This window comes from Crocodylus siamensis, chromosome 5 (assembly GCF_052110815.1).
Source record: "Crocodylus siamensis isolate JL-2025a chromosome 5, ASM5211081v1, whole genome shotgun sequence".
NCBI classification, from domain to species: Eukaryota; Metazoa; Chordata; order Crocodylia; family Crocodylidae; genus Crocodylus; species Crocodylus siamensis.
The window spans coordinates 204,640,485-204,765,987 of NC_143399.1; the positions used below are offsets into that span (position 1 = coordinate 204,640,485).

General features: G+C 61.4%; 8 protein-coding genes and 5 non-coding genes across 13 annotated transcripts; 11 read left to right on the forward strand and 2 right to left on the reverse strand.

The window, feature by feature from the left end:
- Positions 1-659: 659 nt before the first annotated feature.
- Positions 660-17,149, reverse strand: LOC149865177 (uncharacterized). The gene is made up of 10 exons (XM_090049826.1): positions 16,872-17,149; positions 16,205-16,312; positions 15,834-15,920; positions 15,357-15,488; positions 3,352-3,495; positions 2,519-2,648; positions 2,114-2,469; positions 1,713-1,820; positions 1,219-1,302; positions 660-903 (listed from the first exon to the last, which is right to left on the reverse strand). Exons 1-10 carry the CDS (start codon positions 17,052-17,054, stop codon positions 829-831), a joined length of 1,407 nt encoding a protein of 468 aa, XP_089905952.1. The 5' UTR covers positions 17,055-17,149; the 3' UTR covers positions 660-828.
- On the reverse strand, positions 7,091-9,618 carry LOC149865178 (cathelicidin-6-like). The gene is made up of 4 exons (XM_090047982.1): positions 9,360-9,618; positions 8,705-8,812; positions 8,313-8,399; positions 7,091-7,923 (listed from the first exon to the last, which is right to left on the reverse strand). The coding sequence occupies exons 1-4, from the start codon at positions 9,540-9,542 to the stop codon at positions 7,801-7,803; spliced, it is 501 nt and encodes a 166-aa protein (XP_089904108.1). The 5' UTR covers positions 9,543-9,618; the 3' UTR covers positions 7,091-7,800.
- Positions 17,150-21,866: 4,717 nt separating the features above from the next.
- Positions 21,867-23,833, forward strand: LOC149865179 (cathelicidin-related peptide Oh-Cath-like). The gene is made up of 4 exons (XM_090047983.1): positions 21,867-22,127; positions 22,422-22,529; positions 22,820-22,903; positions 23,274-23,833. The coding sequence occupies exons 1-4, from the start codon at positions 21,924-21,926 to the stop codon at positions 23,352-23,354; spliced, it is 477 nt and encodes a 158-aa protein (XP_089904109.1). The 5' UTR covers positions 21,867-21,923; the 3' UTR covers positions 23,355-23,833.
- Positions 23,834-28,500: 4,667 nt separating this feature from the next.
- Positions 28,501-30,460, forward strand: LOC149865180 (cathelicidin-related peptide Oh-Cath-like). The gene is made up of 4 exons (XM_090047984.1): positions 28,501-28,755; positions 29,049-29,156; positions 29,447-29,530; positions 29,901-30,460. The coding sequence occupies exons 1-4, from the start codon at positions 28,558-28,560 to the stop codon at positions 29,979-29,981; spliced, it is 471 nt and encodes a 156-aa protein (XP_089904110.1). The 5' UTR covers positions 28,501-28,557; the 3' UTR covers positions 29,982-30,460.
- A 4,194-nt stretch (positions 30,461-34,654) lies between these two features.
- On the forward strand, positions 34,655-36,903 carry LOC149865181 (cathelicidin-related peptide Oh-Cath-like). Its single transcript, XM_090047981.1, has 4 exons — positions 34,655-34,904; positions 35,198-35,305; positions 35,596-35,679; positions 36,045-36,903. Exons 1-4 carry the CDS (start codon positions 34,707-34,709, stop codon positions 36,165-36,167), a joined length of 513 nt encoding a protein of 170 aa, XP_089904107.1. The 5' UTR covers positions 34,655-34,706; the 3' UTR covers positions 36,168-36,903.
- Positions 36,904-40,577: 3,674 nt separating this feature from the next.
- LOC149865182 (cathelicidin-6-like) lies at positions 40,578-42,890 on the forward strand. The gene is made up of 4 exons (XM_090047980.1): positions 40,578-40,830; positions 41,390-41,497; positions 41,782-41,868; positions 42,214-42,890. Exons 1-4 carry the CDS (start codon positions 40,648-40,650, stop codon positions 42,559-42,561), a joined length of 726 nt encoding a protein of 241 aa, XP_089904106.1. The 5' UTR covers positions 40,578-40,647; the 3' UTR covers positions 42,562-42,890.
- Positions 42,891-75,830: 32,940 nt separating this feature from the next.
- FASTKD4 (FASTK mitochondrial RNA regulator 4) lies at positions 75,831-94,828 on the forward strand. The gene is made up of 11 exons (XM_090047979.1): positions 75,831-75,954; positions 76,372-76,851; positions 80,711-81,028; positions 83,479-83,650; positions 84,224-84,381; positions 85,114-85,224; positions 87,255-87,405; positions 88,981-89,229; positions 90,095-90,206; positions 91,484-91,598; positions 94,630-94,828. The coding sequence occupies exons 2-11, from the start codon at positions 76,435-76,437 to the stop codon at positions 94,729-94,731; spliced, it is 1,905 nt and encodes a 634-aa protein (XP_089904105.1). The 5' UTR covers positions 75,831-75,954; positions 76,372-76,434; the 3' UTR covers positions 94,732-94,828.
- LOC149865184 (small nucleolar RNA SNORA5) lies at positions 78,317-78,454 on the forward strand. Its single transcript, XR_016442816.1, has one exon. It is a non-coding gene; the product is annotated as a small nucleolar RNA SNORA5 (small nucleolar RNA).
- On the forward strand, positions 82,059-82,198 carry LOC149865185 (small nucleolar RNA SNORA5). Its single transcript, XR_016442815.1, has one exon. It is a non-coding gene; the product is annotated as a small nucleolar RNA SNORA5 (small nucleolar RNA).
- LOC149865186 (small nucleolar RNA SNORA5) lies at positions 88,193-88,327 on the forward strand. Its single transcript, XR_016442818.1, has one exon. It is a non-coding gene; the product is annotated as a small nucleolar RNA SNORA5 (small nucleolar RNA).
- LOC149865187 (small nucleolar RNA SNORA5) lies at positions 89,733-89,869 on the forward strand. The gene has a single exon (XR_016442817.1). It is a non-coding gene; the product is annotated as a small nucleolar RNA SNORA5 (small nucleolar RNA).
- Positions 93,874-94,009, forward strand: LOC149865188 (small nucleolar RNA SNORA5). The gene has a single exon (XR_016442819.1). It is a non-coding gene; the product is annotated as a small nucleolar RNA SNORA5 (small nucleolar RNA).
- Positions 94,829-99,893: 5,065 nt separating the features above from the next.
- LOC149865189 (uncharacterized) lies at positions 99,894-120,774 on the forward strand. Its single transcript, XM_090047986.1, has 9 exons — positions 99,894-100,368; positions 111,292-117,273; positions 117,854-118,150; positions 118,581-118,669; positions 119,049-119,132; positions 119,411-119,557; positions 119,888-120,019; positions 120,336-120,458; positions 120,614-120,774. Exons 1-9 carry the CDS (start codon positions 100,293-100,295, stop codon positions 120,626-120,628), a joined length of 6,945 nt encoding a protein of 2,314 aa, XP_089904112.1. The 5' UTR covers positions 99,894-100,292; the 3' UTR covers positions 120,629-120,774.
- The last annotated feature ends 4,729 nt before the right edge of the window (positions 120,775-125,503 follow it).

The window sequence follows — 125,503 nt, forward strand, 5'->3', positions numbered from 1 at the left end:
GCAGGCTCTGCAATCCCCTCGCACCCAGGCGGGGAGGGAGCCCCGCGTCGCTGGGCCCCGGGGGCTCCCGGGAGGAGGGAGTTGGGCTCTCCGAGGGCCTTGCATGGAGGGGAGCTGTGTGCGACTCCAGGGGGCCACGGCCACGCGCCCACGGACGTGCCTCAGCCCCCTCGACCGCCGGGTGCACTGGGCACACTCGTCCCTCCCCCGTCCACCGGTGCACGGGGGCAGTTCTCCCCTCCCTCCCCGCGGAGAAGAGGCAGGTGTCATCTCCAGGGACGAGGGATTTGGGTGGCGCGGGGTGGATTCAGGGCCCCCAAAAGTGCCGCAGAGGCCAGCGAAGCGGGGCTGGAGGTCACATCCAGCCCAACCCCTGCCCGAGGCCGCGTCACCCCTGTGCAGACCCTCCCGGACGCATCCAGCACCCGAGTAAAACCCCCGCAGCCCAACAGGACGTCGCGCCCGACCCTGCCGCGGGGAGCGCGGGGGGCCACGGCCGCCACCCTGCTAGAGGGGTCTCATGAGCCGGGGCCCGGAGCGGGACCCCGGGCAGGGTCTTCCGCCAGCAGACAGCCAAGCCGAGCGGTCCGTGCCCCGAACGTGCCCCCGCCCCACGGAAGAAGAGGACAGCACTCGTGGGTTTGCAGAGCCACCGTTTATTGCGAGGAGGTCCCTGCGCAGGCCTGCGTGGGCGCAGCAGCGACGGTGCGAGGGGAGGCGGGAGCTCAGCAGCTCTCGGGGTGGGCAGGGGCCACGTGTCCGAGGCGGCTTCCAAGCGCGGGGCGGCGGGTGGCGTGGCTGGGTCTCGCGGGGCAGCCGCGGGCCTGCCTAGCCCAGCCAGCTCATGACGTAGGAGGCCCCCAGTCCTATTTTCCTCCAGTTCACCCTTTTGACGAGCTCAGGCTGCAGAGGGGGAGAAGCCGAAGGGTGAGCAAGCCCACGCAGCCCCCTCGCTGCAGGATGTCCCACCCAGGGAAGCGCCTTCTCCCTCCCCGTCTTGTCCTCGCCCCCCTGGATGCCCCCGAGATCCACGGCCCCGTGCGAGGGGCTTGCTGGAGGCCGTCCTGCCCCGAGCCCCCGCAGGCTCAACAGAGAGCGCTGCCCGGGGTTTGCAGGCAGCGCGGCACCCTGGTCCTGGGGTCCATCCAGCACCGAGAAGGGCAGGCCAGGATCTCCCCGGGGCAACTGCACAACCCTGCCCCGCCGAGCCCTGCTCACCTCCTGACCCGCATCCTTGCACACGGCCGTGACGATGGGGGGCTTCTTCTCCGCGGAGTAGATCCCGGTGCAGTCTTTCACCAGCTGCAGAGGGGAGACGAGACCCCTCCGCTGTCACCTGGCCTCCCCCGCAGACCTGCCCCCACGGGCCCCGCTCTCCCCCCGCAGGGCCAGCGTCTGCGCCCCGCACCGGGCGCTGGCACCCGACGGGAGACACGGAGTGTGCAAATTCCCTCTTGCTCACGCACACATGCACACCCGCCCCGTTCCCAGGCTCTGGGGGAGCTCGCTCGTGTCGATCTGGGTCTGGAGCATTTCCCACCGTCTCTCCCCCAGCGCCTACGGGGTCGGCGCTCCAGCGCAGGGCCCTTCCCTCCAGAGCCCTGCACAAGGCCTGGGCCCCGGAGACCCGCCCGGACACCCCCTGCGTGGCCGTGGGCTGCACGCGGGGCACGAGCCAGCGCACACGTCCCCGCGCCGCCGCGGACTCTCACCCCCTCGTCCTTGAACGGGCACTGCCCGACGTCGCGCTTCTCCGAGACCAGGCACGTCGTCTCCTTGATGGAAAACCTCAGCGGCTGCACGGGCTGGGAGGCCGGGTCCTGGGGGGTTCGAGGAAAAGCCACGTAAACGGTGCCGGCTGCGCGGGGGGAGCCGAGCGCTCAGGCAGGCTGGCAGGGGGACCGGGCGCGCGTGGCGCAAAGGGGCAGGCAGCGCGGGCACGGCCCCGAAGCGTGGGGTCGGCAGGGCAGAGGGGGCCGGGGGCAAGGCCCGGGTCGCCCCCCGTCCGCGCCGCGCCGGGGGCTGTCAGAGGCTCCCGCAGGCGGGGCCCTGGGCGAAGGGGTGCTGCGGCCGCCCCAGCCCCCTCCCCAGCCGTCGGGGCGCGGGCACTCACCCACGGGGGCTGGGGCTCGGCCTCCAGCAGGCGGTAGGCCTGGGGCTGGCCCGACTCCCGGTTGTAGGTGTCGACGGCCGCGGCCAGGGCCTCCTGGTAGCCGCTCGGGGCCGGGGGCGCGGGCAGGGCCACGGCCACGGCCACGGCCGCCCCCAGCACCAGCAGCGCTCTCGGGCAGGGCTGCATGCTGCGGGCGCTCGTCGGGGCCGGCGCTGCAGCCCCTTTTATCCGCGGCACAGCCGGGCCGTTGGGGACGGTCGTTTCGCCGAGGAGCTGCTGACACTCTTGGCCCCGGTTGCAAAACAGCCCCCGCGGGGGCGCGGGGCCGTGGCTGGGAGCGACGCTGGCCCCGTGCCCTGCCACAAGCGCGGGGCACAGAGATGGAGACACGCCGGGCACACACACCGGGCACAGAGATGGAGACACGCCTGGCACACATGCCGGGCAAACGCACCAGGCACACAGACGGAGACACGCCGGGCACACAGACGGAGACATGCTGGGCACCCACACCGGGCACAGAGATGGAGACACACTGGGCACACACACTGGGCACACAGATGGAGACACGCCTGGCACACATGCTGGGCACACACACCAGGCACACAGACAGAGACATGCTGGGCACACGCAACAGGCACACAGATGGAGACACGCCAGGCACACACAACCAGGCACACACGCCGGGCACACGCGCCAGGCACACAGATGGAGACACGCAGGGCACACACAACCGGGCACACGCGCCGGGCACACAGACAGAGACACGCTCCCACTGGACACTGGGCTGGGCGGCAGGGCTGGGCACCGCAGGTCTTGACCCTGGGCCTGTCCCGCACCGGTGGCGTGCCCAGCACCCGCTGCAGCGGGCTGTGCCCCCTCCCTGGTGCTGCCGTGCCCTGGGCCCAGGACACCTCTCCTTGAAAGTCTCCTTCGCATGTTTTTTTCTGCTCAGAGTTTCAGTTTGGTGAGTCTGCATTTTCCAGAGGAAAAGCCTTCTCGCCCCAGCTCCTTCGGCTTGTCGGACCTGTTTCCCAACGCGGGGCAAACGGGCGCAACGTGCTCCTGCCCCGGGCCCCGGGCCAGACCGGTACGGCGCCCCGGCGGGGGCTGGGGACGAGGCGACCGAGGGGATTCCCTCACCGCCCCCAGACACGTGCAGGGAGGCCCCAGCCATGCCGGCGCGCCCCTTGCCCGTGGCCCCAGGGCACGGGAGGAGGACCAGCAGACCGCGGCACAGGACACGTCGGGCGGTTGCGGATGCCCTCGCGGACGCGCAGGCGGCCCCGCGGCGGGGCACGTTCCCCGGGCGGCCGGCGGGGCTGGTGTCCCGGGCGCGAGACGGAGACGTGGCTGGGCGGTGGGCACGGGGCTGACGCTGCCTGGAGCAGGGCCGGACGAGGCGTGAGCTGGGGAGACCCCTGCCAGCCCGGCCTTCGTCGGCGCCGCGGCGGGGAGGCAGGAGGGGAGCCTGGCCACGCGCTGCCCTGGCTCCGGCTCTCTCCTGACGGTGACCGCTGCCTCGACGCCGCCTTGCTCCCTGAGCCCTGCGCTGCCCGCCCGGGCGGGCAGCTCTGCGACGGCCTTGTCGTGCAGATGGGACGCCCGGGCTGCGTCCCCCGCGCGGCCACGGCCCCGTGCGGGGCCTGGACAGCTACTTCTGCGCCATGCCGGGGGGGGCAAGGGGCTCCCGTCCCACCCTGCCCTTGGGGAAGAGCTCAAGTGCCAGAAACTCTCGTGATCCCTGGGGTTGGCCGCGGCATTCAGGGCACGCTCCAGTCTGGCTGCTTGCAGTGCGCGCATCGGGCGCTTGTGCACGCTGCGTGCGGCTACGTGCACACGAGGCAGGCTGCCGCGTAATCCTCTGACGATGCGCCGATGAGCCTGCCTGGAAATTACACCAAATTCTCTGCTCCGTCCGGGGAGTCGGGTCATTGCTTCGTCTCCCTTTGGGGTGGTGGGCTCCCTGGAAATGGGTCTGGCCAAGACGGCAGGCCCGGGACCGGCTGGGGGACCGTCCGTCCGTGTTTGCGGGAGAGAAGGGATACACCCGGGCCGGGAGGTTCGGGGTATGCCGCGGTAGGTCGCCTGCTACGCGACGGCAACAGTGCCCCGAAGAGAAAAGCGGCTGAGCTTCCCTAAAAATGGACTTCTCAGCTTCCCCGGGGTGCCGCGGTTGCAGAAGTGCTGGCCGTTTGGAGCGTCGGGGCGGGGAAGTGGAGGGGGATTGCATGTCTCCGGGTTTGTTCTCCTGCGATGTATAATAAAGTAAAAAACCGGAGGGTTTGCAGGGATGGGGGGCGGCGGGGGGGGGGGTGGCCACCAGCATTGGGGGCGGGGGCAGCCCAGCAGCCCAGGATGGACCTTGACTGTTCTCATTACCACGAATGTTATCGTGGGGCGCTAGGAGCACGCTGCCATTCAGGGATAGCGCTTGAGCGTCACGAGGCTAACGAGGCAGGTGATCACCACCCCTGTGAAGACCAGCACCCACCTGGGCAGAGAGAAGTGCCAGCAAAGAGGATCACGACCCACCTCGGACAAACAAGTTGAAGCCCCCGCCCCGAAAAGTGACTGTTGTCAAATTGCTGCTGAGCCCCCAGCTGGACCAAGCCACGCTGTTTCTCGGGGGGACCCCTGAAAATGCTTCACCGCTCGGCACAACGGGTGTGCCAGGGAGAGCACACCCATGGACTACAGGGTCCGAGCCCCCCGACATCCCAGTGCCTGGACGTGGGGTTTATGCTGCTGTGCAGCGGTGAGGAGTTTTGGTACTGCAACCGAAAGCTAACCAGTCTCACCCCAGGTCCCCAAAGTTGATTAAGCTCGGACATTTCTAGAGGAGAGGAACTTAAAATGCATTGGTGAGCGGGAGAAAACTGGGGCAGTGGATGGAGTCTAACCCAAAGGCCTCCCAAAAAGAGGAAACCAACACAAATTACTTCCCAGAACTGCCCCTGCTGTAATTTAGTAGACGGTCGGGAGGGTACAATCATTACGAGGTGCCCTCTAGCGTCTTTTACTAGGAAGAGCACATTAACCAACGATGAGTGTTACACGTGTGGTGTGCAAAATAGTAACAGGAATCCTCGTGGTACACGGCAAGGGGGAAAAAAACCCAGAGATTACCTTGAGGTAGAAAAAGCCAACGTTGTGTACAAGCGCCCCGTGAGGGTGTGCGAACGCCCTGCGTAGGCAGTGTGGCAGAAGTGCCACCGTCTGTGTCTCTGCCCAGGAATCTGTCCCTGCCAGCTGGGGACACTGGGGTCGAATTCCTAGAGGAGGGGGGACTATAAGGGCTGGTCCAAGAAGGAGGAGAGAAGCCATTTTACCAACATGGCCCAAGGATCAGGACACAGGGAGAGAGTCTGAGCCATCTGAAATGCTCTCTCTGGAAATCTCCGAGCCAGACCTCTACCATCGTCTGCGTGATACTTGTAAGTGTTTCTAGAGAGCTAGTCAGCTCACAGCGGTGCGTTTGCGTATCAAACAGCTACCTCAGGCAGAGGTTTTGCTCAATGGTCATCCCTTGATAGTGCTCTACCTCTTACCCTATTCTACCTCACCCTGTCAGGAGCAATAAAGTCCTCCTTCGTGACTGGTGTAGGAGACTTATTGAGGGGTGGGTTGAATTATGCCTGGGAGGCCCCTTGGGTCTGCGGACTAAGGGAGACTATTTTTGGCCCGCGACTTGGGGAGGTACCACAAGTTCTTATGTTGGCTCGACTATTAGGCCTGTGTTTCCTTGAGGATGCAGGATCTAGACAGTCCCTTTTCGGGGTGGTGGCATCACTTGTTACCCCCGGACTCTGCGGTTGGGCTCTAGAGCGGGTCTGCCCAGACTCAGGCGCCCCTGGAGAGACACGTGGAGTCCGGAAGGTGGATGGGCGCAGTGAGGTGGGAGGCTCAATGCTGGAGCTCCCCCTGCTGGCCCACCACAGGCTGCGCCAGGTGCCACTGGCTCAATGACCCAGCTGCTGAGACTCATGCAGAGGGTTGGTTTCATCCCATAGTCACTGCGTCAGTGCCCGAGCCCTGATGAGCCACGTTCAGGGCCAGCGTGATCCAGGCTGGCAGGTAACACGCCTGACACCAGGGACACCTCAGTCACTCAACGGTCCTTGGAGCCTGCTTTCTCCGTGACATGCAAACATGCTTGCAGCACAGGGTGGAGACATTGCTTCTCCCTGAATCATCTCCCGGCTGCCTCCCCCACTCTCTTACCAGGTCTGTTCTTCAGCGCAGGGCCCTTCCTTGCATAGTCCCTGGGACGAAGCTGAGACCCAGTAGACCCTCTTGGTCACCTCCCTGAGTGCCCATGTGTTGTCCGGGATGGAGGAGACCATGGACCTGCACTGTTCCCACCCTGGGGGGAGCAATGGGTATTCGCAGGTGACCACGGACGCAACCAGGGATGCTGTACCCACAGACCCAGTGCGAGTGTGCAAAGGACATCATCAGTGACAGACTGGGTCACACCAATGGTCCAACTTGCCCAGCACCACATCCCCGACACTGGAAGAAGTGGATACAGCGCAGGGAAAGCATCGCACCAATATCGCTAGCGATACATCCCTTATTCACTGCCTTCCTGGCACCTGCCATCACTGAGCTGGAGACACCAGAGGACACGTCTCGTGGGCAATAGCCATGAAGAGATGCATCGTCCATGGATGTAGCAGTGAATGTACACAGGTGTCCTGCCTGGGCTGGTTTCTGGAGGCCTCAGACACTATGGGAAAGGATCACCTGGGTCCCTGAGTCCTGTCCCCAGTGCCACGGTGCGGATATGAAATGCAAAGAAGTCCCCACTCCCCACTCCTCACCCAAAGCCCCTGTCCTTCCCCATGGGGACCAATTGGAGACATCCAGCACTGCAGGGTCCAAAGGGACAGACCAAGAACCCAACCCAAGGTCTCACTTAGGGATGACAATAAGCAAAAGCCTCAGCGCTCATGCAGGACAAGCAGCCCCACGTGGTGCTTCTCATGCTTTATTTAGGCAGGGGCGACTGTGCACGGGGGGGGGTACAGAGACAAAGACACAACACGTGTGCTTGGGGGAGCCCACGGCTGGCCACACGCAGGTGAGGGCAGGGTTCACACACACATGCCCGTGCAGCGGCACCGCAGCAGGTTGCAATCGCGGGCGTGGGGGAAGTGGAGGCAGCCACAAGCGCAGGGAGAACGGGCCCTCGCCAGCCCCCACCAGGTCCCGTCCAGGCTGGGGTAGGGACTAAACACTCAGGGAGACGTGACAGCCATGACACAGGCACCTCCACCGCAGCGGGCACTGCGGCTTCCTCCGCACAGTGCCACGCACCACCTCTTCCCCGTCCGTGCCCAGGCACAGCACCCTGTGCTCGCTCACTGTTGGGGCCCAGTTTCCCTCTAAGCTACTGCGTCCATCAGCCTTGGCCGAGCTCCCCCCAAACCACCCGGCGCTGCGCCAGCCCCGGGGTGGGAACGGGTGCAGCCAGGGGCCGGGAAGCAGAGGAGGTGGGCAACGAGGCCACGTTTGCTGCCTGTCTCCCTTCTGCTTTCTGGTCACTGGTGGAGACAGGACGTGAGGTCCACAGGGCCCCTCCAGTGTCCTTGCAGCAGCAGGGTCATCTACAAGCCACAAAGCAGCAAGGAGGAGCAGGTAGCAGCCAAGTGCGAGTGGCAGAAGCTGGTGAGGGATCCCCTCTACCCCACGGGTTTTTTTGTTATGGGGAATGAAAACGGGGTTCCCTTTCCAATCCAGGAGCCAGATCCAGGCCATCCCCTTTCATCTTTCCCAGGTTTCGGTTTTGGCTTGGCATGGACGTCCTAGAGGGAAAAGGGCACATGAGTGTCGCTGCCACGGGGGCTGCTGCAAACTCCCAGGTCCTGCAGCCGTGATCTGTGCTGGTGACTCCTGTGGGCGGGCGTCTCCTCCCGTAGGAGCACGGGCCCGTCCCAGGGGCCACGGCCCAGCACAGCCTGCTCCCAGCCCCCCAGGCCAGCACCGTGGAGCTCAGCACAGGGGATGCGACGCCTCTGCAGCAGGGCTCGGCTGCAGCCCTTAGTGACCACTTGCGGCTTGTCCCGGGGCAGCTGCATGACCCATCCTCAGCGCCGGCTGTGCCCAGGCTCAGACAGCCCAGCGCGGAGCCGTGGATGGACAGCGCAGCCCAGCCCAGCCCCTCCTGTCCCCAGGCTCCCGAGCAGGGACTTACCTTCCCCGGGGTCATTGTGTCGCAGGTGATGATGGAGGCGGGCAACTTGAGCTTCGTGGAGAACAGCCACGTGCAGTTCCTGACCAGCTGCGGGGTAGAGAGCAGATCACAGGGGCATCAGCGCAGGGGGACAGGAGGTGTCAAGGGAGGGGAGAACAAATCTGGCCCGTGGGCCATTTCTAGGGCATGGTGACAAAGGTTATGTGGGAAGAAGATGGGAGAACAGGCAAAGTTTGAGGGAGAAGTGGGGCTGGGAGGGACCTCCAGCGTTCATCTAGTCCCAGCCCAGCCTGAGGCAGGATCAGCCCCGTCCCAGGGGCTGGGGGTGTGGGGTAGGGTCGGTCCCAGGGGCCTCACCGCAGCTGCATGCTCAGGAGTGGAGGGACACTTACCCCGTTGTCCTTGAAGTCGCACTCGCTGGCTGGGAGCTTGTGGGTCCGCGGGCACACGGTCTCACGGACCACGAACCGCACCTCCTGACATGACTTGGCCATCGTGTCCTGAGGGGCAGTGGAGCAAAGACCAGACTGAGCTCCCACGGGAGAGCAAACGGGTCTGGTCTGCCCCGGCCTGCACCCAGCCCTGCCCTGCCCCTTCCCAAAAGTTATCGTCACAATCCACCCCCCACTTTTGCTGCTTATATCTGAGAATCACAGGTCCTGGGGGCTCGACAGGACCTCACGGGTCACCTAGTGCAACCCCCTGCTCCAAGCAGGACCAGCCCCAGCTACACCATCCCAGCCCTTCCTGGACCATCACACCTGGGACCCTCCAACCCTCCTACACGGATAGACAGGCATTTTTAGGTGGTATTGTCTATTTTTCCTCCTTCTTAACACATCCAAAGGACAAGCTGGGTTGACAACCTTCCCTTGGAGCCTGGACAGACAGACAGCTCTGTGTGCTGACCCTCAGCGCTCTCGGAGGGAAGAGGTGCTGTTGATGTACTTGGAGCCAGATGTCCCGGATCGGACGTCCCCAGGCTAATCCTGATGCCTGCCCTGCACTGAGGACCATCTCCAGGAGAGGAGCAAGCTGGTGACTTACCCACGCGGGCTGTGGTTCAACATCGAGGAGCCGGAAGGTGTGGTCTACACCCGGCTGTTGGTTGTAGAAGTCGACAGCGAACGACGCGGCCTCTCCGTAGCTCAGCAACTTGCGCTGAGAAGCCAAGGCGGCCGCCACAAGCGTGGCCAAGCCCAGCAGCACCACCCAGCCCCGGCGCCCCATCCCTGAGCGTCTGCTGCGCGGCGCCTTGTGGTTTCTCACTGTGCCCCAAGCCGATGGGCGACTCGCTGTGTCTGCGCTGGAGCTCCCCGGGGGCTGAGGCTTTCCTCCTCTTTACAGGAACTGGCCCTTGCTCAATCTGCCCCGGGCAGGCGGGGCTGAGCAGGGCGGGGGGGTTTAGTGCTTCGTGCCTTGTTCACTTGCCGTGTGCAAAGGAGGTAGGACGTGCCCCTGGCACCTCTGCGCCCTGCAGTTCATTTTTTGCTGGGCCTCGAGACCGTTGCATTGCACATGCCATGCACGGCATCACAGCTGAGTGCGTGGAGTGGGGGGCTGCTGAGGAAATCAGCTGATGACTCTTGTGTGTTTGTGCAGCGCCCGACACAACGGGACGCCGGAGCTAGCATTGCAAAGAGCAGCTGGCCAGGCTGGAGCCCTCTGCGCGAGGCACGGGCCCACCTCTCTCTTCGGGTCGTGCTGAGAGTCAACTGGCATCGTGGTTTGGATAGGCCTGACCCTGCCTCGGGCAGCGGCTGCTCTAGATGTGACCTCGGGAGGCCCCTCCCAGCCCCACTTCTCCATGACTCCCTGACTTCATGGATCATGATCATCTGCCTGATTCCTGCTAACCTCTCTCCACTACACAGTTGTTAACGCCCCTCTCTCTGTCTTAATGGTCTTGACTGTCTACTTGTCAAAGTATCCTTCCTTCCCCAGTATTGCGGCCTGTCAGCCGGTCCTGGGAACATCCCTCTTCCATTGCACAGTCCTGCAGACTGTGTTGAGCTCTCGCTATAAACCTTCACTTATATGCGGTTGCATTAACTCAGGGGTAGACGTGACTGAGAGAGGAGCACTGGAGAAGTTAAGCAAGAGCAGCGATGCAGGTTATTAGCCAAGCCAAAGGCAGGGCAGAGCCCTGTCTGAGCAGTGCCCCCAGTGTCGGGGCTCCCTGGATCAGCCTTGGGTATCCCAAGCCCCCCTTTTCCACTCCTGGTGTTAGAGAGCAGAGAAGGCAAAACAGGCAGGGTTTTCTTCCCATGCCAGTCACCTACGGTCTGGCACATGTACATGACCCCCTGACCTGTGCCCTGTGACCCCAGAGAGGCAGGGGTGGTTGAGCAGGCAGAGGGCACAAGCTTGGTGCTCACACTCCTGGCATGGCAGAGGCCTGTCACATGCACTCTGAGGGGCCGCATCCTGCTCCCGCTGCAGCAGAAGCAGGCTCTTCCCAGGGGTAGGTGACTGCAGTCCATGCAGGACAGGGGCTCCCCAGCAAGTGGCCCCACCGTGTCCCCAGAGCCTGCACAAGGCAGGAACAGGGGAAGACCTGTGCTGCAGCGCAGCCACCTGTGGCACCGTGGCACTGGCCCAGTGCAGGCTCAAAGCCAGCAGCCAACGGGAGCAGGCAGCAGGCTGGAGCTGGGGAGAGGAAACAAGTCCTGGTCGACCCTCCCGTCTCTGCCGGGTTTCTCTTCCCACTGCTCTCTGCCCACTCTCTGCACTGCAGGTGGAGGAGGCCTGGGGGGGCTCAGCCCGTGATGCCGTCGTCCAGGGTCAGCGTGATCCAGGCTGGCAGGTAGCAGGCTCGACCTCGGGGGCCCCTCGGTTACTCAACACTCCTTGACTTCTGCTGTCTCCATGACACAAAAACACGCTTGCAGCACAGGGTGGAGACATCGCTTCCCTCTGGGTCATTTCCCAGCCGTCTCCCCCTCCACCGTCTTACCAGGTCCATTCTTCAATGCAGGGCCCTTCTCTGCACAGTCCCTGGCACAAAGCTGAAACCCAACAGACCCTCTCAGTCACCTCCCTGAGTGCCCGTGTGTTGTCCGTGATGGATGAGTCCATGGAGGTGCACCGTGCCCTCCCGGGGGGCAGCAATGGGCATTTGCAGGTGACCACGGAGGCAACCAAGGATGTTGCACGCAGAGACCCAGTGTGAGTGTGCGAAGGACATGAGCAGTGCCAGACTGGGTCACACCAATGGTCCGACTTACCCAGCACCATGTCCCCAACACTGGCAGGAGTGCATGCTGCCCAGGGAGAGCATCACACCAGATCTCTCTAGCAATCTTTCATAGACATTAAATTTCATAGACATTAGGGCTGGAAGGGACCTCGGGAGATCATCGAGTCCAGCCCCCTGCCCAAAGGGCAGGAAGTCAGCTGGGGTCATAGGATCCCAGCAAGAGAAGCATCCAATTTGAACTTGAAGGTGTTCAATGTAGGTGCTTGAACCACCTCCGCTGGCAGACTGCTCCAGACCTTGGGGGCTCGGACAGTAAAGAAATTCTTCCTTATGTCCAGCCTGAAACGGTCTTGCAGGAGTTTGTGACTGTTCGACCTCGTCATCCCTTGGGGCGCTCTGGTGAACAGACGTTCCCCCAGATCCTGGTGGTCACCCCTGATAAACTTACAGGTGGCCATCAGATCACCCCTGAGCCTGCGCTTTTCCAGGCTAAAGAGTCCCGTGGCTCTCAGCCTGTCGTCGTAAGATCTGTTTTCCTGACCTCTGATCATGCGCATGGCTCTCCTCTGGACTCTCTCAAGCTTCTCCACATCCTTTTTGAATTGTGGAGCCCAAAACTGGACGCAGTACTCCAGCTGCGGCCTCACCAAGGCCGAGTACAAGGGGAGAATGACGTCCCGGGATTTGCTCGAGAAGCATCTATGGATGCACGCCAGCGTTTTGGTCGCTTCACTAGCTGCAGCATCGCATTGCAGGCTCATGTTCATCTTGTGGTCAATGACGACCCCCAAGTCTCTTTCTTCTGTAGTGCTAACCAACGTAGCACTGCCAAGCCTATAAGGGTGCTGCAGGTTTTTCCTCCCAAGGTGGAGAACCTTGCATTTTTCGGTGTTAAACACCATGAGGTTCTCGTCTGCCCATTTGCTGAGCTTGTCCAGGTCAGCCTGGATCACCCGCCTATCTTCTGGCGTGGATGCTTTGCCCCAAAGTTTGGTGTCATCGGCGAACTTGGCCAGTCCACTCCTGACTCCAATGTCCACATCATTAATGAAGATGTTGAACAGGATGGGTCCCAGGACAGAGCCTTGAGGGACCCCACTGGTCACAGGGCACCACGATGAGTGACTGCCATCAATCACAACCCTCTGGGTCCGACCACGGAGCCAATTTCCCAGCCAGCGGATAGTGGTGGAGCCAAGGCCACAACTGGGCAGTTTGGCCAAGAGGTGATCATGGGATACCAGATCGAAAGCTTTTTTGAAGTCAAGATATATGACATCAATCTCTTCTCCCTCGTCCAGGTGATAGGTCACCTGGTCATAGAAGGAAATGAGATTGGTCAAACAAGACCTACCTGCAACAAACCCGTGCTGGCTGTCCCTCAGGATGTTAGCCTGGGCCAGTCCCTCAAGGATGGCCTCCTTAATAAACTTTTCTAAGATCTTCCCCAGGATAGAGGTCAGGCTAATGGGCCTGTAGTTAGCCGGATCCACTCTCCTCCCTTTCTTGAAGATCGGCACCACATTGGCCTTCTTCCAGTCTTCGGGCACTACACCAGAGCACCAGGAGCTCTCGAAGACCCATGCCAGGGGCTGGGCTATGACGCTCGCCAGCTCCTTGAGTACCCTGGGGTGCAGGTTTTCAGGGCCGGCTGACTTGAAGGTATCCAGCTTCTCAAGGTGTTCCTTCACGAGGTCAGCATTGATGGAGGGTAGGGGATCCCCATCACCCGGATCTCCCTGTCCCACAGCAGGCAAGGGCATCCCATGGGACTGATGAAAGACTGATGCAAAGTACCTATTTAATAGGTTGGCTTTTTCCTGGGCGTCAGTTGCCCCATCTGGTTTAGCAGGGGTCCAACATTGCCCTTGCTTTTCCTCCGGCTCCCCACATATCTGAAAAAGGACTTTTTGTTGTCCTTGATGCCTGAAGCTAGTTGGAGTCCAGTTGCAGCCTTGGCTTTCCTGGTTTGGTCCCTGCAGGACCGGACCAGCACGGAGTAATCCTCCTTGGAGGTGAATCCTGTCCTCCATCCTTTGTAGGCTTTCCTTTTTAGCCACAGGAGGTCCACTAGGTCCCTAGAGAGCCAGGGGGGCTGCTGTGCCTTCTTGCTGCCTTTCCTCCGTGTTGGAATAGATTTAGCTTGTGCATTGAGGATCGCTTCCTTGAGAAGCAACCACTCTTCTTGAACTCCCCTCTCCCTGGGGTCACGGTCCCCGAGGGCCTGACCGACAAGCCTCTTGAGCTTGTCAAAGTCGGCTTTTCTGAAGTCAAGGACTTCTGTGTTGCTGACTGACTTGCCAGCTTTACGGCGGATGGTGAAGGTGATCAGCTCGTGGTCGCTGTCACCCAACTTCCCATCGATCACTAGGTCGCCGATTAGGTCGTCTCCCGTAGCCAGTACCAGGTCAATGTACGGGATCAATCGATCCCGTACTCACTGCCCTCCTGGCATCTGCCACTGCTGGGCTGAAGATGCCAGAGGAAACATCTCCAGCTGATCTGGGTGTGGCAGACCAGTAGGGGGTCCTCATGCACTGAGCCACCCACCTCACTGCGCCTGACCACCTTTCAGGCTACGAGTGGCTCCCTTGCAGCGCTTCACGTCTGGCCGACCCCCAAGTCAGGGGGTAACGCCTCCACCACCCGGCGTCTGGACCGATCAGGGACCTACGTCCCCTGGGAAACACATCCCTAGTAGTCCTGGAGATTACTTGACCTACTTCAAGAACTTGGGGTGCTTCCCTTAGTGTGAAACACAAATAGTGGTCTCCCTTAGTCAGCCGAACCAAGGCATAATCTAGACCCTCTCCCAAGAAGTCTCCCACGCTAGGTACAAAGGAGAATTTTATTGGTTACAAGGAGTAGGTTTGCAACAGGGTACAGGGTAGAGCAATATCAGAGAAATCCCTTAGCGCAAACAGTGGCATGGTAGCCTTTGATCATGCATCTGAGTAATTGCAAACTATGCATCTAGTTAGGTTTCAGGTAGCTTCCTCACAAGTATCACCACAGTAGGCACCGTGACTTCCTCTGCACAGTGCCACGCACCACCTCTTCCCCGTCAGTGCCTGGGTCCTTGTGGCAGCGGGGTCGCCTACAAGCCACGAAGCAGCCGGGAGGTGCAGGCGGCAGGGAAGTGCAAGCAGCAGAAGCTGAGTACTGCCAATTCTCATGAAAAAAATCACAAGACTCCTAATTTCCAAGTCAAATTAACTCTGACTCGTGATCTGCTGATGGAGAGATCAAATCTGCAATTTTTAATTTGGGCACATGCAGAGAGGGCCAAGTGGATAAGTCTGTGGAGGGAAGGGGCAGGGGGAGAAGGAAGGGCGGTGGTGGGGGTGCCAATCGAGGCCCCCACAGTGAAGGAGGAAGTGGGGCAGTGGCTGGGGTGAATGGGGACCCAGGGCCGGGTCAAGTCATGCCACAGAGCCATGGGCAGCTTTGTGTGTGTGTGTGTGTGTGTGTGCGCGTGCGCACACGCGCACCCCTCACTCCCAAGCCACAGCTCCCCCATCCCTGCTGTTGCCCCTCACCCCTGCCCCACACTACCCCACACCCTGCCAGAGTGTGCGAGGTCCCCCACCTCTCAGGCTCCAAGCCCCGCCCCACACCCCTACCCCCACAACCCCCCACACCTTCACAAATTACCCCCCTACACACACACACTTCCAAGATAGCATCTCATGATTTACACTCCAAATCTCGTGATTTCTGACATGGTGGGGTTGGCAATACTGCAAGCTGTGGGGAGGTGCAGGGCCTCCCCCCTCTACTCCAGGTGTCCTTTGCCTGTGGGGAATGAGAGGGGGGTCCCATGGCTGATCCAGGAGTCAGACTCAAGCTATATTCCCATAATTCCCATGGCCTTTTTTTCCACCATGTGCGATGAGGGTGTACCGGCCACGCCTGGATCCAAACCCACGACGTCTCTTGATCCTGTCCCGCCATCCGGACCTCCTGACGCGGGCGTGCTACAGGGGAAGGGACACGTGAGCGCCGCGGCCGCGGGGTGCTGCGAACTCCCAGGCCCCGCGGCCACGATGCGTGGCGGGTGACTCCCCCGGGCCAGCGTCTCCTCCCGCGGTAGCCCGCTCCCCACCGCCGGGCCAGCCCAGGGGGTGCGATACCCCGAGCAGGCCTGAGCTGTGGCCCTCGGTGACCCCTGTGCAGACACGTGCTCTGAGCCCCGGGGCGCCTGGGCGCCCCGACACCAGCGCCGGGTTTTGCCAGTCTCAGGCAGCCCAGCGCGGAGCCCAGGAGGCCAGCGCAGCCCAGCCCGCCCCTTCTTGTCCCCGGGAGCCCGCGCGGGGACCGACCTGGCCCGGGGTCACCGTGTCGCAGGTGATGATGACGGTGGGCGACTCCCGCTCCGTGGAGAACAGCCCCGTGCAGTTCCTGACCAGCTGCGGGGGAGAGAGCAGATCCCGGGGCATCGGCGCCGGGGGACGGGAGGATGGGGGGGGGCACACATCTGTCTGGACCGCGGTGGCAGGGCCCGCGGCGGGAGAGGATGGGCGGACAGGCAACGCTTGTTGGGGAAGTGGGGCTGGCGGGCACCTCCAGGCATCGTCTCGCCCGCGCCCGGCCCGAGGCAGGATCAGCCCCGTCCCAGGGGCTGGGGGTGTGGGGTAGGGTCGGTCCCGGGGGCTCGCAGCAGCCGCATGCTCGGGAGCGGGGGGACACTTACCCCGTTGTCCTGGAAGTCGCACTCGCTGGCGGGGGGGCCCTGGGCCCGCGGGCACACGGTCTCACGGACCACGAACCGCAGCTCCTGCCGGGGCTGGGACGTCATGTCCTGAGGGGCATCGGAGCAAAGAAGAGACTGAGCCCCAGGCTGCACCCAGCCCTGCCCTGCCCCTTCCCCAGAGATCAAACGCCCCCGCGCCAGACTTCGGACTGACATGGGTAACGACCTCTCCCCAATTGTACGGTTGGTTTAAAAAAAGTTATCACCAAAATCCACCCCCCCACTTTTGCTTCTTGTGTCACTAAATCATAGATCACGGGGGCTCGACAGGACCTCAGGGGTCACCTAGTGCACCCCCGGCCCCAAGCAGGACCAGCCCCAACCACATCATCCCAGCCCTTCCCTGGACCATCGCACCTGGGACCCTCCAACCCTCCTACATGGGCAGCCAGACACTTTTTGGCTGTATAGCCTATTTTGGCTCCTTCTCCACACATCTGAAGGACGAGCTGGGGTGGCAACCTTCCCTTGGAGCCTGGACAGAGCCGGCTCCGTGCGCTGACCCGCAGCGCTTTCGGAGGGAAGAGGTGCTTTGCAGGTGCTTGGAGCTGGACGCCTGCCTTGCACTGCGGTCGGTCGCCAGGGCAGGAGCGAGCTGGTGACTTACCCACGCGGGCTGGGGGTCAGCGCGGAGGAGCCGGAAGACATGGTCTATGCCCGGCCCCTGGTTGTAGAAGTCGACAGCCAAGGACACGGCCTCTTCGTAGCTCAGCGTCCTGTGCTGGGAGCCCAGGGCACCAGCCGCGAGTGTGGCCAAGCCCAGCAGCACCACCCAGCCCCGGCGCCCCATCCCTGGGTGTCTGCTGCGCGGCGCCTTGTGGTTTCCTGCTGTGCCCCAAGCCGATGGGCAACTCGCTGCGTCTGCGCTGGAGCTGCCCGGGGGCTGAGGCTTTCCTCCTCTTTACAGGAACTGGCCCTTGCTCAATCTTCCCGGCAGGCGGGGCTGAGCAGGGCGGGGAGGTTTAGTGCTTCGTGCCTTGTTCACTTGTCGTGCGCAAAGGAGGGAGGATGTGCCCCTGGCACCTCTGCGCCCTGTGATTCATTTATTGCCGGGCCTCGAGACCGTTGCATTTTGCACATTCATGGAAGATGCCACGCGTGGCGGGCCAGTAGGGGGCGCTCCTGCGTTGAGCCGCCCACCTCCCTGCACCCGACCACCTTCCAGGCTCCGAATGCCTCCCTAGGGGCGCCTTACGTCCGGCCGACCCCCTTCCCGGAGCAGACTCACTAGTCTGGGGGTAACGTGCCACCACCACCCCGAGAAGGGACTGTCTCGGACCTGTGTCCTTGGGGAAACACAGGCCTAATAGTCCGACGGGTACTCGACCTGGTACAGGCACTTGGGGCGCTTCCCCAAGTCCAGGGGCAAAAAGGAAAGTCTCCCTTAGTCCGCAGATGTAAGGGGTCTCTTAGGCATAATTTAGACCCACCCCTCAATAAGTCTCCCACACCAGTCAAAAAGGAGGACTTTATTGATTACAGGGGGTAGGGGAAACTAGGGTACAGGATTGAGCAATATCTTAGAAATCCTAGAGAGCAAACAGTGGGGCTGAGGTAGCCTTTTGATCACGCATCTGTGTTACTGCCAGCTAGATATCTAATCCGATTGAGTAGCTTCCTCACAAGCATCTTCCCGAGTTCTCCCGTTTCCCCTCTGGAGTCTGGGGGTGAGAGAGAGCTAGGTCCCGATGGCAAGGCTCCTCTGTCTCCCCGGCTTTGCTGCTGCTTCACCTCATGGCCGAAGAGAGAAGAGCGAGCCTCCTCCCCCTCCCAACCTACATAGCCCCTGGGACCTCATTCACCTGGGCCGGTGGAGGTCAGCTCCGGTTGGCTGTCAGCCAACCAATTTGAAATGCATCACCTGTTACCGGGCAGATTCCAGCTCCCCAGGTAGATGCCCCTCACCCGGGTGGCTGATGCCAGTCACGTGGGCAGAGGGAGCAGGTTCCCCCTCCCTCAGGACTGCAGCCAGCTCAAGTCACCTAAAGAGACCGGCCAGGGTGCGGTCCCCTCCGTGCTGGGCCCACCCTAATCAAATGGTTGCTGCTCAGAGATTTTAGTCACAGTGTCACAGGGCAGAGATTTTGGGGAGAAACAAGGTGGCTTTCTGCCACACCATGCGTGGCATCACAGCTGAGTGCGTGGTGAGGAAATCAGCTGGTGACTCTTGCTTGTTTGTGCAGCGCCCGACACAACAGGACGCCGGAGCTAGCATTGCAAAGAGCAGCTGGCCGGGCCAGAGCCACGAGCCCACCTTTCTCTTTGGGTCATGCTGAGAGTCGACTGGCGTCGTGGTTTGGACAGGCCTGACCCTGCCTCGGGCAGGGGTTGCACGAGGTGTGACTTCAGTGCCGCGGGTGTAACCCCCCGGGGGCAGTCCAAATCATGCACAGACTTCATCCTCCTCCCTAAAGGGTGGCAGGTAGCCAAGGCTGAATCCATGCCGGTCGGCTTCCCAGACCACTGCCTCCTAACAGTGAAAGCAGAAACGGGAGGGCCGGCCCGCAGCGGTGTGCACGCGTGTCCCGCTGCACGCAGGACCTGCGTGCACATGTACTGCCTGAGGCTGGAGCTGCAAGCCCACCCCCCCGCCGGCAGCTCCCACCACGCTCCATGCCCCAGGCCGGGCTGCACCCACTCACCTGCATCCTGCTACTGCCGCCACCTCCAAATTCAAACACTGGGCTGCACCCGCGTGCATGCATATCTGGACAGGGGTGGCTTCCCCGCCCCTGGGCCCCCTGCCCATCCCCACCCAGAGGCGCCCCCCGGACGCTCCCCTCTTGTCCTCCCCCTGCCCATCCACCATGGACCCCTTCTGCGGGTTGGACTTGTGGGAACAGCGCTTCTCCCCTGAAGAGCAGCCCCCGAGGGAAGGGAGCAGTCACCGCTGCCCGCCGGGGGGAAACGGGCAGGCAGCGGGGACGCTGCAAGGATGGCAAAAGAGCAGCTTGGCTGAGCAGGGAACTCTTCAGGAAACTAAATCACATAAAGGAAGCTTACAAGAAGCAGAAACTTGGACAAACAACTCGGGGAGAATACAAGCGTGTCGCTCTGGCACGCAGGGGTCAGGTCAGGGAGGCCAAAGTGCAACGGGGGTTGCAGCTAGCTAGGGACGTGGAAGGGAACAAGAAGGGTTTCCACAGGCGTGTCGGTAGCAGGAGGAGGGTCAGGGAAGGTGCGGGTCCCTTCCTGCGTGGGGGAGGCGACCCGGTGACAGAGGGTGCGGAAAAGGCTGGAGTGCTTCGTGCCTGGCAGGGGCAGCTCCCAGACTCCTGCACCGGGCCGCACGGTTTGGGGGGCGGGGAGCAGCCCTCAGTGGTGAACGAACAGGGTAGGGACTGTTTAGAAAAGCTGGACATATACAAGTTCATGGGGCCAGATGGGAGGCACCCAAGGGTGCTGAGGGAGTTGGCTGACGTGGTCGCGGAGCCGCTGGCCATCACCTTTGAAAACTCACGGCTGCATTGGCACGTCCTGGGGAAGAGCCCAGGTGATCAGAGACGCTTTGCTGGCCTGGCACGAAGCATGGCGTCGAGGGGCAACGACTGCCTGGCCAGATGGGAGGATGAAGGAGGAGGCCGAGGAACCCCCTCGGTCCGCAGGTACGACCAGCCTGGCGCGGGGCCCGCCACGGCCCAGGTAGCGGTGCTGGCAGGAACGGGCTCTTTGCCCACGCTGCGCCCACCCAGCACAGGCAGCGATGGGCACTTGCAGGCGGCCACGGAGGCAACCGGGCACGTTGCACCTGGGAGCCCCTACCCTGAGCAGCACCCTGACCACGAAGGCATCAACGCAGAGGTCACCGTAAGGAGAGATCCGTCCGGTCTCCTGTGGCCACTGTCAATAGTCCGTCCCCAGTCTCTCCGTAGCCTCCCTGCAGGTGCCTGAAGACTGTGATCAAACCCCTCTCAGCATCCTCCTCCCCAGCCCCACTGAGCCCAGTCCTGCCCCGCTCGGGGCCCTGGGCAAGCAGGGATCGGCAGCGGCTGAGACGGGGCCCGGGGCAGGAGCACGTTGCGCCCGTTTGCCCCGCGTTGGGAAACAGGTCCGACAAGCCGAGGGAGCTGGGGCGAGAAGGCTTTTCCTCTGGAAAATGCAGACTCACCAAACTGAAACTCTGAGCAGAAAAAACATGCGAAGGAGACTTTCAAGGAGAGGTGTCCTGGGCGCAGGGCACGACAGCACCAGGGAGGGGGCACAGCCCGCTGCAGCGGGTGCTGGGCACGCCACCGGTGCGGGACAGGCCCAGCGGCAAGACCTGCGGTGCCCAGCCCTGCCGCCCAGACCACTGTCCAGTGGGAGTGTGTCTCCGTCTGTGTGCCTGGTGCGTGTGCCCAGCGTGTCTCCGTCTGTGTGCCCGGCGTGTGTGCCCGGCGCGTCTCCGTCTGTGTGCCCGGGGTGTCTCCGTCTGTGTGCCCGGCGTGTGTGCCCGGGGTGTCTCCGTCTGTGTGCCCGGCGTGTGTGCCCGGGGTGTCTCCGTCTGTGTGCCCGGCATGTGTGCCCGACGTATCTCCGTCTGTGTGCCCAGCGTGTGTGCCCGGCGTGTGTGCCCAGGATGTCTCCGTCTGTGTGTCCGGTCTGTGTGCCCAGTGTGTGTGCCCTGCGCGTCTCCATCTGTATGCCTGTTGCGTGTGCCCAGCGTGTCTCCGTGTGTGTGCCCCACGCATCTCCATCTGTGTGCCTGGTGCGTGTGCCCAGCAGGTCTCCGTCTGTGTGCCCGGTGTGTGTGCCCAGCGTGTGTGCCCGGCATGTTTCTGTCTGTGTGCTCGGTGTGTGTGCCCGGTTGTGTGTGCCTGGCGTGTCTCCATCTGTGTGCCTGTTTGCGTGTGCCCAGCGTGTCTCCATCTGTGTGCCCGGTGTTTGTGCCCTGCGCGTCTCCATCTGTGTGCCTGGTGCGTGTGCCCAGTGTGTCTCCGTCTGTGTGCCCGGTGCGTGTGCCCGGCGCGTCTCCATCTGCGTCCGGAGCTCTCCCACGTGCACTGCCCCTGCGTGCCAGGAAACCGCCCCGACGGCCCGTGTCAGGGGCCTGATGGACACGTGCTCTAGCGCCTGTTTGCTCCTCGCCCCCGGCCTTGTGACCGTCCCCAGAAGGATCGAGCGTGAGTGTGCAACCCGGTGTGTGCAGAGACGCCCTCATCATGGGTCGCCCGGAGCCGGCGGGACCTTTGGACCAGGACCCTTCCCCGCCGGCGGGACGGTCACGACACCCCTCCCCCCCGCAGCCCAGGCTTCGCCCTGCCCCAGCCCGGGGCCCCGGGGCCAGGACCCGCTGGGCACTAGCAGCGACCCCCAGGCGTGCGGGCGCCGGCTCCCGCACGACCCGGAGCGCGGGTCTCTGGGCCCGGCGACGGAGCCTGTCGAACGGGGTCGCGCCACGTGCCCGGGGCCAGGACGGGTGTCACCCCCGCCCCGGGGCACAAGTCGCACTTCTGCCGCGCCAGATCCCTGGGCGCGTCCCCCGGCGCAGCGACGGCTGCTTGTGGCAGGGCACGGGGCCAGCGTCGCTCCCAGCCACGGCCCCGCGCCCCCGCGGGGGCTGTTTTGCAACCGGGGCCAAGAGTGTCAGCAGCTCCTCGGCGAAACGACCGTCCCCAACGGCCCGGCTGTGCCGCGGATAAAAGGGGCTGCAGCGCCGGCCCCGACGAGCGCCCGCAGCATGCAGCCCTGCCCGAGAGCGCTGCTGGTGCTGGCGCTGGTGCTGGGGGCGGCCGTGGCCGTGGCCGTGGCCCTGCCCGCGCCCCCGGCCCCGGCCCCGAGCGGCTACCAGGAGGCCCTGGCCGCGGCCGTCGACACCTACAACCGGGAGTCGGGCCAGCCCCAGGCCTACCGCCTGCTGGAGGCCGAGCCCCAGCCCCCGTGGGTGAGTGCCCGCGCCCCGACGGCTGGGGAGGGGGCTGGGGCGGCCGCAGCACCCCTTCGCCCAGGGCCCCCGCCTGCGGGAGCCTCTGACAGCCCCCGGCGCGGCGCGGACGGGGGGCGACCCGGGCCTTGCCCCCGGCCCCCTCTGCCCTGCCGACCCCACGCTTCGGGGCCGTGCCCGCGCTGCCTGCCCCTTTGCGCCACGCGCGCCCGGTCCCCCTGCCAGCCTGCCTGAGCGCTCGGCTCCCCCCGCGCAGCCGGCACCGTTTACGTGGCTTTTCCTCGAACCCCCCAGGACCCGGCCTCCCAGCCCGTGCAGCCGCTGAGGTTTTCCATCAAGGAGACGACGTGCCTGGTCTCGGAGAAGCGCGACGTCGGGCAGTGCCCGTTCAAGGACGAGGGGGTGAGAGTCCGCGGCGGCGCGGGGACGTTTCCCCAGGAGCCCCCAGTCCGTCCCAGTCTGACCCTGGGGTCACTTCCCTTCTTGCCCCCCAGCGGGGCAGCCGGTCTGACCCTGAGCAAAGGGCCCAGACCCTCTAGCCAGGACCCGTGTCCTGGGATGGGGGGGGAGCCCCGGGGGGCGGGCAGCCTGCCCGCGAGAGGCGCAGAGGACTTGGGGAGGCTCTCGGGGTCACCGTGTCCCGGCCCCTGGTGACACAGGGTACCACAGCACAGGATTTCTCCCCTCTGCAGCTGGTGAAAGACTGCATCGGGACCTACTCCGCGGAGAAGAAGCCCCCCATCGTCACGGCCACGTGCAAGGACGTGGGTCAGGAGGTGAGTGGACCAGGTCAGGCTGGGGGGGCCTTCTTCGTGGCCCTTCCCAGTGCTGGACTGTGCCCAGGACGAGGCTGCAGCCTCCAGCCGCCGCAGACACGGAGCAAGCGTCTGCCCAGGGGTCACCCAGGGCCGCGGGCGAGCCGTGCTGCAGAGGCGTCGCATCCCCTGCGCTGAGCTGCATGGGGCTGGCCCGGGGGGCTGGGGAGCAGGCTGGGCCGGGCCGTGGCCCCCGGGGTGGGTCCGTGCTACCGCGGGAGGAGACGCTCTCCCGGAGGAGTCACCGCCACAGATCGTGGCTGCAGGGCCTGGGAGTTTGCAGCAGCCCCCGCGGCCGCAGCACTCACGTGCCCCTTCCCCTCTCACCCAGGTCAAACTAAGAGCGATACGATGGCCACTGCCCAGGCCATGGCCCCTGCCGTGGCCCCTGCCGTGGCCCAGGCCGGGGTAGGGGGGCGAGGCCGAGCACCCCCCACCAGCTTCTGCCGCTTGCATGTCCCTGCGCCTGCGCCTCCCTGCTGCGCCGTGGCTCGTAGGCGGCCCCGCTGCCACAAGGACACAGAAACGGCCCCGTGGACCACGCCGGGCTGGGGTCGCAACCTGTCTCCACCAGCGGCCGGCGCCCCCTCTTCTCCCGGGAAGCAGTGAACGCGGCCTCGTTGCCCACCTGCTCTGCGTCCCGGCCCCTGGCTGCGCCCGTTCCCACCCCGGGGCTGGCGCAGCGCCCGGGGGTTTGGGGGCAGCTCGGCCAGGGGCTGATGGATGCAGCTGCTTAGAGGGAAACTGGCCGCCGTGGCCCCTGGCCAGCAGCACAGGGTGCGGGACCCCGGCACGGGCGGGGAAGAGGTGGTGCGCGGCACTGTGCACGTGTTGTGTCCTTGTCTCTGCAGTCCCCGGGGCACAGACGCCCCTGCCTGAATAAAGCATGAGAAGCACCACGCGAGTGGCTCGTCCTGCATGAGTGCCGGGGCTTTTGCTCACTGTCACCCCTATGGCAGACCTTGGGTTGGGTCCTGGGGTCGTTTCTGGACCTGTCGTGTCTCATCCTGCCCCAGGGAGGGAGAACAGGGCACGAGTACGGGGGGCTCGCCATCTGTCCCCATGGGCCCCTGCAATGCTGGTTGTCCCTGGGCTTGATTGTACTGAAGGTCCCAGGCCCCACGGGAGGGCAGGGGCTTCGGATGCGGGGAGGGACGGAGCGGGGGCTCCTCTGCGCTTCTCGGCCGCCCGGTGAGACCGGTAGCAGGACCCAGGGGATCCTTGCCCCGGGTGACTGGCGTCCTCCAGCAGCCGGCCCAGGCAGGCCCCCGGTGTAAGGGGAGCCCACTGCTAATTCATGGATGACGCCTGTTGCCCAGAGCAGCCGGAGACGTTTCCTCTGGCGTCTCCTGCCCAGCAGTGGGATCGGTCGCTGGAGGTATCCGGGGCGATGCTCTCCCTGCGCAGCATGCACTCCTGCCAGCGTCGGGGATGCATTGCTGGGCAAGTCGGACCACTGGCGTGACAAAGTCTGTCGCTGCTGACGTCCTTCGCACGCTCGCACCAGGTCCCTGGATGCAACAGCCCTGGTTGCGTCTGTGGTCACCTGCGAATGCCCATTGTTGCCCCCCTGGATGGGCACGGCGCAGATCCACAGTCTCCTCCATCACGTACAACGCGCGGGCACTCAGGGAGCGTTGAGTAACTGGGGGGTCCCCGGGGTCGGGCCTGTCACCTGCCAGCCTGGATCACGCTGGCCCTGGACCCTGGCATCACGGGCTGGGCACCCCCAGGCCTTCTCCACCCGCAGTGCAAGAAGGGGGCAGAGCGCAACGGGACGAGAAACGTGGCAGAGGCCAGAGGGTCGCCCGGGACCTGTTCCCTCTCCCCGGGGCCAGCCCGCCTGGCGCCTGCTCCCACAAGCTGCTGGCTGTCAGCCCGCGAGGTGCCAGGATCGGTCCCGCACCTCTGCCCGGGGCCGGACGTGAGCAAGCCAGGCGCTAGCAGAGACATCCGGCGCTGCCGCAGGCCCCACGAGATAAAGCCGACCCCCTGCACGAGCCCGGAGGCCGGGCCGTTGAGCACAAACCCCACGTCCAGGCCCTGGGATGTGGGGGGCTCGGACCCCGTGGCTCTCCCTGGCACACCCGTTGTGCCGAGCGGTGAAGCATTTTCAGGGGTCCCCCCGAGACACATCGTGGCTTGGTCCAGCTGGGGGCTCAGCAGCAATTTGACAACAGTCACTTTTCGGGGCGGGGGTTTAACTTGTTTGTCCGAGGTGGGTCGTGGTCCTCTTTGCTGGCACTTTTCTCTGCCCACGTGGGTGCTGGTCTTCACAGGGGTGGTGATCACCTGCCTCGTTAGCCTCGCAATGCTCAAGCGCTATCCCTGAATGGCAGCGTGCTGCTAGCGCCCCACGATAACATTCGTGGTAATGAGAACAGTCAAGGTCCATCCTGGGCTGCTGGGCTGCCCCCGCCCCAAATGCTGGTGGCCACCCCCCACCCCTGCAAACCCTCTGGTTTTTTACTTTATTATACAACGCAGGAGAACAAGCCCGGAGACATGCAATCCCCCTCCACTTCCCCGCCCCGACGCTCCAAACGGCCAGCACTTCTGCAACCGCGGCACCCCGGGGAAGCTGAGAAGTCCATTTTTAGGGAAGCTCAGCCGCTTTTCTCTTCGGGGCACTGTTGCCGTCGCGTAGCAGGCGACCTACCGCGGCATACCCCGAACCTCCCGGCCCGGGTGTATCCCTTCTCTCCCGCCAACACGGACGGACGGTCCCCCAGCCGGTCCCGGGCCTGCCGTCTTGGCCAGACCCATTTCCAGGGAGCCCACCACCCCAAAGGGAGACGAAGCAATGACCCGACTCCCCGGACGGAGCAGAGAATTTGGTGTAATTTCCAGGCAGGCTCATCGGCGCATCGTCAGAGGATTACGCGGCAGCCTGCCTCGTGTGCACGTAGCCGCACGCAGCGTGCACAAGCGCCCGATGCGCGCACTGCAAGCAGCCAGACTGGAGCGTGCCCTGAATGCCGCGGCCAACCCCAGGGATCACGAGAGTTTCTGGCACTTGAGCTCTTCCCCAAGGGCAGGGTGGGACGGGAGCCCCTTGCCCCCCCCGGCATGGCGCAGAAGCAGCTGTCCAGGCCCCGCACGGGGCCGTGGCCGCGCGGGGGACGCAGCCCGGGCGTCCCATCTGCACGACAAGGCCGTCGCAGAGCTGCCCGCCCGGGCGGGCAGCGCAGGGCTCAGGGAGCAAGGCGGCGTCGAGGCAGCGGTCACCGTCCGGAGAGAGCCGGAGCCAGGGCAGCGCGTGGCCAGGCTCCCCGCCTGCCTCCCCGCCGCGGCGCCGACGAAGGCCGGGCTGGCAGGGGTCTCCCCAGCTCACGCCTCGTCCGGCCCTGCTCCAGGCAGCGTCAGCCCCGTGCCCACCGCCCAGCCACGTCTCCGTCTCGCGCCCGGGACACCAGCCCCGCCGGCCGCCCGGGGAACGTGCCCCGCCGCGGGGCCGCCCGCGCGTCCGCGAGGGCATCCGCAACCGCCCGACGTGTCCTGTGCCGCGGTCTGCTGGTCCTCCTCCCGTGCCCTGGGGCCACTGGCAAGGGGCGCGCCGGCATGGCTGGGGCCTCCCTGCACGTGTCTGGGGGCGGTGAGGGAATCCCCTCGGTCGCCTCGTCCCCAGCCCCCGCCGGGGCGCCGTACCGGTCTGGCCCGGGGCCCGGGGCAGGAGCACGTTGCGCCCGTTTGCCCCGCGTTGGGAAACAGGTCCGACAAGCCGAGGGAGCTGGGGCGAGAAGGCTTTTCCTCTGGAAAATGCAGACTCACCAAACTGAAACTCTGAGCAGAAAACACATGCGAAGGAGACTTTCAAGGAGAGGTGTCCTGGGCCCAGGGCACGGCAGCACCAGGGAGGGGGCACAGCCCGCTGCAGCGGGTGCTGGGCACGCCACCGGTGCGGGACAGGCCCGGGGCAAGACCTGCGGTGCCCAGCCCTGCCGCCCAGCCCAGTGTCCAGTGGGAGCGTGTCTCCGTCTGTGTGCCTGGTGCGTGTGCCCAGCGTGTCTCCGTCTGTGTGCCCGGCGCGTGTGCCCGGCATGTCTCCGTCTGTGTGCCCGGCGTGTGTGCCCGGCGCATCTCCATCTGTGTGCCCAGCGTGTCTCCGTCTGTGTGCCCGGTGTGTGTGCCCGACGTGTCTCCGTCTGTGTGCCCGGCGTGTGTGCCTGGCGCGTCTCCGTCTGTGTGCCCAGCGTGTCTCCGTCTGTGTGCCCGGTGTGTGTGCCCGGCGCGTCTCCGTCTGTGTGCCCAGCGTGTCTCCGTCTGTGTGCCCGGTGTCTGTGCCCGACGTGTCTCCGTCTGTGTGCCCGGCGCGTGTGCCTGGCGCGTCTCCGTCTGTGTGCCCAGCGTGTCTCCGTCTGTGTGCCCGGCGTGTGTGCCCGGGGTGTCTCCGTCTGTGTGCCCAGCGTGTCTCCGTCTGTGTGCCCGGTGTGTGTGCCCGGGGTGTCTCCGTCTGTGTGCCCGGTGTGTGTCCCCGGGGTGTCTCCGTCTGCGTGCCCGGCGCGTGTGCCCGGCATGTGTCCATCTGTGTGCCCGGCGTGTGTGCCCGGTGTGTGTGCCCGGGGTGTCTCCATCTGTGTGCCCAGCGCGTGTGCCCGGTGTGTGTGCCCGGGGTGTCTCCATCTGTGTGCCCGGCGCGTGTGCCCGGCATGTCTCCATCTGTGTGCCCAGCGCGTGTGCCTGGCGCGTCTCCGTCTGTGTGCCCAGCGTGTCTCCGTCTGTGTGCCCGGCGTGTGTGCCTGGCGCGTCTCCGTCTGTGTGCCCGGTGTGTGTGCCCGGGGTGTCTCCATCTGTGTGCCCGGCGTGTGTGCCCGGCGCGTCTCCGTCTGTGTGCCCGGCGTGTGTGCCCGGCGTGTCTCCGTCTGTGTGCCCAGCGCGTGTGCCCGGCGTGTGTGCCCGGCGCGCCTCCGTCTGCGTCCAGAGCTCTCCCACGTGCCCTGCCCCTGCGTGCCAGGAAACCGCCCCGACGGCCCGTGTCAGGGGCCTGATGGACACGTGCTCTAGCGCCTGTTTGCTCCTCGCCCCCGGCCTTGTGACCGTCCCCAAGAGGATCGAGCGTGAGTGTGCAAGCCGGTGTGTGCAGAGACGCCCTCACCGTGGGTCGCTATCGCTCCCCCCACCCGCCCGGAGCCGGCGGGACCTTTGGGCCAGGACCCTTCCCCGCCGGCGGGACGGTCACGACACCCCTCCGCCCCGCAGCCCAGGCTTCGCCCTGCCCCAGCCCGGGGCCCCGGGGCCAGGACCCGCTGGGCACCAGCGGCGACCCCCAGGCGTGCGGGCGCCGGCTCCCGCGCGACCCGGAGCGTGGGTCTCTGGGCCCAGCGCCGGAGGCTGCGTGCCCGGGGCCAGGACGGGTGTCACCCCCGCCCCGGGGCACAAGTCGCACTTCTGCCGCGCCAGATCCCTGGGCGCGTCCCCCGGCGCAGCGACGGCTGCTTGTGGCAGGGCACGGGGCCAGCGTCGCTCCCAGCCACGGCCCCGCGCCCCCGCGGGGGCTGTTTTGCAACCGGGGCCAAGAGTGTCAGCAGCTCCTCGGCGAAACGACCGTCCCCAACGGCCCGGCTGTGCCGCGGATAAAAGGGGCTGCAGCGCCGGCCCCGACGAGCGCCCGCAGCATGCAGCCCTGCCCGAGAGCGCTGCTGGTGCTGGCGCTGGTGCTGGGGGCGGCCGTGGCCGTGGCCGTGGCCCTGCCCGCGCCCCCGGCCCCGAGCGGCTACCAGGAGGCCCTGGCCGCGGCCGTCGACACCTACAACCGGGAGTCGGGCCAGCCCCAGGCCTACCGCCTGCTGGAGGCCGAGCCCCAGCCCCCGTGGGTGAGTGCCCGCGCCCCGACGGCTGGGGAGGGGGCTGGGGCGGCCGCAGCACCCCTTCGCCCAGGGCCCCGCCTGCGGGAGCCTCTGACAGCCCCCGGCGCGGCGCGGACGGGGGGCGACCCGGGCCTTGCCCCCGGCCCCCTCTGCCCTGCCGACCCCACGCTTCGGGGCCGTGCCCGCGCTGCCTGCCCCTTTGCGCCACGCGCGCCCGGTCCCCCTGCCAGCCTGCCTGAGCGCTCGGCTCCCCCCGCGCAGCCGGCACCGTTTACGTGGCTTTTCCTCGAACCCCCCAGGACCCGGCCTCCCAGCCCGTGCAGCCGCTGAGGTTTTCCATCAAGGAGACGACGTGCCTGGTCTCGGAGAAGCGCGACGTCGGGCAGTGCCCGTTCAAGGACGAGGGGGTGAGAGTCCGCGGCGGCGCGGGGACGTTTCCCCAGGAGCCCCCAGTCCGTCCCAGTCTGACCCTGGGGTCACTTCCCTTCTTGCCCCCCAGCGGGGCAGCCGGTCTGACCCTGAGCAAAGGGCCCAGACCCTCTAGCCAGGACCCGTGTCCTGGGATGGGGGGGGAGCCCCGGGGGGCGGGCAGCCTGCCCGCGAGAGGCGCAGAGGACTTGGGGAGGCTCTCGGGGTCACCGTGTCCCGGCCCCTGGTGACACAGGGTACCACAGCACAGGATTTCTCCCCTCTGCAGCTGGTGAAAGACTGCATCGGGACCTACTCCGCGGAGAAGAAGCCCCCCATCGTCACGGCCACGTGCAAGGACGTGGGTCAGGAGGTGAGTGGACCAGGTCAGGCTGGGGGGGCCTTCTTCGTGGCCCTTCCCAGTGCTGGACTGTGCCCAGGACGAGGCTGCAGCCTCCAGCCGCCGCAGACACGGAGCAAGCGTCTGCCCAGGGGTCACCCAGGGCCGCGGGCGAGCCGTGCTGCAGAGGCGTCGCATCCCCTGCGCTGAGCTGCATGGGGCTGGCCCGGGGGGCTGGGGAGCAGGCTGGGCCGGGCCGTGGCCCCCGGGGTGGGTCCGTGCTACCGCGGGAGGAGACGCTCTCCCGGAGGAGTCACCGCCACAGATCGTGGCTGCAGGGCCTGGGAGTTTGCAGCAGCCCCCGCGGCCGCAGCACTCACGTGCCCCTTCCCCTCTCACCCAGGTCAAACTAAGAGCGATACGATGGCCACTGCCCAGGCCATGGCCCCTGCCGTGGCCCCTGCCGTGGCCCAGGCCGGGGTAGGGGGGCGAGGCCGAGCACCCCCCACCAGCTTCTGCCGCTTGCATGTCCCTGCGCCTGCGCCTCCCTGCTGCGCCGTGGCTCGTAGGCGGCCCCGCTGCCACAAGGACACAGAAACGGCCCCGTGGACCACGCCGGGCTGGGGTCGCAACCTGTCTCCACCAGCGGCCGGCGCCCCCTCTTCTCCCGGGAAGCAGTGAACGCGGCCTCGTTGCCCACCTGCTCTGCGTCCCGGCCCCTGGCTGCGCCCGTTCCCACCCCGGGGCTGGCGCAGCGCCCGGGGGTTTGGGGGCAGCTCGGCCAGGGGCTGATGGATGCAGCTGCTTAGAGGGAAACTGGCCGCCGTGGCCCCTGGCCAGCAGCACAGGGTGCGGGACCCCGGCACGGGCGGGGAAGAGGTGGTGCGCGGCACTGTGCACGTGTTGTGTCCTTGTCTCTGCAGTCCCCGGGGCACAGACGCCCCTGCCTGAATAAAGCATGAGAAGCACCACGCGAGTGGCTCGTCCTGCATGAGTGCCGGGGCTTTTGCTCACTGTCACCCCTATGGCAGACCTTGGGTTGGGTCCTGGGGTCGTTTCTGGACCTGTCGTGTCTCATCCTGCCCCAGGGAGGGAGAACAGGGCACGAGTACGGGGGGCTCGCCATCTGTCCCCATGGGCCCCTGCAATGCTGGTTGTCCCTGGGCTTGATTGTACTGAAGGTCCCAGGCCCCACGGGAGGGCAGGGGCTTCGGATGCGGGGAGGGACGGAGCGGGGGCTCCTCTGCGCTTCTCGGCCGCCCGGTGAGACCGGTAGCAGGACCCAGGGGATCCTTGCCCCGGGTGACTGGCGTCCTCCAGCAGCCGGCCCAGGCAGGCCCCCGGTGTAAGGGGAGCCCACTGCTAATTCATGGATGACGCCTGTTGCCCAGAGCAGCCGGAGACGTTTCCTCTGGCGTCTCCTGCCCAGCAGTGGGATCGGTCGCTGGAGGTATCCGGAGCGATGCTCTCCCTGCGCAGCATGCACTCCTGCCAGCGTCGGGGATGCATTGCTGGGCAAGTCGGACCACTGGCGTGACAAAGTCTGTCGCTGCTGACGTCCTTCGCACGCTCGCACCAGGTCCCTGGATGCAACAGCCCTGGTTGCGTCTGTGGTCGCCTGCGAATGCCCATTGTTGCCCCCCTGGATGGGCACGGCGCAGATCCACAGTCTCCTCCATCACGTACAACGCGCGGGCACTCAGGGAGCGTTGAGTAACTGGGGGGTCCCCGGGGTCGGGCCTGTCACCTGCCAGCCTGGATCACGCTGGCCCTGGACCCTGGCATCACGGGCTGGGCACCCCCAGGCCTTCTCCACCCGCAGTGCAAGAAGGGGGCAGAGCGCAACGGGACGAGAAACGTGGCAGAGGCCAGAGGGTCGCCCGGGACTTGTTCCCTCTCCCCGGGGCCAGCCCGCCTGGCGCCTGCTCCCACAAGCTGCTGGCTGTCAGCCCGCGAGGTGCCAGGATCGGTCCCGCACCTCTGCCCGGGGCCGGACGTGAGCAAGCCAGGCGCTAGCAGAGACATCCGGCGCTGCCGCAGGCCCCACGAGATAAAGCCGACCCCCTGCACGAGCCCGGAGGCCGGGCCGTTGAGCACAAACCCCACGTCCAGGCCCTGGGATGTGGGGGGCTCGGACCCCGTGGTCCATGGGGCGTGCTCTCCCTGGCACACCCGTTGTGCTGAGCGGTGAAGCATTTTCAGGGGTCCCCCCGAGACACATCGTGGCTTGGTCCAGCTGGGGGCTCAGCAGCAATTTGACAACAGTCACTTTTCGGGGCGGGGGTTTAACTTGTTTGTCCGAGGTGGGTCGTGGTCCTCTTTGCTGGCACTTCTCTCTGCCCACGTGGGTGCTGGTCTTCACAGGGGTGGTGATCACCTGCCTCGTTAGCCTCGCAATGCTCAAGCGCTATCCCTGAATGGCAGCGTGCTGCTAGCGCCCCACGATAACATTCGTGGTAATGAGAACAGTCAAGGTCCATCCTGGGCTGCTGGGCTGCCCCCGCCCCAAATGCTGGTGGCCACCCCCCACCCCTGCAAACCCTCTGGTTTTTTACTTTATTATACAACGCAGGAGAACAAGCCCGGAGACATGCAATCCCCCTCCACTTCCCCGCCCCGACGCTCCAAACGGCCAGCACTTCTGCAACCGCGGCACCCCGGGGAAGCTGAGAAGTCCATTTTTAGGGAAGCTCAGCCGCTTTTCTCTTCGGGGCACTGTTGCCGTCGCGTAGCAGGCGACCTACCGCGGCATACCCCGAACCTCCCGGCCCGGGTGTATCCCTTCTCTCCCGCAAACACGTAGGGACGGTCCCCCAGCCGGTCCCGGGCCTGCCGTCTTGGCCAGACCCATTTCCAGGGAGCCCACCACCCCAAAGGGAGACGAAGCAATGACCCGACTCCCCGGACGGAGCAGAGAATTTGGTGTAATTTCCAGGCAGGCTCATCGGCGCATCGTCAGAGGATTACGCGGCAGCCTGCCTCGTGTGCACGTAGCCGCACGCAGCGTGCACAAGCGCCCGATGCGCGCACTGCAAGCAGCCAGACTGGAGCGTGCCCTGAATGCCGCGGCCAACCCCAGGGATCACGAGAGTTTCTGGCACTTGAGCTCTTCCCCAAGGGCAGGGTGGGACGGGAGCCCCTTGCCCCCCCCGGCATGGCGCAGAAGCAGCTGTCCAGGCCCCGCACGGGGCCGTGGCCGCGCGGGGGACGCAGCCCGGGCGTCCCATCTGCACGACAAGGCCGTCGCAGAGCTGCCCGCCCGGGCGGGCAGCGCAGGGCTCAGGGAGCAAGGCGGCGTCGAGGCAGCGGTCACCGTCCGGAGAGAGCCGGAGCCAGGGCAGCGCGTGGCCAGGCTCCCCGCCTGCCTCCCCGCCGCGGCGCCGACGAAGGCCGGGCTGGCAGGGGTCTCCCCAGCTCACGCCTCGTCCGGCCCTGCTCCAGGCAGCGTCAGCCCCGTGCCCACCGCCCAGCCACGTCTCCGTCTCGCGCCCGGGACACCAGCCCCGCCGGCCGCCCGGGGAACGTGCCCCGCCGCGGGGCCGCCCGCGCGTCCGCGAGGGCATCCGCAACCGCCCGACGTGTCCTGTGCCGCGGTCTGCTGGTCCTCCTCCCGTGCCCTGGGGCCACTGGCAAGGGGCGCGCCGGCATGGCTGGGGCCTCCCTGCACGTGTCTGGGGGCGGTGAGGGAATCCCCTCGGTCGCCTCGTCCCCACCCCAGCACCCCCAGCCCCCGCCAAGGCGCCGTACCGGTCTGGCCCGGGGCCCAGGGCAGGAGCACGTTGCGCCCGTTTGCCCCGCGTTGGGAAACAGGTCCGACAAGCCGAGGGAGCTGGGGCGAGAAGGCTTTTCCTCTGGAAAATGCAGACTCACCAAACTGAAACTCTGAGCAGAAAACACATGCGAAGGAGACTTTCAAGGAGAGGTGTCCTGGGCCCAGGGCACGGCAGCACCAGGGAGGGGGCACAGCCCGCTGCAGCAGGTGCTGGGCACACCACCGGTGCGGGACAGGCCCAGCGGCAAGACCTGCAGTGCCCAGCCCTGCCGCCCAGCCCAGTGTCCAGTGGGAGCGTGTCTCTGTCTGTGTGCCCGGCGCGTGTGCCCGGCGTGTGTGCCTGGTGTGTGTGCCTGGTTGTGTGTGCCTGGCGTGTCTCCATCTGTGTGCCTGTTGCGTGTGCCCGGGGTGTCTCCGTCTGTGTGCCCAGCATGTCTCCGTCTGTGTGCCCGGTGTGTGTGCCCGGGGTGTCTCCGTCTGTGTGCCCGGTGTGTGTCCCCGGGGTGTCTCCGTCTGCGTGCCCGGCGCGTGTGCCCGGCATGTGTCCATCTGTGTGCCCGGCGTGTGTGCCCGGTGTGTGTGCCCGGGGTGTCTCCATCTGTGTGCCCGGCGCGTGTGCCCAGTGTGTGTGCCCGGGGTGTCTCCATCTGTGTGCCCGGCGCGTGTGCCCGGCATGTCTCCATCTGTGTGCCCGGCGTGTGTGCCCGGGGTGTCTCCGTCTGTGTGCCCGGCGCGTGTGCCCGGCGCGTCTCCATCTGCGTCCGGAGCTCTCCCACGTGCCCTGCCCCCGCATGCCATGAAACCGCCCCGACGGCCCGTGTCAGGGGCCTGATGGACACGTGCTCTAGTGCCTGTCTGCTCCTCGCCCCCGGCCTTGTGACCGTCCCCAGGATCGAGCGTGAGTGTGCAAGCCGGTGTGTGCAGAGACGCCCTCATCATGGGTCGCCCGGAGCCGGCGGGACCTTTGGGCCAGGACCCTTCCCCGCCGGCGGGACGGTCACGACACCCCTCCCCCCCGCAGCCCAGGCTTCGCCCTGCCCCAGCCCGGGGCCCCGGGGCCAGGACCCGCTGGGCACCAGCGGCGACCCCCAGGCGTGCGGGCGCCGGCTCCCGCGCGACCCGGAGCGTGGGTCTCTGGGCCCAGCGCCGGAGGCTGCGTGCCCGGGGCCAGGACGGGTGTCACCCCCGCCCCGGGGCACAAGTCGCACTTCTGCCGCGCCAGATCCCTGGGCGCGTCCCCCGGCGCAGCGACGGCTGCTTGTGGCAGGGCACGGGGCCAGCGTCGCTCCCAGCCACGGCCCCGCGCCCCCGCGGGGGCTGTTTTGCAACCGGGGCCAAGAGTTTCAGCAGCTCCTCGGCGAAACGACCGTCCCCAACGGCCCGGCTGTGCCGCGGATAAAAGGGGCTGCAGCGCCGGCCCCGACGAGCGCCCGCAGCATGCAGCCCTGCCCGAGAGCGCTGCTGGTGCTGGCGCTGGTGCTGGGGGCGGCCGTGGCCGTGGCCGTGGCCCTGCCCGCGCCCCCGGCCCCGAGCGGCTACCAGGAGGCCCTGGCCGCGGCCGTCGACACCTACAACCGGGAGTCGGGCCAGCCCCAGGCCTACCGCCTGCTGGAGGCCGAGCCCCAGCCCCCGTGGGTGAGTGCCCGCGCCCCGACGGCTGGGGAGGGGGCTGGGGCGGCCGCAGCACCCCTTCGCCCAGGGCCCCGCCTGCGGGAGCCTCTGACAGCCCCCGGCGCGGCGCGGACGGGGGGCGACCCGGGCCTTGCCCCCGGCCCCCTCTGCCCTGCCGACCCCACGCTTCGGGGCCGTGCCCGCGCTGCCTGCCCCTTTGCGCCACGCGCGCCCGGTCCCCCTGCCAGCCTGCCTGAGCGCTCGGCTCCCCCCGCGCAGCCGGCACCGTTTACGTGGCTTTTCCTCGAACCCCCCAGGACCCGGCCTCCCAGCCCGTGCAGCCGCTGAGGTTTTCCATCAAGGAGACGACGTGCCTGGTCTCGGAGAAGCGCGACGTCGGGCAGTGCCCGTTCAAGGACGAGGGGGTGAGAGTCCGCGGCGGCGCGGGGACGTTTCCCCAGGAGCCCCCAGTCCGTCCCAGTCTGACCCTGGGGTCACTTCCCTTCTTGCCCCCCAGCGGGGCAGCCGGTCTGACCCTGAGCAAAGGGCCCAGACCCTCTAGGCAGGACCCGTGTCCTGGGATGGGGGGGGAGCCCCGGGGGGCGGGCAGCCTGCCCGCGAGAGGCGCAGAGGACTTGGGGAGGCTCTCGGGGTCACCGTGTCCCGGCCCCTGGTGACACAGGGTACCACAGCACAGGATTTCTCCCCTCTGCAGCTGGTGAAAGACTGCATCGGGACCTACTCCGCGGAGAAGAAGCCCCCCGTCGTCACGGCCACGTGCAAGGACGTGGGTCAGGAGGTGAGTGGACCAGGTCAGGCTGGGGGGGCCTTCTTCGTGGCCCTTCCCAGTGCTGGACTGTGCCCAGGACGAGGCTGCAGCCTCCAGCCGCCGCAGACACGGAGCAAGCGTCTGCCCAGGGGTCACCCAGGGCCGCGGGCGAGCCGTGCTGCAGAGGCGTCGCATCCCCTGCGCTGAGCTGCATGGGGCTGGCCCGGGGGGCTGGGGAGCAGGCTGGGCCGGGCCGTGGCCCCCGGGGTGGGTCCGTGCTACCGCGGGAGGAGACGCTCTCCCGGAGGAGTCACCGCCACAGATCGTGGCTGCAGGGCCTGGGAGTTTGCAGCAGCCCCCGCGGCCGCAGCACTCACGTGCCCCTTTCCACCTAGACCGTCCGCGTCAGGTCCAGGCGGCCACCGAGGAGAGACTGCAAGGGACGGCCAAAGCGTTGTTCCTGGCTCGGCCACACTACCTCCCTCTCACTCCCCACACACGGACGACCCGTGGGGTAGGGGGGCGAGGCCGGGCACCCCCACCAGCTTCTGCCGCTTGCATGTCCCTGCCGCCTGCGCCTCCCTGCTGCGCCGTGGCTCGTAGGCGGCCCCGCTGCCACACGGACGCAGAAACGGCCCCGTGGACCACGCCGGGCTGGGGTCGCATCCTGTCTCCACCAGTGGCCGGCGCCCCCTCTTCTCCCGGGAAGCAGAAGGGGGACAGGCAGCAACCGCGGGCTCGTTGCCCACCTCCTCTGCTTCCCGGCCCCTGGCTGCGCCCGTTCCCACCCCGGGGCTGGCGCAGCGCCCGGGGCTTGGGGGGCAGCTCGGCCAGGGGCTGATGGATGCAGCTGCTTAGAGGGAAACTGGCCGCCGTGGGCCCTGGCCAGCAGCACAGGGTGCGGGACCCCGGCACGGGCGGGAAAGAGGCAGTCGGTGGCACTGTGCGGAGGAAGCCGCAGCGCCCGCTGGGGTGCGGGTGCCTGTGCCACGGGTGTCACGTCTCCCTGAGTGTTTAGTCCCTTCCCCGGCCTGGACGGGACCTGCTGGGGGCTGGCGAGGGCCCGTTCTCCCTGCGCTTGTGGCTGCCTCCACTTCCCCCACGCCCGCGATTGCAACCTGCTGCGGTGCCGCTGCACGGGCACGTGCGTGTGAACCCTGCCCTCACCTGCGTGAGCTCCCCCGAGCACACGTGTCGTGCCCTTGTCTCTGCAGCCCCCCGGGCACCGTCGCCCCTGCCTGAATAAAGCATGAGAAGCACCGCGTGGGGCTGCTTGTCCTGCATGAGCGCCGAGGCTTTTGCTTGCCACCGTATGAGAGACCTTGGGTTGGGTTCGCGGTCTGTCCCTTTGCGACCCTGCAGTGCTGCATGTCTCTGGGCTTGATTGCGCTGAAGGTCCCAGTGCGCACGGGGCAGGACAGGGGCTTTGGCCGCGGGGAGGGATGGAGTGGGGACTTCTTTGCACTGCACGTCTGCCTGTGACACCGGTGACGGGACTCGGGGACCCAGGTGATCCTGTCCTGGGGGCTCTAGGGCGCTCCAGCAACCAGCCCAGGCAGGTACATTCACTGCTACATCCATGCACCACGCGTCTCTTCATGGCCATTGCCGGTCGCCGATGTCCTGTCTTCTCACCAGCCGACCGGCGCTGGGCATCATCAGACGGCGAGGTATCTGTGGCCCTTGGCGTCCAGCGCTCGGGAGAAGGTGACAGTTAAAAGGCTAAAAGCTGTAAGGTGGTACAGGCTTAAAAATGTAAAAAGCTTAAAGGCATAAAAGCTCGACAGCATCAAGGCTTAAAAGCATAAAAGCTTAAAAACCTAAGAGCCATAAAAGCCTAAAAGCCATAAAAGCTAAAAGCCTAAAACCGCCGCTGGAGGTTAAAAACGTCAACTGGTTCCGGGGGACAACCGAAGAGAAAACAGGCTGTGCCCGTCCAGGTCAGAGGTTCAAAACGAGTGCCCGCGGGGGACACCGAGCAGAGACCCCGGCCAGCGCCCACCGGCTCGCCGGCGGCTACTGCCCAGTCGTACTCCGCCCGGAGCCGCGCGCGAAGGACACCGAGGAAAAACGCCCCGAGGGCCCCGGGAGAGCCTCCTGCCTGGACCGCCAGATGACGAGTCTGGCCAGTGCCAGGAGGAGGTTGACCAGGAGGTCCCGGGCCTTGGTGGGGCGCCGGATGGGGTGTGCATGAACTAAAAGGTGCGGGGCATAGTGCAGGAGGAGGAGGTGCAGGGGCTGCGTCTCCCTCTCGGGGCAGAAGGGCACTGGTCGGAGGCCTCCAAGACGCGGTTCTTCCACGCGCCCGTCGCGACGGCTCCGCGGAGGTCCCCGGCGGCGCTCGGGACCAGGTCCGAGCACAGGCTCCGCCACCGGGGCCCCAGAGCAGCTGCAGATGTTTCCTCTGGCGTCTCCAGCCCGGTGGTGTCAGATGCCAGGAGGGCAGTGAGTAGGGGACCGGTCACTAGAGATATCTGGTGCGATGCTCTCCCTGCGCAGCGTCCGCTCCTGCCAGCGTCGGGGACGTGGTGCTGGGCAAGACGGACCGCTGGTGTGACCCAGTTGGCACTGCTGACGTCCTTCGCACACTCATACCGGGTGTCTGGGTGCGACGTCCCCGGTTGCCTCCGTGGTCGCCTGCGAATGCTCACTGCTGCCCCCCTGGGTGGGCACGGCGCACGGGAGGAGCTGCAGCGCTGCGGGCACCCCCGGCAAACAGCCTGTTCCTGTGAGCTGGGCCGTGGCAGGGCTGTGGCCAAGCCCGGTGCTGGACTAGTCCATACCTATGGGGGGGACTGGCCAACAGGCCCCTGGGCATCCTCCTTCACCCCTACGCATGTGGGTCAAGAGTCTTTGCCCGTGGTCCTGCTGTGCTGGCGGTGCCGTGCTTAGTGCCAGGCGGCATCACAAAACGTCTCTGATCACCTGGCTCTTCCCCGCGACACGCCAGTGTCCCGTGCTCGGGCTGCCAGTGTCCAGCTAAGGCGCCCTTGGGTGGAGCCTCCTTATGACTTCAGCTGTGCTGAGACCCCTTCGTGCTGCTGACCCATGTCTCGCTTCCACCATCCCACGAGACGCGAGCCCATTTGCCCCACAGAGATGAACACCGGCCCAGCACGTTGGGTGGGCATGTCCTCACGGCGGCTTGCGTGCACGTGTGGAGGAATCCCTCTTCCTCTGCCTCCCACTTGGGACCAACCAAGTGGCCCCTGTATTCATAGCCCCGGGTGGTCACTCAGGTGACCCGGGCTGGAGACGCCCCTGGGGAACCTGCTCCCTTTGTCTCAAGCTTCCCGCCTCATGCAGAGACGTGAGTAGTCCCCTCACCTGTCTGTCCACCTGGTTGCCCCACTTTACAGCGCCAGAAGCTGAATGAGCCTAACCCCTACTGCCTGAGCATTGGCCTCACGCCGGGGGGAAGCGGCTTGAGCCCTCTCACTCTTGGAGGTGAGCAGCGATGCCTATTAAATTGGCTGGTTAGCTTTAAACAGCACCTGCCCTGATTGGCCCCGAAGGTGTGGTGGGAAAGGGTGTTTAAGAGCCTCTTCTTCCTGGGAGAAGGAGAGCTGTTTGGGGAACCCTGGAGTAAGCACACGGGCTCTTCTGGGCTCCGGATGAGCATGTGCGTAACTCCCCTGAAACTTGTCTAGAAACATAGCCTAGTGCAATGTGGACACCACTAAGCTGACACTGTGTGCTCCAAGATTATGCTTTGATGCCTCTCTAACCTGTACCCTTCCTCAAGCCTACCCTCTGTAACCAGTAAAGCCGCTATACAAGCGTGCTGGACTTGCTCGAGAGGGATCGGGCACACCTTTTTTATTCCCCTGCCCCGGCTGGGTAAGGGAGGCTACTTTCTGTGCTTCGGGTTAAAGGAAGCACCCCAAGTTCTTGCGGGGGGTCAAGCACCTCAAGGTCTACAAGGCGTGTGTACCCAGGGGCACAGGGCCCAGACAATGATCAGACCCCTGGGTGGTGGCAGCCGTTGCCCCAGGCTTGTGGGTGTGCTCGGGGTAGGGGTCGGCCAGACACGATGCGCCCCAGGGGAGGTCTTCAGAGCTTGGTAGGTGGTCGGGTGCAGCGGGGTGGGTGGCTCAGTGCACCTGCATGCCGTGGTGGCCCGTGGTGGGCCACCACGGCATGTGCACAGCGTAATACTCCCTCTCCTTGCTGTTGTGCTGACAGCGTTAATGATGCTGATTTTCAAAGGATGCATCTGAATCACACCCTGCCCTTGAGATGACACGGTGTGATTCAGAGCAAGGGGGGCAGGCTCTCTGCAGACTCAGGCCGGTGGCACTGTCAAGGTAAGAGGTCCCGGTCTCAGGCATTTGGTTCACCCATAAGGGCTAAAGGCAGAGCCTTATTTTAAAGAACAGTTGAGATGGTGCAGGCCAGGCTGCCTGCCTGGGGCATGCGGTGAGGACAAGTGCATATGCAAATACAGTGCTTGTACGCTCTGGACGTGTAGCTGTGCGTTTGCAAACTGGAATCACAACAGAGGACATGTGCTGGATGGTGCCAGGGACCTGGTGTTTGGTGGTGCCGTCAGCCGGCCGTGGCTGCAGAGTGCAGCCAGCTCTGGCGTCCTGTTGTGTCAGGCGCTGCACAAATGTACAAAAACCGGCTGATTTCCTCAGCAGCACCGGCTCCTCGCGCTCTGCTGTGATGCCATGAATGACATCTATGCGTGTGCCGAATGCAACAATCACAAGGCCTGGAAGTCCAGAGGGCAGCAATAAATGAAGCATGAGGCAAGGGGCAGGCAGGGGCATATCCCTCCCTCCTTTGCACACGGCAAGTGAACAAGGTGTGAAGCACTAAACCCCCCCGCCCTGCTCAGCCCCGCCTGCCCGGGGCAGATGGAGCAAGGGCCAGTTCCTGTAAAGAGGAGGAAAGCCTCAGCCCCCGGGCAGCTCCAGCGCAGACGCAGCGAGTCGCCCATCGGCTTGGGGCACAGTGAGAAACCACAGGGCGCCGCGCAGCAGACACCCAGGGATGGGGCGCCGGGGCTGGGTGGTGCTGCTGGCCTTGGCCACGCTCGCGGCTGGCGCCCTGGGCTCCCAGCACAGGACGCTGAGCTACGAAGAGGCCGTGTCCTTGGCTGTCGACTTCTACAACCAGGGGCCGGGCATAGACCATGCCTTCCGGCTCCTCCGCGCTGACCCCCAGCCCGCGTGGGTAAGTCACCAGCTCGCTCCTGCCCTGGCGACCGACCGCAGTGCAAGGCAGGCGTCCAGCTCCAAGCACCTGCAAAGCACCTCTTCCCTCCGAAAGCGCTGCGGGTCAGCGCACGGAGCCGGCTCTGTCCAGGCTCCAAGGGAAGGTTGCCACCCCAGCTCGTCCTTCAGATGTGTGGAGAAGGAGCCAAAATAGGCTATACAGCCAAAAAGTGTCTGGCTGCCCATGTTGGAGGGTTGGAGGGTCCCAGGTGCGATGGTCCAGGGAAGGGCTGGGATGATGTGGTTGGGGCTGGTCCTGCTTGGGGCCGGGGGTGCACTAGGTGACCCCTGAGGTCCTGTCGAGCCCCCGTGATCTATGATTTAGTGACACAAGAAGCAAAAGTGGGGGGGTGGATTTTGGTGATAACTTTTTTTAAACCAACCGTACAATTGGGGAGAGGTCGTTACCCATGTCAGTCCGAAGTCTGGCGCGGGGGCGTTTGATCTCTGGGGAAGGGGCAGGGCAGGGCTGGGTGCAGCCTGGGGCTCAGTCTCTTCTTTGCTCCGATGCCCCTCAGGACATGACGTCCCAGCCCCGGCAGGAGCTGCGGTTCGTGGTCCGTGAGACCGTGTGCCCGCGGGCCCAGGACCCCCCCGCCAGCGAGTGCGACTTCCAGGACAACGGGGTAAGTGTCCCCCCGCTCCCGAGCATGCGGCTGCTGCGAGCCCCCGGGACCGACCCTACCCCACACCCCCAGCCCCTGGGACGGGGCTGATCCTGCCTCGGGCCGGGCGCGGGCGAGACGATGCCTGGAGGTGCCCGCCAGCCCCACTTCCCCAACAAGCGTTGCCTGTCCGCCCATCCTCTCCCGCCGCGGGCCCTGCCACCGCGGTCCAGACAGATGTGTGCCCCCCGCCATCCTCCCGTCCCCCGGCGCCGATGCCCCGGGATCTGCTCTCTCCCCCGCAGCTGGTCAGGAACTGCACGGGGCTGTTCTCCACGGAGCGGGAGTCGCCCACCGTCATCATCACCTGCGACACGGTGACCCCAGGCCAGGTCGGTCCCCGCGCGGGCTCCCGGGGACAAGAAGGGGCGGGCTGGGCTGCGCTGGCCTCCTGGGCTCCGCGCTGGGCTGCCTGAGACTGGCAAAACCCGGCGCTGGTGTCGGGGCGCCCAGGCGCCCCGGGGCTCAGAGCACGTGTCTGCACAGGGGTCACCGAGGGCCGCAGCTCAGGCCTGCTCGGGGTATCGCACCCCCTGGGCTGGCCCGGCGGTGGGGAGCGGGCTACCGCGGGAGGAGACGCTGGCCCGGGGGAGTCACCCGCCACGCATCGTGGCCGCGGGGCCCGGGACTTCGCAGCACCCCTCGGCCGCGGCGCTCACGTGTCCCTTCCCCTGTAGCACGCCCGCGTCAGGAGGTCCGGATGGCGGGACAGGATCAAGAGACACCGTGGGTCTGACTCCTGGCCCGGCTATATGACCCCCTTCTCGACCAACATAAACAAAGGGGCGAGGCCGGGCACCCCCCACCAGCTTCTACTGCTCCTCCTTGCTGCTTCGTGGCTTGTAGGCAACCCCGCCGCCACAAGGACTCTGCAAGGGCCCCGTGGACCTCGCGTCCCGTCTCCACCAGCGGCCGGCGCCCCCTCTTCTCCGGGGAAGCAGTTGGGGGCAGCTCGGCCAGGGGCTGATGGATGCAGCTGCTTAGAGGGCAGCACAGGGTGCCAGACCCAGGCACGGACGGGTTAGAGGTGGTGCGTGGCACTGTGCGGAGGAAGCCGCAGCGCCCGCTGGGGTGCGGGTGCGTGTGCCACGGGTGTCACGTCTCCCTGAGTGTTTAGTCCCTTCCCCGGCCTGGACGGGACCTGCTGGGGGCTGGCGAGGGCCCGCTCTCCCTGCGCTTGTGGCTGCCTCCACTTCCCCCACGCCCGCGATTGCAACCTGCTGCGGTGCCGCTGCACGGGCGCGTGCGTGTGAACCCTGCCCTCACCTGCGTGAGCTCCCCCGGGCACACGTGTCGTGCCCTTGTCTCTGCAGCCCCCCGGGCACCGTCGCCCCTGCCTGAATAAAGCATGAGAAGCACCACGCGGGGCTGCTTGTCCTGCATGAGCGCCGAGGCTTTTGCTCATCGTCGTCCCTCTGGGAGAACTTGGGTTGGGTCCTCGGGTCGCTTAGGGACCTGTTGCATCCTGCATCACACATGGCAGAGCTGTGTGTGGTCCCTTGTATCGTGGGGGCTGCGACTCCCTCTCACGGCCGCCTGCGGGGGGGCTTGCTGCGGCAACAGGGGCACGGGTTCAATGCAGAGACAGAGCTGAGAAATGGTTCCCATGCCCAAGGCGAGCCCCAGGGCTGCAGGCAATGACGTCCTGCCCCAGGGAGGGAGAGCAAGCCACAGGCACTGGTGGCTCCTCCATCCGGAACAAGACACGGGCACGCAGGGGGACGAGCGAGAGGGTCTCCCGGGTCTCCGCTTCGGGCCAGGGACAGTGCAGGAAGGGCCCCGCGCTGACGAACGGACCTGGCAAGAGAGGGAGGAGACGGCTGGGAAATGACCCAGAGAGAAGCGATGTCTCCACCCTGTGCTGCAAGCGTGTTTTTGTGTCGCGGAGAAAGCAGAAGTCGGGGAGCGTTGAGTAACCGGGGGTCCCCCCGGGCCTCCTCCACCTGCAGTGCAGGGACCGGGCAGAGAGCAACGGGACGAGAAACCCGGCAGAGACGGGAGGGTCGGCCAGGACTTGTTCCCTCTCCCCGGCTCCAGCCCGCCTGGCGCCTGCTCCTGCGAGCTGCTGGCATGTGCAGTCCCATGCGTTTGCCCAGGGCAGATGTGACCGAGCCAGGCACCAGCAGAGACCTCTGGCGCTGCCGCAGCGCCCGTGAGATCAACCCGACCCTCTGCACAGGTCCCGGCGGCTGGGCCGCTGAGCCCGTGGCACCTGGCCACCGAGGTCCAGTGCCCCTGCCATTGCCTGGCCTGGCCCTAGGAAGGAGGCCCCCGAGGAGAGGAAGCAGCCGGGGTGGGGAGGGTTAAGCTAGAGCAGCGGTGCAGCGATGCAGGTCCTTAGCCAAGGCAAACCCGTCTGAGCTGTGCTCCCAGCCCCACTTCTCCACTCTTGGTGTTGGAGCATGGATGAGGCAAAGCAGGCAGGGTTTTCTTCCCACGCTGGTCACCTGTGGCCTGGAGCGTGCATCTGACCCCCCGACCTGTCCCCTGTGACCCTAGGGAGGGCAGGGGTGGCGGAGCGGGCAGAGGGCACGTGCCCGTTGCTCACACTCGTGCCACGGCAGACAGATGCCTGTCACGGGCTGTTACATGCCCTCTGAGGGGTCCCATCCTGCTCGCCCCAGGAGCAGGCTGGTGCCACGGGGGTGGCTCACTGGGGCCAGCGCAGGACAGGGGCTCCCTGGCAAGTGGCCCTGTCGCGTCCCCGAAGCCAGCATGGGATGACCTGCATGCCAGAGAGCAGCCACCTGTGGCACTGGCCCAGCGCAGGCTCCTTGGGGAGCAGCATCACAGCCCCCGGCACCTGCAGTGTGTGTGTGTGCACATCCGTGGTGTGCGCGCATGCACTTGGTGTGTATGTCCCTGCGTATGTGGTGTCCATGTGTGTGTCAGCATCTGGTGGATGCATGCATGAGTGTGAGCATGTGTGGTATGTGTGAGCATGTGTGGTGTGTGCATGTCTGGGAGGGGAGTGTGTGCGTATGCATGTGTGGTGTCCGTGTGCATAAGTATGTGCACGTGCGGTGTGTACGGGCATGCACGTGCAGTGTGCGTGCATATGTGTGTTTGTGCATGTCTGGTGCGTGTGGGTGCATGTGGTTTGTGCGTGTATGTGAGTATTTGTGTGTGCCTACACACGTGTGGTTTGTGTGGATGTGCGTGTGTTTCTGCCTGTGTGCATGAGAATATGGGGGGTGTACGCATGTGTGGGGTGTGCGTGTGTGCAGTCTATTGGCTTTGCTCGCTGGGGAAAAGACAATTAACTACACTACATGGAATATTAATGAAATCTGTGAAACGCCTCCAGCCTCCAGCACCACGAGCCGCGACCGCCGCGATGGCTGCAGCTCAGGACGGCTGGGCCGCGGGTGGCCCCCTCTCCCGGGGCTCCGGCTGGACCCACGCGAGCATCTCCCGGACCACGGAAGGTCTCCGGGCCCGGCTCCCGACCGGCGCCCCTGACCGTAGATCCAGGCTGGCAGGTAGCAGGCCCGACCCCGGAGGCCCCGGTTACTCAACCCTCCTCGACTTCTGCTTTCTCCGCGACATGCAAGCACGCTTGCTGCCCAGGGTGGAGACATCGCTTCTCTCTTTTTTGCAACCTGGGCTGGCCCCTTCTCCCCTCCCTGGCGCGATGTTCTCAGCCGCGCGGACTTCCTTGACTTTCCTCACTGGCCAGGAAATGGCTTTGAGCAAGAGCCAGCCCGGAAGCAGGGTGGGGAAAGCGTTCTGGATGCTGCTGACCTCGGAGAGACAAGGCAGCAAAGAGGGCTACTGGAGCCATCTGCAGAGATGGAGGAAGCCGAGTAAAGGCTTCAGCCTGGGGACATAAGACCAGGAGGTTTATTCCATCCTTGTGCAATGATCGCCTGCTGTTGCTTTGCACATCTATCTCCTGGATGTTTTTACATTTATCCTGTGTGCTTATAGGCCTTTCTCAGCAGTGCTGGGTGCTGGCTGCAGCCCAGGCTGGGGATGGGGACTGGGCTGTGCCAATGCTCCCACCGGGACTTGAACCCAGAGGTTCCTGGCAAGAGAGTCTTGCCCCTCTGCTCGGGGTAAGACAAAGCTGCCCTGGGGGCTGGAAGGGACTTTACCCCTTGGTCAAATTCGTACAGACTTGGTGGGGGTTCACCTTCCTCCCTGGATCTCTACAGTGCACTTTAACAGCCCTTGCAAAAGCAGGATGTGGCCAGCCTCCACTCCACTGCTTACCCGGGGCAGGTTCGGGAGCTCGTGGTGCCTTTGTGCAATGGGCCTTGTAGCTGCGTGCCAGGGTTGAGGGTGCGGCTTTAGGAATAGGCTAGACAAGGACGTCTCCGGGCTGGTTTGGATAGGGATGATCCTGCCCTGAGCAGGACTTGGACTGGATGTGAGCTTTGGAGGGCCCTAACCGGTCTAGGATTCGACGATGAGTGGCCTGCGGTCCAGCCCAACCATTCCCACGCCGGGCAAGCTATTTCATTGTTTTGCCCTTGAATTTGCCATGCTCTGTCCTGTGCCCTGAAGTCAATGTGTTTCCTCACATTTAAGCCAGGTCCCTCCATCCCTTTCACAGCTACATTGAAGCCACCTCTGTTTGATAGGCAAAGGGCATTAGGCTCCTCTCACCTGGGCACAGACTCTGGGCACCAAGCAGGAAAAAACCCAACCACTGCAAAACCTAGCGCCTCCCAGCACCCTCTCAGCACAGGTACTTCCTGAAGGCAATCTGTACATTTGACATGGCCCATCCTGGGGCCCATCTTGCATTTGCTGCAATGGGAGTTTGGCCCCCTGGTTGCCCACAGCCAGGATGCCTGTCTGGGCCGTGTTGCCCCTGGTGCCCCTGAACCCATGTTTTAATCCACCCCTGCCCCAGCCCCTGCCAGCAGAGAGCTCCCAGCTCCCGCTCCGCGATCGGGGAGATAAGCATCCCAGACCCTGATGGATGCAGTGGGGTGCTGACAAACTTGGGGCTGGATGATGAGCCAGAGGCTTTTCTGGAGCAGCAATGGACGTAGTGGGCCTGTGGGAAGAACAGCAGAGGGGCTCGTCCTCATGTTGCCCGGGCTCCCGCTCCTTTACTGCAGCTTTTGGAGGGGGGCAGATGGGTAGAGCGGCCGGCACTAGCAGCTGGCAGCCGTGCAAGCAGGTTGCGGCCACGCGATGAACCAGGAAACCCAAGAGGACAAATGGGTGGGGGGGGTCGTGGCACTGGGCCCAATCTCAGGAGCGCCGGTGTGATTCCTGGCTCTGCCACAGACTCTCCTGCATGACCTTGGGCAAGTCACTTAATCCTCCAACCCACCGTAAGCAGGTGGCTGCGGCCTGTCAGCGGGCTCTGGACCTCTGGGCTGGTAAGTCACTGCCGGACCTAACTGGGGAGGCCCAGGCGCCTCTCGGGCCTGGGAGCTGAGGCCGCATGTGCCTCTGACACGCTGAAATGGCCCACCATGGACGACGCGCGTGTCACAGCAGAGGGCTACAGGCAGCAGTTCTGAGCGGAGCGATTTGACCCCAGCTCTAGGCCTCGGGGAAGTGATGCAACACCCTAAGGATGTGTGCTACTGATGGTTGAAACTGGAGACTTACTCAACTGAGTGAGGACAACAAGCCTGTCCCCAGCATCCAGGAGGGATGCACAGCTCTAACTCGCTGGGTCAGACCACACGTCCGTCGTGCCCCGTGTCCTGTGCCGCTCGGGGCGGAGGGTGGAGGCTGCGAGGGAGAAAGCCTCTGCGCTCGAGAGGTTCTTGAATGACGCACCTTGACCTGCCGACATCCCGGATTTGGCAGCAAGAGAGGTGAGGAGGGAGCTGGAAAGCAAGACAGTGTTTCAAAGCGCAGTTGCGGACAGACAACACGGGGCTCTGTAGCCTGCGGTTTGATTCGCATCAAAATAGGCGCAGGATACTAGTGTGCACCAACAGCAAGAAGCCAGCGGTCTGGAGCACGGGGATGCTTCGGGGTCCTTAGTGCAGCCCCGCATGCATCTGGCTGCAGGGCAAGTGCACGCCACTGTCCCACACCTGTTTTGATGCGAGTGGCCAGTTTCAGGGTGTCAGAGGCACATGCGGCCTCAGCTCCCAGGCCCGAAAGGCGCCTGGGCCTCCCCAGTTAGGTCCGGCAGCGACTTACCAGCCCAGAGGTCCAGAGCCCGCTGACACGCCGCAGCCACCTGCTTACGGTGGGTTGGAGGATTAAGTGACTTGCCCAAGGCCATGCAGGAGAGTCTGTGGCAGAGCCAGGAATCGCACCGGCGCTCCCGAGATCGGGCGCAGTGCCACGACCCCCCCACCCATTTGTCCTCTTGGGTTTCCTGGTTCATCGCGTGGCCGCAACCTGCTTGCACGGCTGCCAGCTGCTAGTGCCGGCCGCTCTACCCATCTGCCCCCCTCCAAAAGCTGCAGTAAAGGAGCGGGAGCCCGGGCAACATGAGGACGAGCCCCTCTGCTGTTCTTCCCACAGGCCCACTACGTCCATCACCCCGGGACCTTGGACTGATGCGGGTGTGGACCGGCAGCACGTGCAGCTCTCTGGCAGTGGGATCAAAGTGGACGGCCCTGGCTCTCACCCAGGAGGTGGCTCACACAGCCTGTCTTGCAGGTCTGTGCCCAGCCCTGCATTACAGCAGGGACCTGGCTCTTGCCGCCTGATAGCTGCAGGCTCTCACGCACCGTGAGCAGACACTAGCAGGGACCCTGGGCAACTGCTGTCGCCCTTCACCCGCTGGCCAGGACCCACGGAGGAGGAGTGTGACCCTCCTCCCGTGCCATGGGGAAAGGGCCATGTTCATACTAGCAGGGAGCCAGGCGGGAGGCAAGCAGTGGTCAGCCACTTTGAGAGACCAAGACAGATGGATTCAGGGCCAGATAACAGCCCCTGCCCCCAAGACACACTTCCCTTGGCCCTCTCTGCTGCTGGCAGCCGACTTCCCTCGGACTGCGCGGACGGGCTCTGCCCCCAGCCCCGGGGAAGTCAGGGCCGAGTCCCAGCCTCCGGTCCCACTCCTTGCCATTTGCTTCCACCTGCTGGCTCCTGCCTCTACAGCAGCACGAGGTCCTCTCAGACATTGCCCATTTCTGGTTCTCTTCCCCGCGTTGTGGAGCTTGCTTTCCCCTCGCGCAGGGCTCTTCTCCGCACACGGAGCTGAGAAGTGCATGGGATGAGGTCGGATCACCTTGGCAATAGCATCATTGCCCCCACCAGACGGGGAGATGCATGTGGGCACGCCGAATTTCAGAGCAAGACGTAAGGGGAGAAAAGCCACCTTCACCTGCCACGGGAGCACCTCGTCTGGAGGATTCACTGCTTCATAGTTGTCGGGTCAGAAGGGACCTTGTAGATCATCAGGTCTGACCCCCTGCCCTGGACAGGAGAGAAAAGTGGGCTCAAATGACCCCGGGCAGGTGTGTGTCTAGCCTTGTCTTAAAGCCCCCCAGGGTAGGAGCCCGCACCACTTCCCTTGGAAGTTGGTCCCAGACCCTAGCCGCCCTGACCGTGAAGTCGCGCCTCCTGATGTCTAGTCTGAATCTCCCCGCTGCCAGCTTGTGACCGTTGTTCCTTGTTACTCTGGGAGGCGCTCGGGGGAACAAGGTCTCTCCCAAACCCTTCTGGTCCCCCCAGTGAGTTTATAGACGGTCACCAGGCCCCCCTCAGCCTCCTCTTGTGGAGGCTGAACAGGTTCAGGTCCCGTCGCCTCTCCTCGTAGGGCCTGCCCTGTTGTCCCCTGACCATGCAAGTGGCCTCTTCTGGACCCTCTCCATGCTGTCCACATCCCTCCTGCAGTGCGGCGCCCAGACCTGGACGCAGTCCTCCAGCTGCGGCCTGACCAGTGCCGCACAGAGGGGGAGGATCACCTCCCTGGCCCTGCTCGAGATGCATCTGATGCATGACAAGGTGCGGTCGGCCTTCCTGACCGCGTCCCCACACTGCCGGCCCATGTTCATCCTGGCATCAATGATGACTCCCAGATCCTTTTCTGCCTCTGCCCTGGTGAGCAGGGAGTTCTCCAGCCCGTAGGTATGGTGCCAGTTCTTCCTCCCCAGGTGCAGCACCTTGCACTTGTCAGTGTTGAATCCCATCCTGTTCTCATCCGCCCACCCTTGTAACCTGTCCAGGTCCAGCTGTATCCTGTCCCTCCCTTCTAGTGTGCCCACATCCCCCCACAGATCAGCAAATTTGAACAGGTGCTTTTTACCCCCTCGTCCAAGTCGCCGATGAAGATGTTGAACAGTGCGGGCCCGAGGGCCGAGCCCTGGGGGACCCCACTGCCCACGTCCCTCTGGGTCGAACATGACCCGTCCCCCACCGCTCTCTGGGCGCGGCCCTCCAGCCAGTCTGCGGTCCATCTGACTGTGTAGGCATCAATGCCACAGTCACCTAGTTTTTTAAGGAGGATGGGGTGGGAGACGGTGTCAAAGGCCTTCCTAAAGTCCAGAAAGACTACATCCAAGGCAACACCTGTGTCCAGTGATTTTGTGACGTGATCGTAGAAGGCCACCAGGTTGGTCCGACATGACCTGCCTCTAATGAAACCGTGCTGGTTGCCCTTGAGCATCATCCCTGCTGCTGGCCCATCGCGGATGTGCTCCTTGAGGATCTTCTTAAAGAGTTTCCCCAGGATTGAAGTAAGACTGATGGGCCTATAGTTGCCCGGGTCCTCCCTCCTCCCTTTTTTAAAGATGGGGACCACATTGGCTGTCTTCCAGAGCACTACTAGTGCTTGTAAAGCTGTGCCAGAGGCCCCGCAATGACCCCTACCAATTCCCTCAACAACCTGGGCTGGAGAGCATCTGGACCTGCTGATGTGAATATGTCCAGTCATAAATTCTTAAACATTTGGGCTGGAAGGGACCTCGGGAAATCATCGAGTCCAGCCCCCCGCCCCAGGGGCAGGAAGTCAGCTGGGGTCACAGGATCACAGCACGATAAGCATCCAAATGTCTCTTAAAGGAGCCCAGAGTAGGTGCTTGCACCACCTCTTGGGGAGTCTGTTCCAGGTCTTGGGGGCTCAGAGGGTAAAGAAGTTTTTCCTTATGTCCAGCCTGAAACAGTCTTGCAGGAGCTTGTGACCGTTCGACCTCGTCATCCCTTGGGGCGCTCTGGTGAACAGGCGTTCCCCCAGATCCTGGTGCACCCTGTGATACACCAGGTCCCCCCAAGCCTGCGCTTTTCCAGGCTAAAGAGTCCCATGGCTCTCAGCCTGTCATCGTAAGATCTGTTTTCCTGACCTCTGATCATGCGCGTGGCTCTCTTCTGGACTCTCTCAAGCTTCTCCACATCCTGTTTGAATTGTGGAGCCCAAAACTGGACGCAGTACTCCAGCTGCGGCCTCACCAAGGCCGAGTACAAGGGGAGAATGACGTCCCGGGATTTGCTTGAGAAGCATCTGTGGATGCAAGCCAGCATTTTGCTCACCAGCTGCAACATCCAATTGGTGGCTCATATTCATCTTGTGGTTCATCATGACCCCCAAACCCCTTTCAGCTGTGGTGCTAGGCAGCGTAGCACTGCCGAGCCTATAAGGATGCTGCGGGTTTTTCTTCCCAAGGTGGAGAGCCTTGCATTTGTCAGTGTTGAACACCATCAGGTTCTTGTCCGCCCATTTGCTGAGCCTGTCCAGGTCAGCCTGGATCACCCGCCTGTCCTCAGGTGTGGGTGCTTTACCCCAAAGTTTGGTGTCGTCATCGCACTTGGCCAGTCCGCTCCTGACTCCAATGTCCACATCATTAATGAAGACACTGAGGAGAACAGGCCCAAGGACGGAGACCTGGAGGACCCCACTGGCCACGGCGCACCACAATGATTTACTTCTGTTGACCACCACCCTCTGGGTCTGACCTCGTAGCGAATTCCCCAGCCAGCGGACTGTGATGTAGCCACGGCCGCAGTTGGCCAGTTTTTCTATAAGACTATCATGGGATACCAGATTGAAGGCTTTTTAAAGTCAAGATATATGACATCGATCTCTTCCCCCGTGTCCAGGTGATAGGTCACCTGGTCGTAGAAGGAAATGAGATTGGTCAAGCAAGACCTACCGTGTCAAACCCGTGCTGGCTATTTGCCATCAATCAATCTATCAAGAATGGTCTCTTTGATTTCCAAGGCCTTCCCCGGGATAGAGGTCAGGCTGATGGGCCTACAGTTTGCCAGATCCACTTTCCTCCCTTTCTTGAAGATGGGCACCACATTGGCCTTCTCCCAGTCTTCGGGCACTTCACCAGAGCGCCAGGAGCTCTCGAAGACCCGTGCCAGGGGCTGGGCTACAATGCTCACCAGCTCCTTGAGTGCCCTGGGGTGTAAACCTTCAGGGCCGGCTGACCTGAAGGTATCCAGCTTCTCAAGATTTTCCTTCACGAGGTCAATTGTTGGGAGGTAGCAAATGTCCGGGTAGTTGAAGTCTCCCATGACAGCCATGCACCGAAAGTCACTTCCCTGGCGAACTCCTGGTCGAGCTCTTGATCCTGGTTAGGAGGGCGGTAGCAGACGCCTACCAGCTCGTTTACCACCCCCTCCTCGCTCTTTCCCTGGGTCCCCACTTGCACAGCTCCAACCCTGGGCGGGGAATCAGCTTCTCCTGGGACGATTCAGGCTCGCCCCCCGCGCGAGTCGTGCCTGCAGGTCCGCTCGCCCCGTCTCAGAAAGGCTGAACGAGGACGCTCGGGGTGGGGGGCGGCAGGCTGCGAGCCCCTGGGACTCTTCCTCCTGGAGCAGAGACCACGGTGGGGGGCTTTGCAGGGCGGTAGAGACACCCAAGCCGGCTTTGAGCGAGCGAGCGAGCGAGCTGAGGTCCCAGCCGGAGCCTGGCCGGGCTTCATTCACCCTGTGGGAAGTCAGGGGAAGGCGCTCTTGGTCTTCTCCCCTCGCTTACCCCTCTCCAAACTCTCGCTGCCCCCCAGCAAGGTGTGGGGAGCACGAGCCAGAACAGGCCAGGTATTTGGGTGCCATAGCACAAAATCCCAGGTAGTGGGAAAAGGCATATGCCTCGCAGAGGCTGCCCCAGCAAAGAGACGGTCCAAAGGGCTGCAGGTGGGAACAACCTGCAGGGCTGGGGCAGGGAAGTCACCGCGCAAACGCCTGACCGTCTGCCGGGTGACAACCAGAGGTGACCTCAGGCCAGTATACAGGGCGCATCCTGCTCATTTTGGGGGAAAAGGAAGTAAACAAGGCTCAGAGCTGGATAAAACGTAGTGGCGTGGAGAGGAGCTGCCCCGGAGGGGGACCCGGCTGGGCGCATCCTGCAGGAGCGACTGGACAAGGAGAAAGCAGCTGCCGAGGAGGTGGGTTAGGCGGCCTGCGGGGTCCGTGCCTCCCCCGTGGGGTCCCCAGAGAGCGGGCGGGTGGTGGGGACCAGGGTGCAGCAAGGGTCGCAGCCTGCACTGGGGTCCAGCAGGAGAGTGCATGTGGCCGCATCCCTGCTGCAGGACGGTCCCCCTTGCCTTCCCCTGAACTCAGCTCCCGGGGCAGGTGCTTCTCCCCCGGCCTGGTCCTCGCTGTGCCCGCGGTCTCCGAGCCTCTGAGCTCTGCACCGAGACACAGACTGGCTTGAGGCATCTCATCCCTGCCCCAGCCCTGCAGGGCCTATGCAACCTGCACCGAAAAGATGTCCCTGCAGCCAGAGCCCACCCATCCTCAGGGACAGATACGCAGGGATGAGGTTGAGGGAGGGCAGAGGCTGCTGGGCATCCACAGAGTCCTGTGCCCCCCTCGGTGGGGCTCTGACACAGCCCAGACCTTGTCTGTGCGGCTTTCACCTTCCCATCAGATGAGCCTGGTGACACCCTCAGAGATTTCAGGGCCGGGGTCTGCAGGGATGACGGCTCCGATGCAGCTCAGCTGGGCCCGGCACAGACCCTGATGCCATACGGGTGCCCCCACGATCGAGGGCCTTGCCCCTCTGCCCAGGGACTGACCTATGCTGCCTTTGGGGTCAGGAAGGGATTTCCTCCCCAGTCAGATTGGTATGGACTGTGGGGGATTTTGCCTTCCCCTGTAACCTCTCTTCCTGGGATCGCTCCAGCACATTGTAACCACCCTTGCAGCCGGGATCCCCCTGCTTTCCCCTTGGTGGGTTCGGGGGCTCTTGGTGCCTTCCAGCAATGGGCTTGTCGTTGTATCACAGGGTTGATTTGTAGTGTTATCAAGAGGTGAGACAAGGACTCGTGTGGGATGGTTTGGATGGGAATGATCCTGACTCGAGCAGCAGGTCGGGCCGCAGGTCCCTTCTAGCCCACCTCACCTATGCCCCTCCGACTGTTGCAGGCATGTTGGGTGAAGCCCCTCCACTGTGGGAGACGCGGCTGCCTCTCACTTTTCAGGGGCGCCCCAAGCCAGAAGGATGTCCTGCAGGAGACGGCGGAGCCGCAGTCACGCTAGGTCTCCCGCTGCACGAGCTTCTGCAGAAGAAGGCGCTTGAGCTGGAGCCAGACAGGTCCCCACGCTTTCCTCCCCAGAGCAAAGGCTGCAGCACATGAGGCCAGACTCCCCCTTCTCCCCTGTCTTACACCAGGGCCTCCCGAGCGCGGCACCTGCCTGACACCACGGTGGGGGAGAGGGGATGAGGTCTGAGATGCACCAGCTCACTGCTGGCTGCAAGGAAGAGGAGCCCCTTCCCTCAGCGCTGCCCTGAGCATGGCTGAGCACGGCCAGGACAGGCTCAGGCCGATCGGGGAAGGCTGGTTCCCTCCGCACCAGCTCCGGAGCTGCCGGGTTCGTTGCAGTTGCAGTGGGCTCCACCTCTGCTGAACCAGGCTCGAGTCCCGTCGTGGCACAGGGGCGCTGCCCCTGGGCAATGCCAGCACTTGGCCGCACTGTGCATCCGCTCTCTGCCTGTCAGGGAAGGACATAAACTGCTCCGTGCATCATAGCTCTGGCTTCCCACGTATTTTTTGCCTCCGCCGCATGCAGGGCTCCACTGCAGGGCAGGGGGAAGGGAAGCCTGTACACTGCTCCTCACCCACAGGTCTGCCCACGGGCGGTGGAGGGGTCTTGGCATGGCCCAGCCCGGCTCTCTTGAGGCTCTCAAACAGCCGTGACCTGGCTGTCAGAGCCTGGAGAGGACACAAGCCGATCATCCTCTGGGCTGGCCCTAAATAGCTCCAGTATGTGCAGATCAGGGCACAACCTGGGCAAATGCCAGGGCTTTTCCCAGCTCCCTGGTCAGGTATTTGGGCAGAGCTCACTAGAAGCAGCTACAACACCTGGCATCACAAGCCCAGGGCAAGTTTGCCATCCCCATCCCTGCCCTCCAAGAGCAGACTTGTGCTGCCAGGCTCCTGCCTGCCCAGGCTTGGGCGTGATGGAGCAGGGAGAGCAGGGGAGAGACAAGGGATGAATTTGGGGGCTGGTTCCCTGGCATGAGGGGCAGGGGGAGACCCCACACTGCTCTTCGCCCAGCAACTGCAATGTTCCCACTTGGAGGGGCAGGGGTTTTCAGGAGCAGCTCAGAGCTCCCTGTCTGCGAGGATGAAGCCGTGTCCCCAGGTCCAGGCCCCCGTACCCTGGGTCCAGCGCTGGGATCTCCGGGGTGGTTCTGACTCTAGCAGCATTTGCAGTTGTGGAGACCACCCAAAAATGCCTCCCCTTGGACACTGCGGTGCGCTTATGGGTCCTGTCGCTGCAAATTAGCATCACGGGGTGGGCAAGCCTGGCACAGCTCTGGCACTTGCTCTGTAAACTCAGGCTGAAGATGCCCATGCCCCAATGCTGGGAGATGCAGCAGCCATCCCATTTGGCTAGAGCTCCTTGCCCCTTGGCATGACAGGCTGGGAGACCACCGCTGACCACTGACCAGGCCCCGGTCACACTGGGGCTCCCTGGAGTAGAAGATCCTCAGACCCTCGTGGTGCAAAACGAGTCCTCAGCTGAGCTCGTGGCAGCGACTGGTGGTCTGTGATTTATGGGTGGTCTCGAGGCTGATGAGCCAGCGTGAGAGAGGATTAGGTACAAATCATGGCCTAGCTCCGCACGCCTTCCCCAAACACCACACACCACAAGCGCTCTGGCTCGGCCGAGGCGAGTGGTCATCTTGAAACCGAAGCTGTGGTCCCAGGTTTCTGCGCCGTGATGCAATGGGCTTGGGAAATCTCTGGAGGGTCTGTCAAGGGGTTGCACATGAGCTCGTGCCTTTGCAATTTCCTTGGGGGACGGAGCAGTTGCTCAACTGCCCACAGAAGTTCCCCTTTTCAGACCCTTAATGGTTGGAAACCTCCTGACATCTAGATTAAATTTATTCATGGCCAAATTATAGCCCTGTGTTCTTGCACTGAGCCACTCCTTTAGCCTGCATAGCTCCCCTGCACCGGTAGGGCTTCAGGTATATTTATGCACAACGTTCATATTTTTTCTTGGCCTCCCAGACAAGCCAAGCCACTCTTGCAACAGGCTTTCCATCTGGCTGGCCATCCTTCCAGGCCCGCTTGCTCAGGTCTCCAGCCCCAGCCAGGCCAGCTGCACGGTGTGCCCCACCAGCCTGGCTTCTGGTGTGACAGGGAAAGCACAGAGGAAGACCCTGAGGTTGGCCAGACACTCCTTAGCAAGGAACCGCGCTCTCACGGACTTCGCCGTCCTGTGAAAATGCATTTACCCCTGAGCATTTGGGGTATTTTGTGCCTTCATTCCTGCCCCCGACTTTCTGACCTCCCCGGTTTTGCTCCTTGTTCTGCTTTTCATTTGCTTTCTGTGGACCAATTATCATTTTCCCACCGCACCCAGACAGCACCTCCACCCCAGCCTCTTGGCAGAAGAGATCCCAACAAGGTTTTCTGCCCACCGTGAGCCCCCCTTGCACTGCTAGGAGGACTTTGTGAACTGAGAAGTAGGTCCTGGGACCTCCGGTTTCCTTTGAAATAAGAGGCTTACTGGTAGGAGTCGTTGAGGCTCTTGAGGCTGGGGGCATGACCTGAGACTTGGGCAGCCAGGCGTCTGAGCGCAGAGTCGGCAGCGGGGTCTGGAGATGATGGTCAAGCAAAGTCCAGATGCGGAAGACATGGCCGGGAACAGGCCAGAGTCAGGAGCCACCGATCTCACCAAGGTCAGGAGCACAGAGTTGCCATCAGGAGCCAGCCAAGGGGCAGAAACCAGTCCTGGAAACCGTCAGCATCAGAACAAGGACCAGGTCAAGGCACGATGCTGACTCAGGACTATCTACAAGCTCACTAGGAGACTCGCTGTGTGTACAGCTCAGCCCAGCTGCAGGGCTGAGGCCTCATCCCAGCACAAGGATGTCCTCATAGTTGGGACCGGATACAGCAGTTCCTATGTGCAGGCTGGGTTTTGAAGGACGTCCATGATGGATGTCTCAAAATGATGCCCTGGGAGGAGGACAAGACAGCTGAACGCCTGCCGGTTCTGCTTTCCGGTGTCCGCCCCAACTCTAACACTGGGCTTCATCTGCACAGCACAAGGCCATACCCTGCCAAGACCAGCACTGCCCAAACCTGGAAGCTGGGCAAGTGTGGCCCAACTGCTGGGCACGTGAGCCCAAGTGCACTGCCACACTCAAGTGGCCATACTGCTTCCAGGGTGCTGGCTTACTTGCTGAAGTGCAAAGGAGAAGGAAGCCCGCCATAGCTAGCAAGGTTGCACTGGTCCCTGGAAAACAGAGACCTGATGGGGTCCAAACAGATTTGTCCATGATGAAGTTCTACAGCAAACAGGAGCAGGGATGTAAATGCATGACCTCCGTGACACCATCAAGTGTTTCTTTCACCAACTTCGCCCAGGTGGTAGCTGAATCCAGACAATTTCAGGTGCTCTTTGTGAATTCATAGATTTCATAGACATTTGGCCTGGAAGGGACCCTGGAGGATCATTGAGTCCAGCCCCTTGCCCCAGGCAGCCCCTTGAATGACAAGGTTCTTTGGGTGAATCGGATATCTTTTATTAGACCAACTTAAATAGCTGGAGAAAAATTTTTAAGCAAGCTTTCGGGTTCAAAAACCCTTCGTCAGGCTGAGGAAGTCCCTGCAGTCGGTGTGTGCTCTTGCTGGAGGGAATGAAAAGAAAAGCAGCCAGAGGCTGGGCTGGTCTGGATGCAAGACAGGCGGTCCGTGAAGAGGTAGACTGAGGAGTCAATGGGTGAGACAGGCTGGGTGGGTGAGGGGGATGAATAGTGGAGAAGTACCTGTCAGCTGTCAGGCAGGTTATAATGTGTCATAAATCCAATGTCAATATTTAGTCCATGATTTTTAGGGTCCAGGAGGTTGATGAAGTGCAGTTCACAGGCTCGGTTTGGAAGGACAGACGGACGCTGAAACCCATGCCGTCTATCCGTTGCACATGTGCCTCTTGCAGCAGGTGGTGGTGAACCTAAGGCTGTTCGGGCCCCCCGCCTGGGTGATGCCACATTCTAGGCTCCCAGCGACCGTGCAGCTCCGAATCCTAATAGGTGGACCGCCTCCTGATGAGAGAGAGAAAGAAATGAGCGGCTAGCTCTGAGACAGGACTCGTCCTCCCTGCCACAAGAGCCTGATGCGCTGCCCAAGCCCCAGAGATGCGAGCGCTGCCACAGCCACGGCATTTCCATCACAGGGTTGAACTCAGACGTGCCGCTCGCCACCGAGGTGGCGGCCCAAAGCAAGCCTCGCCTGCCCACATCCACCACCCACTCCCGTGCTGGGGAAAGGAAGAGGCAAGGGCATTTCTTACTGCGTATCACTCTGATGACTTGGCAATACTGTCCAGGGCCTGCCATGCAGAAACCGCCGCCGTCGATGCATTCACTGTGAAGGGATGCTTGTAGGCACATCTGACACACAATAGCTTCCCCTGCAAAGAACGGAGGTGGCCAACAGGTCCTTGACACGAGGGACATAAACCCACAGGGGAGGGAGAGAAAACGAGCCAGAAGTGGGGAGAAAAGGCAGACAAAGCTAGAAGGGAGACAGAGGGAGGGATGAAGAGGAAGAAAAATATTTCCCAGCAGCTTGGCTGCTGCACTTGCATGGGGAGAGGCTGAGAAGTCATTTCTCCTTCGGTGCCCAGGCACCAGTGCTTTATATGAATGCCGACACAGACTCCAGGCCAGACTTGCACCCAGTGTCAGCCACCACAGGAAGGGAGCTAAGTAGGGCTCCGAACAACTGGAAAAGGGCCAGCGTTAACAAATTGATCTCCTCCCTTGACCACGTAACTGCTTGGGCTGTGCAGTGAATGCAGTAGACGTAGCACACCGCTGACCTGCTTGTGCGCAAATTGGTGAAATGAGGGCTGGATCGAAACCACTACAAGAGGGGCAGATAATTAACTCAATAAGCATTAGCTACAGATCATTATTAATGATCCAACGTCAGAAGGCTTTGAGTGTGGTACCACAGGGGTCTGTCCTGGCCCCAGCGCTGTTTAATATGTAAAGTGATGATTTGGGTGCTAGACTTCCTGAGCAAACCTGCAGCTGGCATGAAACTGGGAAGGACTGGGAATGCACTGGAGGGCAGGGGCGGGATTGAAAAGGATCTGGATACACTGGGCTAGTCCTGGGATGGTGAGCAACAGCAGTACAATTTGTGAGGGTCCCCGGGCACATTCATTGACCTTTGCACCGAGCTGGACCTCCTGCTCCAGTGCCAGGACATCAGGCTTCAGCGCCACATGTCAATGGAGAGACATGTGCCCACAGTGGTCTGGAAGCTGGCGAACCCTGACAACCTCCAGTGTATGGCCAACCAGCTTGGCATGGGGTGGACAACAGAGGGACAAGTGTCCCCCTGCCAAAGCCTAGTTGCAGTGGCCACTTCCATGCATGGTATGAGGCGGGGGAGAGGTGCGTGCACAGCTACCACAGCTCCCCAGCTCCTCCCGCAGCCCACAGCCCATGCCTCAGTTTCCCCTGTGGCAAGCAGCCCAACAGCGCAGGTCAGTGCAGGCAGTTCTGCAGAAAGGCCTTGACAAATCAGAAAAATGGTCATTAATTAAACGAACCTCAAAAAGGACAACTACAAAGTCCTGCATTTGGAAAACAAGGCCCGGCCGGGCAGCAAAACTGCAGAAATGGAACTGGGGATGACAGGGCACCGCGAGCTAAATAGAAGTTGGCATGTTCTTCTGGGGGCAAAAAGGCCGGACAAGAAATGGAGATGTATTGCAGGAGCATCGTTTGCAAGTCACAACAAGATACCTCTCTTTAGGAGAGGTTGTGGCCTCCTCAGGAGAACTGCGTCCACTTTGGGGCATGACATGTCAAGAAAAATGAGGACAAATTGGAAAGAGAGAAGAACAAGAAAAATTACTAGAGATCTAGAAAGCATGACATGCAACAAAAAGAACTGGGATTATTTAGTCTGGGGAAGGGAAGCCTGAAGAGGGGCCGGGGGGGAACCGAGTTAGCAGCCTTCGAATACCTGGAGGTAAACTATGCTCTGAGCCCGCGGAAGGCAGGACAAGAAGTGACTGTGGTGGGCCAGTAGGGGGCGCTTCTGCGTTGAGCCGCCCACCTCCCTGCGCCCGACCACCTGCCAGGCTCCGAATGCCTCCCCAGGGGTGCCTTATGCTCAGCCGACCCCTCTCCCGGAGCACACTCACTAGTCTGGGGGTAACATCGCCGCCACCACCCCGAGAAGGGACTGTCTCGGCCCTGTGTCCTCAGGGAAACACAGGCCTAATAGTCTGACGGGTACTCGACCCAGTACAGGCACTTGGGGCACTTCCCCAAGTCAGGGGGCAAAAAGTAAAGTCTCCCTTAGTCCGCAGACCTAAGGGGTCTCTTAGGCATAATTTAGACCCACCCCTCAATAAGTCTCCCACACCAGTCACAAAGGAGAACTTTATTGATTACAAGGGGTAGGGGAAACTAGGGTACAGGGTTGAGCAATATCTTAGGAATCCTAAAGAGCAAACAGTGTGGCTGAAGTAGCCTTCTGATCACGCATGTGAGTTACTGCCAGCTAGAGATCTAATCCGATTGAGTAGCTTCCTCACAAGCATCTTCCAGAGGCAGGTTGAGTTTCCCCTCTGGAGTCTGGGGGTGAGAGAGAGCTAGGTCCCGATGGCAAGGCTCCTCTGTCTCCCCGGCTTTGCTGCTGCTTCACATCATGGCTGAAGAGAGAGAGCCTCCTCCCCCCCCAACCTATACAACCCCCGTGACCTCATTCACCTGGGCCAGTGGCGGTCAGCCCCAGTTGGCTGTCAGCCAACCAATTTGAAATACATCACCTGTTACCGGGCAGATCCCAGCTCCCCAGGCAGATGCCCCTCACCCGGGTGGCTGATGCCAGTCCCGTGGGCAGAGGGAGCAGGTTCCCCCTCCCTCAGGACTGCAGCCAGCTCCGGTTACCTAAAGAGACAGGCCGAGGTGTGAATCCTCTGTGCTGGCCCATCTAATCACATTGTCACAAGGCAGAGATTTTGGGGAGAAACCAAGGCGGCTTTCTGCCACAGATGCTAGCTTGCAGTTACAGGGTGTGCTCAATAAATCCCTCTCAAACACACCCAGCCAGACAGGGCAAGGCATTAGAGCAGAGGGCTGGGAGACACGGTGAGGCCTCAGAGCTCCGCAGAAAACCTGTCCTGGTGGAAAGACAGCCGGGGGTGGAGTGAAAAGGGACTGGGGAAGCACATCATACCAACTGCAGCTCCCCAGAGCATTGCTTTTAATTAAAGGGCGTGCCATGTCTTCACACAAGCCATTGCCTTTCTTGGTATGTAGTCCACACAGTCCTCAGGTCTCTTGCTTTCTGATGGGGTAGGAGCATGGCTCTGCCCCCACCACATCAGAGAGCCTAGGTCCATGGATGGCCTTAGCACAGGGATGGTAAAGACAATGGAAAGCTCCTTGATCCCTCTCTATCCACTAGGCCCCCATGGATGACTAGGCACAAGTCTTGCCCCGGGTGCAGTGCTTCAGTATTTCCCCCAAAATCAGTTAAGACTCCTGTGCTGATCGCCATGCCTTCTTCATCACGTCCAAAGGGTCCCAACCAACTTCGTCACAGAGGCTGGTATGTAATATTTTCCATGCACTCCATGCATTTAGGCAGGTAAGAGTCTTCAAGTTGATGTGGTATCTTTCATTAGACCAACTAAATTATTCTTTGCTAGCTTTCAGGCACAAACACCCTTCTTCAGGCAAGGGTGTTTGTGCCCGAAAGCTTGCAAAGAATCCAGCTCTTTAGCTGGTCTAAGAAAAGATACCACATTTCCCCAAAGAACCTTGTCTGCCTACATCCTTAGACCGACACGGCTACAAGCAATACCTCCATAACTCGACGCCTTTTAACATGCCTATTGCAGCAAAGCTCTGCTTCATGTTGTTTGGCCAAACTGAGGCTGTGCTCCCAGGCCTCTTTTTTGTCATAGTCGAAGCAAAGGCAGATGCACAGCTTACAGGCCGGGACCTAGCTTGTAGGCTTCCTGTATAATACTCAGTCTAAAACTTCCAAGTATAAAACCTGAAACCTGCTAGATTAGACAGAGGTGTCTGGGGCTGTGATTTATTGCCAAGGCTTTTCTTCAGGAAAAAACGTGTGCAGATTTATCTGTCTGTAAATAAAAGGTTGCATTTCTTACACTTGCACCCTCACTCATTGGTCTAGCCCATCAAAGCACACACATGCCCAATATGCATGAATGACTAGAGAAGGTTCTAAATGGCAAAGTTTTGTATTCAGTCTGGATCCCAAATTCTCTCTAATTCAGGAAATCTGGCTTTGGTTTGGTTTATTACACCGTTATGGGCCAAACTACAAAAAAAACCTCTGGGTCTGAATTCCTCCAAATATTGTAGCTGTTTGGATCAGAGGCTGCAGTCCAGAAGCATCTCTACGTATTGCCATCAAAGACCAAATCTAGTATAAAAATCCTGTTGAGTACTTATGGATAAGTTCAGTCTGATCCTAATAAAAAGCCAAAAGATTTGTTCCCAAACCAGTGCCGAAATGGACCAATAAAAATGGACCACCACACAAACAATTAAAAAAAAAAAGCCATTCAAAAAGCAATTTAACAGCTACTCTATGCAAATCTCTTCTAAATATAGTCAGCAGATGTATGCAATGTGTGGGAAGAGTTATAAAGCATCCTGTTCTCGTCCTTAGAGAAAATGGGCTATCAAGAAAGCACAGTGTGGGCCCAGCAGAGACTGGAGTCTCCCAAGGGGGGTTGTCTTTTCACCTCTGTGTCGTTAGCCTGTACGGCAATCGCCTGGTCTCACCTTGAAGGAGCCCTGAGCTCTGGGCCCTCTCCCACAGCTTTCTTTGGGCACGAGGCACCAACCCTCTTAGTTTGTGAAGAGAGGTCCTCTGCGTTGAATCAGCAACCTGACCCAATTATTATATGCATAGATACTGCCCATCATCATGCTGTCTGCTCACCCTTGATGTGGTTTAAGATGCAAAGCCACTAATCTTTCCCAGCTTCCCACCACTAAAATCACTCGTTCTTGGGATCAGGTTGAGGATAGGCAGCCGGAGCTAGACAATTCATGTTGTACGGCAACCTAGCCCTCGAAGCTGGATTAGATGGAAAGGTTCCCACTGGTCGAGTGATTATCACTGGCATCCACCCTCATTAAATACTGGCCCATCAGAAAGCAAACGGAGGATACACCGGGTGCGGTGGTCATTTGGGTCCATGCCCAGAGCTCTGTAGTGCGAGGCAAACACTTGAATGCTGTGCAAGAATTAGACTCCGACTTAGGTCTGCTGGGGAGGGAAGTGAAACCGGCTGGAAGGGCAGGGTAACAAACAGAAGCTCGTGGGGGTTCAAGGGACTGCTGCATGCTCAGACCCTGCGTGGGTCATGCCCGCTGCCAGAAGAGATGGCTGCAGGGCTCTGGTATCAGAGGGCATCCAAAAATAGCAGAGACCAAAGAGAGATGGTCTAAAATTGGACACTGGCCTGATTGGGGGAAAAAGAAGATTTGCAGAATCATCACGATCCATGCTGCATTAGTGCAGGACAATGAAGAGGAAACAGGAGAGGAGCTCTGAGGAGGCAGAGCCCTTGGGAACTGATCCAGATGGATTATACAGGAGAATTGCCAGCCACTTCCTGGGGCAACAGGCACCTTGTAGTGGATGGTTTGGTCCTCCAGATGGGAGCCTTCCCCACGCAAAGCTGCGCAGCTCGTTACTGCTATGCAGCTCATTTACAACAGGTTCAGCCGACGGGGAAGCCTCACTGGCTCTGACTGAGAAGCAAGCTTTGTTGGGACTATGTTATGAGAAAGGCGACGTCTATTTGGCACAGAGCAAAAGCTCTGTGTAACCGCCCTGAGTCTCAGAAGGGACTGAACTCGTCCAAAGGGACTTCAAAGCATGATTTAGCTCTCCTGAGACAAAATCCTTCCCTTTGTGCTAATGAGAATCGGAGCCAGAGAAAAGAGGCCTGCTGGTGCTACCTCTTATGAAGCTTTGCTTGGCACAGTTACGGCCGTGACTTGTCTAGTTTCCTCCTAGCACACCTGGATGGTCTCTGCGCAGCGGGCACAGGACCCCTTTTCATTAACAACCTTGGGGGAGGAACTGAGATGTGTCCTTGTGACATCTGCAGATGACGCAAAGCGGAGGGATACTGCCAGCACCAGGGAGGACCAGATTATTAGGTGGGGCTTATCCAGTAGATCAAGGAAGCACTAGTACCGCTGTACAAGGACAGACCCCATTCAGAACCACCCTGTACAGTGCTGGCCACCCACCTTCAAAAAAAGATGACATAAAAACAGGAGCAGAAGTAAAGAAGGACCATTAAGACAGTTGAAGGAACAGAGGCCTGGGATTTCACAAACTGGAGTTCTTGGCCTTCAAACAGGCTGTCACCAAAAGATCCCGCATCTGTGACAGTGCTGAATCCCAGGGGTGAACCCCCAACAATCCCTTGAGTTGTATATGTTGCTAAGTAACAAGTAGTTTGGCTAGCTCTACAACTCCCCAAGCCCCAAAAGCCCTAGAAATACCTCTAGGACCCCAGAAAGTCCAGCTGCTGCAAACCCAGCTAGCCTGGACACCTTCCAACGACAAAAGGGGCCTGAGACAAAGGGCTGCCACAGTGGCTTGAGTGGAAGAATTCAGTGGGCTCCTGTACACACCACGGGTTTTAATCCTCATTAAATTAAATAGGTTTATAAAATTTAAATTTGTTTCTTTTGGAGCATCGCATCAGTGTTTTCACACACCAGGTTTTTGAAGGAATTAAGCTTTGGAGCATCACATCTCCTCATCTCTCCAGACACAACCATATCAACCCAGGACTGACCCAGGTGCGCCCAGCTCTGGAGTGTAATGGCCATGTATAACGGGAGGGCTGTGACAAAATGTTATATGTGGCTGTTGCACCCAGCTCTGAGGTGTATCTCAGCCCTCCCCATACACTGTTATATGTGGCCGTTACTCCCCAGAGCTAGGGCCACCCCACACCATGCCTCTGGCACTGGGGCACCCCTGACCATGTGGGCTGGCCCAGGAAGGATTGCCAGCTGTCATCCCAGCCCAAAAACCAGTTCCTTACTTGAGCCCATATATTTAGTATAATGTGCATGGGGGCTGTGAGTTGGCAGCCTGGCACGAACAAATAGCACTTTGGGCCAGGCAAGACCCAGAGATGTCTGGAAGAGTACCCCAGTGGCACAGAGTCATGGGGGGCAGGGGTGCTAAGAAGGATTTCCATCTCTAATCCCAGCCCAAAAGAAATTCCTCATTCCTTATTTGAGCCCATATACTTGTTACAGTGTGCAATCAGTCCACACTTTGGGCTGTGCAAGACTCTGGTCAGATATATCCAGGAGAGTCCCTGGTGGTACGCAGGCATGGTGGATGCAGGGTATTAATTTGCATATTATTTGGTAAATATGCACAGCTAATGACCCGATCAAAACTTCTTAATGAATTACACATTCTAAAGAAAGAGAATGTCATTAGCTGTGCATATTTACCCAAAAAATGTAAATTATGCCTAAGTGACCCCTGAGAGGCGGTGGAAGGATACCGCAAAGCGGGCTTCCCAAACTGCATGGGAGCACTGGACAGCACACACATTCCCATCCTAAACCGGTCCCAGGACAACCGTTCATCATAAACAGAAAGGGGTTTGCTTCGGTGATTCTGCAAGCTATCGTGGACCACCGAGGCAGATTTGCAAACATTTACATGGGATGGGCAGGAAATGCCCACGATGCATGTGTGTTTCAACACTCGTCCCTCCCTGAGACAATGGACAAGGGCCAATATGCCCCAGGACTGGAGGAGGAAATGTCATTGAGCCTGGGCAGTTTTCTTTCTTCACCTTGGTGGGGGTGTTAGTTCATTGCAGCGGGGGGCTAGGAGTAGGACCATCACCCCCCTCCCAAAATGGCTTTGGGAGCAGCTGTCCTGGACAAGGGGATCCCCAGGACCCAAGTAATCCTGATGATCCTCAGAAGAACCACTGCCCAAACCCTCCCACCCACGCTGGCTCTCTCAAAAAATCCTTCCTTTTTTGACACAATACAAATTCATAGATTTCATAGACGTTCGGGCGGAAGGGATCTCGGCCAATCATCGAGTCCAGCCCCCTGCCCCAGGGGCAGGAAGTCAGCAGGGATCATAGGATCCCAGCAAGATAAGCATCCAAATGTCTCTTGAAGGCATTCAAACTAGGTGCTTGAACTACCTCCAGCCGCAGGCTATTCCACACCTTGGGGGCTCAGACAGTAACGAAGTTCTTCCTTATGTCCAGCCTGAATCAGCCATGGTGGAGTTCGTGACCGTTCGACCTAGTCATCCCTTGGGGCGCTCTGGTGAACAGACATCCCCCCAGATCCTGGTGGTCACCCCTGATAAACTTATAGGTGGCCATCAGATCACCCCTGAGCCTGCGCTTTTCCAGGCTAAAGAGTCCCATGGCTCTCAGCCTATCATTATAAGATCTGTTTTCCTGACCTCTGATCATGCGCGTGGCTCTCCTCTGGACTCTCTCAAGCTTCTTCACATCCTTTTTGAATTGTGGAGCCCAAAGCTGGACGCAGTACTCCAGCTGCGGCCTCACCAAGGCCGAGTACAGCAGGAGGATGATGTCCCAGGATTTGCTTGAGAAGCATCTATGGATACCAGCCAGAGTTTTGGTCACTTTACTAGCCGCAGCATCGCATTGCAGGCTCATGTTCATCTTGTGGTCAATGATGACCCCCAAGTCTCTTTCTTCCACAGTGCTAGCCAACGTAGCACTGCCGAGCCTATAAGGATGCTGCAGGTTTTTCTTCCCAAGGTGGAGAACCTTGCATTTTTCGGTGTTAAACACCATCAGGTTCTCGTCCGCCCATTTGCTGAGTCTGTCCAGCTTGGATCACCCGCCTGTCTTTAGCTGTGGACACTTTGCCCCAAAGTTTGGTGTCATCGGCAAACTTGGCCAGTCCGCTTCTGACTGCAATGACTACATCGTTAATGAAGATATTAAATAGTATAGGTCCAAGGACAGAGCCCTGGGGGACCCCACTGGTCACAGCACACCACGACAATTGACTTCCATCAACCACCACCCTCTGGGTCCGACCACGGAGCCAATTTCCCAGCCAGTGGATCGTGGTGGAGCCAAGGCCACAACCGGCCAGTTTGGCCAAGAGGTGATCATGGGATACCAGATCGAAGGCTTTTTTGAAGTCAAGATATATGACATCAATCTCTTCTCCCTTGTCCAAGTGATAGGTCACCTGGTCATAGAAGGAAATGAGATTGGTCAAGCAAGACCTACAGGCAACAAACCCATGCTGGTTATCCCTTAGGATGTTGCCATTGGCCAGTCCATTAAGGATGGCCTCTTTAATAATCTTTTCTAAGATCTTCCCTGGGATAGAAGTCAGGCTGATGGGCCTGTAGTTTGCCGGATCCACTTTCCTCCCTTTCTTGAAGATAGGCACCACGGTGGCCCTCTTCCAGTCTTCAGGCACTACACCAGAGCGCCAGGAGCTTTCGAAGACCTGTGCCAGGGGCTGGGCTATGATGTTCGCCAGCTTCTTGAGTACCCTGGGGTGTAAACCATAAGGGCCAGCTGACTTGAAGGTGTCTAGCCTCTCGAGGACAGCAGAGCACCATCAGTGAGGGTAACTGGTACGTTAAGCTGCACCCTCTGCCAACTGCTCCGGAGAATATTGTTAACCTTTGCAAACTGCTCTCAGAAACTGCTATTTATTCCCAGGGATGTTAATACACTCTGATCTGGAGAAGTTGGGATGCCGTTAGCATTCAAGTGATGAAGCATAGGCCCAAGAAGATACTGGGGTTTTGCACACACACACACGTGTGTGTGAATCTTCAGCAGAAGCTGCCCAGCTTGTTGAAAATTGCCAGCAAGCTGCTCAGCTTGAACTCTTGCATCAACGGGACTGGCTAAGTGTGTGGAAGGAGGAGGGGACAGGACTTGGCCACATTGGCCTTCTTCTAGTCTTCAGGCACTACAGCAGAGCACCATGAGTTTTTAAAGACCTGTGATTTTGTCCAATATCTTCATCAGTAACCTGGAAGATGGCACAGGGTGCACCCTCAGCAAGTTTGCAGACGACAGCAAGCTGGGGGGGAGTAGTAGATATGCTGGAGAGTAGGACTAGGACTTAGAGTGATCTTGACAGATTGGAGGACTGGACCAAAATAAATCTCATGAGATTCAATAAGGACAAGTGCAGAGTCCTGCACTTAAGACAGAGCAATCCCATGCACTGGTGCAGGCTGGGGGCTGCCTGACTGGGCAGCAGCTCTGTAGGAAAGGACCTGGGGGGACAGGGGTCAAGTAGCTGAACAGGAGCCAGCAGTGTGCCCTTGCTGCCAAGAAGGCTACCAGCATCCTGGGCTGCATTGGTAGGAGTGTCGCCAGCAGATCAAGGGCAGTGATTCTTCCCTCTATTCAGCACTGGGGAGGCCACATCTGGAGTCCCATGTCCAGTTTTGGGCCCCCACTACAGAAAGACTGTGGTCACATTGGAGAGAATCCACTGGAGGGCAATGAAAATGGCTCAGAGGCACATGACTGATGAGAGGTAAAGGAACTGGGCTTATTTAGTCTGGAGAAGAGAAGGCTGAGGGGGATTGAAGAGAAGCCTGCAGGGGGGTTGCAAAGAGGATGGGGCTGGACTGTTCTCAGTGGGATAGATCAAGGAGCAATGGGCTCAAGTTACAGCAAGGGAAGTTGAGGTTGGATATTAGGAAAAACTTTTTCACTAGGAGGTTAGTAAAGCAGTGGGACAGCTTACCCAGAGAGGTGGTGGCCTCCCATCCTTGGAGGTTTTTAAGACCTGACTACACAAAGCCTTGGCTGGGATGATGTAGTTGGGGCTGGCCCTGCTTGGCACAGGGGGTTGGACTAGATGTGACCTCCTGAGGTCCCTTCAACCCTCATTTTCTAGGATTCTAAGAACTAAGGGTCATGCGATGAAATTAGTAGGTAATTACCTTAAAACTACAAGGAAGTTCGTTTTCGCCCAGCGTGTCACTCAAGTGTGGGACTTGTTGGCAGCAGATGTGTTGGAAATGGACAATTTAGCCATATTCAAAAGGGACTGGACATGTTTTTGGAGGAAAGGGGTATTGGTCACTATTGAGCATGGGAGTGAGGGGCACGGGCTCTGAATCAAAACTTCCTAGACCTTAAATGCTGGAGGCTGCAAGGGAGAGAGGAACAGTGGAAAACAACCCTGGTCAGACCCAGGTCACTCTCCCTTCCAGGAGACTGCAAGATGGACCTATAGTCCCAGTAAATGGCAGTTCTTATGCTTTTATGTACCGTTTCTTTAGTGAGTGCCTGCAAATTCACCCACAGATGGTCTTTGTTGGCTACAAATACTGGAGGTACAGTAGGGTTTATGTGGAAAAGTGGCTGTCACGTAGACAGCTTTGTATTCCAACAATGGGGCTAACTGGCTTTACAAATCATCCACCTCATTTAGGAGCTCATCCCTTTCCTGTTCATTATATCTTCACAGTTTCTAGCTCTAACCAAAAAGGTTGCCGTTGCAGTAATAGCCTGTATTTTAAACACCTCTTTTATTCCTGTAAAGCAGCTTTCTCCTTCTTGGGCTTTAAGCTAGGTTCACCGGAGGGTAGAGACAAAAGCCCAGAGCCAGGAGACCTGGATAAAAAAAAATGAATAAGGGAAGGCAGTAGCAAAAGCCTTAACAATGTTCTCAGGGAGAAAATAGGACAGTTGGATACCTGCAATGTTTATATACTGATGTGAGACGAATATGGAATAGATGGGAAGAACTGGAGCTCCTAGTACAATTGTGGAGTTATGATGTAATCAGGATTATGGAGTTGTGGTGGGATAATTCATGTGACCAGATTGCTGCCATGGATGGATATAGCTTATTTAGGAAGGACAAGCAGGGGCAAAGGAGGATAAGTGGCCCCATAAAGAAGATGTCCGTGTGTTCAGAGGTGCAGTGCAAAGTGGAAGGTAGGCCTACTGGAAGCCTCTGAAGAAAGGTCAGAGGGGAGAACAGCAAGGGAAGGTCATGGTGGGCATCTACTCTGGGCCACCAAACTAGGAGGAGAAGGTGGACAAGGTCTTCTGTAAACAAGTAATAAAAGCTTTCAACTCCCAGGCCTTGGTTCTCATGGGGCACTTTAATTATTGTGTCATCTGCTGGGAGGGAAACACAGAGGTCCACAAACAGTCCAGCAAATTTTTAGACTGAGTTGGCAATAACTTTTTGATTCAAATGGTAGACAAGCCAACTAGGGGAGAAGCTCTTTTTGACTTACTGCTCACAAACAGAGAGGAGTTGACTGAGAGTGTACAAGTAGAAGATAACTTGGTGGTGGCGACCCTGCAATGATAGACCTCAAGATCCTAAGGAGAGGAGGGAAGGAGAGCAGCCAAATAAAGACACGGGACTTCAGTAAGCTCACAGAACTGTGAGCAGGATCCCTTGGGAGGCAAGTCTGAGGGGAAAAGGACTCCAGGAGATCTGGCTCTCCTTTAAGGAGACCCTTTTAAAGGGAGAGGAACAAGCTATCCCAATGCAGCAGAAAAATGGGTGCAACAGGAGACTGGCCTGGCTAGACAGCGATCTCCTCAATGAGTTGAAACTTAAAAAGGAATCCTACCAAAAATGGAAACTTTGGTCTTAGCACTAAGAGAGCGAGTAAGAGCAGCATATGGGTATGTGGGGAAAAATTTAGAAAGGCCAAGGTATGAGTTGAGAAGCACCCGGCAAGGTATGGAACAGGCAAGAAAAAAGGGGCTCTAAGAGAATGTCAGAGGGAGACCAAAAAAGTATACGTCCATTAATAAATGCAGAAGGCAATCTAGTTATGGATGCTGCAGAGAAGGCTAAAGTATTTTAATGTCTCTTTTACTTGTCTTCACAAAGAGGGGCAGCTACCAGATGATGAACACAATGGGCAGCACAAATAGGAAAGGAGACAAACAGTCTAGAGCAGTGGGCGAACAGGGTAGGGATTACTCAGGGAAGATAGATGCTGTCAAGTTGGCAGAGCCGGATAGGGTGCATCATAGGCAAAGGCAGTATCAGAGCCACTGGGTAGCCTCTTTGAGCATCTGAGAGCAGTTTGTATCAGCATCTTTACCAAATCAGAGCTTGTCCCATGTGGAGGTCCCCCAGCGCGCTGCTTTCTAAAATGCACAGTTAGCTTCATCACAAGCCCTGATCCTGAACCAGCACAAGTTTAAAGCCCTTCTTGCTAGCTCTCCTCCACAGGATTTCGTACACATGAATGCAGCTAATAGGTTAGGGCATAATGACAGATTTTCAGTGGTTGTGTGTAACACATGGCAACTGAACTGTTGATTTACTTAACAGATTGTCCCAATAGTGCCCACATCTGTTAAACAACACAGCCACCACTGCAAAGAAAAAATGACCAATAGCATTAGACTTTTTAAGGTTTGTTTCAACTGACTGAGCACCATCCACTAAGGACGGCGAATGAAGAATCCACGTCTTGACAGCAGATGAACGACTCTGCTTCAGTGAAAGTACATTAAGCTATCAGCATATAATATCCCTATAATAATAATGTAAGATTGCTAATAATGCTATTAGCAAGACACATGTCTAGCACAGGCTCCGACGCTAACCAAGCAAGTGGTTCTAAAATCCACAAAGGTGGCTCTGTAGATGCTACACCACCATCACCATCAACAGTGCGCCAAGAGGTTCAGCCTAACTAATACAAAACCAGTCACCCAGGTAGTAGGGCGGTAGCATAAGAGTAGCATGCTTCATCAAATGGCTTATCAGACTCATCCATCTTTAATGTCATCCTAATTAAATGGGGACAAAGCTAAAGTGTTGCTAAGCTCATGATTAATATTGTGTCATTTAATAATAAGGGACCTAGTATTTTGTGGGCCTTTTTTACTGGATGGATGAGTTACTATAGAAGAGGAGTCCTGGGTATATCTCACTGCACCCATGAGGATGCTGGCTGAGAGATCTGTCTATGCCACCTCCCATCAGCACTGTAGCTGGCAGTACCACAGCCAATCCACCCACCCCATGGGAGCAGGCGGCCAAGCCATCCTGTGGCAAGTCAGCAGCCCAGCTCCACTCCCAGCACCAACAAATACTGCGGATAGCAACCCTCCCCTGGGCATTGCAGTGCGGCATAACAACTTACCCAAATGGCAATGGGATAAGAATGCAAGGCAAAAAATGTAGCAGCAAAAAGAGGGTTTTGCAAAGAATTGAAAACAGTGTCTTATACAGTGCTGCGGTTCATAGATCCCCGTGACATTGCTGCCTCCCGCTATACCAAAGAGGGTCTGGCAAAGGCTCCTCTACCGAACCAAAAACTGCTGACTCCACAGTTGTCCCCAAGGGAAGGATTAAAAGTCTTGAAGGAATGACACCTAATAATTCAGCCATAAATCCACAATTAATAACCCTGGGCCCTTCTGCGTCTCCTCTTCGATGCAGACTTGCACTCAGCAAACACTGTGCAATGCAGTGTATGTGCCTGAAGTGTCTGGGGCTGTTGCATACAGGACAGGCAAGCTGCCCCAGAGGGGCAATTATTCCAGCCTCTGAAATTCAGCTTTTCCCTTATGCTGGCTGTGCATCCCTTCCTACTCATGGCTTAGGGGGATCTAGCACCTCCCTTGCCCTGCTTGCTTGTGAGGGCAGCCCCGCTGCAGTTTCAGGGGACCAATGCTCTTGGTTATCAAGGCTGCTGGGTCTTGACTGATGAGTGCACAACCCCCCACGTTGATATGCTGGCATTCACCCCTCCTGCGTGTGGCCTAAATCTTGCTGCAGGTCATAGATTTCATAGACATTAGGGCTGGAAGGGACCTCGGGAGATCATCGAGTCCAGCCCCCTGCCCAAAGGGCAGGAAGTCAGCTGGGGTCATAGGATCCCAGCAAGATAAGCATCCAATTTACTCTTGAAGGTGTTCAATGTAGGTGCTTGAACCACCTCCAATGGCAGACTGTTCCAGACCTTGGGGGCTCGGACAGTAAAGAAATTCTTCCTTATGTCCAGCCTGAAGCGGTCTTGCAGGAGTTTGTGACCGTTCGACCTCGTCATCCCTCGGGGCGCTCTGGTGAACAGACGTTCCCCCAGATCCTGGGGGTCACCCCTGATAAACTTATAGGTGGCCATCAGATCACCCCTGAGCCTGCGCTTTTCCAGGCTAAAGAGTCCCATGGCTCTCAGCCTGTCATCGTAAGATCTGTTTTCCTGACCTCTGATCATGCGCGTGGCTCTCCTCTGGACTCTCTCAAGCTTCTCCACATCCTTTTTGAATTGTGGAGCCCAAAACTGGACGCAGTACTCCAGCTGCGGCCTCACCAAGGCCGAGTACAAGGGGAGAATGACGTCCCGGGATTTGCTCAAGAAGCATCTATGGATGCACGCCAGCGTTTTGGTCGCTTTACTAGCCGCAGCATCGCACTGGAGGCTCATGTTCATCTTGTGGTCAATGATGACCCCCAAGTCTTTTTCTTCTGTAGTGCTACCCAACGTAGCACTGCCAAGCCTATAAGGGTGCTGCAGGTTTTTCCTCCCAAGGTGGAGAACCTTGCATTTTTCAGTGTTAAACACCATGAGGTTCTCGTCCGCCCATTTGCTGAGCTTGTCCAGGTCAGCCTGGATCACCCGCCTATCTTCTGGCGTGGATGCTTTGCCCCAAAGTTTGGTGTCATCGGCGAACTTGGCCAGTCCACTCCTGACTCCAATGTCCACATCGTTAATGAAGATGTTGAACAGGATGGGTCCCAGGACAGAGCCTTGAGGGACCCCACTGGTCACAGGGCACCACGCTGAGTGACTGCCATCAATCACAACCCTCTGGGTCCGACCACAGAGCCAATTTCCCAGCCAGCGGATCGTGGTGGAGCCAAGGCCACAACTGGCCAGTTTGGCCAAGAGGTGATCATGGGATACCAGATCAAAAGCTTTTTTGAAGTCAAGATATATGACATCAATCTCTTCTCCCTCGTCCAGGTGATAGGTCACCTGGTCGTAGAAGGAAATGAGATTGGTCAAACAAGACCTACCCGCAACAAACCCGTGCTGGCTATCCCTTAGGATGTTAGCCTGGGCCAGTCCCTCAAGGATGGCCTCCTTAATAAATTTTTCTAAGATCTTCCCCAGGATAGAAGTCAGGCTAATGGGCCTGTAGTTAGCCGGATCCACTCTCCTCCCTTTCTTGAAGATCGGCACCACATTGGCCTTCTTCCAGTCTTCGGGCACTACACCAGAGCGCCAGGAGTTTTCAAAGATCCGTGCCAGGGGCTGGGCTATGACGCTCGCCAGCTCCTTGAGTACCCTGGGGTGCAGGTTGTCAGGGCCGGCTGACTTGAAGGTATCCAGCTTCTTAAGGTGTTCCTTCACAAGGTCAGCATTTATGGAGGGTAGGGGATCCCCCTCACCCAGATTTCCCTGTCCCACAGCAGGCATGGGCATCCCATGGGACTGATGAAAGACTGACGCAAAGTACCTATTTAATAGGGTGGCTTTTTCCTGGGCGTCAGTTGTCAGTTGCCCCATCTGGTTTAGCAGGGGTCCAACATTGCCCTTGCTTTTCCTCCGGCTCCCCACATATCTGAAAAAGGACTTTTTGTTGTCCTTGATGCCTGAAGCTAGTTGGAGTCCAGTTGCAGCCTTGGCTTTCCTGGTTTGGTCCCTGCAGGACCGGACCAGCACGGAGTAATCCTCCTTGGAGGTGAATCCAGTCCTCCATCCTTTGTAGGCTTTCCTTTTTAGCCACAGGAGGTCCGCTAGGTCCCTGGAGAGCCAGGGGGGCTGCTGTGCCTCCTTGCTGCCTTTCCTCCGTGTTGGGATAGATTTAGCTTGTGCATTGAGGATTGCTCCCTTGAGAAGCAACCACTCTTCTTGAACTCCCATCTCCCTGGGGTCATGGTCCCTGAGGGCCTGACCGACTAGCCTCTTGAGCTTGTCAAAGTCGGCTTTTCTGAAGTCAAGGACTTCTGTGTTGCTGACTGACTTGCCAGCTTTACGGCGGATGGTGAAGGTGATCAGCTCGTGGTCGCTGTCACCCAGCTTCCCATCGATCACTAGGTCGCCGATTAGGTCGTCCCCCGTAGCCAGTACCAGGTCAAGCAGCGCTTTGCCTCTCATTGGCCCATAGACTTCCTGAGTCAGGTAGAGGTCACCCACGCACGAGAGAAAGCTTTGCGACCGCTCGGATTTAGCTGAGTGATCTTCCCAGGAGATGTCTGGGTAATTGAAGTCACCCATGACAACCAAGGTCCTGGAGCAAGCGGCCTCAGTCAGCGTTACTTGTGCACAGACCTCGTGACTCTGATCTCAGGCTGGGATTCAGAGGCGTTGCTGTGACCGTGAATCGTGATGAGTTGGCGTTTGCTTACACATGCAGGAAGGATGTGGGCTCTTCAGTCAAGTACAGCCAGCGACACTTCCCAAATCAACGAGAGCTCAACCTAGAGCCAAATGCAACCGATTATGGCATAGGCAGACAATGTTCTTCAGGTAAATCCAGTATCTTCGGTTCAACCGACAATAATAGCTGGAAAAAAAAAATCTTTAAGTTTTCGGGCACGCCGGATGCGCTGGGGAATAAGGAAGAGTTCAACCCAAGGCCGTGTGGAAACAGACCCGACCTATGCAGCCCGTTTCACCAAGTCTCCTCCAAGGCTGCCACCCCCGCCTAGTATCACTGCCATGTTGAAAAGCAGAAAGCTGCAGCTGCTGGCACCTGAAGCTTTAAGACACCCCCTGAAATCACACAGCCCCATCTTCGGTAAGCTGGAGCTGCTGAAAAAGCCACCTGTCAAAAATGCCCATCAACTAGGAAGACCCCAAGGCATAGGCAGACACACCCGGAAGTGGCTTCACCGGCTTCCGTTCTGCCCTCAGCTAAGATGGCGCGCGCGTGGCTGTCGCGGAGCTATGACGTTGCCGGCGCCGCGCCGAGTCAGGGCGGGAGCGGTATTGTAGGCATATGAGGTGCAAGGCGGAAGAGTGGCGTACGGATGTGACGTTGTAAGCGCTGCGGGCCGGGCCGGGCCGGGCCGGGGTCAGGGTCAGGTAGGAGCTGGGCGTGGGGTGCGTTGTGTCCGGGAGAGAGGGAGGTAGGAAGCCCGGGGGGGCTATGAGGGGAGGGCTTAGGTCCGAGGGCGTGAGCAGGTGGGGCTGGGGGCGTGAGGGGGGTCTCGAGGCCCGGGTGAGGGCTGTGAGCGGGGGTGCCTGAGGCCCAGGAGGGAGGGGGCCTCAAATCCAGGAGGTTTGGGGAGCTTCCGGAGGGACCCTGGCAGGGGACGTCTTACGTGTGTGCGTCCTCCCTGCCCCCCCAGTTGCTTTTGGGTGCGCTGCTGGCTTCCACCTCCCACTGCCTTTGAAAGGGCCGGAGTGGTTGGCATGGGGGTGGTGCTTCACTGCTCAGAGCAGGTCCATCCTCTGTCACCGTGTGGCAGCCCCCCTCACAACCCACTGGCTTTCCTCTAGGACCTCTGAAATGTGTGAGTGACCCCACATCTGCTAGCCCCCGCTGCTCCCCACCGGTGAATCATGGCAGCTCAGCTGGTGCGTCGCTGTCCCTGTCGCTGGCTCTTCAGTGCCATTGTTCCCGCTGCTTCAGTGGCCCTGACTTGTGCACTGACACCCAGGGGCAAGGTGATCGTGAGGGTCCTTCCCCGGCCGTCTGTCCTTCTGCTGCATACCTTGAACTTCTCTGGGCCAAAAGATGATGAGGCAATGCAGATGAGCAGCAAACTTGTTAATTCCCAAGAATTCAAGAAGTTGCTTTCAGAAGCCACCACCACCAAAGAAGTCTTGGCTTTTAGTACAGAGTACCCTGTCAATGCCTTCACGGCTTCCCATATCATCATCAAGCTCTCTCGCCTGGTAATGAAGGGAAACCAAGACGCTGTGGAAATTGTAAATGATAAGCGCTTCAAGTTACTGTTCCTCTGTCTCAGGGAGAATGTAAGTGCTGGCTGCAGCCTGGGAGGGGCACGGTCAAGGGAAGGTGCGGAGAACGGATCTGTTCACAGTGCATTTCTGTGCTGGTCTAGGGCTGATGGTAGAAAGCCAACTGGTCCCATCGTGCTGCTTTGCATCGTTTCCAGCTCTGATGTGAAGCGGTTGGGACTGGGGGGCATGGCTGTAAGTAGGTAGGGCAGGAAAGGATGTGTGTTCTGTACCATGGTGATGAAAATATGGCAGCGCTCAAATGCTCTGTATCTGGATTACTGAGGTGGCTACTGGCATTGTGCCTGAAAGTGGACAGGGACAAAGGGCTTTGTGGTAACCTGAAGCAGTAGGGAGGCCACCCTTTTTGGCAGACCTACTCCAGATTAGCCCCATGCCCTCCCCATGTGCTACTCCACTCCCCTTCTGCTGCCTGGCTGGCTGCTCTGCTCCCAGCCCTCATGCTCCTGCCTGGTCTGCTGGTCTGCTCCCAGCCCTCATGCTCCCTGCTTGGCCTGCTGCTCAGCTTTCTGCTCCCAGCTCTGTGCTCCCTGCCTGGCCTACTGCTCTGCCTTCTCCCAGCTGCTGCACCCCCTGCCTGCTCTGCTCTCTTCTCCCAACCCTCACCTCCCTTCCTATCCTGCTGCTCTGCTTTCTGCTTCCTGCCCAATTTTTGCCTTTGCTTTCTGGTTCCTGCCCTATCTTCACTATGCTACCTTTCATCCCCATACCCCCCATCTGTGATGTGCCACTTGCAGCACCTAAACCATAGGTTATCCAGTCCTCACCTAGTGCAGTGGTTCCCAACCTTTAGTACCTTATGTATCCCTGCAGATCAGCACGGCAAAAATGAAACCAGAAGTCCCACTCTGACACTTGCGGTTTTGCTGCCACGAGCCAAGTCCCACTTTTTCCACCGTGGCTGGGAGTAAATCAGCCTACACGGGGCCTCCCTCCCTATCCCGGCACACTGATTCTGGGGAGTGAAAGCCCCAGCGCACTGGACACGGTGGGAGGGGCGGCAGTCGGAACTTCCAGCCCGAGCAGGCAAAGACCAAAATGCAACACCCGTGTACCCCCTGCCCATGTCTCGCACTGACCTAGAGGATGTTACACCGCTTCCCCTCTGCAATTTTTATGTATCTTATTGAGATGTTGTTGTCTGTCTTATTACTGGTTCAAGGGAGAGTTGCTTGAGAGAGGGTCTTGCTAATATCTGGTCCCTTCATAGGGGCAGAATCAACAACAGCAAAAAAAAAATGGATGAAACTTGAATAGAGCTGATACTCGCTGTTTGCCCTTCTGCAGGATTATGCTAAAAATGTTAGTTTTCTTGCTTTGAGGCACTCTGAGGAGTCCACCCTATTTTTGACTCTAGCTTAGCCAGATGAAACCCCTATAAAGTGATGAGATACCCAAAGGGAATCACAGGGTTTTTGCATGTTACTGTATAGTTTCCACTCCTTATTGTTAAACCCACAGCAGCCTTGTCAAATTCAGTACTATCCTCCTCCATGGTTGGTACTGGTCCAGCTGGCTGCCACAGCAACACCTGTAGTTCATGGGCCCCAAGTCTCTGTTACTGAACCCTGGGGATAAAAATATACTACAGACACCTGGTATTTTTGCTGATCTCAATTGTTCTGTCATGTCCTGTTATCTGCCAGAGGTGGCTCCAGGTGAGTGATATTTTCTGAGTGTTTCATGCAGGATTTCTGGATCCTTCAAGTGAAAGGTGAGTTAGGAGGATACAGAAAGCAGTGGAAGTGATGGCCTTCACGCACCCTGATGTCTTTCTCCTGACAAATGACTGCAAGTGCCTTCTGCTTATGAAGTCACTGGCTGGTTGCTGTACACACAGAGTGAAGGCACTTTGGTCTGGTTATAGGGGAAATTAGAGAAATATTGACAGAACAATATTGATGGATGTTGATGGAGACAACAGCTTGAACGCTGGTCACAGCCTGTGGACAGCTAAGAACTATCTGACCTGTCCCAGATCAGTATGGACAGCAGCTGATGCTGGTGGGAAGTGTTCCACTAGCCCACTGATTTTGGTGTGTGGGCAGTGTTCAGTATAGGAGCTGTTAAGCACCACATTGGCAATACTGTGGCTGCCAGGAGCTTTATCTCCCACTGCCAGGCAGGACTGTTTAGCCCCACCACCCTGAGCTGGTGATTTGACACTGGTGCTTACTCCATGGGACACTCAGGTAGATCCAAAACCCTGATCCTGTCTGATCTGTTTGTGCATTAACAATTATGTTACCCTCTAAGGACTTTTGGTCCCTAAATACCCCCCACTTCCTGCTGTTCTAGGCCTCAGCTGGCTTCTTATATGCAGCACCAGGGTGGTTTGGGATCATATACTTTGAAAAAGCATTATATGCTGTAAAAATTGCTCTTTGCAGCAGTCATTGAAGCTGTGGTGGCTTGTGATCTTGGGCTCCCAGCACTGCAGAGCAGAGAGAGCCTTTACTCCTGAAGCTTCATATAAATTCATGGCTCTCCATATCAACGATGTTTTAATTCCCTGTCTGAGGGGCTCAGTTAAATCCTGTGTCCACAGAACTGGGTGACCTTTCAATCACTATCCACATTTATAGTAGTACAGCTTGGGCCTCGTGATACAAAGCAATTCAGTCTCAATTTCTCACACACTTCCTAGGGATAATCACTTGAAAAACCTTAATTACAACCTTGAAACTGCCAAGCATCGGTGATGCGTTGGGGGTGCATGCAGGTACATGGGCACCCCATGCAAAAAGTGCCACCAATGCTGCCGGCAGTGCCTGCAGGCAGTCGCTGCTTGCCCACCCTCACTGCCAACACTGCTGGCAGCATGTACAGGTGGTCCCGAATTGCCACCGGCCCCTGCCTCCACCCCCCCAGCCTCTGGGGGCATGCGGCATTCATATTGCCAAGCTATTGCCTAATATTGTAGTGGCATCCATTCATTGTTACTAATGAGTTTTGATAAAGCTGACTTTTTAGAAATGGAAAAGTAAAGGACTGGGAAAATTTTCTGCCCCACATCTGAGTCTCATGCATCAGCATGAGAGAGCTGCTCCAGGGGTCAGGAAGGAAGTTGCTGCCTTCTGTACAGCTTACTCCTATAATGAGCTCATTATAGCGGCGTTTGCCACTGGTGGAGATGTAATGCTTAGTTTCATAGTTTCTAGGGTCGGAAGGGACCTGAGTAGATCATCTAGTCCGACCCCCTGCCATGACAGGAAAGATTAATGGGGTCAAACAACCCCAGCAAGGTGTTCATCTAACCTCCTCTTAAAGACCTCCAGGGTAGGAGCCAGCACCACTTCTCTTGCAAGTTGGTTCCAGCTCCTAGCCGCCCTGACTGTGAAGTCACGCCTCCTGATATCTGGCCTAAATCTCCCCTCTGCCAGCTTGTGACCGTTATTCCTGGTCACTCCTGGCAGTGCTCAGGGGAACAGGGACTTCCCCAGTGCCTGCTGGTCCCCCCTCAGCCGTCTCTTGTGGAGGCTGAACAGGTTCAGGTCCCGTCGCCTCTCCTCATAGGGCCTTCCCTGCTGTCCCCTGACCATGCGAGTGGCCCTCCTCTGGACCCTCTCTGTGTTGTCCACATCCCTCCTGAAGTGCGGCGCCCAGAACTGGACGCAGTACTCCAGCTGCGGCCTGACCAGTGCCGCATAGAGGGGGAGGATCACCTCCTTGGACCTGCTCGAGATGCATCTGTGGATGCAGGACAAAGTACAGTTGGCCTTCCTGACTGCTTCCCCACACTGCCGACCCATGTTCATCTTGGAGTCAATGATCCAGTCTACTATATCCTCCGCTGTTCCAATAAGCTTCCCTGTGTTTAAGTAACCTTCCTGCATCTCTCTCTGCTGCCCAGATATCCCAAGTCTGGAACAGTACCTTAGTGCAGCTCCTGAAGAGTTGTTACCGTCTGGACAGCACCATGAAAGAGCTTAAAGTAATAGAGCAAGAGGTGTACTGGCGCCTGAAGCGTTTCAACGTCAACCAACTCAGTTCCCTAGCCAGTTTCCTGGCCTCCAGCAAGTGGGTAAAGAATCATAACGACCTGCTGAAAGACTTGGTGAAAAACCTAGAGCTCCGCTGGACAGAGATTGAGGACATCGAAACCGTGGTGACGCTGACGTCAAAAGTTGGACAGTTGTCACCGGCCCTAATGGAGCGGCTGGAGAACAAGGTACAGCTCCCACAGGTTTAACGCTGTCTTGCCTGCCCCCATCCCTTCTCAGCTTGCCCTGTGCAGCAGATGAACACAGTCCTGTCCTTCATGCTGACTGAAGGAGCTACTGATTGGGCATGGGGGGGGCCTCTATCCCTTTCTGATTTTTTTTAAGCAGCCTCTCACAAAGAAGTGCTTGCAGACAGTGCTCCTGTGTAGTATCTGAGTGAGCTTGGCCGCTCAGATGCCTCTCAAGTCTGTCCACTGTGCACTTTTTTGAGCAGTGGTTCTGCAACCAGAGGTCCCACTCAGCTCAGATGTGCTCAATTATGAAAATAACAATTCCTGTTCCTTTTCCCATTTCAGTGAAAAGGCTCTGTAAGGAGACTCGTGCTGCTGCAGCTAGGCTGCTTGCACAGGGCTGCAGAATTGCACTTCTTAGGGTCTCAAGGCAGGCTGGTCCCACCCCTCGAGATGTTATTGAAGGGAGGAAAATAACTGTTACTTGAGTTTGTCATCCTAGTATGTTCTGGAGCAGTGGTTGTCAACCTGTGGTCCACAGTGACTATCCATACTTACAACTCAAAGAGGTCCAGACCCTCATTCAAAATTTCCACAGGGGTCTGCCCATCTGTTCAAAATGTTGTAAGTGTCTGCAAATGAAAGAGGCCAAAAACCACTGTTCTAGAGCAGTGGTTCTTAGACTTGTGGCACCGCTTGGAAAATGCTAGCTCTTAATCAAAAGTGAAAACTACAGAATAATAAAGCAGGTTTTTTTCTGTTGCAAAGAACTCGGCAAGACCACAACCACAGATTTCTGTTTGCAATCTCTGGGTTTATCGTGTGAATCATGTTTGCACACCTACCAGTGCTAACATTGTGTGGCACCCTTAAAAGGATCTCAAGGCTCCCCAGGCTGCTGTGGCCCCCTGGTTGAGAACTGTTGCTCTAGAGGTCCCCATTTACTTTTCTCCAAGCACTTGGCTCAGGATAGGAAATTTGTGCCCAGGTAGAAACAGCAACCGAAGTCCTCTGATGGTGGCTTAACTGCAGCTGCGTCAAATTCGGTACCTGCCTTCTCTGTGGTGGGTACCGGCCCTAACAGCTGCCACAGAAATACCTGTAGCTCATGGGCCCCATGTCTCTCTCTCTCTGGACCCTGGGGATAAATATCTGCTACAGACATCGATGCATACTAGGAAAAATAGCTGTCTAGACCTAGTCGGTTTCTGTTCCTGCCACAGTTTTCAGTAGTGGAGTCAGGTTAGGAGTAGGTGAGGTCTCCAAGGGAAGCCAGATTCCTTCAGGGAGTGATGCACATGATTCACCAAGGAGCATACTCTCTTCTGGAGATGTGATCTACACAGTCAGAAGATGGCCCATCATCAAGAAGGGTGGTTACCTTTCTAGCCCATCTCAGCCACTCACAGTACCAAGTTCCCCACAGGATCTTGGGTCCTGTCAGCTTCAAGGCTGTTGTTAGAGGCAAGGCCCTCTGGGAAATAAGGTAAGGGGCCTTTAAAGGAGGTAAGAGCAGCTGAGGTTGAGCAGGGGCTCTGAGTAACAATGTGATGAGCGTTAATGAGGTGCAAAAAACAGAGTTGGCTGTTCCCACAGGAATTAGCAGGCATGCTTAGTTTGGCAGTGACTTGAGTATTGAAAACAGTGGGGCTTGGCCCTCCCCACAAGTGGGCTTCTTAAATGCCCTGTCCCCAACTCTCCTGGCTTCTGTTGGTTTAGGTCTCCAGCTGATGTGTGGATCAGCACAGACTAAAACCTTAAGGAGAGAGTGCTGCACTCTATTTTTGATGACATGAACTGAGAGTCCCTTTTTAAGGTTAGCACGGATCATCCGACCAGGTTCCATCATAGCCACTGTACTGTCGTGAGACAACACCTAACATTTTTTTTTTCTCTCTCCAGAAGAACTGCGCTGTTCTTATGTACAGGGTTCATCAGTCATTGTCCCACCCCCAACTCTCTTGATTTCTGTATTTGCACTAATGTCGTATGCAACAGAAATACTAAATCAGGCTTTTTCAACATATAATTTGAATGCATTTAACCCTCTGGCATCCTGTACTTGGTTATTTGATTTTTCCTGTGAGATTTTGCCCAAGGATGTTGTGATAATTAACTAATATTTAGGGAGAAAGTTTGCTGTTTTTGGAATTGAACCTGAGAATGGGTATTGATTTACAGTTGAAACAACGTGGTAATTCTAGTTGGTCTCTCTCAGTGCTCCCCCTACTTGCACTGTTTCTCAAATCTGTTTCCAACTGTTTAGCATTGTTTTGACCTGATGAGCAATAGTAGGTGGGCTCCAGCTCACTGAGGATGGAGTGATCCTTGGTTGGAGGGCATGATTTATAAGATTCATTAGGCTGAAGCATGCCATGCAGGGGATTCGCAAGTGTGGCTTGCCTCAGTCTGACCCATACTCCTCTGTTCACAATGTCTGTTGGCAGGCACTGCAGTTGGCTGAGAATTTCAGTCCTCAGGAGACTCGGAAGGTGATGCAAGCATTTGCGCTCCAGAACCGGCGCTGCCTCCCCCTGCTCCGGGCCCTTTCCTACCACTTGGCCCAGCATCGCAGTGAACTGCAAGTGAGCACCATAGCGGATGTGCTCTTTGCCTGTGGTGAGTGGGTCCCCGAGTCAGTCCAGATAAGTGGAAACAGTATCCTCCTACCAGCTAAACCTGTTGCCTCTGCCCAGGTTCTGATCCTTGTCCTTCTCCTGGCAGCAGGAGCAGCACATCTTATCAGAGGGACTTGGGCTACATGGGGAAAAGTTATAATGCCAGAATTAACAGTAAGAGTGGTGGGCTTCTCTTGGGTCGTGACTGATCATCTTACCAGTAACTAGAGTAACTGGGCATTTAACAGCCTTCCAAGGGAGCCGTGGACTTTCTTTGGGTGCTTTCAGCTCAAGATAGGCTGTCTTTTTGTAACTTCAATCTCAAACGCAAGTTATTGGGGTAAGTACGTGGGTACCTGAGTCCAGTTCTCTAGCCTGAGGTCAGAATAAATGATTTAGTTACTGTGATGGTGGCTGAGGTTGGCTTAGAGTTGGGGAGGGGGCAACACTTACTCAGAGCCTTTTTCTTCTTGCATTGGCTTGGGTCCCTGCTGCCTGCCCTGTCCTTACAGTTGATGCAGTGCTCCAGGCTGACCGTGGGTAAGTAACTGCTCCTCTTTTCTGCCCCTTTAAGGAAAGCTGAATTTCTATCAATCCCAGCTATTGGAGAAGTTGGCATCTGACCTAATTGCCCAAGTGTCCAAGCTAACCCCCATAAACGTGGTGTTCTGCCTCCGCTCCTTTGCCACCATCAGGTGGTTCAGCCTGCCACTCATCGATGCCTTCACTCAGGTGAGGGAAGGGTGGGGAGAGATGGTCGTCACTGGGCCGGGGGAGATCTCAGACCTCGTCAGCTGCGTGTGTGGGGCTTGGAATCCCCTCCACCACTAGCCAAGGGGTCTTGTCCCTGGTACACAGTGCATTGTAAACTGCAGCTCAGTCATTAGAGTGCTCCTGTGTGAGCAGTGAAGCGATGCCTGCAGATTCGGGGGCAACTAGTCAGGCTTTTAAGGCACAGCATGGGCAGTTAGGACTGCAGGGGTCTAGTCTGCTTGAATGAACTTGGGCGTCTCCCTGCCTCGGGTACAGTAGGGATGAGGATGCTGCTGTGGATGTCCCAAGTGATGTCATCGCATTAGAAGCAGGGTGTTCCCTGCTCTCTCAGTAGTAACACACAGATTTGACTTGCCAGGTGCAAGGCAACAGAAGCAGGCCTGGGGACATAGACGGAGCAAGGGGTGGGGAGCTCTGGTGGGGCCTGAAGTATAATCCCAGAGCTTGACCGTGCCTTGGTTCCCTCCTCTAGCAGGTGGGGATAACGTGCTGCTCTCTGCACATAGAACTCCAGGCCTTTGTGCTGCTGATTTATACCACTGCAAGACCATGGATAGGGAGGACTACTTGCAGGCAGCCCAGCCGCAGGCCAGGACCACATCCTCGGGATGGGAATCTGCAGGGAGTGAGAGTGGGGCCTGTTCTGAGGAAGTTCAGGTCCTAGCCCCCAATCTTCTCTCTGGCTTTCAGTATATCCTGACCAATGCTGACCGGTTCAGCCCACTTCAGCTCTGCAACATCGTGCTGTCTTTTGCCCACTTGAACTTCCAGTCCACCGAGAGGGACGACTTCTTTAACCTGGTAAATGCCTCACCACCTCCTGCCTCCATGCTCCCTTCAGGCTGTTGCCAAACTGGGGCCCTGCCTGGCTGCCTTTGGAAAGATGCCATTGAGAGGTGGCCTGATTTGAGGTGCACTGCTGGGTGGGGTTTGTGCAGTGTGGTAAGGGCTATGGCCTCACTCTCTTGCATTGCTGTGCATCAGGTAGGTTGCCCTTAACCCTTCCCTGGCTGGATTACCCTGATAGCTCATTGCTGCCCATTCTGTCCCTTGCTGGTCGCAGATCTAGAGAAAATAAGCACCTGGTGACTGCAGTTATTCCAGCCCTCCAGGGGGCACATCTGGGTTTAGGAAGGCTGCAGCCTGGGACATCTGCCTCCTCTCCTGTGTTAATGTGGGAAGAAGCCAAGTGCTGATACCTTTGTGTGCATGTCCAGGTATCCAGCATGCTAAGCCATGCTCTGGCCTGGTCCCTTCCATGCTCGTCTGGTCTCGCCTAGAGCCAGGAAGTGATTGGAGGGGCAGCTGCACAAGATGGGTGTTATATGTAGCACCGAGAGCCAAGGTAACCAGCTCTTGGGCGAGGTCTGTGAATGGCTGCTTTCTCAGAGGAATAGTTCAGGCCGGAAGGCCTTTTCGCATCCACGTGGAACAGGCAGGAGCTAGGCGACTGGCAGATGCCAGTCTCTACCCTGAGCACTATGTGCTTCAAGGCTCTTCACACCAGAGAATGTGGAGCTGAGGTGACTGCAGCATAGCTTTGAGGCTTCTGGAAACCTTGACATTTCTGACATGGACTGTAAGCCATTGACAGCTCTCTGCAGAGGGAGGGACCCCTGCAGGGGCTGAGCAGCAAGACCTGTGTAGGGTGGGTGCAGGCAGAACTCAGGTGTGTGAAACCCAAGGTGCTGGGGCTGTGGCAGGCTGTTTTCTACACTTCTCTCCTCTGCAGGGGCTGAGCATGCTGTCTCTACCCCTGTGGTCTATGCTGGCCTGGGGGACTCTGCCCCAGGCTTTCAAGCTGAGCTCCCCATGTGCAGCCCTGTGTCTGGGGAGGCAGCAGTCGCATCAGAGCCATGTCAGAAGAAGAGGGGGGGCATTCAGGCAGCAGGGACTGGGTCCTGGTGTATGTTTAGTTGTCAGCCTGGTCTGATGGCACTGAGAGCTTGGTATTACGTGACTCCAGGCGAAAGGCCACAGTCACGTAGAGAGGAAAATTGCATTGTCAGTCATTATAAAGGGAGCAGTGACCAGCAGAGGGTACACGTCTGAGTGGCAGGGGGTGTTGCAGCTGTGGTGGTCCCAGGGCAGTACAGGAAAGTGCAATTGGTCCAGTAGCTTTTGCTGGACCAACTGTAATTGGCAGGGGTGCAAGATGAGCTTTGAGCACCAAATGCCTCTTGGGGCCAGGAAAGCAGGGAGTAGGCAGTTACATGGTGGAGCAAAGCGAAGTTGTCAGGAGTGCTCGCAGACCAGAACAGTTGCTATCAACAAGTCTCATTCTGCAGAAGGATGAGACCAAGCTCAAGGGAAGAGGGAACACAAAAAGCTTGGTGGGAGAAGAGGGTAGAGCTATAATGAATCAAAAACCATCAGCTGTGTTAGTCCCATGGGTATGAGGGGCCGGTAAAGTTACTGCACCACGGCTCAGGTCAGGGTTCTGAGGGAACTTCCCCCTCGCTTCTGTCCTTGGGCGGCATCCAGGCTTCTCACCCAACTGCCCAGTTTTCAGTGGTTGGCCCATTGAAATGGAGTGACTGAGTGCTGGTGAGCCTGGCGTGCAGCCCTCGAGTGAGTGTGGCACATATCCCCTCTGTAGCAGCAGCCCTGCCATAACAAGCCATCAAACCCATGCTGTGCAGAGGGCACTGGGATGCAGCCATCTTTGCTCCACAGAGCCATGAAACCTCCCTTGATTGCAAACCCTGCTGCCCGGGTTTAGCTTAAATGCCACCTGACAGTCTTGCTGGTGTTGGGTCTTGCAGGTATCTGTTCAGCAGCTGGCAGCCTCTGAAATTCACTGCCATCTCACAGGAAACCCCTCTCCCTAGGTGGACCAGAAGATCAGTGGGTTGCTGACCGCCCTGAGTCCGCAACTGCTCGTGGATCTGGTGTGGTCTCTGTGTGTGCTGCAACAGGCCAAGGCTCCCTACCTGCAGAGCGTGTTGGGGCCAGCATTCCACGAGCATCTGCTACGTAAAGGCAAGTATCTGTTCCAGGTGTCTGTTTCCTGTGTGCCTAGGACTGAGGTGTACTGGGGAAGAGGGGGCTGCTGGCTCCAGGGGTGTTAGGAGCCTTTGGCTCCTATGTTCAGCTCCAGCCTGGCCCAGGTGTTGTAAACTGTCCTCGGCTAGTAGGTGGAACAAGTGGAGTCTTGTTCCATTTTTATTGGGGTGTCTGTCCAGGCTACCTCAGGCGGCCCTGTGCTGCGAGGGGCGAGGAGCGCATAAGCATCAGCCAGTCACTCCTCCACCCCCAACAGGGTCCATCCAGACCCAAGGTGGAACGTGCTCGGGGTCCTTGGCCTACTGCTGCCTCTGACAGAAGCAACAGCCAGGAGAGCTGGAAAGTGGGGAGGAGCTGTGAGGTCTCCACTGTCCTTGGGTAGCTCTTCCAAATGGCTGTGGCAGCCAGGATATGGGCCCCTGGGCAGTGCCAGTTTTGGCCTGGCCTGCTCTCTGCTGGGCACTTGGCTTTGGTACTTGGGAGTGAGAGAAGCACTGATTTGGCTGCCTCCCTGCCCATATTGCTCTGCCAATGACCATAGCCCCAGACCCCGCCACAAAGCACCACAGTCCTGCCCTGCAGCAGCTCTCACCACCCCTGCTCTGGGCAGACTGCTGCATGCCAGCCAGGCGCAGATCAGTCTGAGCGCTTTGATGCCTCAGCCTTGTAATGGAAATCAGGGTCGGGGCTCGGGCCAGCGCCAGAAGGCTGGCTGTGTCAATCCATTTGCAGGGCCCTAGAGGCACAGTGAGTGCCCAGCATCTGCAGCCTTGTCAAATTCAGTGCTTGCCTCCTCTGTGACAGGCACCGGCCCAGCCAGCTGCCATGGCATCACTGCAGCTCATGGGCCCCACGCCCGCCCGGTGGATCTGGGGGTCAGATCCTGCTGCAGACATGCAGTTTTCACCAGGGTTGCTTTCCCATACAGGCTCACATGAGAGTGGGTCAGGAACAAGCTGAGCTCTGCCAAGTCAGCAGCACAGCTTGACCTGAGCACACGGCTGAGGGATTGGCCCTGTAAGGAGGATGGCCACTTGGGTCTGCTCAGGGAGGGGTCTATGTGGCAGGGGGACATCCTTGTTGTGGCACTGCCCGGGGGATCTCAGTGCCAAGTGTTAACAGTCCCAAGGATGGCTGGGCCCTGGGCAGGGACCTTGAAGCTCAGTGTACCATGGACTTGACTCCAGGGTGCAGAGACCTAGCACTGCCCCTGGCTGGGAGCTGGGATCAAACCCACCCACTCACCTTGGGTCTCTAGGAAGGGGGCAGGGTCTCGCCCTGGCTCTTGCCAGCTTTGCTGCTGTCTGGGCAATGAGCATGGAGGCACTGGCCGTCACAGGCCAGGGACCATGGAGGGTGCAGAAAGCACCTTACAAACTACCAAACCCCTGCTGCAGCCTCTGGCGGCTGAGGTCACACACGGCAGCCTGGCAGGGTCCTGAGATGAGAACCCAGGAGTTCCCACTCTGGTACAAAGTGTGCCGAGCTGGGCCCTTGGCTCTTTGCCCAGGCTCCTACTAGGGCCATATCTCTTGCACATCTCTTTCCCAGCAAAAGACAGCTCCAAGAAAGGCCAGCAATTCAAGGTCAAGATAATGCACATCAACGCAACTGCCCTGCTGGAATGCCCTGAGTACGAGTGCCCCTCCCTGCCACCACAGATACTGCAGGCTCTGGCACCGCACGAATACATCAAGCCCACTCCGCTGCAGAACGACCTGCGCTGGGTGCTGCAGAAGGTGCTTGGTGACGAGACCAAGTGGCGTTTCAGAGTAGACACCATCTACGGCTGGCAGCTCAGTGAGCATGGCATCTCCCCCAAGCGCCACATGACATCAGCTTCTCTGGTCTCCAGGCCCCAGTGCCTTATGGTCCTGAAGTGGCAGACCTCACTGCGCCCTTCTGCCAGTGCCCCCTCACTGCCCCTACAAACCTGCTGTCCCAGCCCTGGAACCCACTGAGGCTCTGTCCCAGAGTCCCCTGGTGAGCAGGGACCACAAGCGATGCCAGGCTGGCTTTGTGGTGGGTGCTGGGCTGAGGCCTTCCAGGTGTTATACCCCCAAACCCACCCTCCTGGGGCAGAAGGCCTTGCCCTGCTATGCTGCCCAGCTCCAGAGCTGTGTGCTGGGTAGCGCAACCCAGCCAAGCTGTTGGTCTCTGGTTCTGGGGACGGAGAGGGGAGGACTTGCCTCCCTCTGCTGCAGGTCCCCTTTTCCCATCTCGTATCCCCACCACCCCTCCTCTGTCCCCATCCATCTGGCTCTGGGTGCTCTCACATCAGCCATCACACCCATCTTCCACTCCGCAGCCTTGTCAAATTCGGTGCTCGCCCCCTCCATGGCAGGCACTGGTCCAGCTGGCTGCTACATCATCATTGCAGCTCATGGGCCTCACGGTCCTCTGCCTGGACCCTGGGGATAAAATCCTGCTGCAGACACCTGCTTGGGGGGTGACAGCAGGGTCCTCCCCTGCTCTTTGCAGGCACCAGAGGAGAGGCCTGCTGTGCCTCTGCTGTTGGCTAGCACCTGGAGACAGCATCTTAGTATGACCTGGGGCTCCATGTGCTCCGTGGGCTATTCAGCTGCTTGGCCTGGGTGGTGAGGGGTGGCTGACAGCCCAGTGCCAGACCTGATGATTCCTTGTTGTTCACTTCTCTCTGGGGCAGCTGCTGAGGTGCTGCTGGACAGTGACAACCTGCCCATTCACCTGAAGAACTTTGTTGCTCCCCACCTGTTTGCCTCAGAAGGGACAAAGGAGTTGCCACCACGTGCCAGGAGGTGAGTCTTTGTGCGGGCCCTGCAGGGAGCGGGGAGGCGGGGAGGGCAGGGTCACCTACTGAAAGGTCCCTTCCCCTGGGCATCATGCAGAGGGCATTGCTGAGGTGTCACCCTTACCCTGCTGGGGCCATGTAGGACAGAGCTGAGCCGTTGAGAGCCTGCTCAATCTGCTCTGGGCACTTATACACATGCAGGGAGCCTGCTCCGATGTGCAGGAAATCCAGGATATTGGAGCAGACTCGATTAGTTGAGTCTGCTGGCGCATGTAAATTGACAGTCTGGCAGCCTCACGCATCACATTCATCAGTGGCATGGCGCACCTCCACGCTGAGAAAATGGCGGCGGCGTGCTTTGAACTAAAACACGTTCGATGTGCTTTAGTTCAAAGCACACTGCCGCCATTTTCTCAGCACGGAGTCACGCTGCACTGCTGGTGCACAGGACACATGGTGCCTTTTTAATTAGTGCAGCTCACTAATTAAAAGTGCCCAGAGCTGCATTGGGAGCACATGGGGAAAAATGCCTGCTGAGCCCAGCCACCACATTTCATCAGGGAACAAGATGACAGGTGTGGACTGGGGAGGCGCAGACTGGTCGGGTTCTGCTCCTTTGCTGCCAGAGCCCCCCCCCCCCCCCCCCCCCCTTCTAGTTAGCTGCTTTTGAGGTGCCAGTCTAGGCCCGGGGATCGGACCAGCTAAAGACACTGGTCACAGCAACCAGCCCTTCCATGCGGAGCAGAGTCCACGTCAGTCTGCCAGGGCTGGGCTTGGTGGCAGAGGCCCCAGGGCCTGAGCTGCCTTCTCACTGGGGCTGGGAGGAGCTCCTTCAGCGCCAGACATGTTTTGTTTTTGAATGAGTCCCTCAGTCCAGTCCCTCTTTCTGCACTTGCACTCTCATGGGCTCAAAGCATCGCAGGGCTGGAGAATGTCCCAGGCACTGGCGTCCTCTGTGCTCAGGGAAAGGGGTGGGTACCCCCTACCTCAGGATGATGCATGTCTATCCTGTCCTGTCCAGCCCCTTCCAGAGAGAGCACGGGGTATCTGAGGGCTGGATTGGGAACCCCCGTCCAGGGGGCTGACACAGCCACATCCTGCCAGGGATAAAGCAGTCGATAGATGCCACCAGCTGAAACAGGCCCCACTACCACTTCTGGGTGCTGAGCAGGCAGTCAGACTGCTGTCTGGCTGTCTTGGGGCACGGAGCATGCTGGACAGCAATGGGGCTGAGCAAGGACCAGTCTCCAAGTCACACCACCTTGTCCCCGCCCCACCCCACAGGATGGCTTTCCTGCACTGGGACTTATCCAGCTTCATCCGCCAGAGCAGGGACCTGGTGGGCCACCTCGCTATGGCCCGGCGACATCTGGAAGCTGCCGGCTTTATAGTCGTGGAGGTAAGTAGCTGGGCTGGGGTCCCCCTACCACGCACACGCCCATGTGCACCCGCTCTGCATTTCACTGGGCGCTTCTTGGTAGTGTAAGCTCAGCTGGGCACCCTCTTCTCCGGAACCTGAAAGCCAGGCTCTTAGTGCTCATTGATCTCCCGGCAGAGGCTCTGCTCTGGGAGGGCCATTCATTATTTAGCTTCCTGCAGGTAATTATAATTCCCCCATCACTGGCACCTGGCCCTCCAGCTGGCAGTAGCAAAAGCCTCCCTGCTTGGGCATTACTCCCCTGCAGGGAACCTGTCTTGATTTCCCACCCCGAATCGTGTCCAGCTGTGCTCCCCAGGTCAACGGCAGTCTGGTGCCTCTGGTTCCATCCCAGCCCTCCTTGAAATGACCTTGACTGCAGGACCGACCTCAGCCTCCGGCTCATAACCTGGGGGCAGGATCATTGGCTGGGCACTCCAGTGGGGAAGGCAGGTGCTTTGTGTTTACCTGGCTGCAGGTGCTGCTGCGCCAGCCCCCAGACCCACGGGAAGGGGGTGGGTCTGGGAAGGGGTTCTGTCAGGCAAGGCCCAGATCCTAAGGTGATGGGAGCCAGGGCAGGAGCAGGAAGGCAGTCTCCTTCCCACACCTTTTATGAAACATGACCCCTCTCTCACTCCTCCAGGAAACCCCACATGAGCGCTTAGCTCAGCCAGTGCCAGGCATCAGTCAGCTCTGATTGATCCCCAGCCCTCGCTGGGCAGAGGGGCGCGATCCCGGAGCCAGGAATGCAGCAGAACACGGCTCCCAGATCTCTGCCCGCCTCTCGTTATCAGGCCTGGTCTCCTCGGGGGGCTCTTCTCACCTCAGCTTGAGTGCAGACCCTAGTGTAGATGCTCATGCTGGGCAGAGGCTGCTGGGGGGGGGGTCACACCCCCAGGCTCGCTGGGTGGCAACAAGCCTGTCCGAGAGGGTCTGCTGTGTGGCTGCAGCTGAGGTTGTGGGTTGGACCCCCAGCCAGTCTCCACTGCCAGCACCATGCAGGAGACTGGAGGCTGACTGTGCCCAGACCCCCTCCCTCCCTCCCTTTTCCAAAGTGTTGCCACCTCTGCAGTGACGGTGATGCCGAGTGACTCATGCTCCCTGTCGCGCCTGGTTGCATAACTGCTCCCGTGCTGCGGGCGCGGGGGGCTTTTCCAGCTCCTGGGAGCTTCGCACTGCAAGCCCGGAAGCTAAATATAGAGACAGGAAGAATCCACTTCTTCCTTCTGCCCTGTCCTGGGCCAGGGAGGCAGCTCAGGCACACGGGGTCAGCATGATGTGCCCAGCTTTCCTGGGAAGGCTGCAGCAGGGCCAGGGAGGCCCAAGTTGGCGCTTCATCCATTAGGCCAGGGGCACAGTGTGTGCCTGGTGGGGGGCGGGGGTGGCCTCAATTAACCCCAGGCCTGGTGCCAGCTGTGAGTTGGAGCCTACCTTGTGCAGGGCAGTGGGAGCTCTCCTCCCCCACACAGGCAGGCCAGTGGGAAAGGCAGTGCTCTGAGCTGCAAGTGCTGGGCCGCCTGGCCCTGTTCCAGCTCGCTTAAAAGCGGCCAGCCCTGCCCAGCCCTGCAGCCAGGAAATCGCACTGTTCCCCAGGACTCTTTTCCTGGGCTGAGGGGGGTCTCTGGACAGGGTCCTGGCTTTCCCGTAGAGCGCACAGTCCCCGTGCTTCACGGTATGGCCTCACTCCCCTCCGTCCCTGAGCCCATAAGGCATGGTCTGCTCAGCCCTGCTCCTCGCCATCTCGAGATTCAGCCTGGGGCCAAGGGAGCGGCCTGCAGGGGCAAGGGCTGTGCAAATGGATGTGCAAAGGGAAGAACAGGACCGTGAAATGTTCGAGGCACCGTGATTAGTTCCCAGGGCGATTTTCTTCTGCTGCGGCGCATTTTCGCTGCCTCCCCTGCTCTTCCATTGCTGTGCTCTGCGTAGTGGCTTCCCCCATCCCCGCATGCCGCTCTGCCCATTGGCCATCGCATGCTGGACTTTTATGCCCAGGGGCCCATTTGACCAGGCTGGCTTCAGGGTGCCGAAGTTGCCTTGAGTGCAAGGGATTGGCAGCCTTGTAATGTGCCTCGGCCGCCCCAGAGTCTCCCCCCACCTCAGTAAGTTAATTGAAGCGGAGCCGGCAGCACCCCGGAGTTGCTGTTGGATGCTGGCTCGCCTGCTCAGCGCATCCTTCCACTTAACGCACAGCCCCTCTGCTGATAGGTGCTCTGTGCCGCAGCCATGCAGGGGGTTCCCGTCAGCCATGCCATTTGCTTGTGGCCGTGTCAGACTCGGGGCTCCCCTTTCCCGTAGGAGCACTGGCACAGCTGGCTGCCATAGCCAAACCTGTAGCACGTGGGCCCCGCAGCTCTGCCAGTGAGCTCTGGAGGGTATATCTACTGCAGACATCCATCCGTCTCACGGGGTGGGATCCATTGTGGGCTCACCCCAGCCGATTGCCAAGTGCAGTCCTGCCGAGAGCTGCCTCTGTGGTACATGGGGCTGGAGCTTTGCTCAAGGCCCCCTGGTTAGGAGGCAGCCGCAGAGCGTGTGTGTCTGGTGCCCTGTTGCCTTCAGCATGGAGCACCCTGGTATGTGAACCCAGTGACTCCGTGCAAGGCTCCAGGTGCAGCATGCTCCACGTCGCACACCCTCCTCCTGGGCCAGCCTGAACGGCAGTCGGGGAAGCTGCCAGCATGGATTCGCTCCCCTTGGCACGTGCTGCTGGCACGGGCAAGGGAGATGGGCCAGAACCGCCAGCCGCAGCAGTGCGGGGGCTGCGTCTTTGCCATGGGGAGTGTGGAGGGGACACCCTGAGCTGCCTGCTGTGATTCACCCTGTGGGAGGAGCCGGCCACTGTCTGTGCAGTGGAAGAGAGAGTCTCGGGGCTCTGCACCCCTGTCCGTGCCCTGGCGCAGGTGGGGGATGAACCCTGAGCTGGTGGCTGTGCTCTCCTGCCTCTGCACCAGGGCCCAGCCCGCCAAGCCCCCACCTCAGCCCCCGGCCCTCACCCATCCTGTGTCTCCCATAGATCCCGTGCTACGAGTTCCAGGAGCAGAAATCGGAATGGCAGAAGAACGCCTACATCAAGGGCAAAATGAGCAAAGCCATAGCCAAAGAGATGGCTAAGTAACCACAGTCCAGCTGAGGTGGGGTGAGAGGGGGCTGCTGCGTGACCCACCGCTGCTGTATAGAAATGTTCACCAGAATAAAGTCACTGTTGTACAGTCCAGCTGGCTCGGCATGCAGCTGTGTTCACTAGCCCGGCTTGTGCGCGCAGCACGGCGCGCTTGCCCTCCTCACTCTGAGCGGGCAGCTGCGCATGCTGCCTGCTGCTCTTTGGGCTGGGGGCAGGAGTTGGAAGGGGTCCCAGGGCTGTCAGGGAAGCTCTGTTTATGGACCCTCTGCTGGGGTTAATGACTGAATAAAGTCTTCCCACATCTGTCCTGGTTTGAGCCAGCACCAGAGCCGCTTGCCCCGCAGGGGCACTCCAAGGCAATGGAGACCAGGGGAGGCTCTCGCCTGGGCTGTGCCACTGGGCGCTGACACCCTTCCAGCTGTCCTTGGAGCTGAGCCGGGACGGAGGCAGGCTCTATCTGGGAAATGGATGCAAAGCCCAAGGCGGGACCGGGATCAGTGGAGCTGGCAGCCTTGGTGCTGGGTGCGAATGCAGATAAGCAGTGGCTTGTGGGCTGGGGCTGGGATCCGCGGGTGCGAGGCGACAGCAGCAGTTCCTGGCTCGCTGGCACGACACCCCCCGAGCCATTCGGGACACGGCACTCTCCAGCCAGGCTGACATAATCAGGCGTGCTCCCTGGTGCCGGCACGGCCCCGGGCTGGCGCGTTCCAGCAGACCATGCATCAGCACATCCTCGGCCTGCCCCACCCCCACGCCGGCTCCAGAGCCTTCCCGTCCCCGCTGCGTGCCAGCCGGCACGTGTGCATGCCCGGGGTGCCCGCACCGGGTCAGGGCAGTGCGCAGCAAGGCCTCGCCGTGGGCTCGGCTAGGGGCCTGGCAAAGGGGTGGCAGCAGCTGAGCTCAGGTGAGCCCAGTGGCGGTCCTTATTCAAGGCCGGGCTGTCCTGGGAGCCCTGCTATAATCAGCTGCGCCCCTTGCTGAGGCTTCGTGGGAGGCCTGTCTGGGTCTTCCCACAACGCCCTGGGCACATTGCAGAGGGGTGTGTTTGGGCGCAGGGCCGGGGCAGTCCTGGTACGAGCCAGGCCGGGGAGCGACACAGGCGTGCCCGCGGGGCGCAGGCCCCCGGCTGGGGGCGGGCTCCATCCGTCGGGGCACGGGGCACAGTTCTCCGGGGCTGGTCCCTGCTGGGAGGGCTGGAAAACCTTGCCCGCAGGGTCTGCGCCCAGGCCCTCCGGGAGGCACAGGGTCCTCTGGCCCCTGCAGAGACCAGAGGGGTCGGTGCCTGGGGCTGCGGGGCAGCGACTCCCCAGGGTCAGGGCAAGCTGCTTCCAGGGACTTGGGGAAGGGGAGTTGCAGAGGAGCCGGTTTCAGGGCCGCGCGGTCGAGCTGAGGCACGATGGCAGCCGGGCCCAGCCAGGACACGGGATCCTGGAGCCAGGGCCTGGCTGGGAGCACAGAGGCAGGTAGCATCTCCCAGGCCTACGAACAGCAGGGTGAGCCTTAGGAACGGGGCTAGGGCTGCGCCCATTGTGCCTCTGCCACAGATCCCCTGGGTGGCCTTGGGCACAGCCCTTAGCCTGGTTCATGCCAGGGGCTCTCCGGAGAAGGGGGCTGGGCGCTGCCGTAATGCGCCGCTTGCACCGTGTCCAGCCGAGTCAATGCCAAGTCCAAGCTGGAGCAGGTCTCCCAGGCAGCGCAGGGGGCACCGGGTCACAAGTCGGTGTTCAGAGACGTGGCGGCCTCGGGGGTCCCAGCGGCACTGGCCTGAGCCAGGGGGCAGGCCTGGCACCAGAGCCCCCGCAGATGGGCAGCATGTCCCCCTGTGCGCCCCAGAGCCAGGCCCGGGCTCTGAAGCAGAGGGAAGCACCACCTGAGCCGTGCTGCCAGGCCGGGCCTCAGTTTCCCCACCTCCATGCCGGAAGGCTGGGAGCCAGGCCGTCTCGGGGCAGGGGCTGCATTGTCTCCGTCTCACAGCCCAGGGCAGGACGCGGTGGGAGAACCGGATGCCCCGTAACACATGGGCTGCAGCTGCGGAGGCTCGTGTTGCCGGTGTTGGCCTGGCTCTGCCTTTCCTGCGTCTCACCTGCGGCGGGGGGGGGGGGGGCAGCAATCACCCCTGGCCCCCGCAGACACCGCACAGACCCCTTGTGCCAGGCCGCGCTGCAGAACCTGACGCCTTCCCCTGCAGCTCCCCGGCGCCTCCGCGCAGCCCGCGGCCGAGATTCCCAGCCTGTCCCGGGACTCCAGGAGCTGGGGCCTGGTCAGCAGCCCCCACCCGTGCCCGCCGGGCAGGGGAGCAGGCGACGGGTCTGTGGCCGGGGACTTCCCCGGGGTGGTGGGGCCCCCGCCCCGGCCGTCTCTGCCAGGAGCACGAGCGGCTGAAAAGCTGTTGCCGGGGCCCCCGGGAGCCAGGCCGTGTGTGTGCAAGCAGGTGGGGGGGGTGCTGTGTGTGCGCACGCACGCATGTGTGCCTGTGTCCATGCATTTGTGCATGTGTGCTTGGGTGTGTGTGCATGTGGCAGTGTGTGTGTGTGGGTACATGTTCCTGTGTGTCCATGTATTTGTGCATGCATGTGTGTTTGGGAGGGTGTGCGTGTGCACTGTCTGCACGTGTGTGTGTGTGTGTGTGTGCGTGTGCGCCTATGCCATGTCCATGCGTGTGTGTATGTGCCAGAGTGTGCATGTATATGTGCACATGTCTGCACTGTGTGTGTGCATGTCTGTAGCTGTGTGCATGTGTGTGGATGAGTGTGCGCGCGCGTGCACCTCTGTGTGTCTGCACCTGTGTGTCCATGCATGTGTGCAATCCTTTGTGTGTCCATGAATACATGTGCACTGTTGTGTGTGCCCTGTGTGCATGCGTGTGCGTACATGGCTGGCTGTAGAGGCGCCCCCCCCCCCGCCCCGCGATGCCCCAGCTGCTCTGTCATTGGCTAGTTTGGATCCTGGGGGGGTTAACTCATTGTCATGGCAACCAGCGGGGGGGGAGCAGGTTGCTATGGTTCCCGGGCTGACACGGGAAGAGCCAACCCGCCCGGGCGACCCCCCGTCCATCCGGCCACGGGCCTGCAAGGGGGTCCTGCCCAGCCCCCGGGGGCTGCGGGGCCTGGCTGGGCCGCCCCTCCCCGGCAGGAGACTCCCCCAGCAGTGCCGGGGCCCGGCCGGCCTCGCCCCCTGCCCCCTGCCCCCGGGCAGCGCTGAGTCAGCGGGATCGGGGCCGTGACTCAGCGGGGCGGTCCGGGGTCCGTGCGCCCCGGGGCCGCGCTGGCGGCCGCCCCGCCCCGGGAGCTGCCGGGCACGCGGGCCCCGAGCTCGTAGGTCTGGGAGCTATTTGTGCCCCGGGGCCGCACCGCGGAGCCCGAGGGGCGAGGCCCGCCCGGCCGGGCCCGCGGCTGATGCAAAGATGACCGCACGCGTGAAAGAGGCGCCTCGGGCCCGGGGGCGGGGGCACAGCAGGCCGTCCTGCGGCCCGTGGGGCTGCCCGGAGCGGCGGGAGGCCGGGCTTCGGGGGTCAGATGCAGGGGGCAGGCCTGCCATTATTGCTGGGGTCTCCCGGGGCCCGATCAGACTGGTTTGGGGGGGGGCTGGCCGGCCTCCGCCTGGGAGCTCGGGGGGGTCCCAGTGCGGCCGACTTGCTGGAGCCATGCGCCCCCCCCAGCCCCGCCACGGTGCCCACGGGGTACTGGAGCAGGGGTGCCCTGAAGGGACCCGGCTCATCTTCCTGCTTGCCCCCTCGGGGCGGGGTAGGATGGGCTCTGGGTGAGGTCCCCAAGATCTCCCCCCACGCCCCGGAGACTGCCCCCGCCTGCTCCATCCACCCCCATCACCACTTCAGCCTCCCCCCACCCCATTTAACGATCCCAGGGGGTGACCGTCCTGGGGAAACTGAGGCACGCAGGGCTCTGCCTCGCACTGCAGCGGAGCAGCCGAGGGGGGGCTCAGGTGTCCCGTATGGGGCCGATGCTGCCGTCCGCCGGCTCGTGCCCCATAGCCCGAAGCCGGGGGGGCGGCTGGGTCGGGTCAGGGCCGGGGAGCCCTGCGGGGGGCACGGCTTCACGGGGCGCCCCATGGAGCGGGGGGCACGGCTTTGCGGGATGGGGTTGCGGGGCGCCCCGTGGAGCTGGGGGCACGGCTTCGCGGGGTGGGGTTGCGGGGCGCCCCGTGGAGCGGGGTGCACGGCTTCGCGGGGTGGGGTTGCGGGGCGCCCCGTGGAGCGGGGTGCACGGCTTCGCGGGGTGGGGTTGCGGGGCGCCCCATGGAGCGGGGGGCACGGCTTCGCGGGGTGGGGTTGCGGGGCGCCCCGTGGTGCTGGGGGCACGGCTTCGCGGGGTGGGGTTGCGGGGCGCCCCGTGGTGCTGGGGGCACGGCTTCGCGGGGTGGGGTTGCGGGGCGCCCCGTGGTGCTGGGGGCACGGCTTCGCGGGGTGGGGTTGCGGGGCGCCCCGTGGTGCTGGGGGCATGGCTTTGCAGGGTGGGGTTGCGGGGCGCCCCGTGGAGCGGGGTGCACGGCTTCGCGGGGTGGGGTTGCGGGGCGCCCCATGGAGCGGGGGGCACGGCTTCGCGGGGTGGGGTTGCGGGGCGCCCCGTGGAGCGGGGGGCACGGCTTCGCGGGGTGGGGTTGCGGGGCGCCCCGTGGTGCTGGGGGCACGGCTTTGCAGGGTGGGGTTGCGGGGCGCCCCGTGGTGCTGGGGGCACGGCTTCGCGGGGTGGGGTTGCAGGGCGCCCCATGGAGCGGGGGGCACGGCTTTGCAGGGTGGGGTTGCGGGGCGCCCCGTGGTGCTGGGGGCACGGCTTCGCGGGGTGGGGTTGCGGGGCGCCCCGTGGTGCTGGGGGCACGGCTTTGCAGGGTGGGGTTGCGGGGCGCCCCGTGGAGCTGGGGGCACGGCTTTGCAGGGTGGGGTTGCGGGGCGCCCCGTGGAGCTGGGGGCACGGCTTTGCAGGGCGCCCCGTGGAGCGGGGTGCACGGCTTTGCAGGGTGGGGTTGCGGGGCGCCCCGTGGTGCTGGGGGCATGGCTTTGCAGGGCGCCCCGTGGAGCGGGGGGCACGGCTTCGCGGGGTGGGGTTGCGGGGCGCCCCGTGCAGCCGGGTGCGTGGCCCGGAGCATCAGGGACGCCCAGCCTGGCCCGGCCGTCGCTGTCCCGGCCCGGGCGACGCCGCAGCGGCCCCCGCCCCCGAGCCCCCCGCTGGGCCCGGGGGCAGGATCGGGGCCAGCGTGACTCAGGGGTGCCGCGGCTGATGCAACGGCCCCGGAGGGAGGCCGCGGCGGCGCTCGCTGCCCCCCCCTCGCTGCAGTGCCTGGCACACACCCTGCTTTTCTCTGCTGAGACAGGGCGAGCGGGGGGGGGCTGCTGACATCATCCAGCATGACAGGGCTCTTCAAGCAGCCGCCGCGCCGGCCCCCCCGCAGCTCCCCGGTGCGCCGGCCCGGCGCAGCCTCATCCGCAGCTCGCAGCCCGCGGCGGGAGGCGGGAGCGCACTGGGGGCGGCAGCCGAGCCCGCGATGAGCCCCCCGCCGGCGCGCTAGCTCTGCGGCCGCGGCGCACCGGATGACAGATCATGCCTGGAGAGGCCGCCAAGGCTGCGGGGGCCGCGGAGCAGGAGGACCCCGGGGTCCCGCAAGCCGCTGGCGCAGGTGAGGCCTCGCGGCCGCCCCGGAGTTGGCGAAGTTGGCGGGTGCCCGGGCGCGGGGCGATGGGGGCGCGGGCCGTGGCCGGGGGGCGCGGGAGAGGAGCGGGGGGCCGCGCCGCGGGCCAGCCCCTCTCCTCGCGTAGCTCACCCCCCTCGGAGGCCGGGGAGGGGGGAGGCAGGGAGGACCCCGGCCCCCGAGGCAGGACGTGCCCTTCCCAGGGGCGCCGGGGCCTGGATCCGCGGGCCGACCCCCAGGCAGGAGACTCGCCGCCTGGCCCCCGTGGCAGGGGACCCCCGGGCCCTCCTCGCTGCCCCCGCGTCTCCCCCGTGCCGGCCGGGAGGAAACCGAGGCGCGGCGGGGCGCAGGGACTCCCCAAGGTCAGGGCAGTGCGGGCCCCGCACCTCCAGCATCGGGGCACCCGTGCCGCGGCGGGTGGGGGTCGCTCCCCTGCCCCCATGGCAGGAGGGAGGCTGAGCAGGGCACAGCCCCCTCGGGGGGCGACTCGGAGCCAGGTCGGGGGGCGTCTCGCAGCCCACCCGCCTTGCCCCCGGGGCCGGCGCTGCCCCGTCTCCAGCCCTGGGGCTCGGGGGGCTCGGGAGGGGGCGGCGCGGGTGCTGGGCCTGTGCCCGGCTCCCGGTCCTGCCCTGCCCTGCCCGCAGGGGCGGCTTCCCCTGTGAGCGGGGGTAGGAGGGGGCCTGAGGGATGCCGCGATGCTTCAGCCCAGCAGCTCCCTTCCTCTGCCCCCGGGCCCACAGGCCCCGGCGTGCCCCCTGCGCCAGCAGGCCCGCTCGCGCCTCCGGGCGCCCCTGAGGAGGAGAGCCGGGTCAGCGCCGGCAGGGTTAAACCCCTCAGCGTCGCTGGGGGGCTGCATCGCGTGCCGGGGGCAAGCGAAGTCGCCGGGCATCACCTGCGCTCGCGCCAAGGGGCAAGGCGGCATCTCTGAAAGGCTTGCGGCCCGGGGCTGCAACGGGGGGGCCAGACAGCCGGGACTCCTGGGTGTTGCCCTTAGCTCTGCCCCCGACGCCCCCCCCAGGCGAGCGCGCTCTGTGCCTCGGTTTCCCTGGGTGTCGCTGAGGTTTGGCTCCCACTCGCGTGGTCTTGGACACTTCAGGCAGCACGGGGGGCGGGCGCACGGCCAACGAGAGCCTGGCACGCACCAGCGAGGTGGTGGGGCTCGGGGCCCGCGTGCACCTTCCTGTGCGAGGGCTGTGTGCGCGCGTGCGTCCCGCAGACGGGTGCAACGGCCCGTGTGGGGGCCGTGGGTGTGTCTGCCTGGGTGCTAAAGGGGGGGAGGGGCTGGCGTGCACGTGGGTGTACAACAGCGTGCGCCGACGCGCGCGTCCGCACTAGCCACATCGCACACCGCGGCAGCAGAGCAGGGGGCTGGCACGTGTGGGTGGGTGTGTGCCAGAGCCTGTTTGCTCTGGCATCCGTGCGCGTGCGAGCCTGCGCGGCAGGTGCATGGCAGCGCGTTGTCTCCACCGTGGTCGGGCAGGCCCGCGTGGGCGCGCGGGGCCGGCACATCTGTGTGCACCGGCGGGCCGCGGGGTGCCCGTGCGTGAGCCAGGCACGCGTTGGGGGGGAGACAGGCCTGGGGCCAAGGGGCGCCTGGCATGGCGATGGCCCCCGCTGCAGGGCGGCAGGGGCAGAGGAACCCGGCTCCCTGCAAGAGCGGCCGAGGCAGGGAAAGCCCCCCGTCTCCCCGCAGAAACGCCCCGCGGGGCATCAGGCGGGTGGGTGGCGGGCAGCGCCGCAGGCGCACGGCCCTCCCCCGCGCGCAGGCAGACGGGAGACGGCGGCGTTAGCGCGACCTACATACAGAAGAGGACGGCGGGGCCGCCGCGGGCAGGGGCAGACGTATCCCGCAAGCGAGGGAGGCCGACGGCCGCCCCGCTTTTTGCAAATCCCTGCAGCGAGAAGCCGGGATGGTTGTGTCTTACAGAGAAGTCCAGGAGTGGCGATCTGGGGGGGCCCAACCAGCTGCGAATCCAGATGCGTGGCTGCGGGCAGGGCCGGGGAGCGAGCCGCCCCGGTGGGGGCAGATCCCCGCCGCTTGCCCCATCCCTGCCCCGCGGGCAAGACGTCCTCAGAGAGAGACCCCGGGCCCCCAGGCTTTCCGCGCCCGACCCAGGCCGCGCCGAGGCTGCTCCGGCAAGGGTGACATTTCTGCAGGCCCCAGGAAGTTTGAGGGGGAAAAACAGCCGCAAAGCCGTCGCCGCTGAAGCGACAGCGGCACAACAGAGGCTGTTCTGTGTGGATCCGGCAGAAATAAAAAAAGGCATTGTGCTCGGTCTGCTGGATTTGCAGCAGCAGCAGCAGCTCGCCGAAAGCGCAAGCCGCGGCACTGCGGACTCCGCCGTCGGGAGCCGGGCTCGAGCTGGGGGCCGACACCGGGGGTTGCGGCCTGGCGGGCCGGCCCCACCCCGTCACCCCGGGGCAGCGCGAGCGAAGCCACGGGTGCTGGCGGGCGGTCAGCGGCAGGGCTCCACTTTCAGCCGGCCGGGCTGGGCACTGACGGCCGAGGCCGCGGGGGAGCCACGGTTACAGGCCTCCTCCGCGCTTCCCAAAGCTGGGTGGACCGCGGCCAAGCCGGCCAAGCCAGGGCCGGCGTGGTGGACGTCCCGGTCCTTTTAGCGAGCGCCGAGGGATGCAGGAGCCGCCCTCCCTCCCTGCTCCACACCCCAGGGTGTAGCCCCCCGAGCTGACCCTGTGACAAACACCCCACTCCTCCTCCGCTGGCCAGACCCCTCCTCGCCTTCGTGGCCAGCTGACGCCCTGCACCCTGCACCCACCCCTACCTGGACGCGACTCTCCAAGGCGGGTGACCACCCCTGCCCCCGGGCCCCTCGCCCTGATCCCACCCAAGGCACCGTGCGGGGCCAGGGTGCAGGAGACGCGGGTCCTGGGTCTGGCTCCTTGCCTTCGCACTTCGCAAAGGAGCCCCGAAGCGCCCCGCGTCCGCGACCCTTTAGACCGCGGGGACGCGCAGCGCCGAGCGCCGGCTCTCACACTGCGGTTACCCAGGGACATACAGCAAGGGCCCCCGACGGCATCCCTCCCTCCACCTACTCGGGGGGCCGCAGGCGACGGGGCAGGACAAAGCCGTCTCCAGCAGGCCGGTCATATCCCGCGGGATTAGCAGGGATGAGCGCCACCCCCCTCCGCTCCCCGGTGCAGGGCGCCGTAAGGGCGCCGCTCTCTTCCCCAGACGGGGGCACGGAGCAGGATATTAGACTTCCTCGGCGGGCCCGTGCCAAGCCTGGCCCCTCACCCCACGCAGCGCCGGGCACCGGGCGACCCAACTGAATAGGGACCCGGCTCTCCAAGCTCCCCCGAGGCGCGCCGCGCCGCGCGTCTGCGATGACACTTCCACGCAGCGCAGCTCCTCCGTCGCCTTCAACCGCTCGGGAAAGGTCACCGGCCTGGTCCGGCCTTCGCAGCACAGCGCGCGTTTGCGTTTGGCTCCCACCGGCCGTCAGACGGGCGCGCGCTTGTGCGGGAGAAGCCGCGTCCGCCCGCCACAGCAGTGCAGCCACGTCTGGGGCGCGACGGCCCCGCCGCACCCCGCCACGGGCCTGGTCAGAGGACCCCCGGCCTGCAAAAGCCCCCAGGCATGGCCGTAGTCCAGCCTGCGAGGGAGGGAGCCGGCTGGCCGGACGCCCCCGACCGCCCGACGCGGGGACGGCAGCTAGGCGAGGCCGCCGGCCCCCGGCAGCGCTTCACGCGCGGCGACGTGAAGAGGGTCCCAGACAGCCGCACCGCCGGGCCCAGCGCGCGGGGGCTTCTGCTGGGAAAGCGCTGCCTAGCTAGCAGTCCCTCCGTGCTCGTCCCCCCGGGTCTCCCCAGCAGCGCCGAACTGGGCCCGCCTGCAGGGGCGCACCGCGGCAAGCTGCGGCCACCTCTGGGGTGGAGCGCAGCGGGCGAGGCAAGGAGGATGCTGCGCCCCGTGGCCGCGGGGAGGGGGACTCGATGAGGGAGACGGAAGGGACCTGCGGGCTCAGCAGCTCTGCCGCGCTTCCGGCAGCTGGATCGCAGAGCAGAGCGGGACTTGGGAGGTCGGGGGGGCAGAGGCTTATTCACGTCCTTCTCCAGCAAGTCACCAGGGAGCAAGCCGTATGGGGGCTAGAGGCCCCCCGCTGCCCGCCTCCCCTCCGCCAGCAGCTCTGCCTCTCGCCGGGGGGCAAGGGCGAGTAGCCAGGGAGCATGGCCCCTTCTCGTGCCTCCCCCACCCCACTCCCAGGTGTCCCATCGGCTCCAGCTCACCATGCTGCCCCTCTGCTGCTGCACAAGACCTGCACGCAGGGCACCTCCAACTACACCCCCTTTTTTTAAGACACTAATGGGCAGAAAAGCAGCAGAGCCAAGCCCAGAGAAACCAAAAAAAAACCCAAAACCAAGCCACCCCCAGCCCCTGTGTCTTATATACACTAGGGCTCCAAGCCCTGCCCCCTTTCTCCCTCCCAGAAGACCTTGCAGCCCCAGGTCCTACCTGATAAAAGCAGGTGTGCTGGCTCCTCCTCAGAGGGCTGGTCTCCTTGGGGTGGGTTTCAGGGCTGGGGCAGGTAGTGGTTTCTCTCCTTGCTTGGTGCTGGGGCCTCTGCCAGAGGCTGGGGGCTTTGCCATGGCCCTAGCGCAGTCTCCAGCCTCTAGCTCTTCCCTCCAGCCGCAAGATCTTCCCCGCGCCTCGTGCTTGCCGGCCTTGGGCCCCGCGAGTGCAGCCGGCGCTCAGGGGCTGCAGGTGCCGCGGGTCCCAGGTGAGCAGCGGGGCTGGGGCTGGGGCTGGGGCTGGGGCTACCGCTTGGCTAACGAGCTGCCTGGAGGCTGCTTCCCAGCCTGCTGCTCGGGGACCCTGGCTTGCAGGAGCAGCCGTGTGGGGCTGTGGGGCTCCCAGCTCGGGGGTATGCTGCACCCAGGGCTGGGTCTTCCCTGCCCTGGGCACCTCTGGGTGGGTGCCATGGGTTGAGGGTCTGTGGGGAAGCCTGCCTTGCTGAGCCTGGGCTGCAGTTAGGCTCGCTAGAGCTGAGCGACCCCTTGGAAAATGCTAGTTCTTTGACTGCAGAAAAGCAATAGAGCAATTCTTTTGCAAAGACCTGGGCAGGCTGTTTCGACACTAGGGCTTTCCTGGTTGATGCGTCTGGGTTGATCCTGCGCATCACGCGGTGCTGCGGTCTCGAGGCAAGGCTGCTGCAGCCCCTGGCTGAGGCTGCCTGGGCTAGACGGTCGGCTTGGCTCCCGAGGGCTAGCAAGCCCTGCCTCGAGCTCTGGAGAGCAAGGCTCCCTGGAGTCTGTGGGGCCTGGCCGAGGCCCCCTGCGCTGTGGCTCTGGGTGGGGGCGCGCTGGCCCGTGGGGGGCCGTGCTAGCGTGCCGGCTCAGCGACTGCGGCTGGTTTTGGCTGCGCGCCGCTCGGGGTCTTGAGCCGGCCTGGCTGATCCCCCCTGCCGTGTGCCCTGTCCCGGGGCTAATCCCCGCGCAGGGAGATGCTGCTCGTGGGGATTAGGGCTCCCCTTGGGGCGTCACGGCTCTAAGCTCCTTGCAGCCAGGTCGGTTGTCTCCTTGTGCCGTGGGCGGCACATGGGCTGCTGAGCCCTTGAGGGGATTTGCACGGGCTGGGGTTGGAGCTGCCTCCTCTCCAGGCTTGTTGCCTGCTGTTGTGGTCTCCGGCAGGGTGGCCCTGGGCACTGCCAGGCTGCAGAAGCCTGGCAGGAAAGCCTGCTTTCTCAAGGGCTTTCTACCCTGGAGCCTCCCCCAGATGCATGACCCCCTCTCCCCACCAAGCCTGGCACCTACCCCTCTGCTCCTCCAGGAGATGGGCAATTTCAGCTTCGTTGCAGAGATCCAGGGAGGGCATGCCTACAAACCAGTGGGGTGCAGAGGAGACGGGGTGCTTGCATGGCCATGGAACAAGGTTACATAGGCGGGGTGGTAGTGGCCAGATAATAAATGAGGATTAGGGTAGATGCAGCCCATAATATTGCAGCAGAGCTGCTTGCAGTCTCTGGTACCAACATCTGGATGGCCTCTCCGTCCCGGGTGATGGTTCAGTACCAGCCTAGTCACTGATCCGAAGTGCCCGGGGGGCGCGAATCCAGATGGAGCAGATGCCCCATGTGGGAATGTGCTCTGGAGGCCCAGGGCTCGGGCACGCACGGCCTTCGGCTCAGGGGAGGGTGGAGCTGCAGAAATGCAGAGCAAGCCTAGCTGACCTGCCCAGCAGCCAGGGCTGCAGCTGGGTGTGTGCCCACCTGCGATGGTGGTAAACTGCAAGGCAGCCCTGTGCACCCTGCAAACCTGGCAGCTCTGGCATGGAGGGGGGGAGCTAGCAGGGCTGGCGCTTCTCCAGGCAAACCCAGTGGGGCTGTGGCAAGATCTCAACCTCAGATGGTGTCCTCCAGAAAGACTTAAAGCATCCGGAAAACCCACTCATGCAAAGTGCAGTAAAGGGCAAAAAACCGTGATGTGTACAAGCGCCCCTAGGGCTGGGCTAGGGTCTGCCCCCATCCACTTGCTTGGTCACCTTTGCTGTTGCACATGGCCTGGCTCCTAGTCTGAGCAGGCTGCCCCGTGCAGCAGGGGTGTTTTGAGAGGCTGCAGGAGCCCCTGGTGCCCCGCCCTGAGCCCAGCTGCTGTAGGTAAGCGAAGAGGGAAGGGCTCTCGCGCCTGCTGTGGCGTCTTGGAGCTGGGCAGGGGCAGCCTCTCGGCTTGCATATTGGATGCGCTTCCACTAGCTAATGGCTTGCTGGCAGGAATAGCGTCTCGAGGGGCGCGGGGCCATCTCTCCGGCTTCTCGGAAGCAGCCATCCTGCCCAGCCTCTGGGGCCGACTGTGATCGATCGGTGCTAGCAATGGAAACGGCATCCGCCAGCCTCCGCCCCAGAGGTGGCTGCAACTGGGTGAGCTGAGATGCTCCTGATCCAGCTGGATCATGGGTAAATAAAGGTGCCACTTGCTCATCCAAGACCTTGTTTGTCTAATTGAGTGCCTTTCCAGTAGCAAGACAGTGGCTTAAGGGCGTGTAGCTGTTGGCTGCTCCCCTGCTGTCCATATGCCTCCATGGTGCCTCAGTTTCCCTCATGTCATCCTCTGCTGTTCTCGCTCAACCCTGGCTTGGATAAGCGGAGTTGCCAGTAGCTTCTAATCACGTGGGTTTTCTAGAGAGCAAATCCCTGTGTTGAAGGCCCTGGGCAGACCCCAGCTGTGCTAGTATTAAATTATACTGGGATAAGCGGTGTGCGGCCAGTCTGTCTGCTCCCATCATGGTATCAGAAGAGCTGACCCGCTGTAACTTGAAACCCCAATGAAGCCAGGGCTAGGGTTGCAAGGGGTAGCTAGCCAGGTAAGGGCCGGGTGCCAGCAGCTGTTCCCCTTCCCCCTTTGAAAACAGTGGTGTGGGACGGACCCCTGTGGCTTGCACAGCTCCTTCCCATCATGTGGACAGAGCAAGGAAGCTCAGGGTGTTGCTATTTGAATGCCTAATAATTGCAATAACTGAACCTTGTAAAGTTGGGGGGGGCCTTGCCCCTCTGCTCGGGGTCAGACCAACCCTGCATTTGGGGTCAAAGGCATGTTATCCCCTGGTCAGATGGGTATGGACTGGGGGGGTTACCCTCCTTTGTGGTGGGGGCACGGCCCTCTTCCTTGGATCTCTCCTGTATATTAACAACTTCTTGTGAAAGCAAGACGCTGCGGCTCCCCTGCGGCAGGGTCGGATGTGATGCCTGGTGCTGTGTTGGGGCCGGTGGTGGTTTTATGAAGAGTTTTCAGATGATGGATTTGTCTGGGATGGTTTGGACAGGGCTAATCCTGCCTCGGGCAGGGGTTGGACTAGATGTGACCCACAGAGGTCCCATCCGGCCCCACTTCTCTCTGGGGATCCCAGGAGCCAATGAACTACACACCAGGGAGCTTCAGTGTTGGAGGGTGTTTGGTGGTTTTTCTCCCCCGGGTTTCTGGGCTTTGGCCACGTAGGGCCAGGAAGCAATGTGCTGTGCTGCTTTGGGGGCTGGGGTTTGGGTGGCTTTTTCATTTAATTATTTATCTTTCCTTCAGAGGCACTGGGTGCTGGCTGGAGATGCACTGGCCCAACCCAGCTGCCTTTTGCTGGGCCTTGATCCCAGAGGGACTTGCCCCTCTGCTCGGGGTCAGAGCGACATTGCATTGGGATCAGGAAGAAATTCTCCCCCCCCCCCCCGGTCCCATGAGGATGGGTGGGGTGGTGGGGCTTACCTTCCTCTGTAGGGGCCTGGCATCTCTTGGGTACGTTTGAACACCCGTTACAGCGTCGGGGCACTGCCAGCCCTTGTCGCCCTGCTTTACCTGTGCCAGGTTTGGGGCTTTCAGCGTCGTGGCGCACTCGTGCAGCGGGGTTGACGGCAGGTGACCACGGGCTTGGATGGGGACAGTCCTGGGGGCTGACTTCGATGTGACCTCCTGAAAGCCCTGCCAGCCCGACCAGTCTATGATCCCATGAACAAGAAACCTTCTCTTCCCGTCCCGAACGGTCCTGTAGCATCTCTCTCTCGCCTGCAAGAGTGCCGCCGAAAGGGGACACGTTCTAACCATGGGACACGGTGGCGAGGTCTCGTACACGGCTCCAGCTCCTCCCTCCGGTGCTGCAGCATCACGGGCTTCCTCTCCCTCGGGAAAGCACTTGGGTACCCTCGCCCCAGGTCTCTGCCGAGCTGCCAAGACGGGGTCTACCCTCCCGGGAGGCTGCTGCAAATGCACTTGCATTTGGACTTGAATCTGGCGGGGCCAGACACGGGCAGAGCGCCACCCCGGCTCTTGCCCACAGTGATGCAACCTGGCCTGCCACTAGTCCAGGGGCCTGAGCACCTCCCCTCGGGCAGGGGGCTGCTAGGGGGGCCCGCAGACCCTGGTGAACAGAGCGGGAGCCCGGGGAGGGAGCTGGGCTGCGGGAACAAAGGCGATGCCTGTTCTGCGTTTTGTGAGTCGGTGTCCACAGAAGGTGGCCTGGTCCCTTCGGGTGCACGTGGACACGGACCGAGCCTTTGAGGCCTCACAATGCCGCCCTCCATCACGTGGCGGTATTTTTTTTTCCCCCCACCCCCTCATGAATAGTTGGCTGCAAACTGCTGAAGTGAACAGCTTGCGAACAAAGGCGGGAGCCTGTTTGTATGAACTCCTGGGAAAGCCTGTGAATAGATCCCAGCTGCTAATTTGCAGGGCAGCAAGGGCTAGAAACCTCAGCAAACGATGCCTACCCCCGGCCTCCTTATGTAAAGACTGGGGGCGGGGGGCAGCACAGGCATGAAGATTTTTGGCCGGTGTTTCGCAAACAAAACAACCATCTCTTGCCCATCTCGTCACGGCTCTCCAACACTTAATTTGAGCATTTATACAGTTTTCCAGCACTATCGGTTACCAGGAAGAGTCTGTGCTGACTGATTTCACGTACTTCCTTGCATACAACCCCCTGCCCCTAAATATAATGCACTTTTCTTTTTTTTCCCCCCCTTCCTTCTGCCTTTCGAAAACAAGATTTAGCCAGTTTATGGCTGCCTAGAGCGGGGACGGAGCCTAATCTTCAGCTGATTTCCCCCTCCCTTCTGTGCATAACTAAAGCTGAGTCCCTAGCTGCTGCTGCAGACTGGTCTCCATGGGTGGATCTGGTTTTGAGAAGCACTCAAGAGGCTGTGAAGCGGAGACCAGGAGCAGCTAGCAGACGGCCAAATTGCCCTAAGGAAGGTTTTGCCAGTCCAGCTAACATCAAGTCCATTAGAGAAGTACAACGAACCATTAAATCCATGGCCTCGTTGGGCTGCCTGAGCAGTAGCACCACAGCTGCCGCCCTATGGAGCAGGATCCCACTAGGCTGCTTCTGACGGTGGGCAGAAAACCTAGTATGCCCTCCGTTTTGGGGGTCCTGTTTCTTTTTTTGGGGGGGTGAGGCGAGAAGGTGCATGTTATATGTGAGGAAAATATAGCAGCAGCCATGTTTGACCTTGCTGTGGGCGCTGGAGACCTTCCAAAACAAATCGGGTTGTGCCTTTCCTGCCTTCAGCGCGGTGCCTTGGTTTGGTAGCTCTTGTTCAGGAGACGTATGAAGCGACTTCTTCTGGTGCAGAGGACAGGCTTTGTCCTGCAAATCTCTGCCTGGGCGAGAATAGCACTGCATCAGGGCCTGGGTCCCTGGCCTTGCTTCTCGGGGGCCAGGCTCCCCAGAGAGGGGGTGCAGTCCCCATCCTCGGAGGTGTTTAAGACCCGGGCAGACAAAGCCCTGGCTGGGGTGATGTAGTTGGGGCTGGTCCTGCTTGGAGCAGGGGGTTGGACTGGATGTGATCTCCTGAGGTCCCTTCAACCCTCCCTGTCTGTGATTCGGTAGCTCTGCATAGCTCTGGGTTTCCAAATCCAGATGTGGCTGGCACAGCCTGCATGCGTGTGGCCTCAGCTTGCCAGCCGGGCCGTGGGAGTCCAGACCGGGCTGGTTCCCAGTGCAGGGGGACGGCTGGGGATACTGGCTCCAGGCAGGGGGCCCTTGATGTCGTGGTGGACGAGCTCTGCCGGCCCAGGGTGAGGGAGGGAAGGCGACTTGGAGATGAAGCGACTGGGTAGGGGCAGGCCTCTTGTAGGAGGGGGTGACACCGCCACGGGCCGCCCTGGAGCTGGGAAGCCTCTGGAGGGGCTCCGTGGTCTCTAGTGCCAGTCTGGGGGAGGTGGGGCTGACTTGGACTTGTGCATGGAGCAGGTGCACAGTGGAGACCTCTCCTTCCCCGTGCACGCCGTGGCACAGTGCCGGTGCACCGGGGCTCGTGAGCCCCGGCGGGGGAGGCAGGGTTAATGCCTTAATCGGAGCCTTAATCATGCTGGGAAAGTCGTGGCAAGCCTGTAAGTCGCTGCAAGCCAAGGAGACTTGGCCCCCTACGCGGCAGCCTGCTGGACTCACGGCTCCTTCTGCTCTCTCCCCAGATGGATCCGGCCACGCGTCCTGCGCCTCCACCCCCGGCGAGGACGCAGTGCCCCCCAAGGCCATGATGCCCCTGCAGGCCTCCCCGACAGCCGACTCCGATTGTACGCCCCGTGGCACCATGGACCCCGGCGTCCTGGCCTTCCTGCCGGCCAAGAAAGAGGACCGGCCGCAGCCCGAAGGCGCCAGCTGCGACGCCGCGGTCGGTGGCAGCACGGCCGGCTTGGCTGCCCTGACCGAGTGTGGCCAGGTCCTCCTGGAGACGCCCCCCAAAATGTGTCTGGCCCCCAAGGGCTTGCAGGAGGCGCTGGCCCTGGACATGCCTGACACTCGGATAGTGATGGGCGAGGAGACGCGATGCAGCAGCGAGGAGGAGGAGGAGGCCGGTGCGGAGCTGCAGGGCTTGCTAACGGGCGCCAAGGCCGAGGAGGTGGCCGCGGCCGGCGGGGAGTCGAGCGACCAGGAAGACCCCGGCTCGGAGGCGGCTGGGAAGCTCCCGCCCCAGGCGACGCCGGCGGACTGTCCCAGCCCCGTGCCAAAAGCCTCGGCTCGCGGCCCCGCGTGCGCCAGCCAGGAGACGGGCGAGCTCGGCGAGGAGCTCGCGGACGTGCCGCTTTCTCAGGGTGAAACCACGGCTGATGTGCCTTCCCCGTTCCCCGCGCCTGCCAAAGACCCCCCTGACGAGGTGGCCGGAGCAGAGCTCCCGCAGGCCAAGCCCGCCGGCGGCCTGGACCCCGACCTCTACTTCACGGCCCCCTCCACGCCGATCAAGACGGTGTTTTCCCACCTCAAGCACCACCCTTACGCCAGGGACAGCCTGAGCGAGGAGCAGAACGACATGGAGAACGAGGGGCTCTGCTCGCCGCCCACCTCCCCCTCGGGCTCCTACATCACGGCCGAGGGGGGCAGCTGGGCTTCCTCGGGCACCTCCAGCACGTCCCCGTCGTGCTCCCCCAACTTGATGGCCGAGTCGGAAGCCATGGAGACCCCCGCGGTCTACGGGGAGTCGCTGGAGGAGCCGGCGAGGTTCCCCACGAGCTCCTGCCGGTCCCCCGAGGAGGAGGAAGAGGAGGGGGACGTGACTTTTGATAGACTTTCATCCAGAAATGCAGCTCCCCTCTCGCTGCCGGCTGAGGAGGAGGAGGAGGAGGAAGCTGAGACTCAAACCACCCCAGAAGAAGAAGAAGAAGAAGAGTGGGACTCTGAAACTGCTACCTCTGTCGCCCAGGTCCCCTCCAAGTTGCAGCTGGAGATGTCAGGCAAGCGGCTTGTGGCTGAGGAAAAAGCCTTCGACTTGCCTGGGCCCGAAATGCAGCCCCTGGAAGTGGACATCCTCACTCTGGGCCGCGAGGGTGCCAGGCCTGCCAGCGAGGAGCCCGCGGCAGGCAGCTGCTCGCCCCTGGCTCTCCCCGGGCTGCACTCGGAGTCCAGCTGCTCCTCCGAGGCGGAGACGCCCAGCAGCCTGCAGGCAGAGACCACGGCCTCCTCGGCCGAGCTGCCGTCGGACTTCACGGAGAGCACGGACAACGACCACATGATCCCCGCCGTGCTGCTGCCCTTCCGCGGCAGCCTCCTCTTCGAGGCGGAGTCCGTGGAGATCACGCTCTTCCCGCAGGGCGAGGTGGCGGAGAACGACGTGGTGTACGGGGTGGAGGACGACGACAGCACCTCGGCCTCCTTCCTGCACTCGCTCTCGGAGACCTCCATCAACGAGGGCGTGGACGAGTCCTTCGCCTACCAGGACGACACGTCCCAGTCCTCGGACTCGGCCTCCTACAACGGCGAGGAGGACGAGAAGCTGTACAGCACGGAGCAGTACGCCGTGGTGACCGACCCCGCGAAGCCGCCCGCCCCGGAGGACTCTGAGAGGGGCTCTTCCCCGTCGGGCAGCGAGAGCGAGATGGAGACCTCCTCCGACGCCTCGGACACGGACGAGGAGCCCGCGGCCTTCTCGGCGCTGGACCCGGAGCCGAGCGGGCTGCACCCCGCGGCCATAGAGCTGCAACTGGAGGGCGACGAGGTGGAAGGGCCGGCAGAGGGCGAGGGCGAGGGGGAGAGGCCGCCATCGGTCCCCAGCAAGGACTCTCCCGAGTTGATCGCGGTGCTCGCGCCCGTCGCTGACCTGAAAGCAGCCGAGGAGTCTTTGGAGACTGTGAACCTGTCTCTGAGACCAGCCAGCGCCGTGGGCCCGGAGGAGCCACCTCCACAGACCAAATCGGACGGGGCGGACGATTCCCAGGCCGAAATGGGTTCCTCTTCCGAGAGCTCCCTGGGACAACAGTCCTCGCTGTCCGACATGCAAGAGGCCCTGGAGAAAGGGCTCCCCAGCGCCGGAGAGTGCCTGATTGCCTGCTTCGACACGGACGAGGAGGCCGAGTCCTTCCCTGGCCTGGAGAGCGCGGAGCCAGGGGGCCAGCTGGCTCCAGCTGAGCTGTGGGAGGAAGAGGAGCCAGCGCCTGCTGCCGGGCAAGCCGACGATGCACCCGCAGTCGACATCGGTGCCCGGCTGAGGGAGTCTGAAGCCCGGCTGCTGGAGCTCCTGGACCAAGACGGCACCTCCCTGGCAGGCACGAGGCAGTCGCCGGAGCCTGGCAAGGATGAAGGCCCCTTCCAGGCTCTGCTGGGAGCCTCCGAGGCGGAGGTCTTGGAGCAGCCTGAAGTATCCCGAGCTGACCATGAGCCATCGGGCGACAGCCCGGCTACCTTCTCCTCCGAGGAGCTGGAGGAGGCCTCGTCTCTAGACCAGGTCAACAACAACGAGGAACATGGGGAGCTGTTCGCGACGGCCGAGCCGGATTCCCAGCCGCCTCTGGCTCCGGACGCCGCGCAGCCCCACGCAACCCCCAGCAGCCAGAGTGACCCTGTGGCCGTGCTTGAGCCGGCCCTTCCTCCGGGGGAGCTGGCGGAAACCCCGACCTTGGACCTCCGCGCCATGCAGAAGGGGCTGCAGGAGCTGCAGAGGCAGGTGGAGGGCGGCGACGCTTTCCTGCGGTCGCTCGGGAGCGGGCTGCCACGCCTGAACTCGGAGCAAGAGATCGAGAAGTACGTGAGGAGCTACTTCAGCACGGCCCAGTTCTCCCCGGCTGCCTCAAATGGCACCGAACCGGCGCCGGAGCAAGAAGCCGTGAACCCGGAGCAGGACCGGGATGCCCCCACCTTGCTTGGGCTGTGCTCGGAGCCAGGAGAGACCAAAGATGCCGCCTCGAGAGGACCTCCCTTCTCTGCCTTGCCTGGCAACCAGGTGCCTGATGCCAACGGCAGCCTGGACCTCGAGCCGAGCGGAGAAGAGGAGCGGACGGTGGGAGCGGATGAGGCGTCTGAACCTCCCGTAGGACCGACGCGCAGCGCCTCGCCGGCCCCTGCAGTGGGAGAGCTCCACCCGGCGGAGGGTGAGCCTGTGGACGTGACTGGGCTGGAAGCGGTGGATGCGGGGGCTGGCCACGATCTGGCAGCCAGCTCTGGCTTCTCTGCCTCGGGAAGTGAGGAAACCAGCCAGACGGACTCGGTTTCTGCAGAGGCTTGCCCCCCGGTGCCTGGAGACCCACACCCCACAGATGACTCCTCTGCCCCAGGGCAAGCACTGCAGATGCCGGACGCTGGCAGCCTAGAGATGGACATCCCCGACACCAGGGACAGCACCAGGAGCCCGCCAGGAGCCCTCGGTGAGCATGAGCCCAGCACCGAAGACGACCTATCGCTGTCGGACCAAGACCTGTCTCTCTCCATGAGCTCAAATGAAGCCCTCAAAGGGGCACCAGGGCACGTGGAGGCCCCAGAGAGAGGAGCTGTGGCTGGGCCTGGAGACCTCCCTGACGGAGAGAGATCTCTGCCCCAGGAGCCGGCTGAGGATGACTCCCGGCTCCCGGAGCCTCTGGAAGAAGAGGTTGCTCCAGACGTGGAGCCGGGGCAGGAGGAGAGCGAGAGCCTCAGCAATGCCCCCGAGGATGAAGAGCCGTGCTCAGAAGCCGCCTCCGAAGGGGTCTGCCTCACGGACGAGGAGCAGGAGGGCGAGGCTGTGCCCCCAGAGGCGCCCTGGGAAGCTTTGGAGGGAGGAGATGCCGCATCGGAGGGGGGCTCCTCAGCCTTCAGTGACGACCTGCCCAGCGAGGACTCCCTGGAGGGTGGGCAGAGCCCGGGCCCTGCAGCTCCCCATGTGGGGGCTGGCGAAGCGCCTGCCCCGGGCAGCCCACGGGAGGAGTCGGACGTGACGGCGTCCTCCAAGGAGTCGTCCCCAGAGCCCCTGGACACCTCTCAGTCCTGCGCCCACACGGACTCCAGCTTCTTCACCGCCCCTGAGGAGAGCACTGGGGACAGCGCAGGTGAGAGCACCTTGCTGGCCCCGTGGCACGAGGAGACGCTGCTCGCCGACGCCTCCCTCCCGGCGGCGCTGGAACCGGAGTGCGCGCAAGGCAGCGCGGCCTCCCCCCGGCCCTGCCGCGGCCTGTCGGAGGAGCCTAGCGCCTCTCCCGAGCCCTGCCTGGCTGTGAGCTTGCACTACTCCGCCCTCCGACCGGCCCCGCGTGCCGCGGGCATGGAGCGCGTCTGGCTGAGAGCCTCCGCCCCGGCACCTGGCGAGCCCCCACTCCCACTGCTGTTCACGGCTTCGGAGCGGGAGATCTACCTAGGGGAGCAGCCCCTTGCAGACACCGGAGCCCCCAGCCCAGAGCATCCCGGGATGATGGAGGTGGAGGGAGATGATGTCGTGGAGGCCGAAGCCGGGCCCCGCCCCCCTAGTGCCTTGCTGCAGGACCCGGCCGTGCTGGCAGCCTCCCGGAGGCTGGAGGAGCGGGAGCAGATCAGCAGCATGCTGCAGGGCTCCTTCGGGGACCTGAGGCCTTCGCCGCGGAGACCCTTGGCCGAGAGCAGCCTGCTGGTGACGGAGGCGCAGGGTGTCCTTGCCAGCCTGAAGCAGGAGGCTTTCGAGAGCTCTTCTGGCAGCTCCACCCCGGTCTCCCTGGAGGCTGCTGAAACCCAGGAAGAGGCATTGGAGGCCACGGGCCCTTATCCCGCCCCGGAGAGCATGGCTGTGGAGGATGCAGCTGCCGCCCAGGTCCCCGAGGAGAGCATCCCAACCCACGAGGAGCTGGAGAGTGTCCCTGGAGCTCTGCCTGGGCCCCTGGAGCCAGCTGAGGAAGCAGCTGGCAGCGAGTTGGTGATGGCACCGGAGGAGCAGCCGGTGGAGGAAGGCTCCTCACTGCCCAGTGAGGCCCCCTCCGAGGATGAAGCGACTCGGGAGACCCCGCATGAGGCCCCGGAGGAGTCGATGGAGCTGGAGGAAGAGGAGCTGGAGGGCAGGAAGGGGCTGGAGGAGGCCGATGGAGCCCAGGCCCCCCCTGAGCCTGCCCCACCAGGGCAGCTGCTCGTGGAAGACCAGGAAGCCCAGCCGAGCCGAAGGCCCCCGGATGCAGTCGCACACCCGGGAGAGGAGGAGAAGCCCCTGAGCCCCGATGCACCCAGCCCGACACCGCTGGACCGCTCCGCGGAGCCCGCAGCCGACTCCCAGCCGCCCCGGTCTCCGTCGCTGGAGCCTTGCCCAAGTCCTGCCGCAGCCCCCGGGGCCGAAGCGGAGGAAGCAACGGAGGAGGCAGCAGCCGCCGAGTCTGCCCCAGAGCCTTGCCCCAGCCTGGCACCTGCCCCCCTGCAGCCGAGCAGGCTGGAGCCTGCGGCACCTGAGCCTCGTGCCACGGAGACGCAGGAGCCCTGCTCCCCGCCGCCGGCCGCTCCCCTTCTGCCAGCCCAGCCGGAGCCGGAGCCGTGCCCCAGCCCAGCCCAGCCTGCCTCCCCCGGAGCCGCCGGCCAGGAGCCTCCTGGTCCCCCGTGCTCCCAACTCATCCAAGTGCCTCCCGCCCTCCTGTCTTCACCGCCTTGCTCCAACGAGCGTCTGCAGGGCCCGCGGGACACCTCGGGGCTCCCTGTGGCCGAAGCCGGCTTGGCTGCGCGGGACGACCAGCCTGCACCGTCGGACTCCAGGAAGCGCTTGGAAGGTACCGCTTTTACCCCCAGCCTGTGCCAGCCCCCTCGCGTGGGCCGTGCCCGCCTTTGCACCCGATTAGGGCAACTGGCACCGCGGCTTCCTCCAGCCCCCATGAGCCAGGGTTGGCTGGTGCCCCCGTACCCCTCTGGGGCCACTCGAGACCACCGCCCTGCTCCCCCCAGCTCGCTGACGGGGGGCTCGGCTCTCCTAGCCGGTTTCCAGTCGGGCAAGCCCTGTTCTGCACGGGTCTCTGACCCGTCCCAGCCAGTGTCGTCAGGGGCCTCCTCTTCCACCCCAGACAGCTGCATTTTGGGCTACGGGGCTATTGCAAAGGCCCTGCAGCTGCTCGGGCCGGGCGACCCTCCGCCCCAGCCCCACGTGGCTCGAGACCTTGCACTTGCTCGAAGATGCGCCTGCATCTCCCCCGCGGCCAACGACCCCGTCCTTGGCCAGCCTGGGGGGTTCAGCCTGGACTTGGCCGCTGGGGTTGTCCCGCCCCTGGCTGGCTTGCTGAGGGCTGAGGACAAAGCCTGGGGGGGCTAAAGGTGGTGGCAGGACGCCCCTGACTGCAGCTCCCCCTTCTCCCGCAGCGCTCGAGAGCCTGGTGCCGCCGGTCCCGGCCAAGGACAAGCCGCCCAGCAGCAAGGACGCCCGCGGCAGGCGCCCGGGCCCGGGCGGCAAGGAGCCCCGGGGCAAGGAGGTGGCGCCAGCAGAGGAGAGGCGAGCTCCCCGCAGTGCCGCACCCTCCGAGTCCAGCTCGTCCAGCGAGGGGGAGCTGCCCTACCGCTGCCCTGAGATCGAGAGCCTGCGCGAGGCGGCCGGCATTGCGATGCTAGAAGACAAAAAGCCGCTGGCAGTGCCCAGGGGCCGCGAAGCCAACCACAAAGGTGGGGGAGCCGGGAGGGGGCTCGCTGCTCTTGCGGGGCCCACGGGATGGGGGAGCATCCTCTCTTCCCCAGGCGGTGGGCTGATCTCTGCCCCGAGCCTCTTGGGCCGGGCCGGGTGGGGCCTGGCTTGACCGCAGGGGGCCGGGTGAAGCGCTCAGTTGTTGTCCCCTGCAAGAGCCTAAACCGGGGTCTCTGCTCTCCTGGGTCCCGGGTCCCCGCTGGCCTGGGCGGCGCGAGCCTCGCTGCTTTGCCCCATCGCCTGAGCTCCGGCCGTGGGCAGGTGGTGCCTAGAGCCGCGTGGCTGCACCCTCGGGGTGGGGGAGGGAGTACCGGGAGCCCCGGGGCTGGGTCCAGGTCCCCGCTGCAGCCCCGCCGGCTGTCCCTGGTCCCCAGGGAGCCCTTGGCCACCACAGTCCCCTTGCTTCCCCAGGGTCCTGCAACGACTCGGAGAGCAACGAGGAGTCCATCCCTGAGCTGGAGGAGCCGGACATCTCGGAGCCCCGGACGGTGCAGACTCAGGTACCGCCGGGCGCCGGCCCCGGCTGGCGAGGTCCCTCCTTAGCTGCACCCTGCGATAGCCCAGAGGTGGTCTCGCCGTCCTCTTGCCTCAGGCTGGAGGGGAGGGAAGGGGCTCCCTGGGGCTATATTGGACCCTGCCTGGCCCGTAGAGGGCGAAACCCTTCCCCTAGAGGTGGCCGAAACTCCCCGGATGAACGGGGAGCAGCCCCTGGCTAGCGGGGGCAGCCCAAGCCCCTGGGGTGCAGCTGCCCCGGGACGTCCCTGCACAGACGGGCCATGCCCCGGTGGGGCAGGGAGCCTGGGGTAACGGGAGGAGGCAGAGGCAGGTCTCTGGCGCCAGGGGATGGAGCTGCTCTCTCACGGGGGCTGTGTCCCGCAGGCCCAGCTCACACACTCGATGGGCACCGGGGAGGAGACCATCAGCAAAGCCAAGCAGAGCCGCAGCGAGAAGAAAGCCCGGAAGGTCAGTGCCGAGGCTGGGGGCAGGGGAGGGTCCTCCGGAGCTGGGTCGAGGTCCACCCCACCCTGGCAGCTGCTTTCGGGGGACGGGCGCCGTGGCCACCTGGGGTGGGAGAGGGCAGCCTGGCGCGATGCTGGATCCGGGCACTAGAGCTGATGGAAGACCCCATGGCCGGGGCAGGGCTGGCCCCACTCCCGGGGCTGTCCCGGCGTGGGCACGGCCCATGGCACACGGGAGCGGGAGGCCCTGGTGCGATGCCCCATGGCTCGGTGTCCCCACAGGCCATGTCCAAACTGGGGCTGCGGCAGATCCACGGCGTCACCCGCATCACCATCCGCAAGTCCAAGAACATCCTCTTTGTCATCACCAAGCCCGACGTGTTCAAGAGCCCTGCCTCCGACATCTACATCGTCTTCGGGGAGGCCAAGGTGAGCTGGAGCTGGGGCAGAGCCCTGTGGGCCACGCTGGTGGGAGGAAGCGCGTGGCCTGCCCGGGAGCTCCCGCCGACCTTCCCCGCTGCTCCCGGCCTGGCACCAGTTGTGCCAAGGAGGCTGCTTGCGAATCAAGTGGCGGCAGGCGCAGGGTGTGTGGGGCTGAGCCCCAAATAAAGCCAGCTCTGCTCTGACGCTAGCAACAGAGGACGGCTCGGCTTCTTTGCACCTGCAGGTTCAATGCCTTCAGGTTGTGCTGGCTAGCAGCTGCTTCCTCACCCCCTGACACCCATCTCCTGCTCTTTTCCGCCCCGCTCCCCTTTGCAGATCGAGGACCTGTCGCAGCAAGTGCACAAGGCAGCGGCTGAGAAGTTCAAGGTGCCCATGGAGCACTCGCCCCTGATCACGGAGACGGCCCCCACCCTCACCATCAAGGAGGAGAGCGAGGAAGAGGAGGAGGTGGGAGCCTGGGTGGGGGTGGCCTGACATGGTCCCTGCACTGTGGCCTGGTGGGGGCTCGCTGTGCTCGTCCTTCTCCCCCAGATGTGCCACCAGCCTTTGCTTTAGCCCTGGCTTCCAGCTTCCTGCCCGTCTGGGGAGGGGGCAAGGACTCGTTCGGGCCTCTGGGATCCAGGCAGACCACTGGGACTGGTCCCTTCTGGGTGGGGGGGATGCCCCGGGACCTGTGATCAGGGCGGGGGGAGATCCTCCCCCCACCCCAGTGGTGCTGGAGCTGGGCGAGAGCGTGACCCCTTCCCTTCCCTCCCCGCGGCAGGTGGATGAGACGGGGCTGGAGGTGCGGGACATCGAGCTGGTGATGGCCCAGGCCAACGTGTCGCGACCCAAGGCCGTGCGGGCGCTGAGACACAACAACAATGACATCGTCAACGCCATCATGGTAAGGGCAGGGGCTGGCAGGGGGCAGGGGTGACTCACGGCTCGCTGCCCAGGATGGTATCCTTGGCCCCATTCCCTAGAGAGGGAAACTGAGGCAGGGAAGGCCTCCAGGTGTGGGGCCCCTGCAGCCGCCTGAGCCTCTGGTCTCTCCTACAGGAGCTGACGATGTAGCGGCGGTGGCACCACGCCCTGTATAGCTGCACAGTTCCTCCTCCTCGTCCTCCGCGAGCCGCCCCCGCTGCTCCAGAGCCGCACGCGCTGCCCGGTCCAGTCCGGCCGCCTCTGCCCTGCTGCTCAATAAACGGCCTCGTGTATCACTCCAATGCAAATCGCCTCCCTCTGCTCTCTGGGCGCCGTGGGGAGCAGGGCTGGGCGCGGCTGGCGCTTCCTCCTGTACCGGCAGCGACTTGCCTTGCTCCAGGGGCTTTGGCTGGGTTGAGCCGCAGTGCTGGAGCAGGGCCAGAGCTGTGGGTTGGCAGGACGGGACCCATTGCTGCCCTGGGCTCGGGGCAGGGCTGGTGCATGACCCCACTTGCTCCCTGCCACGTGCTCGGGGCACCGCTTCCACCGGGCTGGCCAGCTCCAGCTCTGAGCTGCACAAGCTGCCTCTGGCAATTTGGGGAGGGCAGGGATGGTGCTGATGTGGCTCCCAGGTGGTGCTGAGCCCACAGTGGGGTGCCAGAGCCTGCTGCAGGCAAGACTGCACGGATCCCTGTAGCAGCTGGCCTGGGCCCGTCTCCCGCTGCAAGCGTTCAAGCCACAAGAAGCACAGGCCTGCGTCCCGGTGCAATGAGCTGGGGGGGCCCGGAGGTAGGGACGCACTCTGGGCACTTGCTCAGCCCCATCTTCATCTCGGGTGCTGCTCTGGCCGTGCTGGAGCTCACCCCCGGGCGGATGGGGAGAGGCGAGGTAGAGGGCCTGGGAGCCGGGGTGGGTGGGGAGGCAAGGACGGGGCCCGGCTGCTCCATGCCCAGGCGTCCGTGGGAGCTGGTTGTTGGAGGCAGAGGTGAGTACAGAGCCCAGCTCCTGCCCCAGGGGTGTGTGTGGCTCCTTCCTGCCCTACGCCCCTCCTCCCTGCACCTGGGGCTGCGTGTTTCCCACTTGGGTTCTGGCTGCTGAGGGTACCCCCTCCTGCTGGCTGCTGTGTCCTGGGACGGGACCTCCTGGGCAAGGCCAGGTGGGGCTGGGCACGTGTGGGAGGGCAGCTGGCATAGGGGTCCTGGCCTGGCATACATTTCATAGACATCAGGGCTGGAAGGGACCGCGGGAGATTTGAGTCCAGCCCCACACCCAAAAGGCAGGAAGTCAGCTGGGGTCATAGGATCCCAGCAAGATAAGCATCCAATTTACTCTTGAAGGTGTTCAATGTAGGTGCTTGAACCACCTCCGCTGGCAGGCTGCTCCAGACCTTGGGGGCTCGGACAGGAAAGAAATTCTTCCTTATGTCCAGCCTGAAATGGTCTTGCAGGAGTTTGTGACCGTTCGACCTCGTCATCCCTTGGGGCGCTCTGGTGAACAGACGTTCCCCCAGGTCCTGGTGGTCACCCCGATAAACTTATAGGTGGCCACCAGATCACCCCTGAGCCTGCGCTTTTCCAGGCTAAAGAGCCCCATGGCTCTCAGCCTGTCACCATGAGGTCTGTTTTCCTGACCTCTGATCATGCACGTGGCTCTCCTCTGGACTCTCTCAAGCTTCTCCACATCCTTTTTGAATTGTGGAGCCCAAAACTGGACACAGTACTCCAGCTGCGGCCTCACCAAGGCCGAGTACAAGGGGAGAATGACGTCCCGGGATTTGCTCGAGAAGCATCTATGGATGCACGCCAGCGTTTTGGTCGCTTTACTGGCCGCAGCATCGCATTGCAGGCTCATGTTCATCTTGTGGTCAATGATGACCCCCAAGTCTCTTTCTTCTGTAGTGCTAACCAGCGTAGCACTGCCAAGCCTATAAGGATGCTGCAGGTTTTTCCTCCCAAGGTGGAGAACCTTGCATTTTTCGGTGTTAAACACCATGAGGTTCTTGTCTGCCCATTTGCTGAGCTTGTCCAGGTCAGCCTGGCTCACCCGCCTGTCTTCTGGCGTGGATGCTTTGCCCCAAAGTTTGGTGTCATCGGCGAACTTGGCCCATAGCTGGGGGGTGCTGCCAGCACCTGAGGGTCTTGCAGCAGGTGTCAAGCAGGATCTGTCTGTGATAAAATCCCATTCCAGCCTCCAGTCTGTGCCCCCCTCCATCCATCTCGGGTACTAAATGACCAGTTCTGCCTACATGACAGAGAGGGGAGAGCTCTCTATGGTCCTAAGCAGTGACCTCATAGCACGGTGGAGTGATGGGGGCTGCCCCCCCTACCCCCAAGTAACCAGTGATGCTTTTTTAAATTGATTGGAGGTGAGGTCAAACAAGGTATTTAAGGGGCCTTCATCTTGCTCTCACTTTCTGTCGCAACGCATGGACCCACCAAGGAACTGCCTCCAGAGGAAAGCTCAATCGGCCTCTGGATGATACTTGTGAGTAAACTACTAGGGGAAACTATCTCGAGAGAGAGCTTGCAGTAATGTAGATGTGTGATCAAAGGCTAGCCAGCCACACTGTTTGCTCTAAGGTTATTCTTTAATACAGCTCTATCCTGTGCCCTTCCCCAAGCCAACCCTATGTACCAATAAAGTTCTCCACTGTACCAAGTGTGGTGGACTTGCTGGGAGAGGGTTTGAGCATGCCTTTTCTATTCAGATGACCAAGGGAGGCTACTTTTTGTGCTTCAGGCTAAAGGAAGCCCCCCAAGTTCTAGCAGTGAGTCAAGTCTGCGTACCCCACAGGGCACAGGGCCAAAGACAGACCAGAAACCCTTGGTGGTGGCAGCTGTGACCCCAGGCTTGCAGGTATGCTCCAGGAAGGGGTCAGCCAGACATGAGGTGCCCCAGGGAGGCACTAGGGGCTTGCTAGGTGGTTGGGTGCAATGATGTGGTTGGCTCGGCGCAGGAGTGCTCCCTACTGATCCACCACAGGGTCCAGCCCATGGGGGGAGCTGGGGCAGGCAGGGGGCCACAAGTCAGCATTCAGCCCCAGGAAGCAGCATTAGCTTTGGACTCAGCCCCAGTCGGGGCTCAAACCCACAGGCCTATGCAGTGCCATACCTGGACTCCTGGTAGCCCTGGCTGAACTTTTAGTATCAGGCCCTGCTTTGCCAGAGCTGATGACTTTTTGTTGCACAAATCTTTATCACAGCTGTGGTATCAATGTATTTTAAATAGCTTGTTCTCAGTTGATTAATTGTGCCAGTTCCATGTATATGCACTATTGAATCTTCTTTTTTTGTTTTTTAATTTTTGGGCCCTGGGTGTGTCTCAGTCTGGCCCTGGGCTGTGAGCTGCCTGCACCTGCTGCTGGCATGCAGACTTCTGCCAGCTGTGTTCAGGTTGGGGAGACCCCAGGGAGGAGTAGGTGCAGGGTCCTAAGGGTAAGGGGCTGCATGGTTGGCTTGGCCAGGCCCTCCATGGGACACAGATCATCCAGCTCCTACTGCAAGCAGGATCATCCCTGTCCAAACCCCGAGTCATGTCCTTTAGGTCTCTTCTAGTCCTAAAGCTGTGCGTGTGGGGCCTGTTATCCCAAGATGTGAGAGCACTGTGAACTGGGGCCATGAGGGCTAGTGGCCCTACACTGCAAGCTGTGTTCAAATGCATGCCAAAGACCCCAGGTAGAGGCAAGCAAAACCCCTCCAGTCTGAGCAGAGCGGAAATCCCTTACTGCCCCCAGTGCAACATCGGGTTGAGGGGAAGACCCTCTAACCACGAGCCTGTGCAGTTGGTCTCAGCACGAGCGTAGGCACAGCCCAGCCCCAGCCTGAGCCTGGGCTGCACCCACCTCTAAGGGAGGTGGGGAAACCCTAGGACACTTGTCACCTTCTGCTCCTACAAGTCCTTCCCAGCCCCATGCCCCAGCCAGCAAAGCCTGAAGAATAGACTAACACCCTCCACCCAGAGCTCCCCTGTCTATTTTCCCTTGATGCTCTGATCCCAATGGCTTTAATCCCCAGGCCTAGCTGCAGCTGTGCTGGCTGGGCTAGGCTGGAGTGAGGCAGCACTACAAGAAGCTATGGTGCTGGAAAGCAACCTGGGAGGAGGGGTCCGCATGGCTGCTGGGTGATGCAGTAAGACAGCCACGAAATCACACTCGCAAGCAAAAAATCTGGCACTGAGCAACTTGAGCCTTGTCCCGTTTTCTGGCTGTGGTTTCTATGTGAGCATGTGCACGCTGTCTTGTAGAGCCTGAACAACGTACGGTATCTCTGCCAGTCCGGGACAAGCTGCACTTGGTGACACAGACTGGTATACGGCCCAGCTGGTGCATGGCCTGGCAAGAACGAAGGTGAAATTGCATAGCCGGTCCCGAGGCTGTTTGCTGTTGCCTTTGGGATGGGGAAGCCTCAACCCTGTGCTAAGAGGCAGGCTCAGGGAGGGAGCTGGGCTGGCCTGTGGCTGTGTGCAGGGTGTGTTGGAGCAAGGGAAGCGCCGAAAGCAGAAGGCAGAGACCACAGGGGTATAGAGCAGCCTAGGCTGTGGAGGCCTGGTTGGCATCAGAGGCCCTAGGGCAGCGGGAGCAAAGGTCTGAGATGCTGGGGGAAAAAGCCGTGTGCTCTCTGCCACCCACCCCATTGCCACCCAGTGAAGGCAGCATACAGGTGGGGTGGGGGGAGCCTGGGTCAGGATCTTGGCACTGCAGCCAGCAAGACCTCAGCCGCAGCAGCCGAGCCAGGAACACGGGCCCTAGGGCCACTGCGGCAGCTGGTCCCCGGGCCCCTAATCCTGACTGCATGCATGAGGCTGTTGCTGCAGCTGCAAGCTGCCCAGGATGGCACTGCATGCGGGCAGGCAGGGAGCTGGCAGATGTCAAGGGATGCTGGGAACGGCCATGGGCAGATAAAGCTGCTTGTTCAGGTACCAGGGGCCCTTCCCTTCCCTTCCTGGAGACAGCTCCTGGAGCGTGGCCTAAGCTGGCCAGCCTGCTCTGCTACCTTTTGGAGGAGGGCAGGAACTTTTGGGGACCAT

Excerpts from the sequence above, each read along its gene's own strand:
- LOC149865180 (XM_090047984.1), top strand. The coding sequence starts at position 28,558 with ATGCAGCCCTGCCCGAGAGCGCTGCTGGTGCTGGCGCTGGTGCTGGGG. Across the intron at positions 29,157-29,446 it reads GCCCGTTCAAGGACGAGGGG|CTGGTGAAAGACTGCATCGG; the intron begins GTGAGAGTCCGC and ends TCCCCTCTGCAG. Across the intron at positions 29,531-29,900 it reads GCAAGGACGTGGGTCAGGAG|GTCAAACTAAGAGCGATACG; the intron begins GTGAGTGGACCA and ends CCTCTCACCCAG.
- LOC149865178 (XM_090047982.1), bottom strand. The coding sequence starts at position 9,542 with ATGGGGCGCCGGGGCTGGGTGGTGCTGCTGGGCTTGGCCACGCTTGTG. Across the intron at positions 8,400-8,704 it reads GCGACTTCAAGGACAACGGG|CTGGTCAGGAACTGCACGTG; the intron begins GTAAGTGTCCCT and ends TCTACCCCGCAG. Across the intron at positions 7,924-8,312 it reads ACACAATGACCCCGGGGAAG|GACGTCCATGCCAAGCCAAA; the intron begins GTAAGTCCCTGC and ends TTTTCCCTCTAG.
- LOC149865182 (XM_090047980.1), top strand. The coding sequence starts at position 40,648 with ATGGGGCGCCGGGGCTGGGTGGTGCTGCTGGCCTTGGCCACGCTCGCG. Across the intron at positions 40,831-41,389 it reads CTGACCCCCAGCCCGCGTGG|GACATGACGTCCCAGCCCCG; the intron begins GTAAGTCACCAG and ends GATGCCCCTCAG. Across the intron at positions 41,498-41,781 it reads GCGACTTCCAGGACAACGGG|CTGGTCAGGAACTGCACGGG; the intron begins GTAAGTGTCCCC and ends TCTCCCCCGCAG.
- FASTKD4 (XM_090047979.1), top strand. The coding sequence starts at position 76,435 with ATGGCAGCTCAGCTGGTGCGTCGCTGTCCCTGTCGCTGGCTCTTCAGT. Across the intron at positions 85,225-87,254 it reads GGGACGACTTCTTTAACCTG|GTGGACCAGAAGATCAGTGG; the intron begins GTAAATGCCTCA and ends CCCTCTCCCTAG. Across the intron at positions 87,406-88,980 it reads CGAGCATCTGCTACGTAAAG|CAAAAGACAGCTCCAAGAAA; the intron begins GCAAGTATCTGT and ends TCTCTTTCCCAG.
- LOC149865179 (XM_090047983.1), top strand. The coding sequence starts at position 21,924 with ATGCAGCCCTGCCCGAGAGCGCTGCTGGTGCTGGCGCTGGTGCTGGGG. Across the intron at positions 22,128-22,421 it reads CCGAGCCCCAGCCCCCGTGG|GACCCGGCCTCCCAGCCCGT; the intron begins GTGAGTGCCCGC and ends CGAACCCCCCAG. Across the intron at positions 22,530-22,819 it reads GCCCGTTCAAGGACGAGGGG|CTGGTGAAAGACTGCATCGG; the intron begins GTGAGAGTCCGC and ends TCCCCTCTGCAG.
- LOC149865189 (XM_090047986.1), top strand. The coding sequence starts at position 100,293 with ATGCCTGGAGAGGCCGCCAAGGCTGCGGGGGCCGCGGAGCAGGAGGAC. Across the intron at positions 100,369-111,291 it reads CCCGCAAGCCGCTGGCGCAG|ATGGATCCGGCCACGCGTCC; the intron begins GTGAGGCCTCGC and ends CTCTCTCCCCAG. Across the intron at positions 119,558-119,887 it reads TCGTCTTCGGGGAGGCCAAG|ATCGAGGACCTGTCGCAGCA; the intron begins GTGAGCTGGAGC and ends TCCCCTTTGCAG.
- LOC149865181 (XM_090047981.1), top strand. The coding sequence starts at position 34,707 with ATGCAGCCCTGCCCGAGAGCGCTGCTGGTGCTGGCGCTGGTGCTGGGG. Across the intron at positions 34,905-35,197 it reads CCGAGCCCCAGCCCCCGTGG|GACCCGGCCTCCCAGCCCGT; the intron begins GTGAGTGCCCGC and ends CGAACCCCCCAG. Across the intron at positions 35,306-35,595 it reads GCCCGTTCAAGGACGAGGGG|CTGGTGAAAGACTGCATCGG; the intron begins GTGAGAGTCCGC and ends TCCCCTCTGCAG.
- LOC149865177 (XM_090049826.1), bottom strand. The coding sequence starts at position 17,054 with ATGGGGCGCCGGGGCTGGGTGGTGCTGCTGGGCTTGGCCACACTCGCG. Across the intron at positions 15,489-15,833 it reads ACACGGTGACCCCGGGCCAG|CACGCCCGCGTCAGGAGGTC; the intron begins GTCGGTCCCCGC and ends CTTCCCCTGTAG. Across the intron at positions 904-1,218 it reads GCAAGGATGCGGGTCAGGAG|CCTGAGCTCGTCAAAAGGGT; the intron begins GTGAGCAGGGCT and ends CCCCCTCTGCAG.